This window comes from Lissotriton vulgaris, chromosome 8 (assembly GCF_964263255.1).
Source record: "Lissotriton vulgaris chromosome 8, aLisVul1.2, whole genome shotgun sequence".
In the NCBI taxonomy this organism is placed as follows: Eukaryota; Metazoa; Chordata; class Amphibia; order Caudata; family Salamandridae; genus Lissotriton; species Lissotriton vulgaris.
Genome location: NC_141696.1, coordinates 1,552,962,432 through 1,553,084,327, shown reverse-complemented (window position 1 = coordinate 1,553,084,327; position 121,896 = coordinate 1,552,962,432). Strand labels below are relative to the sequence as shown.

The 121,896-nt window shown below is 46.2% G+C and overlaps 1 pseudogene across 1 annotated transcript; it reads left to right on the top strand.

The window, feature by feature from the left end:
* The first annotated feature begins 17,861 nt into the window (after positions 1-17,861).
* On the top strand, positions 17,862-100,604 carry LOC147700370 (uncharacterized; annotated as a pseudogene). Its single transcript, XR_015299411.1, has 3 exons — positions 17,862-18,012; positions 47,065-47,261; positions 95,195-100,604. The product of XR_015299411.1 is annotated as an uncharacterized LOC147700370 (transcript).
* The last annotated feature ends 21,292 nt before the right edge of the window (positions 100,605-121,896 follow it).

Sequence of the window (121,896 nt, the reverse complement as noted above, 5' to 3'; positions counted from 1 at the left end):
TTGGAGCTGAAGATGCTGCAGGCGGCTCGATGTGAAGAGTTCTGGTGGATCCAAGGGTGGATCTGAAGTGGTGAAGACCTGAAAGCAGTGGGGACAATGTTCAAAGTCACTAGCCAGTGACTACCGTGGAACCAGATTGGAACCAGGCGATGTCGGGTGCAAACAGGCGATGAGGTGTAGCTTCTCTCTGCAGCCACGTGGACAAGAAGAGGTCGAGGACATCCAGGCGTCGGTCACTAACTGTCCCACAAAGGCTCTAGCTGATGGCGGTGTCGGCAACTTGATCGGAGCAAACAGGCCTTGGCTAATGCAAGCCACGCAGGAATCAAAAAAGGCTTATCACTCGGACCAGCAAGGTCAGAGCGGGTGCTCCTTTTTACAGGAGCGAGGGCAAGTCTGGAGCAACCAGACCCGCAGTGTAGATTGTAGGTTTCACTGCCAAGATGGCCGCTGACCACGTGGCAAGTGGCCGGGATAGCGCGTCGAGTGGCACGATGCAAAAGGGCCCCACGCAGATCGTGGAGATGCTGGGGGGCTGAACTTCGGTGCAAGGGCTGCTCGGTTGTGGGGCTTCTCAACCCCAAAGCACAGCGTCGAGGGTGCCTCGGGTGCTGCGCAGTCAGCGTCTCGGGGGTCTTTCAAGAGGTCCGGTCCCACGTCTCTCGGTGCCTCCACGGGTCCCTTCTTTGCAGGGACTGTGGATCGGGCTGTGAGAAGTCTGGGAGTCTGGGTCTTGTCAGGCTCAGGGCTCGGGCTCCGGCGGGAGGCGGCGGCAAAGCAGACATCGAGTTGCTGGATGGTGCCTGTGTTCACAGGGTAGCCACTCCTAGCCCACAAGGGAGATGCTCTTCAGTCTTCTGTGCAGCAGAATGTCGAAGTCCAGTCGTCTTCTTAGTTTCAAGTTGATTCAGGATGATCTGAGGTGCTATGGCACTGCTCCCACTCTTATTCCCAATCTGAGGGGTGGATCACCTGCTAGGTCCCTCCTCTGGGTGGGACCAGGAAGGGGGGCGGTTACACCCCCTTTCCTTTGTCCAGCTCCTCGCCAGGCCTGGGTCTGGAAAGTCCCAGGACCGGTTTGGACTGGCTTATGCACGAGGACACCTTGTGTGCCCCGGGCATGTCTGATTCTATTCAGCCCTGTCCTACCCAATACATAAAATCCTGTCTCCCAAGGCAGGAAACCCTTTGTCCAAGGCATCATGCACTGGGACAGGAACAGACTAATTTGCATGTAGCCAGGTTCTGAGCTGGGATGGTGCCGTGAGCTAAATAACGGTGATGGATCAAGCCCTGATCTTTGGACTGGGTAAGAGTGGTCTGCTTAATTCAGACACTCTGTTCATCACCACCCCCTTTTCTGAATCATTTTGTACACCATAAGCGTGGAAGGGTATACTCAGATGTGAGTCCCTTGCTCATTGCACCATCAGGATTCAAGCAAGCCGGGCCGACGATGGCTGAAATGCCAGAAACCGGTCCCCGGAAGCTTGTTTCCTTCCCAGTATAAGAAATGGCTTGGTAGTTTGGTTTGCCCTGTTCCCATCATGCACTGGGACAGGAACAGACTAATTTGCATGTAGCCAGGTTCTGAGCTGGGATGGTGCAGTGAGCTAAAAAACGGTGATGGATCAAGCCCTGATCTTTGGACTGGGTAAGAGTGGTCTGCTTAATTCAGACACTCTGTTCATCACCACCCCCTTTTCTGACTCATAGTGGAGATTAAGCAAGCTATTGCCCAGAGTCGCAGAGTGTGACCCCGTGAGTCGAGTAGGCACCGGAGCGAGAATTGTCGAGTCCGTGGAATTTTTTAGCCCAAGACCCGCCGAGGCGGGGAATCGAACCCTGGTCCATGGCCGATCTGAGCTTCCGGGTCTGCCGCCTCTAACCACTGAGCCACACTTCTCCAGATAAAATAGGACACGCTAACCCTCACATTCCAAAATAGGGACTTACGGTTCCTGACCCTATATTGCACTATGCCCGTGCACAAATACAATTTTCATAGTACTAGTGCAGCATGGCCCTCCCCTTACAGCACATGCTTGTGGAGTAGGACATGGCCGACCTGACCCCAATACCTGCGACCCTGTGCTAGAAGATGCCCCGTTCTCTGCAGAAAATCAACCCCGTTGTGACAAGAGGTGGCACTCCCTGTCAAGCTATTCCAGCTCCCCTCTATCGCCACACCTTCCTCTTATTGATAACCCCCTTATGCCCCTCACCTCTGAACCCAAGGCCAACAGCAATTACTTGCAACAGATAACACAACCATTTGGAAACTCTTTAAACAGAGCTTTCTTATCACTCCAAGATTTTCTGGGGCTGGATGGGGGTCCTCGTTTAATATGTTTCTGTTAGACCTGGCACCATTAGCGTAGGTTTCCCTTCCATTTTTGCTGTTGCCTCATGTGTTTTTGCTGATGTTAGATACCTTGGGCACTGTGCCACTGCTGTCCAGTGCCACAGTGCGAGTGCTCCCTATTGTAAATTAATGTATGAATTTGTCATTCCATGATTGGCTGGTTTGGTTTACTTGTCAGACCCTGGTACAATGCACCAGGAGAGCCCTGGGCTTGTAAACCAAATGCTGCTGGTGGGTTTGCAAACAAAACAAGTGATGGACAGAATGTGGATCAATGTCACACATTCACCCCAGTCCAAAGATCTGGGCCCAAATCCATCCTTTTTTTGCACTCCACACCACCCTGGGTTAGACAATGGCGATATGCAAATCAGCTCTGACCCTGTGCCCCATGGGAACAGTACAGTCCGAACTACAAAAGCCATGTCCTTCCCAGAACGGAATCAAGCATCCGAGGACCGGACCGGTTTCGAGGTAACACCTCTCATCAGCCCGGCTAGCTTGACTCCAGTGGTGTGGAGTGCCTGGGACCCACGTCTGAGCATCCCCAGCGCACTTATGGCGGCAATTGCAAACAAAACAAGTGATGGACAGAATGTGGATCAATGTCACACATTCACCCCAGTCCAAAGATCTGGGCCCAAATCCATCGTTTTTTTGCACTCCACACCACCCTGGGTTAGACATTGGCGATATGCAAATCAGCTCTGACCCTGTGCCCCATGGGAACAGTCCAGTCCGAACTACAAAAGCCATGTCCTTCCCAGAACGGAATCAAGCATCCGAGGACCGGACCGGTTTCGAGGCAACACCTCTCATCAGCCCTTGATTCCGTTCTGGGAAGGACATGGCGTTTGTAGTTCGGACTGGACTGTTCCCATGGGGCAACAGGGTCAGAGCTGATTTGCATATCGCCATTGTCTAACCCAGGGTGGTGTGGAGTGCAAAAAAACGATGGATTTGGGCCCAGATCTTTTGACTGGGGGAGTGTGTGACATTGATCCACATTCAGTCCATCACTTGTTGTTTTTGCAATTGCCGCCCATAGTGCACTGGGGATGCCCAGACGTGGGTCCCAGGCACTCCACACCACTTGGAGTCAAGCTAGCCGGGCTGATGAGAGGTGTTACCTCGAAACCGGTCCGGTCCTCGGATGCTTGATTCCGTTCTGGGAAGGACATGGCGTTTGTAGTTCAGACTGGACTGTTCCCATGGGGCAACAGGGTCAGAGCTGATTTGCATATCGCCATTGTCTAACCCAGGGTGGCGTGGAGTGCAAAAAAACGATGGATTTGGGCCCAGATCTTTTGACTGGGGGAGTGTGTGACATTGATCCACATTCAGTCCATCACTTGTTGTTTTTGCTGGTGGGTTTGCAGCACTTGTTGTGCTACCCACAGAAGCAGCCTGTAGAAGTGTGTCTAAGGTCTGCCATTGCAGAGCCTGTGTGCAGTCTGGTACTGCCATGTTGACTGAGCAGATGTACCCACTTGCCAGTCCCTAAACCTTCCCTTTTCTTAATGTCGGACACCCCTATGGTAGGCCCAAGGGCAGGGTGGATTGTAAGTATAAGGTAGTACAAGCCCTGGTGATTCAGGGGAGAGTGGATAGGAGTTAGGAGCTCGGGAGGTAGACAAAGGGAGAAAGAGTACTAAAAGGGAACAGATTTAATTAATGAGATATTATATAGCGCTGGCTAGACCCGATGGAATCAGAGCGCTTTACATGTGGGACAATAATGTTGCAAATTACATCAGTTAAAAAATTACATAGTAGCAAGAAAAGCATTTAAAGAACTTAGGGGACAAGGTGAATGGAGCAGGAAGGGTAAGGGGATAGGGTAAAGGGGTAGGAGCAAAACCGGACGTGGAGGCAAGGGGAAAATCTGCCCACGGTCTGGCTGGGTAGGTGACGTCAGGGAGGGGGAGTCCACAACCCATCTCCTCTTTAGCTATGGTAGCTCTACCGGGCATCAGCCAAATCGCTAGGTCACTCAGGAGAGCTTGGCCAGGGAGGGAGGAAGGAGCGCGGTGCAGGTGGAATGCAGGGGAGGCTGGCGGTGGTTTGCGCAGGTGGTTGGGGAGCGGACAGCACTTTCGGGAAGGGGCAGGGTGTTTGTGGCACGAGTCAGTGGGGATACACGGGCCAGTTGCTGCGGTCCTGTGTTGTTATGTCACCCATGGTCACTTCGAAGCGCTGTGGGATCACAGGAGTGAGAGATGACGGTCGCACTTCAGTGCATTATAAAGTGGGCCTGGCATTTATGAACCAGAAGCGTCAGTACATCTTTGCTATAGGAGGGCATGGAGCCGAGTAGCACAGGGGGAGGGATTAGGGTTTGCAGGAGAGGACGAGCTCATGACTATTCCCTAAAGCACCGACTGATGCAATTGGATAGTTGTGCGTTCTACTGATTGGCGACAGCAGGCTTAAGCTTGCAGGACAGCGTGTGATTGGATGCAAGTATACCCTATAAAATAGCTGCACTGTAGCCACCATCATGCACCTATTAGACACTGGCATCTTAAAAAACAAGAGTAACCAAATAGAAAAAGAAATGGCGGGCCACTTTTTTTTGTTAGTTAAATCTTGGCACAATACCCCCAAGATCTGCTGCCCAGCACCACCGAGTCACTAGTTCAATAGTACTTAGTAAATTAGCTTACTGCAATAACCTGCTGGATTTTACTGCAAACACACATCCCTCTTCCTTGCACCCGGATTTCAGAGTCTGCCCACTCATTGGGTAAAGAAGTTCCCTGAAAAGCCATCTGACGAGTTGGGAGCACAAGAAGAATACAGACAGCACCAAAAGTGTAAACAGGCCCGTCAGGTCACTACACCTTGGACTGTACTATTTGCGTTTTCCTTCTAGCGTGCATCATCCCCTCTTCGTCACAAAACAGCTTCTTTGCTGAAAAACTCACTTTTCTCCCACTTCTCTATTCCATCATATCCAACATTTGATGTACAACACCCGACCTTTTGGGGGGGAGGGGATTTCTGGTAAAAAAAAAGGTGCAGCTTCTGCCGACATGAATGAATAAACCTAGAGGATTCTATTCTAACACTGGGGGGTATGTGCCCAATCGAGGCATTTCACAGCTCAAGGCCTTCAGATAATCCAGATTCCCCCAACCCTCCATCCCCCAGAAGACGGAAAGCTGCACCCCTCCTCTACTAATCACATGTGTTTACCCAGTTATCCCTTTAGATTACAGGTTCTTTATTCTGAAAATACGGTCACCTTGAACTGCACTCCAACTGGCACTTGGTGTGAACCACGGACTACAGCTTCCAGAATGCACTGCGTTAAACTAATGACAAAAAACATGACAATAGCCAGATCATATTCTATCCAGTTGTGAACTAGGACACCAGTTCCCAAAATGCACTGTGTGGTTAAATGAATGCCCATGACAGAAATGATGTCACTTCAGATATGGAGTCTTCCGTTAGCCTTAACCAAATATACTCAATATTCGATGCAGAACTGGCGCAAAATGTGCATTCCATTTAATAAAAATAATAAAAATGAATAATTTATGATGTTAACTCCAAGTCACTGCATGCGTCACAAACTATTGTCCGCGCTAAACCCCCGTGGACGACCCCACGTTCGCCTGTTTGGACGGCAGCTTCACCATCTTCAGCCACACAGGCCTCATCCATGCACCAGGGGTTGGCCCCACCCAGGCACTACACTTACTCACATTTTCTCGCTCTGTTGTTGAGTGCCTCGGGAGACCTGCTCATACAAAAGGTTTACTTGTGTTCCATTGCCAGCTGCTGCGGTCATGCTTTCGCTCCCACACACTTCCTATTGCATTACAAAACCTCCCACCTTACCATCATACCACTTTTTACTTTTTGTCTGACTTTCCCAGATTCTATTCCTGGTCACTTCAATGTCATTATAACCCTGCGGTAAATGCTATCTCGAAAACGGAGGCAACAAACCATCTTGTGTTTGGTATCACGCACCTTGGAATCATACCTCCACACAGAGGTATGATTCCCCCCTACTGAAGCAAGCTTTGTGGGGTCCCTGGTCTTCCCGGTACTAGCCTTCTCAAGCCAGACAGCATAAAATGGTTGCTGCCAACCAGAGACACAGGTCTGCCCTTCTGCTGCTGAGCTAAGCTCGAGCAGAGGATGGCAAAATAATTGGCATACTGTCACAGGGAGGTGTGACCACCTTCCAGACAAGATTTAGTGTACTAGGGCTGGATGGGTGCACTTCCAAAGTGCCTGAAAGTCTGCACGAGGTGCACATTTGGTGTCCCTGTGCATAGTCCAGCTCAAACCAGTTCTGGGAGGTAATGGCTCATGCTCTGGTGCGAAACTGGATAAAGGACATGGGAGTATCCTCCCCACTGTCCAGTCCCTCCCCTGGGAGGGTCCCCGGAATCTGTCCAACACTCTCCCGTGGGTACAAAAGGGCTTACCTGGCTCTATGACCCTAGATTCGACGTGGACAAGATTCTGAAACAAGAAACCACTGACCTTTGACCGTCTGGACACTCTGGACTTCGTTGGATTTCGACTGGGCCCGACTACGTCTCTCTCTCCGTCCAAAGCATTGTCTGTGCCTGTGTTCCATACAGGCTCCGTGCAGGATCTGTGAGGCATCAAGCACATCTGAAGTATCTCCCTTGGGGTAAAGAACTCACCCCCCTGCGTTTGCAGGCACCATAATGCAACTGACCAGTCTGCTGATCATGAGCTTCAGCGGACTATACAGGCTCCTGAAACACAGGAGATGGGTTCCTACGTTCCGTGAGGTTAAGCTGCCCTCTTACCAAGTTTGAGGCCACTATCCCTCGTGGGGACCGCATACCCTCGAGCCCCTGTGCACCACGTACTTTTGCAATTGCATATGCTTGTTGGTGTTCCCCAACTTTGTGCATTGGGCTGTCGATAGCCCCAAACTCTGCGCATATTTTGTACCAAGGACTTTGGCCTCCTTGCACTCTGTGCCCCTCAAGCTGTGGCTTGGTGAAACTGCTAGAGGTCCCCCTCATGACTCCTATGCCTTCGACCTGTGGGTCCATTTGAAGGACAGTCCTGATTTTCTTGGGCTCCCCTGGTTGCTCCAGGCATGCCCTAGCTCCCCTTGCTGTGGTGAGTCCTCTGGTCCTTGCTAGGCCAGACCGTAACCTTTCTTGACCTTCCTCGTGGGTTGCCGCAGCCAAGATTTGTTGGTGCTCCCGGCGGACACTGACCCCTTAGCACTCAACATCCTTCGTGGGACAGCTCATACCCGGCTCTTGGTAGTCCTCGAGGTCTCCTGGTCCCTGCAGCTGTTGAGTCATGGTCCCCTTCTTCACACCTGAAGCACCCGACATTGGTGGGCATTCGTCTACCGTTCCCCTGGTCACTACTGAGTGACCCAGACTCTGTCCCCTCTGCTTTCAGGTTTCTTCCATCAAGAATCCACCAGCGGATTCCACCGGACACTTTTCTTCTTTCCACCAGTGGCATCTCTTTGAAGACTCCCATTGAGAACGACAGCGTTTTCCGATGCTACTTCAGACCTATGCACCCGGCTTCCCTGGGATAGGTGACTCTGGTACTTCGGTAGCCATGGGTGGGGTAGTCTCCAACCTTCTATGTTCCAAAGGGTTTCCTCGTAATCTACCGGGAAGGGTCCTTTAACCTACAAATTTCAACGTGACTCTCCTATTGAATTGCACGTAGTCCGCAGTTGTATTCTCACACTGCACTCATCCTCCGTGGGGTCCCTACTTACTCACCTTGGGTGGTTCCTTGGGGTCCCAGTGATTCTATACTCTCTAGACTCTGTCTTGACTTGAGTAGTGGTTCTTTTACCACTATTTTAGTAAATGGTTTGGTCTCCCCCTCGAGCCCACTGTGTATTTGTGCTACTTTCAATTGTTTCTGTGCTACAGTATTGTGTGCTTTGTGTTTATAACATAACATGTGTATATGTAAAGCGCACGTTCACCCAGAGGTTTGTTGGCGCTGAATAACAGATGTTCATTGTTACCCAACTCAATGGTACTCATGTTATCGACCTCAGATGGATAAAAGGCTGAGTGGACCCGCCAGGATTAGAACCTGTGACCATGAGGTCGAACACAGGCCCCTGCAGTGGATGCATTAGTCCATTGAGCCATCAGTTCCGTGCTACAGTATTGTGTGCTTTGTGTTTATCTGCGTGTAGCAGATACTGTGAGGTATTTAAGTTGTTATAATAATAAATATATATTCCTATAACTCTGTGTGGTTCTCCTTTCATTTAACCAATACAATAAGATTGCATTCTGGTAAAACAAGCTGCTTAACATTCCTTTAAGACTAAGCCTGAAGGCTGCTCTCTACAGCTACCACTAGGATAGCTTTGTAAAGATTATCTTTGACCTCTTAATCACCATAAGGGTTGTTTTGACTGGTGCAAGGGGCCCACTTTAGTTAGTAGACATCATATACCAGGCAAACTTCTCACAGAGTTATATCCTGATAACACCGGATATGTCTCTGCAGCATGGAGTGTTCACGCAAATGGACCCACTCATCGGACCTGACTGAAATATAATCCTGTAACACGTGGTCTGGCTAGAGGCTGAAATTGGCGTCAGTATTTAAACCAGGTAGGAGAGACTCTCACTCTTGCCTGATTCTCGTCCTGCACATAGCGCTATGCGCTGGAAGCTTGTAACTGAATTTTAAAGCCCCGTTTTGTCTTTACTTTCATCTGATTTGCGCTCGTTATTCCTTGGTTTTAATAGTTAGAATAAATTGTTTAGAGATTATTAGGTCCCTACCTGTGCCCTTAGACCCGGATCGCACTGCTGCACTGTAATAGTTCTGCATTCACCGCCATTCGGGCGGCCCGGTCCCCGCGCTTTGTTTGTCAGGGACGCCATCTTGGGTGGGTCACTAGCGCTCCTCAGCCATTCGCTGAAGCAGACACGTGGTCTGGCTAGAGCCCTACATAGACAGTAGGGTATGGCGTGCAGCGTGTACGCGCAGCGTGGACGCCATAGTGACGCCGGAGTCATGCCAGAGTCCAGCCCGTCTGCGCCCGTCCGCGCTGAGGACGCGCTGGATGGCTGGACTCCGGACTCCGGCGATACTCCTTCCTCCCTCTACAGCTACTCCCACCAGCAAATGCTGGGTCTGAAACCTCGCCGACTGCGATGCTCGCATTCCTACGAGCCGAATGATCTTCTTCTCCCCCTACGATGTGGCTGTTACTCCACGCGTAGGCCTCCCAATTTCACCCCTAACCATCTTTTCTCTGGCCATCCCGCCATTTCCAGCCCTAAGATAGTAGGAGTAGAAGGCATCTTGATTAATGCCCGCTCCCTTGTCAAGAACAAGATAATGTTTAAAGAGATGGTATTAGATAGAACGCCTACCATAGTGTTTGTTACGGAAACATGGGCCAAGGATTCTTCTGACCCTGATCTAATCGAGGCGGTCCCTGAAGGGTACTGTCTGGTCAGACTTGATAGACAGGGTCGAGTGGGAGGGGGGATAGCGATCCTTCATAAAGACCACCTGCAATGCTATATTGTACCTATACCCGACTTCCCAGACAGCTTTCAAGCACTTTACTTTACAATAAAGGAAGCGCAATGTCCCTTTTTTAATGGAATTTTAGTATATCGACCACCAGGCTCGAGAACTCATTTTACGCACAACCTCCTCCAGTCCCTGGAACCCTACTTCGGCCGAGAAAATTTTTCTATCCTGGGTGATTTTAACTATCATTTAGAACGGCACGATCTATCTGATACATCATGTCTCACTGAGGCTCTGGAATCATGTGGAGTCACGCAACGTGTTAGCGGAGCCACCCATCGTGCAGGCCACACACTGGATGGTATTTTCTCCAATGACTCTCGTCTGACCATCAAGGATCCGGTGTATCTATCTTGGTCTGATCATTTGGCGGTTCCTTTTCTTTTGGAATACCATAGGGTGGACTTTTGCAAAAAAGGGAATCACGTAATGTAAACTGCCAGAAATTTTAGGAATATCAGCAGTGATTCCTTCCTGCCCTGGGCTGCAAGCCTTTCTATCACTGGCTTGGACAGCGTACAGACCGCAGTTGGCCATTTTGAACAGGTCACTACTGAGGCCTTGAATAAATTGGCCCCAGTACAGTCCCGCCGCCGAGCCAGAAAGAGACCATCTGCCCCTTGGTTCTCTGATTCCCTCAGACTTCTTAGGCAAGAAGTAAGGAGAAAGGAGAGGCTCTGGCACGCTAGCTGGGACCTTAAGAACAAGGAAGCCCATAAACTCCTTGTCAGGAAATATAAAGCTGAGATTGTGCAGGCCAAACAAGACTACTTTGTAACCCTGACTACCTCGCTTTCCTCGCCGAAGGAGCTCTTTAAAACTGTTGACTCTTTAGTCAACCAGCAAGCCCCTGATCCTGTTATTCCTTCGCAGGACCTATGTGATAAGATTGCCTCCTTTTTCCACACCAAAATACAGGAAATTCACCTGGCTCTCGAGGAACAAAGAGTTTGTATCAGTGTGCCCACTGCTGGGGTTGAGATGAACATGACCACTACAGACATCTCCCCACTGTGCACCCTGGACTATTTTCCCCCGCTGGCCTTGCAAGATCTGGAGATCCTGCTTAATAAGACCAAGTCTGGCTCTCCCCTGGATACCTGCCCACTGAAAATCATCAAGCAGTGTAGGGAGACCCTCCTACCACCGCTGCTAGAAATAATGAATCTAGCCATCAGAGACGGTATTTTCCCTATGGAGTGGAAGAAGGCGGTAGTGAAACCCCTGTTAAAAAAGGCCTCCCTTGACCCGGAGGTCCTAAAAAACTTCCGGCCTATCTCGCTGCTTCCTGCCCCAGCGAAGGTGCTTGAGCCACACCTTAACAAGCATCTCGCTGTTTTTGTGGAAAGCTCGGGATGCCTGGACTCCTCCCAGCATGGATTCAGGAGGGAACACAGCACCGAGTCAGCCCTCACCATCGTGCTCGATAAGATCCGCACGACAGTGGATGGGGGCCAGACCACCCTCCTGGTCCTGCTAGATATAACTGCGGCTTTCGATACCCTCTCCCCCTCAGTACTTACATCTCACCTGAGGGAGGTGGGGGTGAGGGACGCAGCCTTAGATCTTTTGACCTCTTTCCTTATGGGGAGGGAACAAAGAGTCAAGCTGGGGGAGTTCCTATCTCCATCCCGACCAGTGCTGTGTGGGGTCCCCCAAGGGTCGGCGCTTAGTCCGACCCTTTTCAACATCTATGTGACCCCACTAGCCAGGCTAATAAGATCTTTCGGGATGGAGGTAGTCTCTTATGCAGATGACACCCAAATACTCGTCTCTCTCTCCCATTCAGATGTGCTAATCGCCTCCAAGTTTAGATCTTGTATGGAGGCGGTTGGTCATTGGATGATTCAGAACTCTCTTAAACTGAATGGGGAGAAGACTGAGGTGATGGTGTTTGAGGGGAAATAAAACATCTGGTCAGCCAATTGGTGGCCTGACTCACTAGGAATATGCCCTTCCCCCACAACATCTGCTAAGAATCTCGGGGTGATGATAGACCCTGCCCTTGACATGGGCAGTCAGGTGAGTAGAACCGTTTCCACCTGCTGGGGCTTGATTCACACCCTGCGAAGGATCAGGAAATATCTTTCCTTGCAGGCTAGAAAGCAAATAGCCGTCGCACTTATTGGTTCCCGTTTGGACTACTGTAATGCGCTGTATGCTGGGCTAAACAGGAGCCACCTGCAGCGCTTACAGGTAGTCCAAAACGCCATAGCCAGATTTGTCCTGGATATTCCCAGACGCTCCTCGGCCACTGCGGCCAGGAAAACGCTGCATTGGCTACCGGTAGAACATCGAATCCGGTTTAAAGTCTTATGCATGACCTACAGAGCCATCGCTAAAAATAGCGACACGGGAATTGGGTCTATCATCTCCCATTACATCCCTGGAAGGAACTTGCGTTCCTCCGGGAAATCGCTTCTGACAGCCCCCCGCGTACGAAGAGCTAGATGGGGTGGCAGGGCCTTCTCCACTCTAGCCCCTAAATGGTGGAATGATCTTCCTCTGGACCTGAGATCCCTTCCGTCTTTACAGAATTTCCGCACTGCCCTAAAAACTCGCCTCTTCCGACAAGCCTCTATGTAAGGACGTCTGTTTCAATTTCTGATCGCGTTGTTAGGCGCCTTGATACCTAATTTCTAATTTCTAATTTAAAACACTTGTAGAGCGCGGCGTACACCTTGCGGTTTCTTGGCGCTGGAGGTTCAGTAACTGAGGGAGAAAGACCATGGAAGGGTGGAGTAAGTATTAGGCGGGGAAAGCCTGGCTGAAAAGGAAAGTTTTCAGGTCTCTACGGAAGGAGAGATACTGAGTTGCAGAACGGAGATTGTCTGGAAGTGAGTTCCAGAAAATAGGGGCCAGAGTTGAGAAGTTAGAACCGCCCCACTTTTTGCGTGAGAAGCGGGGGATCTGGAGAAGGGACTTGGAGGAAGACCGGAGATTTCTAGCGGGGACATAGGGTTTAATTAGTGAGGCGATGAAAGCGGGGGCAGTGCCCTGGCGGGCCTGAAAAACAATGCATCCGATCTTAAAAAGGGAGCGTTGTTTCACGGGGAGCCAGTGAAGCTCTTTTAGAAGGGGGGTGGAGTGGTGATGGCGTGGAAGGCCGTATATCAGCCTGGCCGCCTGGTTCTGGATGGTTTGGAGTCTACGCAGGCTGTACGCTGGAATGCCATGATAGAGGGCGTTGGCGTAGTCCAATCGTGAAATTACCAGGGCGGCTATGATGATCTTAAGTGCCTGGGGAGAGAAGAAGCGGGAGACAGAGCGGATAGTTCGGAGAGTGAGGAAACAGGAGGAAACCACGGAACTGATTTGTGAGTGAAGAGTGAGCTGATTATTCATTTTAACACCCAGTGTTTTGACCGCGGTGGAGGGGGATGGTGCCGGGCCAAGAGAGGGGGGCCAGAAAAGAGAATTATTATATATATTATTATTATAAACCGGTGCCTGGCCCATTGTAGGAGGTATTCAGTGACAAAGTCTTGCATGTTCAGGGTATGTGGGAATATCACAGACTTGGACAAGTTGCTGCATAATCCGGCACATCCACTAAAATGGACACTTTCCTGAATGACAGGACCAAGTTTAATTTCCAGGTTGCAGATGAACAGTGTGATGTCATCTGCATACATGGATACTAGAATTCTCTGAGAGGAGACTGCAAGCCTGCTGTGAGAATGGTGCCGCCGCAACCTGGTAAAAAGGGGGTCCATCCTGATAGTAAATAGGGCATCTTTATCTGGTTCCCCTAGACAACACAAAGGGAAAAGTGACCACACCCATTTACTCACAGGCAGGCGGTAGGATGTGTACACAGTAGTTTAATCAGGCGTAAGAAGTTATCACTAAGGCCTATGCAGGTAAAGAGAATGAAAGAGATAAGGCCGCTCTAAAGTGTCAAATGCATGGGTGGCGTCAAACAAAACCGCCAACATGTCGAACCGGGGATCAACGGTATAGAGAAGAGCAGAGGTTGTGAGTTGTTGATCCGTTAGGGATGAAGCCGGATTGATCTTGGTGAACAATATGCCAAAAGGGAGGGAGAAGGCGGAATGCAATTAGTTTGGCCAAGATCTTATTATCCAGATTGATCACGGATACAGGTCTGTAGGCGGCACCATTCACACTGCGGGCTTGCGAGAATTCTAGTATCCATGTATGCAGATGACATCACACTGTTCATCTGCAACCTGGAAATTAAACTTGGTCCTGTCATTCAGGAAAGTATCCATTTTAGTGGAGGTGCCGGATTATCCAGCAACTTGTCCAAGTCTGTGATATTCCCACATACCCTGAACATGCAAGACTTTGTCACTGAATACCTCCTACAATGGGCCAGGCACCGGTTTGCTACCTGGGAGTTCGGCTTAGAGGAGATCTGAGTGAACTTTGGGGTACAAATTAGGACAGGCTCATGACGTGGCTGGAGAACTGTGTGCAGGCGTGGAAGCGATTGCGTCTGTCCCTAGCAGGGAGAGTCGTAGTTGCCACAATGGTAATCCCTAAATTCTTGTACTTCTTCACAAGGCTTAGGGAGCTTGTGAGGTTTCAGGACACTGACAATAAGCACCTCTCGAAGTGAAGGAGGTAGTACATCCCGCTTAAGGGATTCCTCATACATAGACAGAAGATGGTGGGCGAGGATTTGGACATATTCTTCATACAAGACTATTGTGAAGCCATCCAGGCCCGGTGCTTTGTCCCCAGGTATGCTTCGAATCACCTGCACAATGTCCTCAGCTGAGAAATGTGCATCCACAAACGTTGGTGTCATCCAACCAGAGCAGTTAAATAGTATCAAAGTATCAGATCAGGGTGGTAAAGTCAGACGACAATGAGGTGGAGTGCACGTCAATAAAGAACCCAGCCATTACTCATCGGATAGTGGCAGAGCGAGCATGGACTGAATGCTGGTCATTCAATATCTCTGTAATACCCACAAGCTCAACGCTTGTGAAGTAGCCTGGCAAGTGTCTTGCCCGCCATATCCCTCTCCCTAAATGCCAGGTCAAAGCCACCTAGCCAAGATAATGCATCTCCTGGTCGCAGCCTCTTCCTATTCCAATAATTTGTTTTTGAACAATGCAGATGTAATCACATCATTGGTTTCAACGAATCAGACCTCTAGCGGTTGAATAACAGTCTCTACTGGTTGAGGGTCTTATGTAGTGCCCTGGGTACTACAGCCTTCTTAGTACGCCACATCCCATGGATGACCACCTTAAACGCCTGCCACAGTGTGGAAGGAGAATCTACTGAACATGCATTGAGGTAAAAAAAAAAAAATCTAGAATGACTGCATTAATCTTAGTTTTAAATCCCGAGTCCCGAAGGGCATTGGGGGATGCCTCTGGAGAAAGCCCTCTCACTAATGTCTGGAGGGGTAATCTCCAACAATACAGGGGCATGATCCGACAGTGGGTAAGTGTAAACATTAGTAGTGCAATTACCGATATCCTTGGTAAATCAACCAGTAGTCTATCTGGACAATGTAGTCTGTGTTGCGGTAACGCATGTGCCTTCGGTGCTTGTGGGGTCTATGAGTCGCCAAATATCTGTGAGTACATAGTCTGTCAAGAGTATATGTAATTGAGTAGCATCCCCCGAGTGCGGGTGGCATGTGGCGCTGGATCTATCTGCATCATCTATTCTGACCATAGACTGAAGTTAGGATTATGGGAAGGCCGTGTAAGTGTCCTGCTGAAATGACAAACCTGCCTTGTGTTTCACATATCACCTAAGCCGTATGCCACGGTACCACTTTTTGGAGGCGTATAGCGACTCCCCGTGCATAATTAGAGAAGATGGAGATTAGGGTCTCCGCAAGCCATCCAGCGCACAATCTGCCTCGGCCTGATTCCGTCTGGTGGAGTGCCTGCTACAGTCATACATCGATGCAACAGCGATACAAGTATGCACGTACCGGCCATGTTTTGCGCCAGTCATTGAGCCCCTCAATATTGCAGGTAAGACATCTAATGGTGGTCATCGACATTCATGGAGGGCATGCAGTTCCTTGGCTAAATGTTGCAGTGAAGAGGAAAATGAACCAGCCGTAGTGAAGAGCAATGTGACTAGAAAATGATAAAACAGAGTTCCAGATGCCCACCCACCTCCCAGAAATACACAAGCATAATCTAGTAAAATGTAGGGAATCATCCCAGGGAGGCCCCAAGAGATTCCAGGTTACTCCCCAGCCAGTGTACTGCTGGGTGGCCAAGGAGAGAAGAGAAGAAGGAAAGGTTGAGGAGAAGCTGATTAGCCATTAGCTGATTAGCCATGTTCGCCCTGTCCAGAAAACAATAATGCGTGCCTTGACCAAGGGGGCAACGGCATTGCTGCTGGCACATCCGCACCCACAGTGAGCATCAGACCAGAGGCAGGAGTTCCCTGGATTGTGCAGCCTCCCCACCAGGCAGCAACAGAGTCCAACAATTAGTCTTCTTTTTCACTGAAATGACCAGCATTTGAGTTAATGGGGGAGGCAGCATGCCCTTCCACTGGGGTGCCCCATCCCCAACCATGAGCGATTTCCCAATGTGGTTGATAAAGTAGTAAGTAGGTGGTGCCTGTTTTCTATAGTGTGCGCCTAGTAGGCAAGAATGTTCGGCATGCAGCCTGCACCCTTGTCCATGCCCTAAAAACTCATTTAAACAGTGCTAGGTCTCTCCAGGACTTGTACATCCGCGTAAGGTTTTAACACTAGTGAAGGCGGTAATAAAGGTTATTATGTTTGATGCTAGGGCAAGAGCAATTGGTGACGAGAAGAAACGGACATCTCCTTCCCCCTGACAAACATAGGGGTGAGTGTTGGGGGCTCAGGACAGACACACATCTCCGTTCCCCTGACATACACAGGGGTGAGTGTTGGGGGGCTTAGGACAGACACATGTCTCTTTTCCCTGACATACACAGGGGTGAGTGTTGGGGGCTTAGGACAGACACACTTCTCCTTTTCCCAGACATACACAGGGGTGAGTGTTGGGGGGCTCAGGAAAGACACACATCTCCTTCCCCCTGACATACACAGGGGTGAGTATTGGGGGCTTAGGACAGACACACATCTCCTTCCCTTGACATACACAGGGGTGAGTGTTGGGGGGGCTCAGGTCAGACACACATCTCCTTCCCTTGACATACACAGGGGTGAGTGTTGGCGGGCTCAGGTCAGACACACATCTCCTTCCCTTGACATACACAGGGTGTGTGGGGGGCTTAGGACAGACACACATATCCCTTCCCCTGAGATACACAGGGGTGAGTGTTGGGGGGCTTAGGACAGACACACGTCTCCTTTCCCCTGACATACTCAGGGGTGAGTGTTGGAGGGCTCAGGTCAGACACACATCTCCTTCCCTTGACATACACAGGGGTGTGTGGGGGGCTTAGGACAGACACACATATCCCTCCCCCTGAGATACACAGGGGTGAGTGCTGGGGGGCTTAGGACAGACACACATCTCCTTTCCCCGACATACACAGGGGTGAGTGTTGGGGGCTTAGGACAGACACACATCTCCCTCCCCCTGACATACACAGGGGTGAGTGTTGGGGGCTCAGGACAGACACACATCTCCCTCCACCGACATACACAGGGGTGAGTGTTGGGGGGTGTTATCCTCTCTCCCCCTCATCCTCTCCCCTGTTCGGTCTCTTCTACTCCTTCGGCCGCAGCTGGTTTCAGCCTCGAGGCCGCTCAGGGTCACTGCAGTCTGAGCTACTGCTGAGTCCGTCGTCTCTTTCAGTTACTCTAAGCCCTGGGGCCCGTGAGTTCCTCTTCCGGTCGTCGAGGGCAGAGACAGCACCAGCAGTGGATGCAGTCACTGCACTGCCTAGTCCGTTATCTCTTTCAATTACTCTCAGCCCCGCAGAAACGTCATTTCCTTTTCCGGGTGAGCGAGGGCAGAGACAGCACCAGCAGTAACTGCAGTCACTTCGGCTCTTCCTCGGCTCCAGCAGCTGTAGGGGTGGAAGGATCCTCGGTCTGTGGGGTGACCTTCACCCTCTGACCCCGGACGTCACCCCCGGCCTCGGATTGTCATCTTCCCGTCCCTGGCCGAGGGGGAGAGGGCTCTGAGCAGGTGTCTGCGCAGGTAGAGTCTACAGACCCCCCCCCCCCCCCCACCCCGCTTCAGACAACCTGAACTCTGCACCCCCCCTTCAAGCAATGCCCCCCCATCCAGGCTGCGACCCCTTCACCCCCCCCCCCCCCCCCTCTCCTCCTCGTCTGTATCCCTCTTCACCTGTCCCAGTTCAAATGCAGGTTCATTTTTTAAAGTACGACCCTGTCCATTTTGCGCGGTTACCGTCTAACCATAAATGAAGTCTATGGAAGGCTTGTTTTCCTTAATTTTTATCTCAGAATGAGAGGCAAAAAAGTCCCCGGGTTCACCTTATTTCACAGAATGAATGAATGGAATTGATGTGTTCATTGCCTTGAATGATGCTTGCAATTTCCAGCTCCATGCAGGTAAAAGCCAAGCTGTAAGCCTCCCATGAAATATGCTGCTCAGATACCCTGCACTAAAACCAGCCTTGGCAAGCAAGTGAAATTCAAACGGCAGCATTCATTAGGCATAAATGTGCTTTAGTGCTGACAGCTTGAGCATCCAATGCAGGTTGGGTGTCACAACAAAACAGAAACAAGGAAAAAATAATCTATAACTTCTTTGTTGACCTTTCATCATTGAGAAACTACATACACAATAAGCGCACAACTAAATGAAAGATGATAAACCACACGTTAAAGAAATGAATGAGAAATGCGTTCTATTATGTTACCGTTCTCAAACGTCACTTAGTTAATGCAATCACTGCAGAGATTTTGTGTGGAACCAGAGAGAAACTGAATTGAGCCTCGGTTGGAACAGTGGGTTCTAGTGGCTTCTGTATTATAGAGGTAAAAGGTGGCAGCCTGCAACTGAAGGCACGATGAAGATGCGCTTAGTTGTAAAATTGTATTGTAGACAGTAAAAGGCTGCAGAGATTTAGTTTTGTAATGCAAGCATTAACCTTCTATTTCTATGTTCTGGCACTAGTTTACATTTACTTTTGGAGCTTTTGTATTCCTCCAAAGGGTTTCATTTTTGATCTTTGTCTGTTTCCATGAACTTCATTACTTGGTTTTACTCATGAGAAAGTGTCACTCTAAGTGTTACATATTGGGCAGTTGGATGTCATAACATAACGTGTATTTATAAAGCGCACGTTCACCCAGAGGTTTTTTGGTGCTGAATAACAGATGTTTATTATTACCCAACTCAATGGTACTCATTTTATTGACCTCAGATGGATGAAAGGCTGAGTGGACCCACGGGGATTTGAACCTGTGACCATAAGGTCGAACACAGGCCCCTGCAGTGGACGCATTAGTCCACTGAGCCACCAGAGCCGGTCACTCATAAGTGCACTGAAATCATGGAAATGTCACACATAAACAATCTGAAAACTTGACAGCTATGCTACGGTGTCCCTGAGTGGCCAAATCTGAGATTCACTACCTTGGTTCATTGTTTTTGCTGCAACGTCGCACATTAAAAACAAGTCAGGCCGAGCTCAGTCTCTACAGGAGACACATAGTGACATGTGGCACTGGATCTATTCGTCTGCGGGTGGCTCGGATGAGCCTTTAAATACACAAACAGCAAGCGCTGGGTCCAGCCTCCCGTGGATCCCGGCACCTTTTGCTGGTTTCCGGATCCTGAAACAGTGACCAAACGGTGAGCTGCCATTAGACATCCAGACCCATAGCCCCACTCACTCCTGTGCCCCTTGACCCTGGCTCCAGGGGGTGCATTACACTCTTGCAGGCAGTTAAGGTCATCTGATTGGTGCCGGTGGGCGCCACTGGCACTTATCCTTGAGGACCAGAAGTCCTTCCACACAATCAGCTATCCTATACATAATTTTGCTTGTTTTATATAATTTATTATTTTAAACGTCTTTTCTGACAATCCAAGCATCATATCATATGTGTTATGTTATTATGTGACCTCGGCGTCGTAGCGTCATTATGAGGGATATTTCCCTTCTTTGCCTGTGAGCGCCCTGCCTAGACCGGGTCTCTGCAATTGCACCACTGCCCACCCGTGAAGCAGGACTCCAAGCAGTCATCAGGAAGCATTGACCGGTAGAACAACCACACCATTGTCCTGTTCATTTCTACACGTGCAATGCACTGGTGACTTATAGCACTGCTTTGTCATTTCATTCATCACTCCTCGGGTCCTGCCCCCGCCACCCCAACCTCACTGTCTACAGCCCGCAATCATTCCAATCCCAAGTTTGCAGTTCATCCGGGAGGTTCCAGACCCCATGCAAGAGTGAGGGGTCGGGAGGTCATTGGTGACACCTGGCGTCAATTCTTGATAGCACATGGAACCAGGTACAAATACTGCCCGCATTGGTCAGCAGCTGATCCTTGGTGCTCTGTAGCCCCTCTATAAAAGGAGGCAGTGTGTAGGGATTGAAGGACTCTGGGCCAGCATCAGCCTGTCAAGCAGATGCCTTATATGATATTTGATGACCTTAAAGTTAAACCATCCACGTAAACAGTGAGCCACCTTTGGCACAATTCTTTCTCTATTTACTATCGGGAAAGTGTATTTGTTGTGCTTGATCTCATTAAAATGGAAAAGGCTGAAAGAGCGGTGCTGCCTGGCCTTGAGAAAGGAAAGAGTCTGTTGTGATTTAATGCAGTTCTCTGTTCATATTAGTTTTGGTTTTCTTTCTAAATATAAACATTTGGGTGGAATAAATGGCTCACCCTTTTCATTGCTGCATAAAACAACACATACACACCCAGAAAATATGGGAAAGTCAATCATAAGTATAAAAAAACCAGCAGCTATGTTGACCTGGACTGTGCACAGAAACTACCCTCACTCTGCTGCTTGGAGGAGCATAGGGTGCAGACAGGGCAGGGTCTGATCTGTCCCAGGGTGGTAGTGTAGTAGCACATATATAGCGCTTGATAACACTGACAAGGTGTCAAAGCACGTTTTCAAAGGATGTAGCACACTTTCCCTGTGGGTGTGCCATGGATTTAATTGCATAAATTATGTATGGTTAGTGTTTTGATGGACATGAAGACACAGATATATTTTTATCATCATCATCATAATCTTTATTTCGGCAATGTCTGCCATAAAAGGTACAAATGACATTTGATCAAGACATGAATATTAAAATGTAAACATTAAAACATAAAAAATCTATATACAAATACAAGGGCCTGCCATTTGACATACAAAAAATATCAATGTCATAATTTGTAATTTTAGCAATTGTCATAAATCCCCGTCTAAAAGTTATCTCCTCTTATGCCAAAATATCCTCAAATATTTGGCTAAAGCAAATACTATATGCCTAGATAAATCGGTCTTGAGGACCCTGTAAGCATGCAGGCAGTGAGAAAACCCCAAGTTTTTACATAATGGGACAATCCATTTCCTCCGCGCCTGCGCATAAGCATTACAAAAAAACAATATGTGCAAATCAGTTTCGTATTCAAATTTACATCCTGGGCAGTGGGACGGGCAAGATTCGGCCCATTTACTAGTATAGGCCCGTAATGGTAAACTGCCATACCTCCATTGGAGATACAGTTTCCTAATGGATCTTGGGGATATATCATCTTAAACGGTTTCAAATCTATAACTATCCTTAATTGTTAAAAATGATGATGTTAAAATGCCTAGGCTGGTTCCTTGTAAATGACTAGCAAGTTTGCTTTCTTGGTACTGGGTGATGAGCTGCCTCCGTGTGACCCGGGAGCATGATGAAAGAGTGGGTCAGACCATAGGGTGAGTAGCCCTAAGTTCCCTAGTTCTTTCTTTATATAGTTTAGCCAGGGAATTTTCCCAATATTTGGGAGGGTAAGAATTTCCTGGAGTTCTAGCCTGTAAATTTCTAGCTCTGGTACAGACCAAATCCTGCGCCAGAAAATTAAAGGTCGTAAGCCCAAATCTTCGTCAAGGGGTCTCAAACCCAAGTCGAGTCTCATAGGCAAAAGGGGAGTGCTAGGGGCAAGAGATATAAGCTGTCTGGTAAATGTATTCTCAGTTGCTACTAGGTCGCAATTGGTCGTGTAGCCCCAGAGTTCGCTTCCGTACATAGCCGCTCCCCTAGCCTGTGCTCTGTAGATCTCTAGTGGGGGACTTTGCAGCTTGGATTTGATGTGAAAATGGTTGAGAAATTAGTCACTTTGGGTGCCAGTGTTTGAAAGGGTACAAACTGTGTGAGTGAAGTATAGTTTGTTTGGCAACTGGTCTGGTGTTTTACCTGTATGCAGACTCTGCTCAAGCCACACTAGAGCAAGTGTGAAGCTTTGTTTGTGCACCAGTGTGGGGGAAAGGTCAAAGAAAAGATGCGCTCATCCCTGCAAGTGGATACTTACCAGTTTTGGCTTGGTCTCTCTTGAATGTGAGCACCGGAAGTGCCCACACATGAGTTGATACCACTCCTGGGTTGGGTGCAATCTTTCATTATCTACAGCATGGGTGCTCATAACATTTTTACTGGAGTAGCAACTTCTGCATTGGGGTGTTGGGACTCCACCCTTCAGATTTTGAGGTCTGGATTTCTTCCATCTGTTCTTACGTTCTTACACTTAATACACAACCTTCCTCATAGCATTATTGGGCAGCCAGGCAATTATGGGATGACCATTGTGGGTGTGTGGGATTCTCTCTAATAGAGTTTATCTTTTTACTTTCTTTTTTTACATTTCTTTTTATTGAATACAGCTGAGGATACATTCCAACAGTACATCGTTTGCATACAGTATGACATTATGCGAAGGGGCATGAATTAGATCAACAATGGACATATCAGCTACCAATCTAGATAAGCTTTTACCTCTTACCTATGTAGTCTACACTGGTATCACAGTTGCGTTGCTATAGCTACAAAAATGAAAACGCGCGAGCCAAGAAGGAAAGAAAGGGATTATAAGAGGGGAATGGGGGAAGGGGATGCCGGCCTCCTCAAGGTATGTACTGGTATGACTTCTAACTCAATCACTGCTCTGCACTTCCGTGTATTTTTGACCACTATGTGTCTATCTTTCGATCTAAGGGCAGAGGATCATCTTAATCTTTAGGATTGGTACTAAGGTACCTCCGCAATGGTTCCCAGATGTCCCTGGTGTGACCCTGTGCTGGCATAAGTTCCCAGTAAAGTACTCCGTATTCTAAGCCAATCTGTGGCACGTGGTTTCTGGTGACAGCCCCAGCACATCGCTATCCGACATTTAGCCAGCAACAAAAGCATGGACACTAGTTTTCTACTTGTCGCAGGTGCATTTCTCACATAGCCGAGCAATGCTATCAAGGGGGGTTGTTTTATCTGACACTTCGGTGGTTTTTATGTGATTTTAATTAAAGAAACACTTTTATATTGTCTTAATATAGGTGTTAGAAGTTTTATTTATTTGCATGTCCATTGAATTAAGTAGAAAATTATTTTGCATTTATGTGATAGTTGCTTTATTAGTGGTGATAGTGTACAGTTCATTTGATCTATTCCAAAGGGAATTCATTTGTCTTATCTGACACTTCAGCATCTTATCTAATGCATCAAAAATGGTTTCCTAGTAACATGTAATATCTGGGCAGCGGCAGGCCAAATGCAGAAAGGACACCTCCTGTGCAGGGCATCTCAGACATCTCACATCCCCACTCAAACCAACTTTATATAACCATTCAGGAGTCCTGTATAATCTATGTAAAAACTTAAAGGGAATCAACTGTAGCCTATAGTGAGGGCACAGCTCCTGAGCCTGCTGCAGCAGTATGCCCACTGGTCCTCTGCTATGGGGAATCCCAGCAGTGTCTCCTACTCCTGATGCACCTCAGGGATGCATATCGGCGCAGTGCACTACATGCCTGTGTATAGTCGTGTAATCAGTTTGCCAGGTGATGGGTTAGTTATGCAGCCTTCTAGTACCTGGAATGTGGGCGGTGCCATCGGGAAAGAAGCAAAGCCAGCATGCCGTGCTGCGCAGAGCTGATATAAGGTCATTCTGTTAAGCAACGCCATGCCTCACCCTGCTATCACTCTGTCTGGCTCGATAAATATTCCCCCCAGGAACGCATCTCCAATAGTGTGAAGATGAAGCTTCTTAAGTCTCCTACAGGCGCCTGTATCCCCCGAGAATTGCAATGTTGTGTGCCGAGGCAGTGGCACAGATGGGGCATATAACATCTCAAGTTTTGCCCTACGTCGCAATCCCTGCCAGGCCCATACTGCGCAGCCCACTGTATCTACCCTAGATCACAGTCTAGTCTGTGGGCCTTTAAAGGACCGTGTTCAGTGGCGTCAGAGCCGATTGGTCGCGTTCCAGTGCTGTATGTGCCATGAATTGCGGTGGGAATATCCAATGAAATCCGAACTGAGCTTGGGCACAATTGTAGTAAAGCTCCATGAAATTCACAAATAAGGAAGGTGCACTCAGCGAAAGTGAATCAGAGCCAACAAGTAATTTCCATTTATCTTCTTTTATTCCAAAAATCTTTATTAAAACGGCAAACAGCCAACGCGTTTCGTTCTTTATTGCCAAAGGAACCTTTTCAGGGTTATAAATCAATTGAATCGAAGAGTATTGAAACAACAAATAAACGATATCCAAGATATCCAAAACTTGCTGCCAGTTATTATGCTGTTTGGTACGCCTGCATTGTACACATCCTGATTTTAATTACAAATGTAAATCGTTGTTTATCTACTTTTGAAACCTTATTCCGTGTTCCCCTCATTAACTTCAATATGGAAGCAACATTTATAAGATGGAAGAATTATAGTAATCAAGCTTTGGATATCGTGTATTTGTCGTTTCACCTTCCTTATTTGTGGATTTCTTTGAACTCTGTAGCATCGAACAACGACAGATGCTGGTAGTAGTTGCACCCAATTTGACGTCATAAATTTGGTAATTGAAGTGCTAAACCTTGGTCTGTCATTGATGGCTTCTTTTGTTTATGTAGTAAAGCTCCATGTCTGGGGCACCCAAACCTTCCTGTTCAAAGGGTAGGGTTTCCAAAGAAATCCTGTTTTTTTTCCTGCCCAGAAAGGGATATCAAGTTTGATTGCAGTCTACGTCTGAAACTAGTGCTAAGGGGGAGCGGGAGGCTAATAAACATGTAGAGGAAGTTGGATACAACAGCCATTTTTGCTATGGCCTGTCATCCTGCTAGGGACAGCAGCAGACCAGCCCCTCATCCCATTAGACTTTCCAGCCTGTCCATGAGTCGCCCGTAGTTATATTGCCAAAGTTCCTCAATATTATGGCTTAGCCAAAATCCTAGGTATTTCACTGGGCCCTCCGCCCAGCAGAGTGGAGACTCCGATTGAAACCGTTCTGTGACTGCCGTCTGCGGCAAGGTAACCAATTTTCCCCCAGTTAATGTTTATGCCCATGAGGTCTACAAATCTTGCGATCTTCCTGATCAGAGGGGTCTAAGTTTTGGGCCAGGTGTTTGACGTACAGGGTCACGTCATCCACATGAAAAGAAACCAGTATTACCCTTGGAGCAAATGCCTTGCCTCGGTGTGCATGATGCTGTCTTAGTCTGGCCGCCAGGCAAAAAGAAGGCGAGACAACAGGCACCCTTGCCTCGTGCCCCAAAATGCATGGAATGGTGGGGGGGTTAGGGGGGTATCGTCCTGTTAATCCAAAGCCCCATCATAGGGTAAGATTATAGGAGAGCGACCAATTTGATGAATTTGGAGCTAATGTCCAATCTGGAAAGGAGTGCCAATAAATATGGCCATTCTAAGGAATCAAATGCCTAAGTGGCATCCCGATATACCACAGCCGCTTGGAGTGAGGGGTCAATTTCTTGAATTGTTGCAACAAAGGTGCGTAGATTGTGAGATGTAGCCCTTCCGGTAACAAAGACGCACTGGTCAGGGTGCATCACGAGGAGCAGCAGTGGAAGTAGTCTCGCAGTAATGAGTTTGGTGAGGATTTTATTGTCCAAATTGATCATGGGCAGGCACGTATAGGAGTCACACTGCGTAGGATTTTTATCTGATATTAGAATTGTAATGATAAGCGCTTTACAAAGCGACAGGAGAAGTTTGTCCCCGCTCCAGCGATTCCTCATACATGTTTATGAGATGGGACACAAGCAGTGGTGCAGATTCTTTTAAAAGTCTACTGTCAGGCCATCCAGTCTGGGGGCCCTATCCTCTGGTAAGGCGCAGATGACCCTGATCACCTCTTCCTTGGAGAACGGCTCATCCAGATAGCTGCGTTGGCCGTTCTCGAGCCACAGCAGCTGGATAGAGTAAAAAAAAGTCGACCAAATCCGGGTGGGTAACATTTTGCCTCGCCTCATAAAGTGAGGAGTAAAAGGATATCATTTCCGCCTAGATGGTGGTCTGACCACTCCCCGTCTCGTTGTCTGAAGTGCGTAATTCGCTGATGTAGTCGCAAGCCCATGGTTTCTTTTATAAGCTGGCTAGTGTCTTGCTCGCTCTGTCCCCCTCTCCGTATCTTCTAGCACATGCTTACTTTCAAAGGTTGTGTGTCTTCTGTATGGCCGCTTCTTTAAACTCCCCAATCTTACCCCTAATATCCCCTAGGGTTCCGGACTTGTTGGTGGCAGAAGTCGATTCTGGACCAAGAGGAACCTGCTGATGATACACATGTACCCTCCTCCATGTTTGCGTTTCAACTGTGCCGTATAGCTATCAGTCTGTGGTCTGCTATAATAGAATGCTGTTGTGCTGATGCCATTGGGTGGGGAGTTGGGCACTGCCCTATCTGTCTCTGTTGGGTTCTATGACTTTATTGAAGTCACCCCCTCCCCCCCACAGAATCACTCCTGGGCCTAGGGGGATCTGCTGATCTCCAGACCTCTCAAAAGAAGTCTGAGTCGTCTACATTGGGCCCATATATCGAGATTAGACTGATTGGGTGTCCCCCCAGCGTGCCCCCTATGGGTTGAATACGGCTTTGCGCGTGAGCCACAACAGTCCTTTTCTGATGAGAATGGCCACCGCCTTGCATAATTAGAATAGCATGGAACATCTTTCTCCCCAACCTGCCTGCAGGCGCACAAAAGTGTTCCCTGTCAAGTGTAGTTCCTGCAAAAAGCAGACGTCCGCTTCATGGGGGTGAAAGTAAGCGGCTACCAGCCTCACTTTCCGTCTGTCATTCAAGCATTAGAAATAACAGAGTATTACTTTTAGTCAGGTCATTTTCTCCTCCTGTACACTCATGCAAGCAGCAGCTGTCTCTCTCTCTCTCTCTCTCTCTCTCTCTCTCAATGAGAAGCTATTCGCAAAAGCCTTACGATAGGAGGCGGCCAGCGGGGGTAGGGAGGCAAGGAGGGGATAGCAAAACAACATATTAACCAATCAATCAATCAGGGGAATTGTAAGCGTGCTACTCACCCATGAGGGTCTCAAGGCGCTGAGGGCGGTGGGGGGGGGTGGCGGGGGGGGTACGCAGATCTGTCTAGCTGAAGAGCCAGGTCTGGAGGGTCTTCCTGTAGGTGTTCAGGGAGGGGGCGCATTTGATGTCTGCCGGTAGCTCGTCTTGGCTGCAATGTGAGAGAAGGATCTTCCGCCTGCTCTGGCTCTGTGGATGCGTGGGGCTTCAGCCAATGAGAGGTTGGAAGATCGGAGGTTTCTTTTGGGCACGTGGAAGTTGATTCTGTCATTGAGGTATTTAGGTCTGGTGTTGTGTAGGCATTTGTAGGCGTGAGTGAGGATCTTGAAGGTGATTCTTTTCTCCATGGGGAGCCAGTGGAGTCTTCATATGTGTTGGCTGATGTGTTCGTGCTGGGGGGAGGCAAGGACGAGTCTAGCAGCAGTGTTTTGTATTGTCTGCAGTTTGTGGAGTAGGGACTTGTTGATGCGGGCGTAGAGTGCATTCATAGTCCAGTCTGCTGGTGACGAGTGTGTGGGTGACTGTCTGCCTTGACTCAGGGGGTATCCATTTGAAGGTCTGTAACGACCGGATTTTTGGAACGAACAGGCTACCAACCGTAGCTAACCCAATCGTCACGCAAATACACTCTTCTCAGGCCACTATTTACAAGATACCTGGAGGACTCACCTGAGAAGGTGAAAAGAAGCTATTTACAAGCCTATACAATTAAAACTACTCTCATATCTTATCCTATATTTACCTCACTTTATATAGTCTTTTCGGTTTAACGTCCCCCCGACGAGCGTCTTTCGACAATTTATTTGTCTTTACGGCTTAATGTCCCCCCGACGAGCGTCTTTCGACGATTTATTTGTCTTTTCGGCTTAACGTCCCCCCCGACGAGCGTCTTTCGACGATTTATTTATCTTTTTGGTTTAACGTCCCCCCGACGAGCGTCTTTCGACGATTTATTTGTCTCCCTAACTCTTAGGAACAATATTATCTACACTTCCCGGCGGTATACCTTATGTCTCCTGGCGGGATATTCGATAAGGGTCGACGGTGCACCTATGGTGCGCTGACGATATACTATTCTCAATTTAGGTGTAGTTGTCTGATTATCTCATTTGGGAGTTATTTCCTATCAAAACCACCCTATCCTCCATTGCTCAGTTACCTGTTAGAAGGGAATTCTGCTTCCTTCTATACAAAAGCACCTGGTTAAAAAGAAAGGTTAATCCTGCTATGAAAACAACACTCAAATGTATATAAATTGGACATTATATCTGTATTCTACAATTAAACATGATAGCATTAGCAACATAGACATAATTGAAATTAGTCACCATCTACAACCTAAAAAAGGAGGAAAATGAATGATTAGATGTATTCTGCACTAACTCAGAACGCCTCACCTTAAACGTGCGTCTTTCCATCTCAGCAGCGGAGCTTATCCCTCTCTCTTGGGTCTTTACTTCGCTCGGGACTCTGCTCTCCACTATGGCTCACGAATGCACGTCTGCACCGCTACACCTCGTCTACGCTGCCTTGGTTCTGAAACTCGAACCCTCGTCTGGACTCAGTCTCTGTCTCTACCACTCCTGCATGTTGGCATTACAGGAATCTCGGTCTCTTCCTCCTCTTCTTCGCTAAAAGTATCAGTTGGTATCAGTCTCTGCAACAGTTCTTGGACCAACTTCATCTGTCTGCTCCACACGTTGCTCTGTCTCTATCTGCTACTTGCTTCTCGATAATATAGATCTCCCTTTCTCTACGGAAAATTACAGCCTTAGGCTGACTCCCACCGAATTCCTGTACCGGTCTCCGGCTGCTTACGCCTTCTGCAGTGGCCACCTGCATGTTGCGTCTACCGCCGAAGAGCCAAACACATTCCTTCGATAGGGGCCAGTCTTGACCGGTTCTTCACTAGCGAACAACAGGCTAAACTCTAAACATCACCTTTACTCTGCAAGCACCTCGGACAGACGCGGCAACTATCTAAGATGGAGAAGCAGCCATCCAAGATGGCCGCTCTATGGTTTTCGGGCCTGCAGGCCCAACTACCGGGAAAAGGCGCTAAACCCTGTCAAAGCGCATAGTTAAGCCCTACAAATGAGCAAAAATGTTACTAAGACTGAAATGGTAGTAGATTATAGTCATTACTAGTCTAAAGATAGGCTAGAAATTACCCTGTCGCTACAAGGTCTTGCGGAGGATGCGGAGTGTGTTGAAGCAGCTGGAGGTGACAGCGTTGACCTGTCTGTTCATGGTGAGTGATGAGTTGAGCGTGATGCCGAGGATTTTGGCGTGGTCTGATGGGGTAGGTGGGCTTCCGAGGGCGGTCGGCCACCAGGTATTATCCCATGCTGAAGGGGTGGTTCAAAGGATGAAGGCTTCTGTCTTCTCAGCATTGAGTGTTAGGCAGCTGTTGGAAATCCAAACTGTGACGTCCTGCATTCCTTTCTGTTTGGCGGCGATGGGGTCTTTGGTGAGGCAGAGAATGAGCTGGGTGTTGTCTGCGTAGGATACAATGTTGAGGCTCTGTTGTCGGACAATGGCTGTGAGGGGGGCATGTAGCTGTTGAAGATGGTCGGGCTCAGTGATGACCCCTGGGGGACTCCGCAGGTGATTTTCGTGGGATCAGAGAGGTAGGGTGGTAGTCTGATCCTTTGGCTTCTTCTTCAGGTGAGAAATGATCAGATCCAGTCCAGGGATGTTCCTTGAATGCCGGAGTCGAGTAGTCTGGCGATTAGTGTGCGGTGGGAGACGGTGTCGAAGGCCGCTGATAGGTTGAGTAGGATAAGGGCTGCGGAGTGGCCTTGGTCCAGGAAGGTACGGATGTCGTCTGTGGCGGCGAGTAGGGTGGTCTCGGTGCTGTGGTTGCTTCGGAATCTAGATTGGAACAGGTCGAGGATAGCGTACTCTTCGATGAATCGCGTCAGTTCCTTGTTGAATGTTTTCTCTGCAACTTTGGCTGCGAAGGGGAGGAGCTAGATGGGCCGGTAGTTCTTGAGGTTGGTGCGGTCAGTTGAGGGCTTCTGTAGCAGGGGCCTGATGTCTGCGCGCTTCCAGTCGTCAGGGAAGGTGCCTGTGTTGAAGGTGGTGTTGATGGTGCGTTGTAGTTCGGGTGCGATGGTGGCCGCTGCTCTGTGGTAGATGTGAGGAGGGCAGGGGTCGGTGGGGCCTCCCCGAGTGGATGCCTTTCTTGGTCTGGCAGTGTCTTCGGCCGTGACCGGTGTCCAGTTGGTAATTGTGGGCTGGCTGTTGTCTCTGGGTGGTGGGAGGGGTCCGGCTTTGGCGTCTGGTGTGTAGTCGATGAAGTTGTCGTAGAGGTTTTTGATCTTGAGTTTGAAGTAAGTTCCAAGCTTATGGCAGAGGACTTGGGATGGGGTGATGTCTGTGGCTTCGCTGTGGGGGTTGGTGAATTTCTGGATGACACTGAAGAGTTCTTTGTAGTTGGTGGAGTTGGTGAGGATTTTGTTGTGGATAAAGTTCCTCTTGGTGGATCTGATTTGGTTGTGGTAGTCAGTCATGGCTGCCTTGTAGGTGTTGTAGTTTTCGGTTGTCTTGGTGTTTCTCCAGTTGTTTTCCAGGCATCTGCAGGTGCATCTGGATTCTTGGAGGGCGGTGGTGAACCAGGCAGCCTTCCTGGGTCGCTGATTGTCAAGGTTGCGTAGCGGGCAAGCTCATCTGCACCGTTGGAGATCCGGGTGTGGTGTGGAGTCCTCTGGTTCTTACTTTAGCGTCAAATGCACCTGTGTGGTTGTCTCGGGTGAGGGTGGAGATGAGTTGCTCGTCGGTAACCGTGCTCCAATTCCTTTGTGGTGGGTGTGGGGCTGGATTGGGTCGACGGCAAAGTGCACGCAGTGGTGGTCGGTCCATGGTTTTGCTTTGTGTGGCTGAAGTGAAAGCTGTTTCCTGCAGGGAAGATGGGGTTAAGTGTGTGTCCTGCTCTGTGGGCAGGTGTTGTGACGAGTTGCTTAAGTCCGATATTGGCGAGGTCTAGAAGGATGGTGGAGTTGAGGTCACTGTTGTTGTCGAGGTGGAAGCTCAGGACTCCCATGAGTATGTAGTTCAGTAAGGCGATTGTGTGGGGTGCAATGAAGTCGGTGATGGTGGTGGCAAAGGTTGTCCGAGCTGGGGGGTCTGTAGACAAGGGTTCCTCGGAGTGTCGTGTTGGGGCTGGTCTGGATCTAGAAGTGCCAAATAACTAGTCCCAGAGTTCCCCAATGAACACCCTCTACAGCCACCCAACCTGGATGGAGCCCACACAACCAAAATACGTCCACCTGTGGCCAACTGAAAGACACAACAGAGGAATCATCCCTGAGGGGAAATCACTAGGGGCTCGGCACTTCCCATCGGGTGGAAGCTGGATGGCTGGACAAAGTTAACGCAACAGGAAGGAACTCCGGTAAGGCAGGCATCAATGCATGGTACATATCATATAGGGAAAGAAAAAAAGAGGAGGGTTGATAGTTACGTCCCTATGAATGTTGAATAAATGCTCTATGGGCCCGACCCGGATTCCAGGTCGCGTTGGGTTGGCGTGTCTCGATCTTTTAGTCATTGTTGCTGATGCGGCTATCTTTTCCACTGTCCTTCTCTAATTTCTTTACTTTCTTGATTGTCAAGAGAGAGGTGCTGCAGCAGTGACCCCACTAAGGCTGATGAAATTCAGGCCTTTGGCATGAGGCAGTCAGACCCCATACCACGCGGGTGGTGAGAAACATTTGTCTTGCAGCAGTCTCTCTTCAATGTTTAACAGATAGCAGACTGCCCTCTTTTTGTTGTGATGCAGCCTTCATGGCCATCAGAAACTTCCAGTAAATGCTTCAGGCGGCTTAGGAAAACACACCAGTGAGCATTTTTGACACTAAATGATGCCAGTCACACTTTTAGTGACTAGATTGATATAATGCAGTTGTTCTAAAGTAATTCAATTAAACAGCCCCCACCCCCATTGAAGGTGCAACTGTTTTAATGTTCTAATGAAATGAATGCAGCTCTTTGTGGAATTGTTGTTATCGATGAGCTAAATTGTGCATGTAGTGCTTACTTATTTCATGTACTGACTGGGTGTAGATACATGGTCTCACAATAGTACTTTTTTGTGGCAGAAATCTCCCAGCCAAACCTTCTTTTTGGGGTTATATGTTTTTTTCCTTACTCACTGCATTTCACCTTGATTTTTTTCCCATCCTGCTATTTTCAAATTTCAACAGCTACCACTGGTCTGCGATATGACTCAGGGCTACAGTGACATGTAGGAGTTAAGCTGCTTTTTTTGTACTGCCTTGTCTGTGGTCTTACGCCTGTATGTGTAGGTGGTCACATGCTTTCTACCTGCAGAGAGAAAGAAAATAATACACAAAACACTTATAGCTGACTATTTTGCGTTTCATTCCAAACAAGATGTTTGGTTTGCCTAGTTTCCTCAGACTCCATAGATCAAATATTGTGCTAGGTGCAACTAAAATGTAACAAGCATCGGTGACTGGAGACGGCGGAGGCAAACAAACTGCAGGAGTCGTGCTGTGCAAGCAACGACAGGCTAGCAACAACAACAAGGAAGCAACAGAAACAGGATGGAGCAAGGATTTTTAAAAAAGTACCTGAATCAGACCTTCAGCCATGGCAGGACACCAATAAAGCAATTAATCAGTACTTTGTCCATGCTCCATGAAAGGGACAAATATACAAAGAAAAAAAGTGAAACCGACATAAGCAAGGAAAGGAACAAACAAAAGATCATGCAAGCGAATCTCAGGAGAAACCTTAAAATGACCAAGAGAAGCAGCGTAAGACATGATCGACAGGCACATGAACAGATGTAGGCTACAAACACCCCTACATCAAAAATATCAAACACCAATACTTGCCTCCAGACCAAAGCCTGGACAGCTCTTGTCTAACCCTCAGGGGTCTGACATAAATACAGACACAGACAGACTAGGCCAGGTGCAAAGACATAGCAAACACAAGGAGATGATGGACGGAGCACTGATATCTTTCAGACACTCACCCCCAGTCACTATTAGATTTAGGTTGAATCCATCATCGTTCTTTAGCTCATTTTGCCACCCCATTTCAGACCCAGCCGTAAGCAAATCAGTCTTGTCTCTGATCCTCATGGGAACAGTTCAGCCCATGCCTGGTGTTTCCTCGACTGGAAACAAACATCTTGTGGCGGGTTTTGTGGTAACACTCTTCATCAGCCAGGCTAACTTGAATCCAGTGGCAAAGTGAGCAAGGGACCCCTGTCTGGGCATACTGTGCCAACTGCAAATACAGACAGATGTACACAAACACAGACACCCTTAAACATATTCAAGCACACTTTAGAAACACGCAGACTGTACGTGGAACAGAGGCTCTTGGGGCAAACAGAGGGTGTGGAATATGGGTTTGGTTTAGTTCTGTAACACTGGCCAACTACAATCTTCCCTGGGAATTTAAATGTTTTTTTTGATCTCCATTTATCATATAGGCTCACATTCTTCAAAAAGTCTACAAAAATCTCACAGAATCATTTCTCCTATTGTTCTTAGGCTCAGGCCTTGCAGACTCCTCCTTAGCTCCAGAGACTGAATGGCTCGACCTCCAGTGTCCTCAGATTAAAGGAAAACGTGAGTATCTTTTTAACCAGATAAAATAAAAAAATCTCAACATGTTTGGATAACCACTTCCTCTCAAATTCTCATCTACGGCTGTTCTTCCCAGCTCTATCGTATCCAGCTATGTTCTACTTTCTAGGCACAGTTGTATTTCTTTTTCTTTATTTACCCTGTCTGTTTTATTCTTCTTCTGCTGTGTTCTCATCCCTTCACACTCTCTTTGCCTGAACCCCAATCACAACTATAAGGCCCTTAGGGCATCAAGTCTTGCTTCTTAAAAGAAAATAAACATAGAAGATTTTAGGGCTCACCCTGTAAGCAGTATTCTATGCACTATTGTCATGCCCCCCCCCCATGTGTCACTCATGGGCTCTGTGTCAGCCTCTATGCCTGTACCCTCCATGAACTGTGCCTTCCCTGAACTACCGCTGTCGCGCACCTGGTCAGTCAAGGTCCTCCCAAGAACCATGGTGGGACCACAGCATTTCCAGGTGAGTGTCGGCTCCCGTCTGTGTCGTTTGTCTGTATTTTGAGGTCTAACTCTTGTCTGTGTGGTTTTCCTCCCTCCAACAGCAGCTCCTTGGTTTCGATTTATGGCTATTTGGGGTAGTTCGTGCTTAGACCCCGTACCTTATTGTCCACAATAGGTATTCACACAAAATTTGTGTCCTTTACTTCTAACATTCGAAGGGTACCCAGGGTTTGTAGATTTCACTTGACAGGCCCAAGAAATTAGTCAAAATACAACAAAATATTGGTTTTGGGGGGAAAATTGAGCGAGTGCTGCAGAAGAAAGTGTCTTTTTGTCCCAGCAAATGGGGATAGCGAGGTCCCGGTGGGATGCCCGCAAGGCCGGGCTCCCGGAGCCAGTATGTCACGCGAGGCCGCCACAGAAGGCCCAGCTGCAAAGCAGGCAGCACTGCACAGGTGGTGCCAGCGGCGGCCCGCACAGCCCCTCTTACCACCTGTGGGAAGCACAGGTGCCGGCGGTCTCAGGCCCAGGCTTGAGGTATGCACCACCAATGCTGGAGCTAGCCCCACTCTCGCCACCAACAGATGCAGCCTGGTACCAGCCCGGGCAGCCCAGTCATCAGCTGGCAGCCGCCAATGTAGTAGTGGGGGCCCCAATGAGCACGGGGCACAATGAGGTGTCTCTTCTTGCCCCATGATGCTGTCATGCACCTAACAAAGGCGGAGAACCAAGATAAACCGCCACACGGTCTGCCTGCGTGAGTGAGGGTTTTTTAAGTATTACTAGTAAGTTTCTTGCTCACTATTACTGGAGTTCTGCATCCGACTCTTCCAGTTTGATGTATTCATAGTCATCGTTCCACCTTGTTCTCTCATGGCTGCGTGTAGCATCAACAGATATTTTTATTTGGAGAATTTGTCTCTGTGGCTGTCTCTGGTGTCTTTATGCTGCAGCTCTGACTCCTCTACACAGTCTGGGTGCTATATTCAGCACACCTCTAATGCTTGCATTGTAACCTTCAGTGTTGGCTCCTGTATTTCCTTTGTATTTGTATTGTTGAGCTGTGTGTCCACATTTGTGTCTACCTTCATCATAATGGTAATAAAACGTCCTAGAGGTTATTACAAGCCATTCTTAAAGAGGTCTAATGCATTTGCTTTCATGTTTATATATTTGGAATTTCTTACCCTGGTCTGAGACCTTCACACTTGCATCCATGGTGACCATTCTTGTCATGCAGAGATCTGTGTATAAAGTGTTCACAGTTTACAATCTTATGTACTGATAAGTGGGTTAATGCACTCAGGGTAGTGTGGTTAGTGTTTACCTTTTGTTTCACAAGTTGTAATTCAAGTGAAATAGCTCCTCCCCCATAGTGTCCTCTTAGAATGAGCTCCAAGTCACCAGAGTCCTACGATACTAAAACATTTATTCATAAAACGCACAGGTATCCAAAGACCACCTCATATTTCCCCTAACCACAGATGTGTGCCAGAGCACACTATGCCAACAAAAAACAATGGCTCCTATGGACTAGTGGCAACTTAATAGAGGTATATAAATGTGCAATGGCAATGAAAAGGGTTAATAAGATGTCAAAAAGAGAGCAAGACGAACACACATAGGATTTGTACTTCATAAACAATTATTTATATAGCTTTTTTATAAGAGAACAATATATACAGAGTATTGAAATAATAATTAAGCAATAGTGAATGGTGTCCCAGTGAAAAAATTGAACCTAAAGTTGTAGTGACATATTGGTGACATACGTACAAGGTTCCCTTTATAACATAAAAACGACCATTAGAAAGTATACATTGTGTGAACTGCGCTTTGTATAATGATACGGGCTGTTTTTTTCTTTTTTAATGGTTCACTTTTCAAACTGTCTACGGCGTTTCGACCCTGTGCGCAATGTAGGGTCTCTTCAGGACCTCGGGGTGTTTAGGGACATCTGAAACAAGTGGAAGGATATTGTCAGTCAGGAACTACGGTGTGTCAGCAGTGCTTGAAAATGGAAAGGTGTAAGCATATTATTGCAATACCTGAAGGTGGGTCTGCGCAGCCTAGTGTAAGAGTTGTGCCACCGTGAGTGTAGTGAAGAAAAAGTACTCACATGGGACTTGGCCGGGCGCTGTATGTGTGGGAAAATGAAGCATATTATTGTCAAATTAAGACCGAAAATAGGCTTACATGTCTTCGCTGGGGTCGCACAATGAGGAGGTGAACTTACCCCATGTCAGGGTAGAAGTAGGCTGTCAAATAAACAAAGAGCGTTCAAGGAAAATTCCTATATGAGGCGTTATCAGAATATACAGTCTCGGCGTGTGCGTTTTGGATGAAGAGTGGTAGTACTTTATGTAGATGGCTGTTCAAAGGCAGCTGTTGGAAGCTTAGAAATGGAAAAACAGACATTACCCAGATGGGTGTGTTACGCGCTAGAGGTACAGGCTTTGTGTAAACTGGAACACGATCGTTCCTAGTAGTGCGAGGGGCGGCTGCTCATTTTCAGTAATTATGTAGCTTGGGTCCTAGATTGATGGTCTAAAACAGAAGGGAGCACAATTTCAGCAGAGAGCTGGGCGTGTCATGGACGCTGTGTGCATCATTGGCAAGCTGATATTGGCTGGGGTCTCTTACCTTACACAATCGTAAGTAGGTACATGCCTGCACCCAGACAGCTAATCAGCAGAACAGCGATATTCTTTCTGCTAGGTTCAGTGACAAAGAGCCTCTGTTGGGCTACGTGTATATCGGGACTTTCTTCCCGCCAAAGACGCAATGAAAATGCAGGCAGACGTGATTAGGGAAAAAACAAATGCCGATGGGAGCGAGCGCTCTGTGATCATCAAAGGAAATAGTAAACAGACCGACGCTGGTTACCTAGCGGAATTAGGGTGTGCCTGAAGAGTGGAATAATAATTAATGGGCAATCTTAATTGAGTGTATTAGTGGTGTTTCAACTGGTAAAAAGGAGAGAATTTATCGTGTGTTTCACTGCGTTTGCTGCCGCATTATGTGAATACCATCATCACAGATTTTATTGAGGTCAGTCAGGTACTTCATGAGAGTCAGTCTGGTTTTCGAGCGAATTTCAGTACAGAGACGGCTCTATTAGAAATCTCAGAGACAATCAAAATCACCTTAGACAGAGGCAGAAAGGCTGTGCTGATTTTATTAGATCTATCAGTGGCCTTTGATACCGTGCCACATGCTCACCTCCTTCATAGATTGAGGGAGAGCGGAATTAGGGGCACGATGCTCAGATGGTTTTCTTCCTTCTTGGATAACCACCAGCAAACAGTCTGGGCCCCCCCTGTTTCAGCCCGCATTCTACCACTGAGCGTAGGCGTCCCACAAGGTTCCGTCTTAAGTCCGACCCTGTTCAATATATATATATATGGCCCCCCTGGCTCCTATTGCAGAACAATACGGGGCAAAAATGATATCGCTCACAGATGACACACAATTGCTGCTCACCTTGATGAGGTGCTAAATGGCAATGAAGGCAATGTTTACTTACCCAAGGTTCTTGAGTGGTTTAGGCAAAATCAGTTGCTCTGCAACTCCGACTAGTCAGAAATGATCTTTTTCGGACACACCCCAGGCGATGAGTGGCGTCAATGGTGGCCTGAAAATCTATCTCCTCCTGAAAGACCAGTCTCTACTGCAAAAAATTTAGGAGTGAAGTTGGACTCTGACATGAAGATGTAGTCCCTGGGCCTTCCGGACTACTGACTGAACCGCCTGCAGGTGGATCAAAATGCGGCAGCTAGGTCCGTGCTCATGGTTGGACCCAGGTCACACATGTCTCCCCACCTTAGATCCTTGCACTGGCTTCCAGTGAGACAAAGAGTCTTTTTTAAATCCCTGGTCCTAACTTTTAAGGCTCTTAATAACATTGTGGCCCCGTATATTAGGAACAAAATTCAGCCCTACAAACCACTCAGAACGCTGCGATCCTCCTCCCAGCAGCTGACAATTGTGCTTAAGTTTTACCGTTCTTACAAAGGAGGCCGCTCCTTGGAGTAACTGTGCTCTTAACAAATACACCTATAACATAACAGCGATAGAAGCATATATCAATGTTTAGCCGTAGCAAGCACCTGAATATAGCTATTGATGTTTACAGATGACCGGGATGGACATTTGTACCCGAGCTAATGGTGTTGGTTTTAGAGACAGCATATATTATAAAAACAGCATATTTGGCAAACCAGGATGTGGATGTCTTTGATGAGTAAACATTGTGAATGTGTCAATAAACATATGTATCATACAATTAGTGTTAATGTTGACACATTTAAATTCATATTTAATTCAAACTGTAACTTACAAAATATAGTCATCTTTTGCATAGCAGAATTGCAATAACTAGCAAGTATGAAAATGTAATCACATGCAGTGGTAACAGTTAAAGGACAGTTGACACCCAATAATTGCTGGGTAAATACCTCGTAAATACATACATTCCTAGACATACATGATGGGTGAACATGTACATCATTGTGTTGTCAATTACGGAGTGTGGTAATGAAACTGCGCCAATCTTCTGCTGAGTTCAACCTTTGGGCTGTGGAGTTAGTTCCTTCTATCCAACGGCATTCTAGTTGTTGTAGAATACGTCTGATGTCTCCTCCTCTTTCTGGAATAGAGGCTTTGTCTATGCCTTGCCTCTTTATGTCATCTGCTGTGTGGTTCTTTTCGGAAAAATGGCTAACCAGAGGTGCATTCACTACTGAATGCTTAATGCAACTGCGGTGTTGCCCTATTCCTGCTTTTATGGGTTGCTGAGTTTGTCCAATGGCAGGCAAGCCGCAGGGGCATGCAATGCAGTACACAACATTCCTTGTGTTGCAATTTGCAAACAAATTCACGTGTGTGTTTAACATTTGCATGTTCAAATGTCTTAGTGTTAAAGGTGAATGCGCTTGATACACAGTTGCCTCATTTAAAATGCACCTTGACCTCTGGTAGGCCCCATACGGATTGCAATGAGCTCGTTGTTTGAAGTGGGCTTTCTAAGGCGGATTGGATTAAGTGGTCTTTCACATTCTTGCCACGTTTGTAAGCGAACATAGGTACTTCAATAGTAGGATCTATGCTCTTGATGATATGCCAGTTTTTAGGTCGAGCAGACCTACCCTCAATGCGTGAGCATTGAAGGTGTCTGCTTCAGACCTATTGTGGCCCGTATTTAGGAATGTGGACAGCTACCAGACGCGCGCTTTGACGAGGTCAGATTTCACCTCGGGAGCGAGTGTCTGATAGCTGCGCATGCGCGGTGCAAAGCCCTTGCTCACACACAGACACAGGCAGCCCCCACCCCTCTGCATGCACGCACGCACACACACACACACAGGCGCGCGCATGCACACGCAGGCATACGGCACACATACAGGCACACATACAGGCACACTATCCCCTACCTCGCATTCTCTCTCAATCACACACAGTCACGCATGCGCACACACATTCCCTCGCGCACACACGCGCGCACGGCCGGTCAAGAGCTTCCGGGTCGCCGCGGGCAGCGCGGCGACGCCCTATAATATTTTTGTTTTGTTGCTGGCTTGTCTAGAAAGACGCTACAACCTCGTGCAAAGCGCTGCTGCCAGCTGGTTATCAGTAAAGTAGCTGCCATGTCAGGAAAGGACTGCGGAAATGAGCTCGTGTTTTTTAACAAACTCGGCGGCATTGTAGGACTGGGGCTCAAACCTTGAATACGAAGTAAAATTGTTGTAGTAACTGAATATCTATGTTTTAGACATTTACCAAGCATTTACAATTGAAAAAAAATGTTTTGCATTTTCCTGTTTTCTAATATTCACATATCATTACGTTTATTCCATTAAGCGCAACATTAACACATTCATATTCAATGCACATATCTGATTTAAGTTCTTAATTAATTCTGCTACTTATTTTACTTTACGATTTAAATTAAACATGAATTGTTTGCGCAAAAAGATCTCGCATTATTGTAAAGTCCTCATGCCGATCCCAGCGTAAGTGAGACATGGCGTCTAGAGCTGAGAGAGGAGCCTAACTGCAATCCGCGGTGAATCTTCTCCATCCTGTCTAGAAAGCATCCGGTTTTATTTTTCAAAATAACAAGATCATTCTCCCAGCCAGTAACTTCCATGTTGACGAACTTGTTTGGGTTTTTGTTCTGCAGGAGTTTGGAGTGAAACAGGGCTATGGCTGTCTGTATTAACGTGGCTTCGGTCTCCGTGCCTCTTTGTTATCGCCATTGCTCTGATTGGTTGGTTGTTTATTCTCGGCATCGCTTTTTGTACCTCTCCCGTTATTACAAAAAAAAAAAACACAGCACTGCACAAGGACACCTTTGAATTCATTATGAGCTTTATTTGAATTCTGAGCAGCGAAAAGTACTGAATTTTAAGCCTACAAAAAAGTATAGCAACATGCCTGCTTCACATTTTTACATTTTCTCTCTTTCATTCTCCAGTTAATCCCTAAAAATGGTGCGCTACTCACTTGTTTATAGAGGGGACAGACCGCACCTCATGCAGTTTCCAGAGTATGCACCGGGTCTCAGTGGTTGGCAGGGGCTCTTCGTTTCAGCTGGCCCAATCCAAGTGCCATGAATTGGCAGATGAGGTGCTTGCTAACAAGTTTAAGCTTGTTCTCTCTGCCTTCTTCCCCCTCCCTCCCGCTGTCTCCTTCGTCCCTGTCTCTTGCACTCTCCCTCTCGTCGGCGCTCTGTCTCTATCCTCTCTCTATCTCTCTGTACCTTCTCCCTTTCTCTCCCTCTGTCTCCCCTTTCTTTTCCTCTCCATTCTCTCTTGCTGCTGAACCACCCCCTCTCCCCGGTCTCTCGGCGATGCTCCGTCTCCTTGCCTCTCTTGCCACCCTGCCGGTCTCCTCTACAGCCGGCTGTCTTTGGCAGGTTACATGATCCTCCCCCGACAGTATTGTAATCATATACACTTGGAATTCAGAAACACTTTCAGGGGTTTTGCTTAAGTCATAACAGTGTGCTGAATTATTTTTGTAAATGTGTGTTTTGAGAATTTGAGGGGAAGAAGCGTGTTTGCAGTGGCATAGGGCAGGAAAAAGAACGCGTTAGCACCCAATCAAATAGGTTATCGTATGTAATGAGAGGCGCTCTCACTAACTCGCAAAGTCGATATCCCACAACTAGCAGAGGTTTCGTGCTGAAGCTAAACCCAGGTTAACTTTGTTTCTTTTATTTGAGCAAAGTATATGCTCATCCCACTATAATGGCAACCATCCTTCCTTCCACGTTTGTCTATATCCCCACGGAATCTGGCAATGATGACTACTTTTATGGCTCTAAATCCCGTTCTTCTTCCATGGTGTTGTTCCTTCTGCCCCCCCGCCTCAAATTCTCATCTACGCTTTCTTCATGCTCACCATGATCTTCCTCATCTGATCACATGCGCTCTTTTAACCTTTGTTCTTCCTTCCCTCCCCCTCTCAACACGTCTTCCTTCTCTAGTTCGCCTCATCACCCCAACACTCTGCTTGTCACCCTTTCCAAAATACCACGAGCTGCCCTGACCGGCCAGGCAGGTCTCATTTGCAAAGCTCATTTTCGAGATAAAGTTAGCAAATAATTATGTTTTCACTTTTGAAAAGTGGTGACCACGCACGGACCGTGCATATTTCAGACATACAATTCAAATGAATGGGCCGCTCCCAGGTTTTAACTATATTACAGGATTAGTTTTTTTTTTTTTTGAAAACCTTTATTGATCGTATGCATAGCACACAGCGTCTGCCTACAACCACTGCGGGCCGGCCGCTATGACAATGAACCACATTTCAGGCATCTTGAGCTGGGGAAAAAGCCAAATATGTAAACACTACTATGCACTGTCATGATACGTCAGGAAAAGGATAAAGTGGGTTTCATTTTATAGTTTTGTTGAAGTGTCCTACATTTACATCAGACTGCCGAGAGGGCGGGCCTTGCAACAGGATATCAACTAGTGGAACGACAGAAACCGGGATGCTAGCGTGAAAAATTACAAACAGGATGCACAAGCGCGGAATTGGTTATCGCATCGGACAGTGCCCGCCCAGTCGGTATAAAACTCCAGGAGTTACATTCTAGCTTGTCCATGGTGTAGCAGGATGTAAGAGGATTCATTTTGCAATGTAAATGGAAGGATCCAGTGGCATACAATAAAGCAAGACTCACGTGAAACAAGTCATAAACAGGATAGTCGCCCTCAAATAGAAGCATAGGTGGAACGTAAGAAGTAAGATATGTAAACATTCAGTGACTATGTGTTCGAATCAATGTCGTGTCCATAATACAGAGGGCAAAATACACCCCAGAAAGAACAGAACCCCAACCCCCCGTCTGATCTGAAATATATAAGATAATAAGGAGAAAGAAACAAGAGAAAGAACAAGAGAAAGACCATAGAAACAAGAAGAGACAAACTAGAAGATATATAAGAACAAAAAGAAACAAACGAAGGGAAGAAAAAGAAAGAGGGCCATAGAAACAAAGAAGAAACACAAAATACAGCCCATCCCCCAACCCCCCACCCTGCATACCAGCGGAAGGCCACGGCCCACCCCCCCCCATAGGCATGCCTGTCGCCCCAAGAAACCCCAAAAGAGGGAAATAACGGAGGAGGGCCATAGCTCCAGCCCCAGACTCACCCCCAACCTCCCCCACCCCAAAAAAGCGGAAATCCACTAAGAAGGAGCGTGGGCATTCAGTTTGTGATCATCCCAGCCGTACGCAGTCCCCAGTTCAAACAATGTTCCGTTTCGGCACCGAGGTCCCTTAGGAGATGTCGAAGCAGCGGTCAGCCCTGACCTGTCCGGAAAAAAGTCAGCATTCCTCCCACGCCGTGCACAAAGAGACGCAGTAAACCAAAAGCACCAGTTGAAGCCACACAGTTCCACATTGAAGACTCCAGTAATAACAAAGGGGCTTGTCTCCAGGAGATACCAACAGTCCATAGCGGTGTAGGGTGCCCACGATCAGGAAACAAATGAGCTGGCAGATCAAAAGGGGTAGCAGCCGCAACGCCCGAGATATTATGTACCCTAGTCTCTTCATCAAGCATCACACACTCCTGAGAGTCAGCTACTGCGGCAGCCGGGGACAAGGTGGGCATACACTCCTTGCTGCGTGTGTCTAGGACCAGGTGCGCCATAACAGGAGAAGGTTCCAGCTGCGTAGGGCGTATATCTGTCCGCAAACTTTTCAGGGCATTGTGCAAGTCTTTAATGGCCAACCAAACATCGTGCACCGTGGGCTCCATTTCACCCAGACAGTCAATCGGGACCTCGGAACTCAGGCAACAAAGAGAGAGCCGCCTTAATAGCTGTCCGATTCAAACAAAGGATGCGTAGATCGTAGAGAGGTTGCTGAGAATTGCACTGAAGCCCCTTTCAGTAACAGCGGTACACAATTCTTACCGCAATTCAGGTATGATCTGACCCGGGCAATCGATTCTGTGTCGCATCGCACCGTCCCCGAAGTAAGGAATACCAGCCAAAAAACTTTGAAGGCAGACAGTAGGTCCGGCGCAGCAAGCGCACTCAATGCCTGCGGCAGAGGCGGTTTCGGTTTCACCTTCGGGGTCCCGGACTACCCTGGCCGATCGGGGCCGTTGTTTATCGCCTGCGAGGCGGCCATGGCGCAACCCGAGGTCCCGGCTCATCCGGTCTGAAGGCCGGGAACTTCAGGACGACGATGCTCAGCCATCCGGGGTGATGCGTGGACCGGAGTCACACGGTCGGGCTCCGCCGCTGCTCCTCTGCACGGGGCCGTGGCTGGGGTGCAGGATCAGAGGCAGGATATCAATGGAGTCGAGGGTGAGCAGCGGAGCTGGGCGTCCGCGCGGCCATCTTGGCCGCCGTCCTGGCTCCTCCTCCTACAGGATTAGTTTTAAAGTTTATTTTATGTCAATAAATATTTTTTCACTGAACTACAAACTACGGGTATTTTGGACCAATGGATGGAGGGTATGCATTTCTAAGGGGAGACATGGAGCGGATGGGCACCAAGGATGTCGTGTTACAATCCAGTGCATTCTGGGAGTAAAAGTGCAGAGGCATTGCGGTTCATATAACTGACCTAAATAACAGGAAAACATGGTCTATAAAAGAACATAGTTGTTAAGTTCTCAGTTTGCTTATGTGACATTTCCCTATTGGCAGAGCTTTAAGTGGGATGAAAAAACTGGGGGGCGGGTATCAAAGAGGCGTGTTCGATATAATGCAGGTCGTAGATTAGAAACACCTAAGCTAAAAATCTATGCTTAGCATAGTTTACCACTCTACTGGTATTTTGCTGCTCTGTCATTGCATCCAGACATATATTATGGGTATCATTACACCTACAATAAGCCTGGACTAATGGCTTTGTCGATGGGTATTAGTTGCATAAGATAAATAGGCAACAAATGTGGCTTCTTTGTATAGAATATTGGAAATGCTTCAATTATAAAATGATAAGACTGTGAAGGTACTATAACAAGTCTCTTTGTAGTTACATCAAAGGTAGTGAAGGGTGGAACTGCTGCAGAGTTCATATATTTTTTCACCCTGAGTGTGAGGGCAAAATTGGAAAGCCTATTATAAATAACAATAACAATAATATTTAAGTATTAATTATTATAAAAGCCATTGCTATAGGTGTCACACTTGCAAAAGTTATAACTATAGGCATTGTAAATGACAAAGATATTAATTTCGCTATTTTCAAAACCAACACATAATAATAAATGTGTCATTTACAATACCATAGCTCAAACTTTCCTAATGCGAGACCTATTGCATTGCAAATGCTTGTTGGTAATTAGCTTGCGGACTTTGTTTGGTATGTACACCAAATGTAGTCACCAAATGAGTCTGTCAATTGTGTTATTTTCTTTGGTGACTAACAGTGCTTCTCTTAGGCAAAACCAGGCATGTTTTAGTGACTTCCTGACTAGCCTGTTGGGGTAGCCTCTTTGCACTAGTTTATCTTCCATATTATCTACCTCTTTCATGTAGTCATCTTTTTTTGCACCGTTTCTGGGCAAGTGCACAAATTGTCCGAAAGGTAGACCATCTCTGAGTGCACGCGGATGGTGACTTTTGTAGGAAAGTAGAGTGTTCCTTTCTGCTGGTTTTCTGTGAAGGGAAGTATTTTCATGTTGTATGTTTAAATCTAGAAAAGCTATGCTAGATTTCCATATCATAGAGGTGAAGGTGAGGTGTTTTTGTATGGTGTTTAAATATGTGACAGTTATTGAAGTCATGTGCACTATCAGACCAAATAAGAAATACGTTGTCTATATACCGCTTCCAACATTAATGCTGGAGCTGTACTTGCTCGTAGTGTTAAGGGCACATTTTGTTCTATATGATCCATGTAAATATTTAATATGAAACAATAGGTATGTCCTCCTTAGTATCCCCTCGTTGCACTCCTGTGGGTTGAAACAACCCTTGTTCTACAGTTCAAATAGAATCCACAAAAGCTCTTTTTTACTTTTTTACAAAGAAATTTCTTTCTTCCTTTTATTTGATGCTTAAGGAATGACAATAGGCCCCTGATGAAGGGTCTCGACCCGAAATGCATTGGGACGATTGAAATGTCACATATGATAAAGTTGATATCATGAAGCCGCTTGAAAGAACCATATGATTTATATTGACATGAAAATATTAACATTGTGATTCCTTAAGCATCAAATAAAAGGAAGAAAGACATTTCTTTGGAAAAAGTAAGAAAGAACATTTGTGGATTCTATTTGAACTTTAGAAACAAAGTAATTACATTTCAGGGCAATTTGTAGAAGGGAAATGATAAATGTAGTGGGTACTAAGGATGGTCTAGGTCTGGTATCTTATAGATTTTCTATCATCTTTGTACTTTCAATTTGTGGTATATTCATTTCTAAGATCAAACCATATCTCGAAAGTATAAGGCGACCAGGAGGATTTGTGGTATTTTTATGGATCTTGGGGACGGTATAGTTTGCCAGGGTTATGGGTGTTCTGCATTAAGAAATTCTAATTCTTTCTTGCCAAGAATCCTTGTTCTCTTCCTTCCGTGGTTATTCTTAAAATCTCTTTAGTGATATTGGTCAATGGGTTGGTATCTAATGTCTTGTTGTGTTTGACTTCTCCTATTTGTTTTCTAATCTCAGTGTCGCAGTCTTTCGGTCTTGGACAACAATACCACCTCTTTTGTCTGCCGGTTTGAGTATGATAGATTTATAATTTTTGAGCCCCTCTAGGGCTTTTTGTTCTTCCAAGCTGTTATTTTATGGTATGAAACGACTAACTGTCAAGTTGTCCACTCCTGCAAGTATGATTTTCTCAAATGTTATGAGTTCTGGTGGCATCATGCCGTTAGTTGGATAAAAAGTGGAGGGTGGTCTTAGTCCTGTGATGGAGTCTGGTGTTATGTCATCTCTGTCCATAAAAAAACAGTTTAAGTCGTATCTTGCGGTAGATCTGGTATAGTTCTGTCTTTAGATTGAAAAAGTCACTACTCTCTGTGATTACAAATGATAGTCCCTTACTTAATAAAGAAATTTCTGATGAGGATAACACATGCTGTGGCAAATTAAAGATAGGGGTGGCCTCTGTTCTAATACTCTTGTGGCCTAGCATTGCTGGGGGTGCCATTGTTAATGTTTGTTCCATGTTTGCCTTTCCCCAGCGCATTGGTACCATGTTTTGGCCTTTCTCTTCCTGCCTCGATCTAAAAACGGCTGACTTGGGTGACTATCAGAGCGACTTGGTCCCGGTTGGGCGTCAGAGTCGTCTGAACCTCCTGATGTCTCTGAGAAGGTTATAGGCTGATTCCTCCTAAATCTACCACACATATTTTGTCTGTTTTGTGTGCCAATCTCTCAGGTAAGGATAAACCTTTTCTTTTGAGAAGTTTGTAATATCTTTTGCCACTTTGTCCGCCTTTTTCTTCAACTCAAAGGAGTTGAATTCATCAATTGTTTTGGTTGTCCACAAGTGTTTTAGCTTCTGTTACTCCGTCACCACCAAGTAACTCTTTTTCTAAATCTTCAATTTCTTTGAGTTCTGCCTTTGCATGTTCTATGGCCGTTTCTATACCTAACACCATCCAGTGGTAAACAGGTTGTGGAAATTTGACTTAAACCCCCCTTGAATTTCGGATCTTCTCTGAAAATTCCTGGGATGTTTCTGACCTGCAAGCCTTGTGGAATTATTCCTGCCTTCAGATATTCTGTCAACATCCAAGCATGAAGCTCAATTCTGACATGTTCTTTCTTTGCTTTCTCTAATTTGTCGTGGGCTCACAGTCCTGCTAGGTTGGTTGGAAAACAAGGGTGGTCCACTGATTATTTTCGCAATGTACTTAGCAGTGTACAGGGAAGTCTCTCTTTGTGAGATCATAACCCTGGGAGCTACACTTAAACCCTACGTGTGTGGGAGATCCTGTTATGGGATAAATCCCTTGCGGTGCAGCCACCGCACTAAACGTCGAAAAATCAAACAAGGGTACCCTACTCACTAGGAACGAGGGTAGTTAAAGTGTTAACAAAAAACAATGGCTCCTATGGACTTAATGGCAACTTGATATAAGTATACAAATGTGCAATGGCAATGAAAAGGGTTAATACGATGTCAGAAATGTATTTATGTATTTTTGAGATTTATAAAGCTCTCAAATACTTAAAGGTGTCCCGGCGCTGAAAAGAGAGGAAGCCGAACACACGTTGGTTTTGTATTTCATGAACAATAATTCATACAGCTTCTTTTATAAGAGAACAATACATACAAAGTATTTAAATAATAATTAAGCAATAGTGAATGGTGTCCCAGTAAAAACAAGCATTTGCAATGCAATAGGTCTCGCAATAGAAAAGTTTGATCTTTTGGTGTGTAAAATGTAAATATTTTTTAATTTTTGTTTGTTTTTCAAAATATAAAAGTATTCATTTTGTTATTAGAAATGCCAATAGTTATAAAGTTAGCAAATGTTACATCTATAGCATTAGTAAAGGTACATGTTTAGTTTTCCCCTGTCTTACATGTATTGATCTGACAGATCACAATGTTTTAACAAGAACAGAAGTGAAAACATTTAACATCTTTTTATGACATTTGTAATAAAGCTTGAAACATTGACAGAAAATATTTGAACCAGTTGTTGTTGAATGGTTGCACAGATTGATGCTGTGGTGGCGCTGAGTGATGTTGTTTTGGGGACAAGTGATGCTGTGGCGTTCAGTGATGCTGTTGTAGCGCATAGTGATGTTGTGGTGTCCCTGAGTGATGCTGTAGTGGTGCTGAGCGGTGCTGTGGTGGTGCTGAGTGGTGCTGTGGTGGAAGTGTGCACTGCCGGCTGGTGGTGTGTGTGCCTGGTGGAAGCGTGCACTGACGGCTGGTGGTGTGTGTGCCTGGTGAAAGCGTGCACTGATGCTGGTGGTGTGTGCCTGGTGAAAGCGTGCACCGACGGCTGGTGGTGTGTGTGTGACTGGTGAAAGCGTGCACTGATGGCTGGTGGTGTGTGTGTGCCTGGTGAAAGCGTGCACTGACGTCTGATGGTGTGTGCCTGGTGGAAGTGTGCACTGATGGCTGGTGGTGTGTGTGTAGCTGGTGAAAGTGTGCACTGATGGCTGGTGGTGTGTGTGTGTGTGGCAGGTGAAAGCGTGCACTGATGGCTGGTGGTGGTGTGTGTGTGCCTGGTGAAAGCGTGCACTGACGGCTGGTGGTGTGTGCCCGGTGAAAGCATGCACTGACGACTGATGGTGTCTGTGCCTGGTGAAACTGTGCACTGACGGTGTGGTTGTGTGTGAGGTTGTATGTGTGGTTGTGCTTGTGTGTGTGTGTGGTTGTGTGTGTGTTTGTGTGTGTGGTTGGGAGTGTGGTTGTGGGTGTAGTTGTGCGTATGGTTGTGCATATGGTTGTGTGTGTGTGTGTGTGGTTGTGGTTGTGTGTGTTGTGCTTGTGGTTGTGTGTGTGGTTGTGTGTGTGTGCTTGTGTGTGTGTGCTTGTGTGTGTGTGCTTGTGTGTGTGTGGTTGGGTGTATGTGGTTGGGTGTGTTTGTGTGTGGTTGTGTGTGTTTGTGTGGTTGTGTGTGTGTGTGTGTGTGGTTGTGTATGTGATTGTGTGTGTGTTTATAAAGACGTTTTAGCTTTCAGAAGTAAGCAGCTCCAAGGCAGAACGCCTTTCTGTATAACAACTGTATCACATGTCGGATATTGAACAACGCAGGGTGTCGTATATCTAATATCAAGAAGCATGCCTTTGATCGCATTAATTAATGAATTTAATGCAAGGCACAGGCAGTCGCAGAGTTCTATATTAACGTCAACACGGCTGTCTGATAGCAAGGTCCGAGGAAATGTGTTCAAACTAGTGGATGTGAAGACAAACAGGGAATGATGCGTGTTATCACCTATTTAAAAGTTCCACTTGACATCTTTGTAAGCAATATAGAACTCTGGTCCCCCCTCGTCACCCAGGTGATGGCTGCAGTCTCTAAGATCGGCCTAATAGACTGCTGGTCCTCCTCCATTCTGCTCCCCATTTTCAAAAAGGGGGAACGTAACAACCCAGCCTGTTACAGGCCTCTCTATCTCCTGGACTCCCTGGGGAAAGTTGCAGGATGACTGATCCTGGAACGCCTCCAGGATTGGGCGTCGGGAAATAACATTCTAACTGATCTCCAGTACGGATTCCAGGAGGGACTTGGCACTGTTGAACAGGCACTGAATTTAACCCTTTTAATAGGCAAGTATGTTGGGGCTAAAGGAGGCAATTTGTACTTAGTTTATGTTGATCTCAGCGCAGCATTCGACTGCGTGATACACTCTAGGCTGTGGTCCATTCTTTGTGAACTGGGGGTAGACCCCCCTCTCATCAAATACTCCGACGCTACTGCGTGCGTGAGATATGGGATTGGCGATTGGCGGTGAACTCTCCCCTTCATTCCCAGTAAACAAAGGAGTTAGGCAGGGCTGTGTCCTGGCCCCTTTCTTGTTTAACCTTTATACCAACGGGCTGGAATCGGCCATGTTAGCAAGGAGCCAGGACCTTCCATCTATCATCCATCGCCCTATTCCCGCTTTACTTTACGCGGATGACTCAGTCATTCTAGCAAGGACACTAATCCAGTTGCAAAGACAACTAGACAAATATTACCAGTTTATGCTCTCCTTGGGGTTAAAAGTAAATAAAAGCGAAACCTTTGTCATGCACATTGGTCCCAAGGCAAAAAACCCTAAACCTGTTTTTATAGAACAAGTTAGATTGGAACGTGCCAGGGAATATCCTTATTTAGGCATTCTAATGGACGATCAGCTATCTTGGAAACAAGCAGTGGCAAGCAAAAAGTTGCTCTTTCAGAGAGCACCTTCAGCTCTCGTTTCCTTTTCAAGAAAATTGGGCAAACCAGCCCCAACTGAGTTGCTTAAAATCTATCACGCGAAATGCCACAGCGTAGCAACCTATGGCGCTGGTGTCTGGGGCTATGCTCCCGTAGACGATTTACAAAAGGTCCAAAACGGGTTTTTAAAATATATCTTGGCACTTCCCCAAAGCGCTCCTTTATACGGTTGCCACATCGAGCTGGGCATCGACTACTTAACCGATAACATCAGATGTCAGCCGATTCTTCTATGGCATTGTATTTGGAATAGACGGCAATGCCATTTAACCCGTTCACTAATATCTGATTGCTTATCCTTGGCAAGTTGGAATAAAATTCCTTGGCTATTGTACGTCTCCAACTTCCTAAAGGACCTGAACTGCACATCTTACTTCTCTGAGCCTTCTTCAACATCTGATATTAGCAGAAGCGCCTTGAAAAATCTCTGTCTAAACCATCTCAGAGATTTGCGTCTCTCACAAGAAGTATCTAAGCCAACAAATGTGCAGATCCTAATGGTTCAGACTTCCCCTGGTATTCAGCATTATTTAACCTTTTTTTTATCTAACCACGAAAAATTTGTTCTAACCAGGTTTCGTTTTAATTCTTTTTTCCGCCTGGTTACCTTTCCCACTGAGTTAAACTGGTCCCACGATCTGACCAAATGTCCGTGTGATGGATTATCATCCCAGTCGACAATACACGTAACTCTGTTTTGCCGTTATTACGAGCATCCCCGTAAGCGCTGGATTATTCCACTTCTTCGAGAAATGGGGTTGAGAACCTACCGGCCAGCTTACCTGGCCCTCCAGTCACTAGACTCACAACACGTTGCTAAATGTGTAGCTCGCTTCTTAAAATCATGTCTGAAAATTCGCTGTAAAGTTGAGCTATTGCCTTCATGATCCCAAGTCTATCTGTATCAATTCGCATCATTGGTTTTATCAAATGTTTTTAAATGTCTCTCAGTTTTTACCTGTATTATACTACTGTGTGTTAATTATATACTGAAATTTTATGATGTACTTTTTATGATTTGCCAAATGCCAATCGAATAAAAGTTTTTGATGATGATGATGAAATGGCACTCACCTGTGGAAGGCACCTCGAGAATGGTGTAATCACTGTGAGTGCTGTGGGTCTTGCGTATCAAAGTGTACAAGATATCTATCTAAGTCTTCAGCTACAAAAGCAAACTAGAATAGGAAACCCGTAAAAAATTGTAAATTGCTGTCCCATTAGCTAGCATTCTTTTGTTTTCTGTATTGAGGAATAACGAGAGCACAAGATGACTATATATACAAGCTACTTTCACCCGATGTTAAAGATCGGGGCCTTTGAGAGTCAGCATTTTTAATGATCGGTATGCTCTGATAACAGTGGCAGGCAGTGGTAGGATGCACCAAAATCGATTTGCCAACGCCACAATTGTGAGGTAATTTAAAAATCCAAAAAGACAGTAAAGCTATTTTACAATTATGCTTACATTTACCAGTGTTTTTTCCATTTCTTGACATCAATGCATGTGTTGCGGTGGGCAGCAGCGGTCCTGCAGAATGTATTGTTTGCATGTATTTGCTGTTGGCCATATTAAGTGTGTCGTAAGTCACTCGGGAGCCTTTGTGTTACCAGAAGCCATTACGATCTACGCACTTCGATCGCTGGGTGAGGTGGGCACTGGCAATTTCCTCTGCTCACCTTTGGGTCGTATTACCACCCATCGCTGATGCTCAGTGGCGTGAGTAGGTGTGTGCGCTGGGAAGACGAGGCAGGTACGCGCTTCTGGCACATTGCTGCACAAGAGAAACTAGGGTTTGCACCATTGAAGCGCTGTGAAGATATACTCCGGAAGTCCAATCCCGCCCCGACATTAGGACTCTGGCTGAGTGGGCGGCTGTCAAAACGGTAACGTAGAGAACACTGTCTGTGCAGCAGGGGGTGGCGCCCCAGCGGAATGCGTGGGATGTTTACATCGATAAACTGCAGGCTAAAGCACACAAGAGACTCCCTGAGAGCTAGCTTGGTGACAGTACGGAGTGCTAGCAGAAGTGAACAGCACAAGCAATATGGCCGCATACCATGCAGCGATCGTAGTGCGTAGCGTATGACACTCTTGTGTACATGCCGGAGCAACAGGTCAGCAGTTTCAGTGGGTGATCGTTAAAGCACTCACTTGGTTATAGCCTTTCTCTTTACGTAATGTGACTTCGTGAGAGTTAAACTAACAGCACTTAGCAGCAGAATAAGCCTGTTTAGAAAGTCTTAAGGGCATTCCTGTTTAAAGCAAAGTCATTGAGTAAAATTTCGTCAAACAAGACATGCATGGGAAGTGGGGGGCGGCCGGGAAACTGAAAGTACGGCCGGACGGCCGGCCATGAATAATTAGGGGAGGAGAAGCCGCAGAGCGCCCGCTGGGAGAAGCCCTTTGATGTGGTGTCACGGCCTGGCGGCCGTGAACAAATGCATGAACAGAGAACAAATGGGAGGGGTGGGGGGAGTGCACGCGCATTGTGAGAAGGGGAGCAGGAGGTGAGCCTGAGAGTGGCTGAAGCAACCTTTGAGGGCAGAAGTAAATGGGTACCAGAAGCTAGAGAACAATATAGGTGGTGCAGGTAGAGCAAACGTGCAATATCAAGGTGGAGCTTGAGAAGGACGCAGACATGAAAGCAGCGTGGGTTGGGGGAGCACACTAGGGAGAGCGCATCATGGAAGGGCGCAGGGGAGAGCCACACGGGCGAGACAAGGCAGGGAGGAAGAGAAGCATTACTAGGTAGGCAGATGAAGAAAACATGCGCTTTGGCGAGCTAAAACAAACAGAAACATGCACTGGAATATTGTGCAAAGCATTGCACACTGTCATAAAATAACCACGGTGCACATTATGTGGTGGGGCAAGCTCGTATGTGATGTGCGAGGTAGGCAGAAAGGACGGCCGTGGGAGGTGGGAGGGGGAGAGATGCTGATGTCAGATTAGCTGCGGAGCGGATCTCTTTCAAGTAGCTCACGGCCTTGAGGCCGTGAAAGTTAAAGCAATTAGGGGGGAGGTGGGAGGGAGGGTGATCGGCAGAAGGTTCGGGCAAGGGGAGAGCCACACGGGCGAGACAAGGCAGGGAGGAAGAGAAGCATTACTAGGTAGGCAGATGAAGAAAACGTGCGCTTTGGCGAGCTAAAACAAACAGAAACATGCACTGGAATATTGTGCAAAGCATCACACACTGTCAAAAAATAACCACGGTGCACATTATGTGGTGGGGCAAGCTCGTATGTGGTGTGCGAGGCGGGCAGAAAGGACGGCCGTGGGAGGTGGGAGGGGGAGAGATGCTGATGTCTGATTAGCTGCGGAACGGATCTCTTTCAAGTAGCTCACGGCCTCGAGGCCGTAATAGTTAAAGCAATTAGGGGGGCGGTGGGAGGGAGGCTGATAGGCAGAAGGCTCGGGCAAGCTCAAGCACGAGGACGTGCACTTCTCGAAATCCGCTTTTTGGGAGCCTTTTGAGAGCCTTGGGTTTAAGTAGTGGTTTAGCTGCATTAGACTTGCATACTCATTCCTGCGGAATGGAGTAGGCGAGACCTAAAAATGGAACCTACAGTTGTAGTGACATATTGGTGACATATGTACAAGGTTTCCTTTATAACATAAAAACGACCATTAGAAAGTATACATTGTGTGAACCACACTTTTTACAATGATAAAGCGATACCAAATGGGATGATGGACGGAGAATTTGAGTAAATGAAACACTCACCCCCAGTCAACTGATCTGGGTTTAATCCATCAGGCTAGCTTGAATCCAGTGGCAAAGTGAGCAAGGGACCCATGTCTGGGCATACCCTGCCAACTTAGGTCGCACAAAGTGATACCAAAGGGGATGTTGGAATCAAACACTCACCCCCAGTCAACTGGTCTGGGTTTAATCCATCATTATTCTTTAGCTCACTCCACCACCCCAGTTCAGACATGGCTATATGCAAATAAGTCTGTCCCTGTGTCTCATGGTAAGTAAGTAAGTAAGGTTTATTGTACAGTTAATAAAAACTCACAATGTAAAAGCATACAAGTGTATAAAAAAGCAACCATTGTTACAGTTGAAATGTAAAAAGACCAAGTAAATTTGCTCGTTAAAATCATAAGAGTCACGATAGGATTTAATCAGACCATAGAGATTAAAGGAAGAAAAAGAACTCACAGGGGCTTAGCACAGCTTTGAGTTGGCTAGTGCTTTAGGTGAGCCATGTGTCTGTTTCATGAGTCTTATGGCCACTATATCAAAGAATTTTGTTAATCTGCAATTTAACTGAGTCCCTTCAGGATTAAAACACAGCATCACGGCCTCCCTGCAGCGTGTTATGCCCTTCTGGCTCCATAGGGCCTGGAGTAGAGATCGCCTAATATCCATAAGGTTTGAGCAGATGCAAATTATGTAAATAAGGTCCTCTTTTCCTGATGAGCAGAGTCTGCAGCTGTTTGCTGAGCTTTCCCTTTTCCAAGGTGCCAGGTGCGGCAAGATGGGTATAATGCCAAAGCGTATGTTTAAGAACTTATTTTTTGTTATCTGTGTGAGACCCATTTTTAGGTATTCCTGTGGTTTTAGAGCACTGTAGTCTTTCAACACGGCCCATCCATGGGCCCTCTTAGCCAGGGTGTCTTTGTCCTCTATTGATGAAATCGTCTTGGCTACTTTCGTTACTACTTTTTTAAAGGTTTTGAGGTCTGTTGATGACTCCCAGAGGTTTGTTAGTTTCAAGATCTTCAGTGAGTTTTGTAGGTAGTTCCTTGCCGGTGAATTTTCTCTAGTGGATAATTCGGTCCATGGTCGGCACCTCTAATTTTCCGCCAAGTTTTAATATATGCGCCCCTTCTCTCCACCGTTTGTTTTTGTAGCCCAAATTCAAGGCGAATTTGGGCGGGTGATGTATAGGTGGGTAGATGGAATATTGCCCTATATGCACGACTAATGGTGTTATCTAGTGTCGTGGCGTCTTTTCCTTGCATGGATTCACTACCATACGTGAGCATGGGTTGCAGGCGCGCTCTTATCACCTGCAGAAGGGGGTCCAATGACCGGTCTGGGAGAGCTTTCTTCAGGGATTTAATCGACACGTAAAATGTCGTCCCCTTCCGACAAATGGCCTCTAATTGATGCCTGTATGAGCCTCTGTTGTCTATGATAACGCCTAGGTATTTATAAGTGGCAACCTGTTCTAACCTCTGTCCATCCAGAAACCAAGCCAGTTTCCTTTTTTTGTTATAATTCATTGTCATAACTTTTGTTTTATTTAAATTGATGGTTAGTGAGTTGTTTGTAGAAAATATGTTGGTTGTATCCAAAAGATTTTGGAGACCGATCGGGGACCGGCTTATAAGGACCAGATCATCAGCATTAAGGAGATTTGAGAGTGTGGTGTCGCCTAGCCGTGGGGCATGGGATTTGGTGTACTCCAGTTCGCCGGAGAGATCTGTGAGAAAGAGGTTAAACACCATAGGGGCTAGGACACAGCCTTGTTTCAAGCCTTTGGTGGTGCTGATTTGCCTTGAAATGTGTGTACCGGAGCCCAATTTGATCCTAACCCAGGTGTTGGTATATAGCATGATCAGCTGCTGTAGGAGTGACCCTGGAATCCCCCATCTTTCCAGCTTCTGCCAAAGTTTGCTCCAGTCTACATGATCGAATGCGGCGCTATAATCAATAAAGCACAGGAATAATGAGCTCTTGATGGATTTTACCGCATCTGTCAGAAGTGTTAGCGCCATAATGTTGGTCGTTGTCCCCTGGCCTCTGCAGAATCCGGTTTGGGTAGCCGGGATGATATGTGTTTTTCGTTTGCCCAGGATGTTAAATCCTCCAGGATGAGGCCTGCATAATACTTAGCCTCTGTGTCGACTAAGGCTATTAGTCGATAACTGCTTGGGTTGTTCCTTTCACCCTTTTTGTAAATAGGGCTTATTATGGAGCATCTCCAGGTTATTGGATATTTTACTGTTTCCCTTATTTCCTGGAACACTGGTGCCATGATGCTATCCAAAGGTCTGCGTCTTGTTTATGTATTAATGGCGGTATCCCATTAGGGCCCGGGGCACCCTCGAGTTTGCCTTTTAAGATCTGTTTTCAGATTCTGGCAGCTATTTCTGAGTATGTGTTTTCCTCTCTATTTGTGATTGGTACGAGTCTTGTTGATGCTTCTTCGTCCAGTGTTGCAATGTAGTGTGATGGTAATTTCCTTGTGTGAGCATTGGTCAATTTTTTTTTGATTATACCAGTTTTGTCGAGGCTCCGATGCAGACCAGGCTCTACCTCTAGGTGAGCGCCCGCTAGGTTTTCGATGTTGAAGTGAGCTGATAAATAGTTTGCCCAATCTGTTTCGGATATGTTAGAATTGATACCTTTGTGACCTGGGCGTTGGAGGGTGTGAATTAATTTCCAGAATCTGGAGCTGTTCATTTGTTTTGAATCATGTAAGATTTTTACCCAGAGGTTGTCATTCAGCTACCTTTTCCTTTCCCAGGTCTTCTTCTTTAGCTGATCTTTTAGGGTGCGCAGCACCCTTTGCGGAGCTTTGTTATTTGGATCTTTGCGGAGCTTTCTCAAAGTCTGGTTTATTTCCCGTTTTAAAGTTTTTATCTCCTGTGTTGTTACTTTCCCGACTGTGTTCCGTGGTGTGTTCGATTTTTCGGTATTTAGCTCTGTGGCATATTTAGCCCCGAGTTCCTTTATGAATTCACCCCAGGCATTTAGTGGGCTTATATCTGAACTAAATATCTGGTGCATGATTGTTTTTGCACTGGTTGATAATTCCTCTGCATCGTCAGCCTTACACCTTATTCGCCTGTAGTTTGAGGTGTACTCTGTGCAGATTTATGTTCTTTCCGCTGCTTGGTTCCTGCAGGATATGCCTAGTTTCACTTCTAGTGGCAGGTGGTCACTTTGGCCACTGTCTCCTACCTTGAACGAGCTGATTATTTCAAACAGAGGTAGGGTCACGAGAATGAAGTCAAGGTGGGAGGGAGTGGTTGAAGACAGATATGTTGAAGCTGGTGGAATATCTTCTACAAATCGACCATTGAGTACTCTCAAATTTAGCTGCTCAAGATCTATCAATAACTGATTTGAGCATTTTGTGTATTTGTTTGGTGAGGGAATGGTTTGGTTTGGGATTTCCCACGCGAGGTCCATTATCTTTGTCATATCGTCTGGTTTGTTTCCAAAAAGATGGAGGTTGAAATCCCCGGCTACGAGTATTCTCCATTACCCTTTCCTCCGTAAGTCTTGCCAATTCGCTGTGGAGTTCCCTTGCCCCCAATTGTCTGTGCTTTGGGTGAATATATGTGTTTATAACAAATAGTGGTTGAGTAATTTGATTGATTACGGTTGTTATAGCGAACGCCTGAGTAGCACTGGGGGGAGTGATTTTTATCGCAATTTCTTCCATTGCTCTAATGGTTGATATTGAGGCGAATGACGCCAGGCCACCTGAGCAGTGGCCATAAGAGGAGCCTCTAATTGCCGGATGGATTAAGGTTGTGTATCCTTGTAGTGATATTTGATGTTCTTCCCAAGTTTCCTGAAGTAAGATCAAATCAAATGTGTTTAAGTAGTTTGATATTTCAGGGTCCTCGAGTTTGTCTGAGAGACCGTTGATGTTCCAAGTACATATTTTAATTTTGGGGCTACCAGATATCTTGAGGATTGGTGCTCCTGTTCCTTGTCAGTTGATGTCTCCTGTTAGTATTGTCCGCCGTGTTGTTCTATTTATTTCCAATTGGTGAGGAATAAGGTGTTGTAAATGTGGTCGGATGCTTTCAGCTCCTGGGGAGTAACTACGTGCTCCTTTCAGTATTGATTTGGCTTTTTGAGAGCGTTCTTGTTCCCTTTCTTCAAGGAGCGGGGTTAGATATGCTGGCCTTTTTTCTGCTTCGAGTTTTATTCCCCACTGGGAGAATCTAAATAATTCTCCCATGATTAGATTTGCAATGTTGTTAATTTTCCAAGCAAATCTATTGTTTTGATGTCTTTTAAACTATCGATTGTATTGATGAGCCTTAAGATGTTGCCCCTGTTTAGGGTGTCCACTCGTCCTCTCGATTTAAATTCTGGAATGAAGAGAATTATCTCTGACTCTTTTGTTCCCGGCGACAATGTGTGCTGGTATATGTATGTCTCACTTTGGTTTGCTCCATGTAGTTGTCGAAATTTGATTGTTTCGGCGCAGCTTGATATGCTCTCTCCCTCGGTTTGCTCCTTGGACTGTGCGCCGGCTACTTCTATAGTACTTATTTTCCTAGGGTTCCTTGAGGGTTCTTGGATGATGGTCTCAGTTCTGCTACAGATACATTTTTGGGAGAAACACCTTTTGTAGGACCTACGTTGGCTGTGGTAGACTCCTCTAAGGCCTGCCTCGCGGTCTCCATAGCAGGTTGTGATATGGCAACCGGAGGGATACCTGTGGGAGGGTGGTTTTTTCTTTGTACTTCTTTTGCCGATTCGGGTAGTTTGCTAGGTGGTGTATTGTTAATTTGGCTAGTGGGCTTCAGCTCTGTCTGTTTGCTCAAGTTCACTTTAGGTGTTGATAGTGCTGTGTCGCTTATGCTTAGTGTCTTTGCATTCAGTGAGTGTTTATGTGAGGGTGATGATTTTATATGTTACGTTTCTGGCTGCTCCTTACCCCGTGAGGTGATTTGAAGATTCTCTTCGGTGCGGTCTACTCCTGTCGCCTTTTGGTTCCTACCCTTTCTTTTTTGTTTACGGCGCGCACGCGCGTTCATTGGGCTCGTTGGAACACCTCTTTTATTAATTGAGATATTCTGGGGGGCTCTTCTAGTGAGACATTGGTAATACGTGATTGTTGGCCTTGCATGATAATTCCATTATTGTCGTTGCAGGTTCCTTTTTGTTTTTTTCCATGTTGCACACACTTTACACATTATACATTGTTCAGCATTATTACTTCATGCTTCATAGCTAAATGAGCTCTATTTCAAGATATACAAACATTTCACTACGCACTTCCACCATCAGTATTTATATTTCATACTTTACCGCCATTAAACATTAAGCCCTTCTTGGGTCTACCTACGGCCCAAGTCCCTCCTTCCACCTACTTATGGGTTGCCATATTCTTAAGCCTAATGTCCTTCCCCTTTTCCCTTTTCGTGCATAAATATTCTTCTCCATATTATATGCGTTCACTAGATTAGCCAGCCAGGTTTGCAGTGCCGGCGGATTTTTATCAAGCCATGCCCTTGCTAAGGTCAATTTGTATACTGACATTGCCACAAACAGAAATTCCTGCTGTGTGTCAGCCCCTTCCAATCCCAGACCTAAAATTATCCGAGCTGGGTTAAGTTTAATTTGGATCCCCAATGATCTGTCCAGAAAACCCTCGATGTCCCTGACTAGCGTATGCAGTTGAGGACAGGTAGCAAATATGTGAATACTATCAGCTTCACTAGCGTTGCAGCGGGGACAGTTGGTACCCATGGTCCCGCCCCATTTAGCTATCTTGGCGGGGGTATGATAGAGTGAATACAAAGTTTTATAATGTTGTGACTGCATGGAGGATGAGCAAGATATAGTACGACCTAGGTCCAGTGATTCCTTAAACCACCCTGCGTCCACGCTAAGTTTTTCCGCCCATTTATTACCCACTTTTCCTAGGTCGTCAGTTTTCCCTTTAACCAAACAGGCATAAAAGGACCTAATCGTGCGGTCCCCCAGAAGTCTAATTTTTTCCAGTATCTCATTCCTACTCAATCCAGCTGATCCCCCTGACTTATTATTAAAAAAACTCCTGACCTGGAGGTACTTGAAGAAGCCTCTATTATCAATACCATGCTTAGTTCTTAGATCTGCAAACTGTACCATCCCCTCTGCGTCAAATAGATCCCCAATCTGCACAATACCGCTGTTTACCCATTCTGACATTACTTCATCTGCGAAGATTGCTTGAGGAAATGGACTGTTTTTATACAGTCTAGTATATCTGTTGTATTTCCCCAGTTTATTTCTTTTCAAGAAGGCAGTCCAAATCTTAACAGCAGCAGAAACTGTCTTGAACCTGGTTCTTTTAAAGTAGCCAAAGTCAATACAATTTAGAAAGCAGTTTCCCACATCTATCCCTAACACAGTAGCATATACTTTCGTAGACAGGTTATTAACTCTTTAATCCAGATCTGTTCCTCCTATTAGCCCTTGCATGTATTGTAGAGCAGCTGCCATGTAGTATAACCTGAAGTCCGGTGCTCCCCACCCCCCCCCCCTTTCTCTTGGGAGCGTGATATATCTATATGCCCTACCCGTCTTCCTATGTGCCCAGATGAATCTGCTACATATTGCCTCTTATGTATTAAACCAGCTGTTCTCAAAGAATAAAGGGATCCATCTAAAAAAATAAAGAAACTTGGGGAGAATCAGCATCTTAATAACGTTGGTACAGCCCACCAGCGATAAGTGTAAATTATTCATCCTTATTAGATCCGTTTTTACCCTTGCCATCAGTGGAGCCATGTTTATCTCTACCACCATATCAAGGTTTGCTGATATTGCCACCCCCAAGTACCCAGCTGATCCAACTACCCTAGCATCATTACACACAGAATATCTATTTTCAACAATCTGTGTCTTAGAGTTGTTCAGATTGTATCCAGAGATTTGACCGCAACATTGAGCCTCTGCTTCAATCTCCCTAATGGCAACGGAGGGGTTAGGTGTCAGAATGGCAACGTCATCGGTATACGCAAGAGTTTTTATCGCGCAGCCGTTTATATTCATTGCCGGAATCTGTGGGTTCTGTTCCAGCCTACGCAGATAGGGGTCCAAGTATAATGCAAACAGCAGGGGGGATGATGGGCAGCCCTGCCTAGTCCCTCTGCAAATCTTGACTGCTGCCGAGTATCCCCTATTGACCCTAATCTTAGTCATTGGGTTGATATACAGGGTCTGTATGGCCTTGATGAAGCCCTCCCCAATTCCACTCCACCTCATGGCTGACCATAGGTATCCCCAGGAGACCCTATCAAACGCCTTCTCTGCGTTTAGAAACAACGCTGCCATGGGGTCTCCTAGGGTACCTGCTGCATCAAACATGGTAATGACCTGCCTGACGTGTTGTGTTGTTCCTTTTCCTGGGATAAACCCATGCTGGGAGGGGCTAACTAAACCCTCAACCACCCCTGCTAATCTTTTGGCCAGTATCTTTGAATAGACCTTAACGTCAGCGTTCATCAACGTAATTGCATCCTAGCATACCGCCCTCCTGGCCCCCTCAATACCTTTATCACCAAGATAATAGATCTGGTCGCAAGTGTCGTCCTGACCTCTCCCAATCTCACTTTGCTTGGTGATATTAATCTGCATTTAGACGACCCCTATAACTCATCGGCCAACAATCTCTGTTCCAACCTGCAAGCCATGGATTTATGCCAGAAGGGCTTTCATGCTACACACAATAAAGGTCATCTTCTTGACCACATTTACAGCAACATAGATAACCTCTTGGTGGAGACCCCAATTCCCCTACCCTGGACCGACCATTTTTTAATTCCCTTCACGTGGTGCACTAACCCCCCCCCCCCCCCCTCCTCTCAGAACCTGATCAAGCACCGAGGTAGGAAATGGCCCTCTCTTCCCTTGCCTGATTGGGAAGTGGCCCTCGCCAAAAATCCACCTGCAAGGGCAACCAATCCTAGTAAGGCAACTAATAATTTGAATCATTGGATTTCTAGTACCCTCGACCAGGTCCTTCCCAAACGTGCCTGTGACACTGTGAGAAGACCCAAAGTTGCCCCATGGTATACTCCCGCCCTCAGACTCAGGAAATCAGCCTGCCGAAAACTCGAGAGAGCCTGGAGGCAAGACTACTCTCAACTTAGGAAAGCTGAGTATAGGGCTGCCATAAAAATCTATAAAATGGAAATAAAGACAGCACAAGCTCTTTTTTATGAAGGGAAAATCAATGCGGCGGCGAATGCCCCTAGGGAAATCTTCAAAATCGCTAAATCCCTCATATCGCCTCCTGCTGAGCGTCCCTCTGCCGAAGGCGCTCAAAACCGTTGTAATGATCTGGCCGTCTTTTTTTCTCAAAAGATTCAGGCCATATACTCCTCATTTAACATCATCACGGATGATCCAAAATCCCCCATCACCTCTGTTCCCTCTGTTCCTTGTAAGCTTGAGGAAATTCCACTCCTCGACACCCCTGGACTAGACAAACTGATCCCTAAGATTACTTCCGGCTCCCCCAACGACCCAGCACCTCCTCAGACCCTCATCAAGGTCTTGGACGTTGTTCGTCCCGTCATCTTAGACGTTCTTAACGCGTCCATCTCCTCCAAATCTGTTCCACCATCTTGGAAATGTGCGATGGTGAAGGCTCTGTTAAAAAAAACCAACCTCGACCAGAGCAACTGGTCAAACTATCGCCCCATCTCTCTTCTTCCGTGGCTGAGTAAATTGCTTGAAAGGCACGTGAATAACATCCTAATGGACTATCTAGAGTCCAAAAGCCTATTGCGTGCCTCTCAGACAGGTTTCCGTCCTCAGCACGGAACCGAGACCGCCCTCCTTGCGGTAACGGAAGAAGCTAGAGCGGTGCTGGATCGGGGAGGAAAAGTCGCCATCATTCTACTTGACCTTAGCGCCGCGTTCGACACGGTTAACCATGCAACGCTATTACATCGTTTGGCTGGCATGGGCGTGTCGGGCGCGGCCCTAGAATGGCTGACATCCTTCCTGGATGAGCGATTTTTTCAAGTCTTTGAGGGTGAAGCGGTGTCTCCCAAACACCCACTTAGGTGCGGGGTCCCCCAGGGCTCTTCCCTAAGTCCTACCCTCTTTAATGCCTACATGGAGCCTCTGGACAGGATAGTCCATCCCTTTGGTGTGCGTATTGTCACCTACGCGGACGATACCCAACTGGTGGTCTCATTAGACCACTCTGAGGGTTCGTCCTCCACCTTAGGCCCCTGTCTAGAGGCTGTTGCCAGATGGATGCAATCTTCCTGCTTAAAGCTTAATGGGGAGAAGACAGACATCATCTTACTGGGCAACCCTTCTCCCTCTGCCCTTGCATCCATCTGGCCACCATGTCTAGGCCCGTCCCCTGTCCCTAAGTCTCAGATAAAGAGTCTTGGGATATGGCTCGATAGAGCACTTGACTTTTCGGTCCAGGCTACCAAGACGGCCGCCACCTGTTTTGGGCTAATGAGGATGTTGCGGAAGGTGCTCCCTTTGCTCCCATTCCAGGTGAGGAGGATCATGGTCCAGGCCCTGATACTCTCCCGCCTGGATTATGGGAACGCTCTTTATATGGGAGCCCCGACCTCCGTCACTCAGAAGCTCCAAGTCACACAGAACAGTGCAGCGCGCCTACTCTATAACATCCCCCGCTGGCAGTCAGCTAAGAACGCCCTAAGGGAGCTCCATTGGCTTCCTGTGGCGGCAAGAGTGCAATTTAAAGCTATGTGTATTTTACACAAATCGTTCCATCGAACGGGCCCTGTAATTCTACACCCTATGGTTACGCCATATGTCCCGTCCCGTTCCCTTCGCTCTTGCACCCTTCAGCTGGCAACGTCTGCCAAAATCAAGAAAGCTCGCTGGGGAGGCCGCTCCTTCTCTCATACGGCGGCGAGACTTTGGAACTCCCTCCCACTCTCTCTCCGGGAACACAACAACCATATGTCTTTCAGGAAGGCCCTGAAAACGCACCTGTTTGCTAACACCTGCTAATCTACCCCAAGCCCGCACTAAGTAATCATTCACAAGCGCTGCGAGGCCTCCGGGTAGCTATGCGCTATACAAGTGCAATTTCCATTCCATTCCATTCCATTCCAATTGGGCGGTACGAGCCTGGTTCGGTTATGGGTTTACCCTTCTTGGGTATTACGATGATGTTGGCTGCACCCCAGGACTCAGGGACAGATTCACCCTTTTGTACCATCACCATGATATTAAACATGTCCCCTATGATCACTGTTTGGAATATTTAAAAAAATTCCACCGGGATCTGGTCCGGCCCTGCTGCTTTCCCCGAGGGAAGACTGCCGAGAGCAGTGGCAAGTTCCTCTAACCGGAATTCATCTTCTAACTCCTCCTTTTCGGCTACATAGAGCTCCGAAGGAGGCGCCTCGCTCAAATATTTGTCTATCTCTTCCGTGCTTGCTGTTATGTCTGAGGAGTAGAGATCTGTATAAAACTGTTTAAAGACATCCCTTACCTGTCCTAGCTCTGTTACCATATTTCCTTGAGTATCAGCAATTTCTTTAATATCTGCTGCTGCTACTCTCTGCCTAGTCCGCACAGCTAGAATATGTCCCACCCTTTCACTGAGCTCATATGCGTTCTCCCTGTTAGCCAGGTATTTCTCGGCCGTCTTTTGGGCAACTCCTTCCATGGCGTCTGCTCTAAGCGATATTAGTTTGAGAATGTTTTGTTCTATCGGGACCTGTTGTTGAATAGCTGCCACTAATTCTTCTTCGGCCCTCAATAGGTTTAGTCGTAATTCTTCTGTCTTCCGTTTCTCTTTTTTTGTGCAGGCAATACAAAGCTTAACGTCTCCCCTCTAACACCGGCCTTAAAGGCGTCCCACACTACCCCTGGGGGTGCTGTACCTCTATTTATATCCCAGAAATCCTTGATCCATTTTGTCATGTATACCCGATATCCATTATCTTGCAGCAGCGCCCTTTCAAAGGTCCATTGCACCTCTTTTTTGTGGGACTGCCCTAATCTTAACGTCAAAACCAATGGGCTATGATCAGATATAATTCGGGGTTGTTTTTCAATTTTTGATTCGGCGATTAGACTATTTGAAATTAGGAAATAATCGAGTCTGACCTGCACCTGGTGAGGAGCAGAGAAGAAAGTGCTACCATCTAAGTTTGGATGCCATTTTACCCAAGGATCTACCAATGAGTTATGAGTCGCCATATCCGACAGTGCCCTGAACATTTTCCTTTTCCTGCCTAGATATTGTGACCCTGGCTGCAAGAATGAACTAATTGGGTCATGCAAATTAAAATCACTGCAACATACAATTGGCTCAGGCCATTGTGCCAGTTCCACATCCAGGTATTGAAATACGTCTGGGTCATCCTCTGTGGACCCATATATTGTAGCTAAGGTAATCGTCTCCCCCGTAAAGGCTATCTCGATCAGAACCCACCTCCCCCATCGGTCTTCTTTTTTCCTCTTTACAATTGTGTCACTGCTCCTGCCCAGCACCGCCACACCTCTAGTTTTGGTCCCTTGATTTGATTTTGCCATAACTTCGAACCCTAATTGGCCCAGCAGGTATGCGTTGGTACCCTCTATGTGGGTCTCTTGCAGACAGACCAGATCAACATGCAATGTTCTAAGTAGTGCTGCTACCTTAAACCTCTTTTTTTGCTCATTGAGCCCACATACATTTAGCGAGGCTATTCTACATGCCATATATCTTTTTTTTGTGTGTGTTTCCAAAGAGTAGTACTTTCCACCCTATGCTGATGATTGTCTGTTTTATCTTTACTTTGCTGTGTATCTTGTGTTCCTTTCCCTACCCGAGCTTGTAATGCCAGTAACAAAACACCATATCCTTGTGCAACATTTCTTCCCTTGCCCCCCTACTATCCCCCCTCTCTCACACCCCGCGCCCTGCTCTCTCTGTGCTCCCCCCGCCCCCCTCCCCATTGAGACACCCTGGGTGCAGGGTTCCCAGGTGTGGTTGTCAGTTAGGGCAGTACGTCTCAGACGTGCCCCGTGGCCCGATATGAGAGAGATGTATTCCCTACATCTCTTTAGTACATAAAAAACCTCTGCCTTACAATAGAGGTCCTACTCAAGATCTACTTATTTTAATGATGTGTGAGAATTATGTCCTGCGTTTTAACTTGTTGTCCTTTGTTTATTCATTTAAAAGACTTTCAGGGCTTTTGCTGTTTGCCAGCTTTCTGATTAGTGTACCCCACGATTTCGTTCAGGTAGAATTCTGCTTGCACTTCACTGGTAAAGGTTTTGGTGGTGCCTTTATAGATTATTTTTAATCTCGCTGGGTTTTGAAGAAATATCTTTGCACCGTTTTGTTCGAATGGAGCAATCCACTGCCTCATCCTCCACCGGCGTTCCACAGTCGCACGGAGAAGGAGAAGTCGTTGAATTCCTTCTTCCTTGAGGGCCTCGCAATGTTATAGATGGCTTCTCTTAGCCTAAAGTTTCCTATGTTAACCAGCATTGCTCTTGGATACTGTGCTGGCTTTTGGCTACGTTTTGGGAGTGCCAGGGGGAAACGATGCACCCGTTGAAGTTCAGTGTTCATATCCCAGCCTTCGAGCTCCGGAAAGGCTATCTTTACCAGGTTGGTCATGTAACCCCTTGGGTCATCTCCCTCCACTCCTTCAGGAATGCCTAGAAAATGAAGATTGTTCCTCCTGCCTCTGTTTTCTAGGTCTTCGACTTTTTGCATCAAATCCTTGATAACTCCTTCATGCTCTACCCCTTGCTTCTGGAGTTTGCTGAAGTCAGACTCTAAGTTTTCGGTGCGAGACTCTACAGAGGCCAGTCTGTTCGATATTTCTGAACATGTTTGGTCTACTTTTTCAACGGCTCCTCGAAGTTCCTGGATTGCAGCATGATTCCTGTTACTATCGTTCTTAACGTCTCTGTGAAAGTGCTTGATTAAATTTAGAACTTTGCTTAAAGAAGGCTCCCTCATTTTTTGCACATCACAACCCTCTTCATTTGACAGTGGGCTGCTTTTCTCTGGCTCTTGCCAGCGTTGGTTGTGTGATTGTTGTTCTCTTGATACCCTTGAGGCTGAGCCTATCTGTGAGCGGCTACTCCTGTGTTTGCCATGCCCCATGTTGCCTCCTGGATCTGTGGTTTCTTCGCCGGTTGATTGACGGTGCCTTCTGTGCCTTGTTCTTCTTTTTCCCCCTTCGTCTTTTTTCCCTTTAGGGATAATATCTTGGGCGGATGCCCGTGGCTCACCCAAGACTGTGGTATCCGAAGCCTCCAAGGTTGTTGCCGATAATTTGTATGTTGCAGTCCTCTCTCCAACCTCGCCAACCTCCCCTTCCTCTTCTTTCTCTTCCTCCTCATTTGAGCTGCTTGTTGCACTAGAGATAGACACTCCGGTCTCGTAGATATCTGAGCCAGAATCCCCACTTGATATTTCAGATTCTAGAGGCAGCTCGTTTTTTGGGGAGGATGTCTGTGCTACCGACAGGAAACGTTTGGTCCTCAGGTTTTGATTTAATGGTGGAGGCGAAGATTCTCTCCTTTTAGGGATACTTAAGTTTGCGCAAGACTTTTCAAACACTTTTTCTTTCATTAGTTCAGTACCAGCTCCCGCATTTTTTTGAGCACTGACTGTATCAGAAAGAAGACCCATACTGTGCCTTCGTGCTTCCTGGTGGTCATTCGGATTCCTTTTATCTACTAGTATCGCCAGGTTGCGATACTGTTTTTTTATTATTTTCTCCTGATTGTCTTTAGGGATCGGGCTGAATATATTTGATATCCTCGGCTGAGAGTCTGCCTGCTGCCCAGTGCCCTTAGCAGTTGCTTTCAAATTCTTTATCGTCTGCAATCTCCTTGCTTTCTTCCAGCAGGTTCTCACTGTCATTATCAAACTCGTCAGCCACCTTGTTTTTCTATTGGCTTTTACTTTTCCCTTTCTCCTTTACTTTGTCGAACTCTTTTTCCGGCCTGGTTTCATGCTTCTGTTCCAAATTTTTGTCTGCTTTTTTCCTGCTTTTGTTGCAATCCTTGCCTGATGGCCTCTCAGTGCTACTCCTGTTATTTTTTTCCCCAGGTATCACTCTTTGGCTTTAGTTGCTCTAGTTTCTGGCCTTCGATTAGGTTCTTTTGTTACCTTGGGTTTGTTTGTGGTTTGTTCCCCTACAGTATCCCCTGCAACTTCTTGTCCATCTTGAGTATCCGGATGGCCTTGATATTTCTCTTGGTCTCTTGGACCTGATCTAGGTCTTTATCCTGCTCCATATCTGCTAGGCACTTGCGTAAGTGGTCAACTAGTTCGACAGTCGCGTTTAAGGGCATAACAGGCTTACCAGGTGGCCCTTCTACTCCCGTTGCTGTTGCCATTTTATTTGGGTCGTTCTCTTGGGGCCGAGGATAAGCCAGCTGTACATATATGCCCACTTTGACACGTGTTTTCAGTTTCCACCGTTTCACCTTCTTAGTTGCGGAGAACAATAAGGTTTTAACACTAGGTTTTGATTTAGTAGTGTAGGCAGTGCAGATAGTGGAGGTAGTGCAGGCAGTGCAGTCAGTGCAGGCTGTACCAGTTGTACAGGCTATACAAGTTTCGGGATTTTTAATAGCTTTGAGGATTTTGAAGGGTATGAGGGCTTTGAGGGTATTGAAAGCTGCTCTGGTCTTTGTGACTGTTGAACTGATAGCCAGATTGCTTCGCCCCCAGTCACCACTCTCCTCCCCTCTGCTGCTAGCTCTCTCTAGATAGACGCTGCCGATTTTAGGAGGGATCGTCTCCGTTGTTGCACCCCTCTGCTCTCCAATTATTGGCGCATATCCAGGCCCCTCCAGCGTGGCTCCCCCCTTTTCTTCAATAATTCGCGTCTATCTTCTGCTTTTTTTCCCTCCCTTGCACTTGTACTCTTGTACTCTTGCACTCTAGTGGCCTAGTCTAGACCACAACGTAGTAAGCGTAACGCTTAGTGGTGGTTCAATAGTCAGTACTCTGACAGTTTATTAGTGTTAAACAGTTTTTGTTATCCTCATTATCCATGTGACGGCCGTGAAAATCAAGCGCCTAATACCTGTCGGGTGGGTGGTTTTTTGCCCATCTGCCGGCATTCTGTCAGTCGCCCAGTCATCCAGCAAGGCAGCAAAGCAGGGCCGTCGTCGTTTGGAGAGCTGCCAGGAGTGCCGTCATTACCAGGAGCCAGGGAGCCAAGCAACCGCGCTGTGCTGCGCGTCACCACTACCGTCGGCGCTGTCAGGGCTGCTCTTTTCAACAGAGCTCAACCGAAAGACTTGAGGCAAGCGACAGAACCCGATATCAGGTTAGTATCAGGTTACAGGTTTTCAACTGACAGTAGATAGTGTCTGATATGAAGTGAGCGGGCGCCTCCCCACTTATAACTGCACACAGGTTTCGCTGCTGCTTTTTCGTGCCTTTTCCTCCGAGGCACGGAGCCCTTGAATGTGCTGAATGACGGCTATAGTTGAGTTAGGGTTAGGGGTTAAACCGCTATTACCGCCGCCTCCCTAGTCTGTCTTTAACCTTTTGCCGGAGCACCGGAAAGCTGGAGCGGAGCAGAAATTACTTGCTGCTAAATGTGACTTTAGGCATTAACTGCGTGGGCACTCACAGTTTGTTAAATGCAGGGTTTTTTCCCCAGTCAAGTCAAGTCAAGAGATTTATATAGCGCGCTACATACCCATCGGGTCTCAAGGCGCTTGAGGAAGGGTGGGGAATTACTTGTCGAATATCCAAGTTTTAAGTTGCTTTCTGAATGCTAGGTGGTTCTGAGTAAGGCGAAGGTGAGTGGGAAGTGAATTCCAGGTTTTAGCTGCCAGGTAGGAGAAGGATCTACCTCCCATGGTGGTTTTGTTGATGCGAGGTATAGTGGCAAGGGCTTGGTTGGAGGATCGTAGCTGACGGGAGGGGGTGTAGAAGGACAGTCGTGTGTTGAGGCATTCGGGTCCAAGTTCGTAAAGTGCTTTGTGTGCGTGGGTAAGGAGGCGGAAAGTGATCCTCTTATTTACGGGGAGCCAGTGGAGGTTTTTCAGGTGACCAGAGATGTGTTCTTTACGCGGGATGTCTAGTATGAGCCTGGCTGAAGCGTTCTGGATGCATTGGAGTTTTTTCTGGAGTTTTGCGGTGGTACCGGCGTATAAGGTGTTTCCGTAGTCCAGGCGGCTCGTGACCAGTGCGTGGGTGATCGTTTTTCTAGTTTCGGTGGGGATCCAGCGAAATGTTTTTTTGAGCATGCGAAGAATGTTGAAGCAGGATGAAGAAACGGCGTTGACTTGTCTGGTCATCGAGAGTGAGGAGTCCAGGATGACGCCCAGGTTCCGTGCGTGGTCCGTCGGGATAGGTGCTTTTCCAAGGGCCTCTGGCCACCAAGAGTCATCCCAGGCGGATGGGGAGGTGCCTAATATGAGGACTTCTGTTTTGTCTGAGTTCAGTTTTAGACGGCTGTGCTTCATCCACTCGGCTACTTCTTTCATTCCTTCGTGTAAGTTGGTTTTGGCGGTGTAAGGGTCTTTGGTGAGTGAGAGGATCAGTTGAGTATCGTCAGCGTAGGAAATGATGTTGAGATTGTGTTGGCGAGCGATGGCCGTAAGGGGGCTCATGTATACATTGAAGAGGGTGGGGCTGAGTGACGATCCTTGTGGCACGCCGCAGATGACTTCAGAGGCCTCTGACTTGAATGGTGGGAGGCGGACTCTCTGGGTTCTTCCGGTGAGGAACGAGGTGATCCATTCCAGTGCTTTTCCTTGGATTCCGACGTTTTTGAGGCGCTGTAGAAGGGTGCTATGACAGACTGTGTCGAAGGCTGCGGAGAGGTCGAGGAGGATGAGGGCGACTGTGTCTCCATTGTCCAGTAGAGTTCGAATGTCGTCTGTTGCTGCGATAAGTGCGGTCTCAGTGCTGTGTTTGGCTCGGAAGCCGGACTGTGAGGGGTCGAGGGATTTGTTGGTTTCGAGGAAGGTGGCGAGCTGGTTGTTGACAGCTTTCTCGGTGACTTTGGCCGGGAATGGAAGAAGCGAGATGGGGCGGTAGTTTTTGAGTTCGGTGGGGTCCGCTGTGGGTTTTTTCAGAAGGGCGCTGAGTTTGGCGTGTTTCCAACTTTCTGGGAAGGTGCCGGATTTGAGGGAGCAGTTGATGACGTCTCGAAGGTGTGGTGCTATGATGGAGTCTGCTTTGTTGAAGATGTGGTGATGGCATGGGTCAGTTGGGGATCCTGAGTGGATGGAGTTCATCAGGCGGATGGTGTCCTGCAGAAGGTTGGGTGGGTTGGTCTCCGTGTTGGTTGTCGAAGCTGTTGTGGATGTCTGCGATTTTGTTGTGGAAGAAGGAAGCTAGGGAGTCGCAGAGGGCTTGGGAGGGGGTGATGTCGTTGGAGTTGGCTGATGGGTTGGTAAATTCTTTGACGATGTTGAATAATTCCTTGCTGTTGTGGGCGTTGTTATCTAGTCGGTCCTTGAATGCGGCTTTCTTGGCAGATCGGGTTAGTTGGTGGTGTATGCCGGTGGCGTTTTTGAAGGCGTCCTTGGTGCTGGTGTTTGGGTCTTTTTTCCAGGCCTTCTCGAGGGAGCGACAGAGTTTCTTCGATTTCTTAAGATCATCGTTGAACCAGGAGGCGTTTTTGCTGCCTAATTTGCTTTGACGTTTTTTCAACGGTGCTAGGATGTCGGCGCTGTTGGATAGCCATTGGGTGAGGTTAATGGCTGCTTGGTCGGGGTTTGAGGAGTGTGCGGGGGGGTTTAGAAGAAGCGATGAGGAGATCTGGTCAATGGTGATTTTGTTCCAGTTTCTTCGCAGGGTGGGTTGAGGATGGTTGTGGATTGTGGTCTTATTGTAGGTAAAGTGAACGCAGCTGTGGTCCGTCCAATGAAGAGCTGTGGTGTGACTGAATGAGACATGTTTGCTGGAGGTGAAGATGGGGTCGAGTGTGTGACCTGCAATGTGGGTGGGGGTAGTGACAAGTTGTGTGAGTCCGAGGTTGGTAAGATTGTCCAGAAGGGTGGTGGCGCTGCTGTCGTTGCTATTTTCCAGGTGAAAATTGAGGTCTCCATATAGAATGTAGTCCTCGGAGGGGAGGGCGTGTGGGGTGATAAAGTCAGTGATGTCGTCACTGAATTGTGCACGGGGTCCTGGAGGCCGGTAGAGGAGGGTGCCTCTGAGTGTGGTCTTGGGGTCGGTGTGGATCTGGAAGTGAAGGTGTTCGGCGCTGGCAAGGTTGACGTCTGAGCTGGTTGAGATGCGGATGGTGGAGCTGGTTGAGATGCGGATGGTGTTCTTATGGATGATAGCGATGCCTCCTCCTGTTTACTTGATGCGGTCCTTACGGATGATCTTGTATCCTTCCGGGATGGCAATGGTGATGTCTGGGGCTGAAGAGGCATTCATCCATGTTTCTGTTAGGAAGGCGACGTCCGGTGAGATGGTATCTAGTAGATTCCAGAGGTCGATGGCGTGTCTGTGGACCGAGCGGGTGTTGAGCAGGATGCATTTTAGGTGGTTGGTGTCAGGTCTCTGATTGGTGTTGGTGGGTGAGGAGTTGGTTTTGGTGCTGTCGAACTTGCAGGAGTTGCAAGAGAAGGGTCCATGGGTGTGTCCAGGAGCGGCTTGGACGCAGTTGGGGGAACGGCCGGGGTTAAGGGCTAGTAGGGAGGTGGCATCGTAAGTGATGCGAGTGGGCTGGGCATTACGGGAACCAGGGGGTCTGGCGCGGTCCAGGCGCGGACGGGCGTAGACGGGCTTACCTTTGGCGCACCTTCGGCGCAACTGGGGCGCGACCGCTGCGCGTGACCGCTGCGCGCAAAAGCTTCTGTCATAAGTGGATGGTGGAAGGGGAGGGGCGAGGCAGGCTCAGCTGGGAGGCTGGAGCGTGATTGGAGGGACGGGCTTGGTCGTCACAAGAAGTAAATGGCTGCAACAATAACAACAACTTAACGCAGGGAGAGGTTGGGGCGAGCAGTGGAGCGCTATTACAAAAACAGTTATTTTACAAATGAAATGGCTGAGACAAAGTAGCGCTATGAACACAGCACATTAGAAGTATCAAGCGGCGCTATGAGATTGAGCACAGTGCAATGAATAAAGCAGCAAAGCAGCGCTGAGGTCAGAGCACGTTTAAAATACAATGCAGCGCAATGGTAATACAGCTGGAAGAATGCAAAGAGCACAAGCAGCGTAGGAGTAGCGCTACGATACCCAGGAGGACAGAGGGGAGCAACCGGATCTGCACAAGTCGCTCACGGTGTCACAGTTGCAATAACCCGAAACCCGTCTGTCTGCCTCGGTTTTCCGTGCAGCCGTGATAGTCCGTGATATATAAGGGCAGGCGGACAGAACGATGTAGAGCTACCGCCCTCGGCCCTCAGCCCTCAGCCCTCAAAGCCTCCGATCTGCAAGATGCTCCTGTCCATCCATGAAAAGTTCCCCTCCCGCGATCATACTAACAGGGAGCAGGGAGCAGTCGTCTCGCACGATCATCTAGCGGCCATTCTCCCCCATCATAGTGCAGAGATTTCTCTTTTCTGTGAGCATACCAAGTCCGGGCTCATGGAACGTCCTCTGACCCGTCCGTTCACACTAACGCCATCTTTGTCTCTGGGACTAGAGTCCTGAGAGATAGAATAACTTCCTATGTCGACTAATCGTCGTTGCAGGTTCCTAATGGTTTTTTGTTGGGGATTGATCTGCTAGGCTTAGCCTCTGCTGTATGCGGCGTTGTAATGTTTAATTTTAGGTCCCCCAAAAGATTTCCCAGCATTGTGGGCAGTGTGGATAGTTTGTCAATTATTGGTGAGCAGACACAGTTTGTTCTTTCTATTTGTATTAGTTTTGCTGCCTCTTGTCCTCTTTTTATAAGGCCATTGAGATCTGCAAGTTTTCTTTCTATCCCCATGGTAGACTCTGCTAGTGTTTGCAGGACAGTTAGCTGCAGGTCTAGTTTGTCCGATTGGTATTGTAGTGCTGTTGATGACAGCTGGATAGTATTAAGTAGAGTTGCCCAAAAGGTTTCTGTAGGGCTTCTGCTCCCCTCAGTTGGCTGGTGTAAGTTCTCTTCGCTAGTGCTGTTTGTAGATGACTTGGAGTTGTATGATGCTACTAGGTCATTCCATTCATGTGATGCCAAGAAAGTCATGTCCCTGTCCGAGGAGATTGCCAAGTTAGGGGAGAGGTTTACGGGGTCATTTTTCATGTCCTGCATGTCTGCTATCGGGATGTCCCCTTGGATTTTAGTTTCTGCGTATGAGTTGTTGTTGCATGCCTGTAATGTAGCACTCTCTTGTTCGTGTATGACTTGTACCTGTTGATTAAGTGGAGGGGAATGGGTAGGGGATGGCTGTCCTGTTATAATATTGGTAGCGTGGTGCTCCGAGAGTCCAGCGGGGTCAGGGACATATTTGCTCTGTGTGTCTGTTTCAGTCGCTAGCCCCATTGAGGTTGTTGCCTGGTCGCCTTCCCTTGTTGGTGGCGTAGTTTGGCTGGTGTCACCCTCAGTAGATGCATATCTTCTAGGTACTTGTGCCCATTACGGTTCGGCCCCTGTTATACTTCTTGTGTGGGCCGAGGTCTCCTTTGGAATTGATTGTGTGTGTACATCTGCAACCGTATAGGTTGGTACCTGAGCCAACCAGCAGTTTGCACCAGCGGGGTGCAGTGGGGACTGTAGGCCTGTGATGAAGTCGTTTGTTGAGTATATAGCTTTTCCTGGATCTTTTAGAAAAGTGAATTTTGTGTAGATTTTTGGTTGGAAGTAGTTTTTTGTTTTCCTTAAAGGCTGGTCTTCTATGTTGATTAGTTCATGGGAGTTTTTCCTTTTTCCGCTTCTAGGCGTTTGATTTTGCGTTTTTGCATTACCTTGCTCTGGTGATGTTACTGAGCTTTGAGCTCTGCCTATTTGCACACTTTCGTCGTTGCTGTTTTTGATATCGTTGAGATTACATTTCCGTAAAGTGGTGTTGTTGCTAGCCTTTATACTGTTGGGGTTTGAGTTATTTTTGTCTAAGGTCTCTAGGCATGTGGCCATTTTGTTTCTTTTCCGTTTAGACGGTGGCCTTGTTGGGGGTTTTCTTTCTCTTCCTGATCTCATGTTACTTCTACTTAGACCCCTCTCCTGTCCTGACCGATGTCGCTTGTTGCTTGTCGCTTGTATCTCTCCCAGTAACTGCCCAGCTGACCCGGAGGCTGGTTGAGGGTCTGCAGTTGTGAAAGAGTACGACGGGAGGGTATGAATGAGGGTGAGAAAATTAAAGGACCAATTTACAAAATCTGTGTGGAGGCTTTTCTCAAGGTGCACAAGTCTAGGTTGGTCTCAGTAGGCAGGATGTAGGCCCCAGTCGCAAGAACACAAGGTCACTATCGCCCACTCAATTCCTTTCCCGCTCATATGCAGTCCAGCCCACCAGCTCACCTTCTAACGTAGTGGACTTGGGTGGCGGTCAGGGTTGAAGTCAAGTTTGCAGGTACCTCCTGGGCGCACTCGTGATGTATCCTCATGGCACAGTCGTCTCCTTCCTCTTGCCTGCCTGTTTCCGCGGGTTGCGGTCTCTGCTGCTGCCGCCGCGGTTTTTCCCAAGCCTCTGCCACTGCAGATACCCTGCTACCCTGTTACCCAGTTACACAGAGCGGCAGACGCCCCTTATGGCTCACTTTTGGGGACTCCTGGTTCTCCCTGGGTTTGTCAGCTGGGCTGGCGGGTGGTGATGGGCGACGAACAGCGGCTCCGCGCTCAAGCACTGTGGCCAGCGCTAGAGGCAGCTGTAGAGGCAGGGGAGCGGGGGAGGCAGGAGCCGACCAGGACTGGGGCTCTACCACTCCACTGTTAAGCCGCAAGACCGCGGGTCCGCTCTACCCCTCTGTTGCTTGCTGTAGAGGCATGGGGTGGGGGAGCCGGAGCAGGAACAGGAGCCGACCGAGACTAAGCCCTGCCGCTCTACCGCTCCACCGCTAAACCGTTAGTCCGCTCTACCCCGCTCTACCCCTCTGTTGCTTGGGTGCTCCGGGGTGCTCAGCGTGCCGAGGAACAAGCTCCATGGTATACGGTTTGCGGTGCAGTGATGGCTCGGCGGCAAGGCTCTTTCACCTCCTCCTCTGCTGTCGGGTGCTTGGTGGTTTTGACTTCGGCGGTGTGCGGGGCTCGCTGCAAAACACGGACTGAACTCCGAGCTATTGCCACTGCAGACAGGCGTTTCAAAACCTACATCCTGGGACTGGTTTCTGGCTAATCATCCGTCATCAGCTATGCTAGCATGAATCCAGTGGCAAAGTGAGCAAGGGACCCACGTCTGGGCATACCCTGTCAACTTAGGGCGAACATAGCAATACCAAAGGGGATGATGGACGGAGCATTTGAGCAAATCAAACACTCACCCCCAGTCAACTGATCTGGGTTTAATCCATCCTAATTCTTTAGCTCACTCCACCACCTCAGTTCAGACATGGCCATATGCAAATAGGTCTGACCCTGTGCCTCATGGGAATAGTCCAGCCGGAACTGCCAAGCCATGTCTTCCCTGGACCGGAAACAAGCATCCTAGGACCGGTTTCTGCCTATTCAGCCATCATCAGCCAGGCTAGCTTGAATCCAGTGGCACAGTGAGCAAGGGACCCACTTCTGGGCATACCCTGCCAACTTAGGGCGAACAAAGTGATTTCAAAGGGGATGATGGGCGGAACATTTGAGCAAATCAAACACTCACCCCAGTCAACTGATCTGGGTTTAATCCATCATCATTCTTTAGCTCATACCACCACCCCAGTTCAGACATGGCCATATGCAAATCAGTCTGACCCTGTGCCTCTTGGGAACAGTCAAGCCCGATGTGCCAAGGCATGTCTTCATCGACCGGAAACAAGCATCCTGGGACCGGTTTCTGGCTAATCAGCCGGGCCCAGACGTGAGTCCCGTGCTCACTATGCCACTGGAGTCAAGCTATCCTGGCTGATGACGGCTGATTGCCAGAAACCGGTCCTAGGAGGCTTGATTCCAGTTCAGGGAAGACATGGCTTGGCAGTTTGGGCTGGACTGTTCCCATGAGGCACAGGGTCAAAACTGATTTGCATATGGCCATGTCTGAACTGGGGTGACGTGGTGAGCAAAATATCGATGGATTAAACCCAGATCTGTGACTGGGGGGGAATGTTTTGCCAGTGTGCAACATTTCATCCATCATCTTGTGTGTTTTGTCATACAATGATAAGGCATTTGTTTTTTTCCTGATCATGTCTTTTTTTCTTTTTTTTTTCTTTTGTTATTCCTCATTAGCCTTTTCGCCACCCTTGTTCAGTAGTCTCCGCCCTGGGCTTTATCTCAATATGCTGGCTGTGGACTCTAGTATGTGCAGCTCTCCAGCCCGGACTGGGCCACAATCTCCTATACCACCATGTGTCTATTATAACACAGCCACACCGGAGGCCGCGACCCGATTCTTCCACTCCGCCTTCACGAAGGACGGACCTATTCCACCGGCCTGCGAGATAGGCTGAGGCCTTAATCATAGGAATTTTCCATTATGTACTAGTCTCTTATCCTGTGCCCAAACACAGGTCTGCCTATTATCCAAAATGTTCCAAAAAGAGTAGCCAAAATCTCTGTTTCCTATTTATCAGACCTTTAGAGTCTAGTGTCGCAAAATATCTCATGCTATTTAACCAATCCATGAGTGTCGGTGTCTTAGCTTCTACCCAGACTTTACAGATTTCCCTACGGGCTAGCAGCACCCCATAAAAAACTATCTTTACTTTATCATTTATTCTGTTATCAAATAGGTCAAGTCTCCCGGTAATAATTAGTTCATGGCTTACCTCTATCGTGTGGCCGATTGATTGTGATAGACAGTTGCTTACCATCTCCCAAAATTCCCTGATGTTTAAACACTCCACAAACATGTGCAAGTCATCCACATTTATATTTCCGCATTTTGGGCATTCAACCCGTCCTCCGGCTTTAAACTTCGATAGTCTGCGGGGGGTCCAATAGGCTCTATGGATAGTAAAGAGAACATTTCTCCTTAAATTTGCAGATTTAACTGTTTTATATAGTATAGTCATCATTACTTGCCATTGATTTTCTGTGGCGATGTCCGGCAAGCGATCCCTCCATAATTGTTCCGGCAGTGTAAACGGGCCGTCTTCCATTTCCACCATTGCCCAGTACCACATCGCAACTTCTTTCTTGAATGTTTGTGAAGAAAATGTCTTGTCTTCAAAGTCACTTTGAAGTCCTACAACAATATCCATCTTGTTTGCCCAGCTTTGTATCTGCATGTACTTAAACTTAGATAACCCTTGCCCCCACAGCTGTGCCGCTTGTGTCCAACCAATCAATGCTCCCTCCGGAAATAGATCTCCCCAAGTTTTTAATCCTGCTGTTTTTAACGGGACAGCCAATGCGTCTTCTGCCCATAACGGTGATCCTGGTGTGTCCCATATGGATGCCCTGTATCCAAAATAGGTCAACTTTGCTAGTTTCCTAATTTCATACCAGAGCTCTGCTGCCTCCCGTAGGGTTTTTAATCTCACCTTTTTGAAATATTTTGGGTCTGAAAATTTATACATGAATCCATCTTCATTATGGTTACTCAATCTCAACATAGCCAGAAAAATACGCCCAATAGTTGTAGCTTTTGGTATTCCCATTAGTTCTCTCAAGTTCTTTAAACGAAAAGCCCAGTCATATAACAAAAAATCTGGGGCTGCTAACCCTCCCTTGCCCCATCTTCTTCTAATTTTTTTCCAGGATAAGCGAACTGCTTTAGTAGCCCATATAAAAGAACAAATTTCACTTTGTAGTCTCTTAAGCCCTTTCTTGTCAAAGTCCCAGGGAATTGTTTCAATCAGAAATGTAAGCTTTGGTAGGATCACCATTTTAATCAAGTTGGTACGACCAATCAGAGTGAGAGGTAAATGACTCCAACCTCGCAATGTCTCCCCTATTTCTTTTTTCACCCTTGAAAAATTGATTTTTGTTAATTCCGCTGTATTCTGTGTTATTCTCACTCCCAGATATCTCATCTCCTTCTTACATTTAAAGTTCTCAGTATCCAAGTTCCATGCCATTAGTTCTGTTTTGCTTTCATTAATTTCATATCCTGAAACTTTGCCAAATTCTTTAGTGAGCTTAAAAATATTTCCCATGGATTCTTTCAGATTTGAAGTAAAAATAATGATGTCATCCGCAAAAAGACCAATCTTCTTATTCCACTCGCCTGCCCTAAAAGGAGCTATTGCATCCATAGCTCTAATCTTACTAGCAAGCGGCTCTATATATAAATTAAATAATAAAGGGGAAATTGGACATCCCTGGCGGGTGCCCCTCATTATTCTGAAAGAGGATGTCAAAATACCGTTTACCAGCACCTTGGAAGTGGGAGAGCTGTACAATGGTAACAACGTTTTAGTGTAGCATGGGCCTAAACCTAGATGTTGAATAAGCTTCTTCAGATATTGCCAATTCACGCGATCAAATGCCTTGGCGGCGTCCAGGGCAATAAGAGCAAGAGGGAGATTAAAAACTGTCGCCATATCTATTGCGCCAACCACTGAGAAGGTAAGTTCTTTTAAATATCTACCCTTCATAAAACCCTTTTGGTCATCATGTACTAAAAGTGGAATAACTAAACTTAATCTATCGGCCATGATTTTAGTAAACAGTTTATAATCATTATTTAATAATTATATTGGCCTGTAAGCATCTAAGTATTTGGGTAATTTGCCGGGTTTTGGGACCAGTACTATAACTGCCTCATTCCAAGACTTCGGCATTGCTATGTCTCCTCTAAAGATGTTGTTAAAAACTTGCTGTAAGAAAGGAGCAATTAAACCAATCAGAGTTTTATAAACTTCTAGAGGAAGACCATCTGGCCCCGGAGCTTTACCCCTCTTACCCTTCTTAATAGCTTTTTCCACCTCTACCAGTGAGATTTCTGAATTTAGAATCTGTTTATATTGAGTTGGAAGTGGACTTATTAACTGTACCCATTCTGTTATCTCTTGTGAATCTGGTACTAACTCCTCCTTATAAACTGTGGAGAAATACTCGTAAAAAGCTTCTGAAATCTCTCCACTATCTGTAATATCTGTATCTCCGTCTACTCTTATTTCTTTGATGAAGTTTCGAACCCGATCTTTCTTTGCTTTCCACGCCAAAAGTTTACTGCACCCTTCTCCATAGCTAAAATGTGCCAAATTACTAGCATCCCACTTCTCTTTGTTTCTTGCTGCAAGAACTGTGGCTAATTCAGCCCTCAATTTTGATATATTTAGGATAGCCTGATCTCTTAGCTGCTGCTCTTCTTCTCCCACAATCTTAGCCTCGTTCTGTCTAATCTCTTCTTCCAGGTCCAAAATTCTACTGTAATATATCCTTCTCTTCTTCGCACCTAAGGCTTCCAGCCTCCCCCTCAAAAAAGCATTACATGTGTCCCATACCACATCTAACTTAGCAGAGTCCACATTTACATTCAGGAAAGCATCCAATTCGCCTACTACGATTTCTACAGCTTCTTGGTCTAACAGGATTGTACGATCCAATCTCCAAACTGGTTCACAAGTTTTTTGGCCAAATATCAAATGCAGGTGGATAGCTGAATGGTCTGATAAATGTACCCCTACATGATTGATGTTTGTGACATACTCCACCATCCTTAAATCTAACAAGACATAGTCTATCCTGGACCTATGTCTATACTTTTGGTTATAATATGTGTAACCCATCTTCTTGCCTGATTTAATACGCCATATATCGCACATTCCATATTGTATTAATAGCTCTTTTACTCTGTTAGACATCTTAACATTACTCTGTGCTCTCTTTCCTGAACGATCCAGATCTTTATCCATTACTGTGTTGAAATCTCCTGCTATAACTATGTCTCCAGAAAAACTCAATAATTCTGATGCTAATTTGTCCAAAGGGGCCAAATCATCAATGTTTGGCCCATAATACCCAACCAATACAAGGTGTTTCCCAGCAACCATGGCCTGTACTATGAGCCACCTCCCTCCAGGATCTCCCGCCATAGCGCAAAAAGAAAACTGAACTCCTGCCCTAACTAAAATTGCAACCCCTTTAGTCACCATAGTCTGTGGTGTATAATATTTATATGCTATCCATTTCTGTGTACCAAACATAACCTTACTTTCCTCTTCATTTAAGTGGGTCTCTTGCAAAATAATTATATGAGCCAATGTATCCTCCAAGTATTTAAAAATAATCCTTCTCCTGGATTTCACTCTTAGCCCGTTAACATTCCAGGACAAAATTTTTACTTCTTTCTTATCAGCCCCCGTCATTCTCCTTAAAAAACCAACTAATCTCTACATCACTGGTGGCCCATTGGCATCTGAGGATTGTTTTTTAAATTTTTTCCCTTCTCGTTTCCCCCCCCCCCCTTCCCCCATCCCCCCTCCCTCTGGAAAACCCTTCCCGTCTATCCATGGCCATAGGCCTTATGAGTGCAAAGGTGGTGGTGCTTCTCTAGAACCGAAAATATCTTATATGTTTGCTGTCTCTTGGCTATTACTAAGAGAGAGTCATTACAGTCCCTGATTTACAGTAGATACTTCTCGTGATAACTCTGTGCATCTTTCAATAAAATCATCAACATCCTCAACAAATCGAAAAGAGTGCATCTTGTTCCGCCACATAACTTTAAGAAATGCCGGAAATTTGAGCTGGACTGTAGCGCCCAGACTCCTTAAAGGCTCCATTCCCTTTCCCATCTCCCACTGCCTATTTGCCGTTACGGGAGACAAATCTGATGTAATCTCTACTTTTGTTCCATTGATTGTTAGAGATTTCTTTTTCAAGGCTGCAGACAAGATACTCTCTTTTGTGCAACATATCATCCATCATCTTGTGTGTTTTGTCATACAATGATAAGGCATTTGTTTTTTTCCTGATCATGTCTGCCTGCATTTTCATTGTGCCTTTATTGGTAACTCTTTGTCACTGAACGTCGCAGACAGACTATCGCTGTTCTGCTGATTTAGCGGGCCGGGTGCAGGCATGTACCTACTTACGATCGTGTAAGGTGAGAGACCCCGGACAATATCGGCTTGCCAATGATGCACACAGTGTCCATGACACGCCCAGCACTCTGATGACATTATGCTCCCTTCTGTTTTAGACCATCAATCTAGGACGCAAGCTACATAATTCCTGAAAATTAGTAGCCACCCCTCCTGCTACTAGGAACGATCGTGTTCCAGTACACACAAAGCCTATACCTCTAGCGCGTAACACACCCATCTGTGTAAGTTTGTTTTACCATTTCTAAGTTTCCAACAGCTGCCTTTGAACAGCCATCTACATAATGTACTACAACTCTGTAACTATAGTGCCCACGCCTAGACTACATAATCTGGAAACCCCTCATATAGGAATTTTCCTGGAAAGCTATTCGTTGATTTGCCTGCCTACTTCTACCCTCACATGAGGTAATTTCACCTCCTTATTGTGCGACCCCAGCAAAGACATTTAAGATAATTTCTGTCTTAATTCGACAATAATATGCTTCATTTTTTCACACATATAGCGCCCGACCGGGTTCCCTGTGAGTACTGTTTCTTCACTACACTCACGGTGGCACTAATCTTACACTAGGCTGTGCAGACCCACCTTCAGGTATTGCAATAATATGCGTACACCTTCCCGTTGTCAAGCACTGCTGACACACTGAAGTTCCTGACTGAAAATATCCTTCCCCTTATTTCAGGTGTCCCTAAACACCCCCAGGTCCTGAAGAGACTCTACATTGCACTCAGGGTCGAAACGACAGTTTAAAAAGCAAACCATTAAAAAAAAAAAAAGCCCTTATTATTGTATAAAGCGCAGTTCACACAATGTATACTTTCTAATGGTCGTTTTTATGTTATAAAGGAAACCTTGTACATATGTCACCAATATGTCACTACAACTTTCCATTTTTTCACTGGGACACCATTCACTATTGCTTAATTATTGTTTCAATACCTTGTATGTATTGTTCTCCTATAAAAAAGCTCTATAAATAATTGCTTATGAAATACAAATTCTAAGTGTGTTCGGCCTGCTCTCTTTTTGACATCTTATTAACCTTTTTTATTGCCATTGCGCATTTGTATACTTGTATCAAGTTGTCATTAGTCCATAGGAGCCATTGTTTTTGTTAACACTTTAACTTCCCTGGTTCTTAGTGAGTAGGGTGCCCTTGTTTTATTGTAAAAGGACACCACCGGTACTATAGCTATCAGCTGATTCTAGAAAGAAGCATACTCGTGTCTGCTCTTAATCTCCTCTTACAGACTGTGCCAAGGACACTGCAAGACATTTATGAATAAGGGCTGTAGCTGCTACATTGCTGCTGGTCAGTTGACTGACAAGAGACACAACCATTATTTGTAAAAAGAACAAATATACATGCAAGGGCTACATCATTTAGTATTTCAGGCTAAGTTCTTGTGTGTACCACAATGTAGCCGCTCCCAGTGTGGTGTCGCGAGTGCAGTTTTTAGTTTGTGAGTGCAGGCATCTCACAAAAAGTGAAGGACAGGTCTCACACACCACCTGGTGTCATACTTCATCATAGACCAGTCCTTGCCCTCTAAAAACTTGGTTTGATAGAGGGCGGGCATACATCTGACGACAGGGATGCACTTCTTTTTTTTTATATACTTTTATTATTGATTTAAACATCAGGGCAAGAAATTTACATACATTATTGATTCATAATTGGCTGCAATCATAACAAGACTTCTTGACAATGCCACACATTTCCCAATCAATAGTGATGGATCATTACAGACACCTCCCCTCCCGGATCCTCCATCTTGTGCGTCCAGCTATGGCGATGTTACCTGCCTCTCTGGTGGTGGTGGGTCACAAATATAGCCTCTGTACCTTTTCCATGCACCCCATACTTTTTCCCACTTGTGAGGACAACCACGATGAATAAAAACAGTCTTTTCGGCCACCATCGCATCATCCATGTCTTTTCACCAGTGTCGGAGCGTGGGCGCTGTATCAGATCCCCACAATCTAGCAATATTACGTTTGGCGATCAGCATTCCTAACATTACCCAATCTTGGCTCTGGTGAGTGAGATCGTTTGCCTCCCACACATTCAAAAGACAACGCCTCGGTTCTGGTACCAGCGAGACGTCCACTGACTGGTAGAACATGCGCATTACCTTGACCCAGTATCCTGCAATCTGGGGGCACTCCCAGATTGTGTTAAAGAAGGTGCCCCTCTCCCTGCAATTCCGGAGGCAATATGGGTGTGGTGCTTTCTTAATGGCGTGAAGCGTCGTTCTGGTGTGCCATGTGCGGTGCAGTACTTTTAGTTGGATCAGTCTGAGTCTCGACGATATGGCTGTTTCACTTGGTGATGACAGGGCCTCTTGCCATTCTGATTCCTCGAAGTCTCCCACCTCCCGGGACCACGTGTGTTTCAATCTAGACGTCGGGTCAGGCAAATTGTTGACTAATTTGCGATATGTAAAAGATGTTGCCCTGGTAGTCATGTGCTCTGTCAGGAGTCTATCCTCTAGTGGGGTGGCCTCATGTAACAATGTGCCAGGCGCTATAACCGCCTGTAGTGTGTGCCGGATTTGGAGATACCTGAATTTTTCTGTGTGCTCCATTCTGTATTGAGTTTCTAATTGTGTGAATTCGACCATCGCCTCCTTTTTCCAAAGGTCACCTACCACGGATATCCCAATATTGTCCCAGTTTTGAAACCCTTTACTGTTCCGGAGCTGTCCCAGCTTTTGCGAGTCCCAGAGGGGCGTCATTTGTGTGATTGTTCTTGCACATTTTAAGTGGGCATTTGTGTGGTACCATATGTGAATTGTATGTGACGTTGGGGCGGTCAACCCTGAAGGTCTACGTGTGCTGTACAGGGCCGACATCAGTCCACCATCCTCTAGTTCCTGCCTGTCCGCACGATAAGCCGGCTCGCTCTGTGGGGCATGTAGCCAGAAGTTGATTATTTTAAGGTGCGCCGCCCAGTAATACAGCTGCAGGTTTGTGAGCGCTATCCCCCCATCGTACCAACTGCGCACTAGTTTGTCCCGAGCGATCCGCGTCGGCTTATTCCCCCACAGTAAACCCAATACTTCAGCCGCAATAGTGTTGAAATAGGCCTGAGAGACTCGAAAACACCATATCCCCTTCTGGTAATGCAAGCAAGAAAGCAGTGAGTGCAGGGTATGCTAGTGCATAAACTGAGACTAGATTGAACAGTTTCCCTTCCCACTGACAGGTAATCAGTCAGTGTGCGGACTAGATTTGGATAATCCGTGCTTCTCACATGGACAACTGTATGTGGTCCGCTCAGGCGTCGGAAAACCGTCTGATTTATTCGTGTACGCACCAGACGGAAAAACAAAAAATATTGTGTATCCAGAAGCACTCGAATAAATAAATAGAATTAAAACGACACTTTGAAATGTTTTCCATATTAAAATGAATAAGTTTCAATAAAAATGACACAATGTAAATTGAATGTTATCATAACGAGTTTACTTGAATTTCCTTTCTTCTGAGATCGCAGCAACGCGCGATGGGTAAGCTAGTGCCATATAAACCACACCATCATAGACTCAACTACACAAGCATTCTGCGTTTCTATAGAGGGCACCTGTACACCATAGAACACCAGAAGCCCTCCATTCTCAATTACCAGAAGACTGTCACCAACTAACACAACCGCCCCGCCCTCTAACCCCCGCCCGGGGGAACACACAAGCCACCAACCAGTCTGGAACTTGAGGGACATTTTTCAAGTCTGGAAATTAAGCATGAATGTTGTATGTTTCCAAAGTCGTGTTGTTTACTTTTTGTACTGTGACACTAGAGCCTTTCACAGTGGTGACAGGCGAGATGAGCGCGCCAGTACACTTTTTATGTAGAATCACCCCTCACGCGTATATGTAACACATATACTTTTTATTAACCATTGAGACTCCCCAAGATAGGCCCTCCTGGTTTTCCACAAATGCGCACAGAACTAGTCTCTTTCTACCACGCGTGCGCAGTATCCTCTACCACCGACGTGCATGAGCAAAGCGGGTCCACCAACAACCCAATTCCGGGGACGCCTGCCCAATCGTAAACTTCACTCCCCTCACGTACCATTCAATTAAGGTTCTATTTCCACATGCCTTATTTGGGTGGCCAGGCACTCCCCATGACCTCCTTCAGACTATGTCTTGAGGACACCGGATCAAGCACAGCTGCCCTGCATTTAGCTCCTCTAGCCCACACTATAAATCCAGACGCCGGCGAGGAGTGGAGACGCGTAGACCTAGGCACAGAGTCAGAGATCACCGTTTTTGACAGTAAGAGTATGAATGCTTGGGTGAGTGGGTTCTTTCTCTACAGGTCCCACGATATTTCTGCACTACAGAGCCACATGTGCTTTTCTTACAGGACCCCATGGGGGCCTCTAACATCGTGTATTTCTGTTCTTTCTCCCCAACTTTATTTCTAGTTTTGGACCTAAATGTTCTCCTACCCTCTCCCTCCTACGGGGCCATTTTGACCTCACTTTAGAGTAAGCATTGTGGAGATATTATCTCTGTGATTGGTGCACAGATTGCCGTCCCATTAATTTTGATTGATTTGATTTATTATTTTATAGAGCGCGCAAATGCCCAAGGGCGTCTTGGCGCTATGACAATAGATGGTGTTCAGATCTGACCGAACCATCTAGCAGGCGGCAGTAAAGAGCCGGGTTTTCACTGCTTTTCTAAATGAAAGTAGGGATGGACTGTTTTTTATAGAGGTTGGGAGCAGGTTCCATACTTTTGCTGTATGTAGTAGTAAACTTCTGCCTCCCCATCTGGCTCTTTTGAATTTCGGCACCAGGATCAGTTTGGCTTGACTAGATCTAAGAAGCCTAGTGGGTTCGTACTGTTTCAGACGATTTTTTAAGAACTGAGCGCCTGACCCATGAAGTGCCTTGTAGGCCAGACACGATGATTTAAACTGAATTCTTTTGGCGATAGGGAGCCAGTGCACGTTTTTTAGTTTGTAGGTGATTGGCTCATATTTAGGAATGTCAAGCACCAGCCTTGCTGACGCGTTCTGCAAATGCTGCAGTTTTGATAGAATTTGTACCTTAGCTCCGGCATACAGGGTATTCCCGTAGTCTAATCTAGACAAGGCACTGCAGCACTTTTAGCCACTCACGATAAAACCATGGTGATTGTGGCTTACTCTGCTTTTCGTTGTATGTGTCATAAGCTATATAACAGTAAATATGTTTTTCATATGTTTTTCTTTCAGGCTTTTAGAATTTAGCCATTGTACATGTGGAGTGTGATCTTCATCACCGCACTGAGTGGAATACTCCCACCATAGTGTGGTAAGAGAAGAGCCCGTACTTTCTTTCACGGTCCTGATGAATGCCGCGGACCCAACTGGGCCTTTAGGCAGAAACATGTTGACCTCATTCACAGCGGTGGGGGGACAATAATATCCCCATTACACATATCACCTTATTTTAAACCAACATATAGATGCCAGCACTATTACATTTAAGCTGACAACTTTAATGGCCTTTTAATTCATATTTTTTTCCCCATTGGCCCTTGCTTAGTTTAGAAGTGCATCCCTGTCGTCAGGTGTATGCCCGCCCTCTATCAAACCAAGTTTTTAGAGGGCGAGGACTGGTCTATGATGAAGCATGACACCAGGTGGTGTGTGAGACCAGTCCTTCACTTTTTGTGAGATGCCTGCACTCACAAACCAAAAAATGCACTAGCGACAACACACTGGGGGCGGCTACATTGTGGTACATTGTTTATGTTGGAGGCTGCTGTCTCCCATCCCCCTGTGCCTCTGGTTGCCTCACCCCAGATTCGGTCTGGACTTTGTGGTTGCATACGTTCTTGTGTGCACAACACAGGTAAACTGGATGTCCTGGGAAACAAGGTGCTCTCAGTCCCCACCCCAGTTCCAAGGCCATCCTTTGCCACTAGATTTAGAAGTGTAATCCACCACAAGCACTGACTGATACAGCCATTATTGGTTTTATAAAAATGTATTTTATTTGCATTTCAAAACAAACATAACAGTCAAACCAATAAACAGTTGCGCAGATATTTGCGCGATCACAAATCCCACGCCTAAGTTGGGAATTAATAGTTCCATTCTATTCAGTATGAAGAATCTGTATCGTAATGCGTCTGGGGGGTAAAGGAGTCGAGCACCATCAGAGAAGTCCATAATCTCCATTAGCACGGCTCCATCTCTGTCTCGACTCAAGGCCCGGCTGGTCACCCATGCAATCCAATATTATTCCCAATCATATCTCTTGTATACCAGCTTTTCTTTGACACAGCATATGTTCACTTCCCTTTCCCAGTTATGTAGTTGCGGTTTAGTTGGCTTCCACCATAGCCATGCATTCTTCCTTTTTGCCAGCAGGAAGCCCAAGCTGACCAGCAATTCTTTTGTGAGAGGAGACTTCTGAGTTCTTCCATATCCCTAGCAAGCCTAGGGTTGCCTCTGTCAGTGGGCGCACCTGCGGTGCTTTCCAGCCTCTCAATAACTCCCTCCAAGAAATGGCGCATCCTGGGGAAAGCCGCATATGATATGTATGAACGTACCCTCCTGGATGCCGGTGCGCAGGCACGTGTTGTCACTGACCCTCCCTATTTTGTGTAGTAATGACTTTGTATAATAGATTCTCTGTAGTATTTTCAGCGTAATCTGCAGAAAACGTGCATGTATCACTACTGCACGCCAGTTCTCCAACATCAGTTTGCCAACGAGACCTCAATTGGTAAAGCTTATACTTTGTGTTAGTAAAGTGACATATGTGAGGGAGATTGCTTTCATAGTCATGTGGCAGTTCAGCAACCTCCTCTCCAGCAGTGATTCCTCTTTAGTTTCTTCCCCAGGTGTGCTTTCAGTGCGTGGCACGGTTGTAGCTTTTGTGTAGGTGCTCTTTCATACTCTGTTCTTGGATGTATAAATGATACAATACCATTTGTGTCCCACACATCTTCAGGCTGATATGGCCCCATTTTGTTAAGCCTGGTAATGTTGTCACCTGGCCCAGTCTTGTGCCCAGCCACAGTGGGATCTTCAAAGTCAATCTCCTCTCTCGTTTCATGTCACTTGGTTATCTATGCCACGTAGTTGCCACTGTTGCAATGGTGATATCCGCTCAGTGAGCTCCACCGCACAGTGCATGCAGACAGCCCCTCCTGCCCAGCCAGACAATCCAGTAGGATTTACATATGTTAGATAGTGCTATGCCCCAATCATAGGTAGACCGCTGAATTGTTTGGAGTGCTATTCGTGGCGGGCTGTCTAGTCTGAACAGTGATCTCAGGAGCCTATTTATTGCAAGTGTTGGGCAAAGCACATGTGCTATTCTGCAGTGTAACGGTAAATTCAACAGTGGTAATGCCCTCCAGTGTTTCACATCTATGTCTAGCTTATTACCCAGTGGGATCAGGTTATCCTCATAGTGGATATCATCTTTTTTTTAAATCCACAGACCCAGGTATTTAAAGTGCTTGGTGGCAATATTTAATGTTATGGGAGGGCCCTCAGCTTCCCAGCTGCCCAGCTGCTATATTGGGGAATTCTCCCAGTTTATCCCATGGCCGGAGAAGTTCACATAAATAGTGACTATCTCACCTATCCGCAAAAAAAGGATTTGTGCCTGTGGGATAAGTACAGTAGAATAACATCTGCATAGAGTGATAGACGTTCCTCCCATGTGTGATCCCGTCTCCAGCCCCAGATTTGGGCGTCAACCCGAATCAATGCCGCCAGAGCCTCTGTCACTAGGACCAATACCACTGGTGAGAGGGGGCAGCCCTGCTTCATGTCCTTCTTTTATGGCATATTCCCGAGAGCGGACCCCTTTGACTTTCAGCTGCGCCTCGGGGGTAGTACAGAGCAACCTGACCTATTTCAAGAAGTTGGGACCAAAACCCATCTTGTTCATAATGCTGAATATGAAGGGCTATTAAACTGAATCTAATGCTTTATTAGTGTCCAATACGGCTACCACCAACAGAGCCCTAACTCCTATTGCAGCAATGTTATTATAGAGACATTGAAGATTAATTTTGGTCGATCTATAGGACATAAACCCTATCCAAGATTACCCTTCTCAGTCAGTTTGTCATTACTTTATCAAGTATTTTGGTGTCCTAATTAAACAGAGATATCAGCCTGTAGGAAGCCCACATGTCTGCAGGTTTCCCGGCCCTGGCTATAAGGACAATGATTGCTGTGCACCTCTCTTTTTTTGTGTAAATAACTCCACACCACAGCAGTATGATGCAGTTTTTGGACACATGTTGATAATGACTGCCTTATGATTAGGAGTGGGGAATACTGGGTATATCATAACAAAGACTAGCACATGATGGGTTTTGAGGTTTTTGTATAGTGTGACTTAAAGCAATTAAACTGTATTTTAATAAACAGTACAATGAATCTGCCAGTTGAGGGATCTTGTATACTAACCTTAAAACAGCATGTGCCACTTGATGCTCATTGCAGTACTGCTGTTCTTACTTTTGCTTTTTATGTTTCTGGCCTAAAGTTATTGTGTCTTTAAATCCATGCCTGTTGCTGTCTGACTTGTTGCGATTTATCTCGGAGCATGTGTTGGAGGGTTGCATCTTGAACCTCACATCAGCCCCCTGTATTTTAAGATATATTTGGTTTGTGGTTGGAGATGGTTGTCAGTGCTGCTGGGTCTGCAGGTTACTATTCCATTGTAGTATGCTCTTGGATCTTGTATGGTCCTCAGTGTCTGTGGTGTCATTGTGGTTAGTTGTTTCTTAGATGTATACCTTCTCCCACTAGATGCTGCTGTTTTATGAGTGCAAGGTCAAGACTGATTTGCATATGGCTGGGTCCAAACTGGAATGGCATGGTGAGCAAACACATGATGGCTTAAGGCCCAGATCTCTGTACTGGGCTGAATGTATGACATTGTTCTGCATTCTGTCCATCAGTTGTTGTTTTTGCATTTGTCACCCTGAGTGGGACGGGTATGCCCAGACGTGGGTCCTGTGCTCTCCATGCCACTGGAGTCAAGCTATCCTGGCTGATAAGGACTAAAAGTCCGAAACTGGTCCTAGGATGCTTGTTTCCAGTCCCGGAGGAGGACCTGGCCTGGCAGTTTGGGCTGGACTGTTCCCATTGGGTGCAAGGTCAAGGCTGATTTGCATATGGCTGGGTCCAAACTCGAATGGCATGGTGAGCAACAAAATGATGGCATAAAGCCCAGATCTCTGTACTGGGGTGAATGTATGACATTGTTTTGCATTCTGACCATCAATTGTTTTTTGCAGGTGTTTTATGAGTAGCATTACTTAGACTTTTAGGTTGAGTTGGGAGAAGTCAGTAGTTAGCAATAGATTTTCTAGGTTATAGTTTTAGTTGCACTGTATGCACCGGTCAGAAGGTGCTTTGTTCCCATAAAGTACTAGACATTTCTGTAAGTATTCTGAGTTTTGTTTGATGATCTCTCAGCTCTCAATTTCTGGTTCACAGGCAGTTTCTTTTGTATTATGTTTTAATGATCTTTAAATACAAGCAGCAAACATAGTCTGAAGTGGGTGATCTATGAACCCGACAAGTCATCAGTTATAGCCTAATACATACTTACAAAATGTAATAGTTCTAAATCAGATACGCTAATTGTTGGCAAGGGTACTCTATAGAAAGACTGACAACTATATAATCAAGCTCTGTTGTGGTTCAGGAAGGCAACATTTCCTATGCATACATCACCTTTGACAGCATTTTGTATTATCTTCCCAGGTGCTGATTAAGTTTAGGGTCATTTCCTGCGTGATCATTGATTTTCATTGCAACTCTATTCTTTCCTAAGCTATGAACATGATGAAATAAAATGTATTATTAATAGTCTTGCTGTACCATAGGACTTAAGTCATATAGGGTGTGGAATTTAATTAAATATCTACTTGTCCATTGGGCAGGTTGCTTCATAAATATACTTGTCCTGTAACAAAATCCACTCGTCCCTTTGGTGCCATGTAGTGCAGGGACAAATTATGGCAGCAATCACATTATATAAGAGCTCTGATATAGCCTCTCTGATTATGCCAGGGCTTAACCATGGTACTGTTGAATGCTTGCAATCCCCTTATGTTGCCACATTTCTGCAGATCTACATACTGGGGCTGAAGGTAGTGGTAAGCATTAGTTACACGGTTAGGGTGCCCTTTTGAGTCTGTGCAAACCCACTAACTTGTATGTTTTAAAGCTTTTCAACAGCTCTTCTCTTATCTTTTCCCATACTGAGAAATGTTGGAAATTTACTCCTGACAATGGCAGATGTAAACCTTCTTCCAGAGTTGCGGAAAAAAGTGGTTGGAGGGACAATGCACATTTGCTCATGCTAAAATGCAGTTCACAAGTATTTTCATGGGGTACTATTTCTTGTCCTACTTCTGTAAATTATTGGGAATTAAGGAAAGCTGTATAGCTGCACTTAATGCAAGGACATATACCATGGGTGCACCTTTGAGACTTTCTTTAATAATTGGGCACTTTTGAGACTTTCTTTAATAATTGGTCCCCTAATTTGGTCTGGCATAGACCATTACCTTTTGTGTTTATTAAAATTCTGTTTCTCACTCTCTCTGTATCGGCTGGCTTCACGGGAGTGACATCATTCTGCTCTTTCACAAGGAGCATATCCGCACACTAAGTAGTTTTGTTCAGTGCCAGTACTTACTGTGACAGTGTGTGCTTTTTGAGACCACATTCTTTTGTTGCTTTTGCCAATGTGTGTTATAATGGTGAGGGCCCGGCAACTCCCACACCAATAAGGTTGTACACAAACCATGCTAAAACAAATCACACATTGACAAAACTAATTGAGTGGGGCGATATGCCTTCCGTCTAGTTTGCGTTCTGTAATCCTGGTGCGAGGTATTTTAGTGATATTTACTCTCTAAAGCAAATCAGGATTTTCATTGAAAGGTTGGGCAAAGTGATGAAAAGTAGCACTATGTGCTACTTTGCATCAAGGGGTCATTCAATAGGTGAATAATGGGTGTTTTCCTGCAACCACCCATGAGTAGTGATGCACATACTTCTCTATTAGCAGTTATAGAAAATGATTTAAACCAAAACATCATGCTTCCTTGAGGCAGGTGTGACGGAGGAGAAACATTTTAGTTTGTCCATACTTTTCAAACTTTGCATGTGTGCTGAGTTATACAACAGACATACAAAGTGGGTAAAATAGTAAAACATAGTTTTTAACCTATTCTTGATAGAATGCACACCCTCATGCACCATGGTGCACAAGTGTGTGTTGGGGGATGGCAGCCTCAAATGCACCAGCGCTGGGTGGGAGGAAAAGCAGCGCCATATCATGGTAGAAATAACACTGTTTTTTTCACACTCCCCTTGACGCAATGCTGTGCTGCATTTTTGGTGCTGCATTACGTCAAAGGTTTGCACATTTCTCCCTTAGGTTTTAGTTTTCAGACTCTTCCAGATATATTCGTCAAGCCAATTGGAAAGGCGTACGTTGACAGCACATTTATAAGTTAAAATATATGGTATGCCATCTTTATCCGTTGCATATTTATGCACATCTATGAGGTCAGCTTGCCTTTGATGATTAAGGACCCGATTTAATATTTGACAAAGGGTTTTTACTCCCTCAGGGCAACAGAGTAAATTACTGCTTCCCTACTATCCAAATTTAGAAATGACCACCAAGCCTGTGGTGATTTTAGGCATTGGCAACAACTGAAGTTACAGTAGGTCCTGTCAATGCTTTTTTAAGTTTGATGCATGGCTCCATCAAAATTAAAGAGTCATCTGCCAAACTTATGTTTTTATTTTCAAAGAAAATTCTTTATTGAAAATATAATTATTTTTAAAATGTATAAAAACAGTTTTCACTGCCCCGTACCGCAAGGGTTTTTATGGTGTGATGGGCAGTGAAAACTGACCTGTATGTCTGGGAGGATATACAGGTCAACCGCCCACAGTCGTTACTCTATCAGGCCATCAGAGGGGTGTAACCATGCCGGAGATGGAGTGGCCTCCACTGCGATTACATCAATGGACCTCCTACATTTAAATCAGGCAGACAGACCATTATCTTGGCCATAAGCATATCCTTAGCCTCAAGATATAAATCAGTACCTTAGTCCTGTGAAGAGTGTAGAATTTATTGAAAGCATTTGCATGCCCTGTTACCTAATGTATGGGCATCTTCTCCTTAGAAACCATTCTACTTCAAATTTTTTGTTGTTGTAAATGTAGCTTTCTTTGTAAAAATGCATCTACCCCTCCAAAACTACTAATCCACAAGGGATTGTAATAAACTCCTTGGAAAAGCTTCTGCATCCTTTCATTTCTTGAATACAAAAAATGCCCACCATCCTAAATCATCAGTCTTTCCTAATTTAATTTTTTTGTGGTATCAGGATATTAAGATGCTGTGATATTTTCTATTATGCATGGTTGCGTATGTTACTATTCAGATCCAGGTGAACTCCGGCACATACAGGGCTGTTCATTTTGGAGCAGGATAAAAGCTGATTTCCATAAGAATGATTATTGTCTATAGTGGCACAGTGAGCTAAAAAGATAGACTGGATTGCTTTCTAGAGCAATAACCAGTGGCTGGAATTTATTTGTGTTAATTTTTTAACATTTCATCTGAGACATATTGTACACTGCTGCTTATAGATTTTGATATTAAAAGTTTTCTTGTATCCACAGATAGGAGATTCCTGAACACATAATACGATGAAGAGTAATGAAGAAAATATGACAATACTTGAAAGGTATCTAATACTCAAGAACAAGAAATGATGCCAAATAGTAATTAGAAAAAGAACAACACAGTAGGAGACAGAGAATCACGTACACAAACAGACAAAGCCTGCAAGAACATCAAGTACAATCCGGCTGCTTCAAGAGGCTGACGACATCCATGCTGCTGGACTCAAAAGATTGAAATAAATTAAAATCACAAAAATTAAACTGGCAGAACAGATCCAGTATTAAAATATGCTAGATACCACGCTTTATCTTAGATAATTATTAGGTAGCTACAACAATGCTAGCCTCTCTATCATGAAAATATAAAGACTGTGATGTTAGTCCACCATAAACACTGTTTTGCTTACCCCTACAATCCGTTCATTATTCTAGAATATAAAGACTTGGTAATGAGGTTTTTTCTTTGTGTGTGTATTTTATAAATATTCTCCTAAAAATATATTATTTAGATAAGCTGTGAGTTTGCAGTTCTACTTGAAAAGTACTTAACGCAGGTTGAAGACACAGCTCCTTCTAGGAAGACCATGCCTATGTTATCAGTTGTGCAAGAATTCCAGTAACTATTTAACATTATTATTAAGAACACACATCCTTCAAATACTACAAATATCAAGTGAATATTAAAATATAGTTGGTGGCTCAGGAACCACAATGGTCAGTCAGCAAACACATGGCATAATATGACTTATGCCAAAATATAGCCAACACTTAGACTCTAACCCCAAAGTAAAACACATACAATGGAAGACAAGCTTTAGGTTCTGCTCATTGCTAAAGTAGCGTCACCAACAATGCACAGGGTGAAACCCATAAGGACACCGTTAATGTGGCAATAGTGTTCATCAGCGATTCACAACTAAGAGTTCATTAATAAAGAGAAGAAACAACATAAAGGGTCTGTGTTTGTGAGAAAATAGTTAATCATTCATCATTACTACACTGACACCAGTAACAATTCAACAGAAAATTCATTTTTGTGTAATGAATGTAAGATGACCTTTAACGAGTCATCGACTCTGTGGAGCAAATATTGCACGCAGAAACCAGAAAATACAGACACAAGTAGTGAAAATGGAATGTGCTTTACTCACACAGCAAACTTAAAGATCCATCAGCAAACACTCCCAAGGGAAAAACCATACACATGCAGTGAATGTGGTAAGGGGGTTACTTGTGCATCAGAGCTAACCATCCATCTGCGACGGCACACAGGAGAAAAGCCAGACACATGCCAAGAATGTGGAAAGAGCTGTAGTACATCCTCAATACTAAAGAGACACTACCTAACACATACAGGAGAAAAACCACACACATGCAGTGAATGTGGAAAGAGCTTTAGTAAATCCTCAAGTTTAAAGCGCCACTACCTAACACATACAGGAGAAAAACCATACACTTGCAGTGAATGTGGTGAGGGGTTTACTTATGCATCAGAGCTAACCAGCCATCTGCGACGGCACACAGGAGAAAAGCCAGACACATGCCAAGAATGTGGAAAGAGCTTTAGTAACTCTTCAAATCTAAAGAGCCACTACCTAACACATACAGGAGAAAAACCACACACATGCAGTGAATGTGGAAAGAGCTTTAGTACATCCACAAATCTAAAGAGCCACTACCTAACACATACAGGAGAAAAACCACACACCTGCAGTGAATGTGGAAAGAGCTTTGGTCGTTTACCAGATCTAAAGATCCACCAGCGTAAGCATACAGGGGATAATCATTACACTTGCAGTGAATGTAGAAAGAGCTTTTCTAAAGCATCCATACTAATCATCCATCTGCGGCAGCATACTGGAGAAAAACCATACACTTGCAGTGAATGTGGAAAAAGTTTTTGTAGCTCTACGCAGCTAAGATGCCACCAGCTAACACACACAGGAGAAAAACCATACCCATGCAGTGAATGTGGAAAGAGGTTTACTGAAGCATCACGCTTAGCTATTCATGTGCGATGGCATACAGGAGAAAAACCATACACTTGCAGTGAATGTGGAAAGAGTTTTACAAGATCTGCAAATCTAAAGAGCCACCAGCTTACACACACCGGGGAAAAACCATACACATGCAGTGAATGTGGAAAGAGTTTTACTGAAGCATCAACTGTAAGGAAACACCAGCGAATCCACACAGGGGAAAAACCTTACACTTGCAGTGAATGTGGAAAGAGCTTTACTGTAGCATCAAGTGTAAGGAAACACCAGCTAATTCACACAGGGGAAAAACCATACACTTGCAGTGAATGTGGAAAGAGCTTTAGTAGCTCTGCACATCTAAAGAGCCACCATCTAACACACACTGGGGAAAAACCATACACATGCAGTGAATGTGGGAAGAGCTTCACTCAGACATCAGCCCTAACCATCCATCTGCGAAGGCATACAGGAGAAAAACCATACACATGCAGTGAATGTGGAAAGAGCTTTATTATTGCATCTGCCCTAAACATCCATCTGCGACGGCATACAGGAGAAAAACCATACACATGCAGCAAATGTGGAAAGAGCTTTACTGACGCATCAGCTTTAAAGATCCACAAGCGAATACACACAGGAGAAAAACCTTACACTTGCAGTGAATGTGGAAAGAGCTTTATTATCTCCTCACATCTAAAGACCCACCAGTTAACACACAAAGAAAAAACCATACACATGTAGTGAATGTGGAAAGAGTTTACTGAAGCATCAGCTTTAAAGATCCACAAGCGAACACACACAGGAGAAAAACCATACAGATGCAGTGAATGTGGTAAAAGGTTTACTCAGCTATCACATGTAAGGGGACACCAGCGAATGCACACAGGAGAAAAACCATACACATGCAGTGAATGTGGAAAGAGCTTTACTACAGCATCAGAACTAACAATCCATCTGCGGCGGCATTCAGGAGAAAAACCATACACATGCAATGAATGTGGAAAAAGCTTTCATATATCTGCAACTCTAAAGAGCCACCAGCTAACACACACAGTGGAAAAACCATACACATGAAGGTAATGTGGAATGAACTTTACGCGCTTATCAACTATAAAGGGCCATCAACGCAAGCACACAGGAAAACCATACACATGGAGTGAATCTGGAAATTCCTTCACTTGGGGTCAATCCTAACCATCCATCTGCAAAGGCATATATCAGAGAAACCATGCACTTGCAGTGAATGTAGAACAAATTTTGTAAATCCATGCATCCAAAGAGCCACCATCTAACACGCAGGGGAAATGAACATACAAATGCAGAGAATGTGGAAAGAGATTTACACAAGCCTCAGACCTAACCATCCATCTGTGATGGCATACAGAAGAAAAAGCATAGAAATACAGTAAATGTTGAAAGAGCTTTAGTACATCTGTACATCTTAAGAGTCAGTAGCTAGCATAGAAATGGAAAAATACACATGCAGTGGATGTGGAAAGAGCTTTACTCAAGCATAAGTCCTAACCATATATCTGTGAAGACATCCAGAAGAATACCCATTCAAATGCATTGAAGGTGGAATGGGCTTTGCTAGCTCAACATACCTAAAACGACAACAGCAATCACACGTAGGAAAAACAACATAAAATATGTAGGATGTTTGTTATTCATAAAATGTAAGACGCCTTCTGGAAACCACAGATATAGTTGATGAGGGAAGAACTTGCATGATTTATTATGCCTAGTGGTCAATTAGTGAACACACAAAGTGTAAATAACATTCTGTTGTAATGGGTGTTTGAAAAGCTTCCATGTTTTTCCATCTATATATGCATCGGCAAGTTTACACACAGAAATCTCATACAGGAGCATCGTATAAGGTGTGTTTCAGTCTTTCACTAAATTATAAGTCGCTGTCACCAACACATCTTAGAAAATAATTTTGGCTACAGTAAATGTTGGAGGGTTTCATTTACTTTTCAGCATTCAGAGTTATAAGGTTTATGAAGAAACTGTGTCTAGACCTTTCCGATGGCAGGTGAGGTTCAATATTGCGCTTTCTAGGTTTGGAAAAACTCAATATGTTGAAACGACCCTCCCACTGTGGAAGTTGTCTTTTTCACACTGTAAGGAGAGGTAGCTCTTTGAACCTGTTACTCAATGTATTGGTAACCTTTGACATTGTTGACCATGGGGTACATTTTTCTATTTCATTTGTGTACATGGGATGGTGAAGGCCTTAATGAACTATGTAAACATTAAGTTCCAAGTATATTTCAATGTATAACCTTTGTTATTTTTGTAGGATAGTAATAGGTAACCATGTAGTATGGTCCTAAATTTCCATCATGGTGTTCTGATCATATAATAAACCACAAGGCTAAAGGCGATGTGGTTTGTAAATATCACCAGGTCCCTCAGATGGCGGTGTAGGGTCATATCATAAACATTAGCCAGTTTGTATTTTTTATTTTACATGATTCTTTTGTGGCAGTTGGGTTAAAAAAATGTATTGTTTTTTCAAATGGGAATATTTACTAAAAATCGTAAGTGAAGTCTGGTTAAGGGTGAGATTGTTAATGCTGGTCTCCTGATCCTTTAATTAAAATAAGAACGGCCAGGTATGAGTTTTCATAATTGGAATATAAACTCAACAAAATGCAATAGTAAAGCTTTGCAGGTTGGTTTGAGGCTTCCCACTTGCTAATGAAACCCATATTTCATAGTGGCCCATGAAATGCCTCCAAAACACCATGGGGTCAGTATAAGATCATATTACAGGATAACCTGCTTTGTGTTTGTCTTCTATTATAGTGTGATGTGATTTCATTGCTCGGATAGGATACACCAATCTTTTTTATGTATATTGTTTTTCTTTTTTTAGGAAAAATGATGTGTAGGGTGATCGGATGTCACCATTTGGTGAATACCTTTCATGTCTTAGACTTTCTTTTTAAAATCCTTTTAAAAGGTCATTCAGTTTATATTGAAAAAGAACCATGATTATAATACTTACAATGCACAAATAAATTAAATCCAGACTTTTCAAGCAGCTTCCACATGACATTGACTCATCTGGCCATTCTCATGGTGTCCCACTACTTATAATTAATAGACAAAAATTATTCTGAATGCATTTTTTTACTGTTCATTCATGGTTAGTAATCTTGTCATATCTGTAAACAACAATATCCATTATAAGATTTTTCTCTTGTGCACAGATTACACTTTAGTATGGATATTGTCTTCTTTGAGCATTATTGTGCAATACTATTAAAAGGATTTTATATTAATACGTTTTGTCTTATTAAACAGCAATTTTAACTTTCATAGCACTCTGACTGTTGTGAACACTCGGGCACAAGAATGCTTACGGGGACATAAATGTATTTGTTTTGTTTCTAATAAACTGCAGAAGAAGCAGCAAATCTTTGTAAAACTCTGTCAGCTATTTATCGGGCCCCCAAAGCGAGAGTGCTTGTGAACGGGACGCTGACGCATCCAGTACTGATTAGGCGTGGCACTAGGCAAGGGTGTCAGTTGTCACCACTCTAGTTTGATCTGTATATAGAGCCTCTCGCACGTAAGATAAGGCTCTCTTAGAATATTGTGCCTTTTGAGGTTGGAGGTTGGTCCAAGAAGATCGGATTTTATGCAGATGACATAATAATTTACACCCCTAAACTAAGACAAACTATGAGCTGTCTCCTGGAGATGACAAAAAAGTTCGGGTCTGTGTGGTATCGAGTCTCAGCAAGGCCTAGGTATGCCGCTAAAAGCCCCCAAACTTTAGAATTGAAGCTGGCATGGAAACTGGAATAGAAAAAACAAGTTTATTAAGACCTCATGAGGTGGAACCACCTTCATACAGTACCCATAGGCAATGCATGACTTAGCACCCCGAATGGAAGGCGCATGGTTCTTTTATACCCGCACAGGGGTTCAAAAAGTAGGCAGTACACACACAAGATGAATTTTATGTACATATAAGGACATTTTCACCGCACATTTAACAAATGGGAGGAGCTAACGGTTTGACCAGTTTGGGGTAAACTCATCTCGACAGTGATTTATCAGAAACAGATGTGGCTCAACTGAGCATGCGTGTAATTGGCAGAGGCTAAATATAACTTGTTTCTATTCAGAATATACAAGCAGCTAGCAGTGAGGTAGGACAAAGCACATGGTGGGCACAAGGTAGCACATGGCATACAAAATGGCTAACAAATACAAAATGGCTTCCAAGAAACGGGCAAGATAGCATTGAAAAACGGATTGGCTTCAGCAAATGCTAACCAACTCTCTGTCAATTTACGACAGTTGACCCTTTTAGCATTTAGCTGAAGACAGTCCTTCATTTGGGATAGTCTAGATATGCATCATGTACATCTATTAGCATTATTTCGGCTATTTCTTTACTTAACATTTGTTGCGTTTTTAATTCATCAACATTCCTTTTGACAGGGATACAAGCAGAGATGCAAATAGAGCAAAGCATGGGACCACATTGTAAGCATATACAAAAAATAAATAGTATTGTAATTACTGCACATAGAACGGTCAATATTTTCCAACCCTAAGTGGTCAATAATGTCCATATCCAACTCGAAAATGTCCATTTACCAGTTTCAGGAGGGATTTCTGCAGCAATTTTATGCAGTTTAGAAATTGCACTATACACTGCGGGCGAGTGGTCAGGAATATAAACACAGCAACTACTTCTGATGCTGCGACATGCACCACCTCGATCAGCTAACATTACATCTAAAACCATTCTATTTTGAAGAGCTACAATTCTTGCAATTTGGAGCCCCTCCGTAATATTCCCAAGTGCCATAGCTGTCTGATTAGCAACAGCTTCTACAGCACAAGTTAATCGTCTTATCTTTTTACTGTTTAATGCAGCACCCACAAAGAAAAACAGGCCCAAGTTAAAATCAACATATTGTTGCAAGGTAGTGTCAGTTTGATCCACTTTGTCCACACTTATTGTTCTCTTGACTCTATTTACAGAGATGTCATCATATAGTACAAAATTCTTGTGATATAATTCAGGTGCCAAAAATAGAGGGGGCAACAGAAAAGATACTTAACACACTCCTGACCACCCCACTGGAAGCTGATAATATCCTTTATTCCCACACATAAAATAAGTATTATGAGAAGCCGTAAAGGAACTATTATTCATTCCTTCAATAGTCAAAACGACAGTGCATTCACTTCTTCCTACTGGAATTGTCCCCACACTACCAATACATAAGTCTGCTTTTGCTCTAGTAACAGAAATCACAAAAAGTCCATCCGTATTTATTGTTCTTGTTCTGGTGAAAACATACGGTGTCGAAACATTGTCTGGTTGGTATTATTCCCACTCCCATTTAGTTCCTTTTGCTTGCGGGTAACTATCTTTATCTTGGTAACAAACTTTATTAAGGCGAAAATTAATCCCACCTATCGAAGGTTTTCTAGAAGCAAACAAAAGCGCGTACCAAGCTTAACATGAACCATTGTGAGAGAAGGGAAGAGGAATGAAAGGCGTTCCTCCCTTTTTCTGGTGGGCAGGTATCATCCCACACACCCAACAATTGGTAGTATTCGTAGCATTATGCGTATGGTGTAACATCTGAATAAAAGTGTTATTCAAATAAGATTGCCGATGTTTTTGTTCATGATCGGGAAGAGAAAAATGAAAATGTTCAAGTGGGGCAGGAGTAGTGGCAAGCAAATATTTTTGAACAGGGGCCACCTTCTCCACAAACCAAGCTGTTATTGCTATAACCACCAAAGCAACAACAAACCCTACAACGCAAATGAATCTTCTGTTACTCATTTCAGCAACAGCAGTAAACGAACATTCTGAAAAACTTGTTGAAACAATCGTTGGAGCTCTTATCCCTCGGGCAGACGTTGATTTCATCACCGAAGTCAAGACGGGTGTCACTACACTAGGCAGGGCTGACCCCCCCGCCCCCTTGCCATATCGGCATTCCGTTCCACTAACCCTGGGCGGTAGCTCAACCAGTCTTCTTTGACAAAACAGATTCTTTCCTTGGTCTCAGTTGATATCGCGATGTTCCAGGAATTGTGTGGTCTGGGAAGACCTCCTCAGATTCATTAGGTGAGATGGCTGTGTTTTTTCTCCGTATCCAGGATATCTCTATGGTCGGTCAGTACAGCAGGTTCCACCAAGGCGGGTGACACTTTTCGACAGTGGGTGCTGTGTATCCACCTTTTTCCGGTTCGTCACTCCAACTGCTGTCCTTGTAGTCAGGAGCACTTGTTCTGGACCTCGCCACCTCGGCTTCAAACTGTTCGACCTCTCGAATGCTCGGACCATCACCTGGTCCCCAGGTCGAAGATCATGAGCCTCACCTGTAGATCTGTCAGGAAGAGCTTCTCGAACCTGTTAATGAATAGAAAGTAAACTATCTGTTAATTGTGCCAGTCATTCATCAAGATACAAGGCACATCATGTATAGGACGTGGCTTAGGAACTCCCCTATATTCATTGTCCTTCCAAATACCACCTCATAAGGTGTGAGCCCAGATCGTGAGTGTGGCACCGATCTTATGGATAGCAATGCCAGAGGTAGGGCATCCGGCCCCTTTAAGGTCGTGGAAGCCACAATTTTCGCTAACTTGAGCTTCGGAGTAGCATTGTACCTTTCCACCAATCCTGCTGATTGTGGATGAAAAACTGCATGGAATTTCTGTTTGATCCCTAATCATTTCGGGACATGCTCAACAACTTGCCAAATAAAATGAGGTCCTTTGTCACTCCACAAAAGTTTACAAACACCATATCTCGGGAAGTACTCCTTCAGAAGCACCTTAGCTGTAGTCAGCGCTGTATTATCCTTCGTAGGGGATGTCTCTATCCATTTACTAAAGGCACAAACCACCACTAGGACATACTTTAGATTATTGCAGCGTTCAAGTTGGATATAATCCATCTGCAAAACTTCAAAAGGTGCAGTCGGTGTAGCAAGCCCTCCTGTAGGAGTTTGTGTCCCTTTACCAGGATTATACTGCAAACAAATCAAACAAGACTGTACTACTCTCTCAGCAGTCCTGGCAATCTCAGGATGCTCCCAAACTCGTGTAAGCAATTTCATTATTGCTAGAGCTCCAACATGTGCCAGCCCATGTGCCATTTGAACCATGGGTTGTAAATAGGCCGCAGGTAAATTCCACTTATCCATGTCCTTGCTACGCCAGCAACCTTCATCGTCCAATACTCCTTCTTTGGACCATTGCTCAAGCTCTGCTTCCGAGGCAGATCTCTGTACATCTAGTACTTCCTCTTTAGCATCATGCCATCACTCAGCTTGAGATTTTACTACATACATGGAAGTGGTGCTTCGTTGCATCGCAGTCTCACAAGCTACATGATCAGCGAAAGCATTACCTTGTCCTATTTTATCATTCACCTTCTTGTGTGTGCAACACTTCACAAACGCTACCTTCTTTGGATATGTTAGCGCGGTTAAAAGGTTATGTACCAATTCTCCATGCATTATCTGCATCCCGTTTGATGTTAGAAAACCTCTTTTCTTCCAGAGTAGGCCAAAATCATAGGCCACTCCAAAAGCATAGCGGCTGTCTGTGTAAATGTTCACACATAAATCAGTGCTAAGCTCACATTCTCGTGTCAAAGAATCAGTTCACCTGCTTGAGCCGACTTCTGTGGTATGCGAGCTGTCTCCACTACTGTCTCAAGTGTTATAATTGCATATGTGGCTGAGGTCGTGCCATCTGGTAACTTCAAACAAGACCAATCAACCCACAGTTCCCCATCTACATCTGAAAGGGGTGTGTCTTGCAAATCAATGCGACCCTTTGTTTGTTCCTCAGTAAGGAAAATGCAATCATGAGGCTCCTTTAACTAACAGAGCTAGTCCAAATCTTCAAACAGGTTGTGAAAAAAATATCACTCTAGGCCCCTCTCCAACATGGAGCCTACATGTGGGTCTAGTCCACATCTCTCTCATGTTCCTTGAGCCGGAGTGCTGCGTCCCAATTACAAGATTATTATGATGCCATGTATCTTATTTTTGGGCAGGCCAACCCCTCTGGAGTACCATTGGTCCTCATGGTTTTGGTGTCAGTCAGGTCGTCTAGATCCATTTCTGGATACAGAACGACTCCGAGCATAAGACCGCAACTTCCTTCCCCGGAGCCCGTTCTAGCGATGTTGTTCCTTGGCAGTGCAGACCCCTTAATCTTACCTGATACAGAGTTTAATTAGGAATATCTGATGATCCTTATGACTACACCAACCTCCTTTATGAGACAGCAGATAGCCGGTATGAGGAACTGGCAGATGCCAGAGGTCTGGACACCTTCTCACACTCTGGTCATGTCTCTTCTAGTGTGGGTATGGAGAAAGGTGCTTCCTTAGCTAGGGTGGTTAGAAGGGTGGCTGAGGTCCTGGACCTACGCCACCCCATGCAGTAGTCAAGACAAACATATTGACAGAGGTGCTTCAACTGAGAATTGGACCCTCAGAACCTCTCCTCCTTTTAACAAAACCTTCACTGATGTCGGCCAAGCCCTGCACAGAGGTGACTGTGCAGAGAACAGTTGCCCCTCATCACCCCACTCCTAGAGACCCAGCTTTCCCCACACAGCACCCAACCCCAGAAAGTTGGGTTGCCCAGTCCTCCATAGCCAAGATCAACCCTGGAACGTTCCCTACCACACCTCTAGATAGGGAATCCAAGAGGCTGGGCACCTTTGGCAATAGGATGTTCTCTTCCACCAGCCTTGCACTGTGGTCAGTGACCACTGAGTGCCTTTTGGGATGATATACCTCATGGTTTGGGATTCAGTTGCAATTGTGTTCTCCTTGGCCTGGGACGAGCCCAAGCCACACAAGTTATTGTCAAAGGCAGAAATGAAGCAAAGTTTACCATTTTGCTGTGAACTGTATATGACTGACTTGCTAGGCAGAGAATAGTGTTATCAGTAGCACTCAGACACCACTCCTTGCTGAGGTCTACTGGCTTTTCGGGGGTCATCCAGGTATCCCTTATAGACATGCTCTTCGATGATACCCGCATCTTCTGCAACAAAGCAGATTTAGCACTGGAGCGCATTAAGGACAGCTGAGCCACAGCCAGGTCCTTGGGCCTCTCCATGCCCCATGGCAACCCCATTCTTGCCCAACCACCAAGGCCCAGACGCGCCCCAGTCCTTTTGTGACCTCCACGGACATACAGCTAGAGGTCCACCCAGGCTGCCACCCCTCAGCAGCCGCACCCTCCAAACTACTTTAGTTTGCCCTCAAACTATCATGGGCACCCAGTTGGCAGTGAGAACTGACCTCACATGCCCCGCTGGCAGTCTATTACATCGAACAAGTGGGTACTTCAGACTGTTCAGCAGGGTTACTCTGTCTCCTTGGTACAAACCCAGTCACCAATGTCACCATCTTTGGACTGGCTGTTGGAGGGCCACCTATACTGACTCCGTCAAGAGGTTCTGACTCGTTTGGCCAAAAGAGCCATCGAGAGGGTGCTGGCTCCAGAAGTAGTTTGTGATTTCTATGTCTACTACTTTCAGGTGCCCAAGAAGTACGGAAGCCGGCACCCTGTTTTTGACTTGTGCCCTCTCAATTTCTTCCTGAGAAGGAGAAATTCAGAATGCACACATTAGCTCAGGTTCTGTCTACCCTAAACCGTAGAGACTGGATGGTAATTTTGGGCTTGCAGGATGCCTACTTCCACCTTCACGTCCTGCCTGACAAGGCGCTACTTGCGTTCACGAGCATTATAAATTAGCTAGGCTCCCGTTTAGCCTTACGAGCGCTCCTCAGGTGTTCACCACTGCGATCGCAGTGATTGCAGCCCACCTTTGATGGTTCCAGTCTCCCTCCTATCTCAAAGACTGGCGACTAAAGGTGGACTTTGCCCTAGGCAATCGTCTCCCACCTCCAGACTATGGCAAACCTCTTAGACTCGTTTGGGTTCACTATAAACATGCTGAAGTCTCACCTGACTTCCTCTCAGATGCTCCCTTTCATCTGAGCTATTCTGGTTACAATGCAGTTTTGGGCCTATACTCCAGAAAACCGAGTCCAGGATATTCGGGCTATGATTCCGATGTTTCAGTCTCTAGCCATGATCTCAGTGAGCCCTAAGGCTGCTAGGCCTCATGGCTTCCTGCTGCTATCACAAGCATATTGGAAAATGCATCTCTGCATTGTGAACTGAAGTCCCAGTGTGCACAGCATCAGGGGAATCGCTTTGACCTGGTCCAGATATCGGAGGCAAGTGCAAAAGATCCTCAGTTGCAGCTGACGAAGCGCAACTGGGTCAGCAGTAGACCTCACTCCCTTCTCCACCCAGAGCTAACCGTAGTGACAAATGCTTCTCTCCTCGGCTGGTATGACCATTTAGGGGAGGTTAAGGTCAGAATATTCTGGTCTCTGGTGGAGTCTCAGCTCCATATCAGCCTGCTGGAGCTGAGAACTATCGAGCTGGCATTGAAATCCTGTATTCCTTCCATCAAGGGAAAGCTTGTTCACATGTTCATGGACAACACTACCACCATTTGGTATTTCAACAAGCAAGGTGGGGGTGTGGACCCTTTGTCAAAAGAGTCTACATCTCTGGACTGGGCTAGAACTCTAGGGCATTTCCCTTTTGGCTGAATATATGGCTGGCTTTCTGAACGCCTGTTCGGACAAACTAAGCTATTGATGCCTAGTGGATTACGCATGGAAGCTCCACTAGGAGGTGGTACAAGGTCTCTTTATAGATTGGGGAGAACCTTGGTTAGATGTATTCATAACCACAGAGAACGTGCATTGTCCACCCTTCTGCGCACTGGAGTTTCCTTTTTTTTTTTTTATTGTTATTGCAAGAAGAGCATTAACATTTTACTTACATAACAAAAGAAAATGTAGTTTTCCACAATATACTTGAAACAGAGGAATAAGATACATAGTTTCAAAACATTTGAAAATAAATACAAACACAAATTGAGCTGATCTCATAAAAAAAAAGAAAAATGTTCCCCCGTATTCCATAGTCAAATGAACAATCCCCAGATTTTTTCCCTCCTTTTCAGTGCCCTGGGACCTTTTAGTTTTGCTAGTGCTAATTCCATTGTATAGATTTCATTCATCAAACCCCACCACTCCATAGCACGTGGAGGATCCTTAGAGATCCAAGACCTAGCTATAACTAACCTTGCACAAGCATATATTATAGATATCAAATCTTTATGAATACTATTAGTGTCTTGAATGTCTAGTAGAATCAAATGAGCAGAGAGCGGTGGGGATATAATTTGTTTCTTACTTAAAAACGTCAATTATTCCCTTCCAGAACAAAGCGAGCTCAGGACGAGAAAAAAGCATATGTTCAATGCCTGCCGCTTCAAGATTGCATTTCGGACACTTGGTTTTCCAAGGTGACTCTCGCTGTTGGAGGGGCATTTCGTATTGAGTGGAGCTCAGACCACCTATACTCCTTTCCACTGATACCACTCCTGCCCAGAGTTCTCAAGAAGATCTGGAATGATTGAGCCTCAGATTGGACACAGAGTATGGTATCCCAAACTCCTCAGCATGAACATTGGTCCTCCAATTGTGCTTCTGGAGAATCTACTGTTGCCGCAATAGGGCAGAGAGTTGCACCTGAATGTGTGTACGCTCATCCTTCATGGGTAGAGATTGAGCCGCAGTCAGTGTTGTCATTCCAGCAGCCAGGCATGCCTCAACCAAGACAGTATATGCCTGACCTTTTTGGCAAATTTGTGAATTGGTGTGTTTCCAAAAATGTTGATCCCTTTTCTGCACCCTTGTCCGAAGTTTTGTTATTTTGTTCTTTCACTAACCCTAAAAGACTTTTAAAGGGTGCATTTTGGCCATATCCGCATTCCTTCAGTTACCGGATCAGCCCTTTATGTTCAACTCACTCGTTACGGCTCATTTCATAAAAGGAATACAACACATGCTACGCAATGCAATGACATCTCAGCACTGACGGAGAAAGAGAACTGCCCCACTAAGGCCATAGGTACAGAAGATCAATTTTCTTGAAAACCCAGGTCTTAAAGATTTTCGAAAACTCAGCTCATTGAATCCTGGTCCAAATGGCCAACAGGAGGGCATTCAAGCACTTGGCTACACTAAGGGGAAAAGATTTTCCTCCACTTCTAGCTCTTTTGGTGGTGGGGACAGTAACTAGGTATGTATTGGGTGATCTAAGAAAACTTTTGGGGGAGTCGAGCATAACCATTTGGTGTAAATGTAAGGGTCTTACACATAAAAATCTCTGTATATTGTGTACAATGATTTAAGTTCAATTCTTTGGGTGATAGGCAACCAATGAAGATCAATCAACCACTTATATCTAGGTATCCCTAAAAGCAAGAGTGCCGCAGCATTTTCATGACTTGTAGTTTTCGAATAACTGTCATGGGAGCACATGTTTCTTCCAAACCACTTAATCATGCCTCAATGGTACCTGCACCTAGTTTTGACCTTCCTAATGTGCTCACCCTTTGAGCCCTTGCACACATGTCTCTTTCCTGCCACAAGTGGTAACACTATTCAATGTAGGCCGGACCATCTCATTGCCTACTTTCTTTGTTCCGTGTCATCTTCCAATGTGGAGAAGAGATCCCAATGACTGGACCCAAAGAAAGCATTGTCATTCTGTATTGTTTGTACCAAAGAATTCCAGGTGAATGATCAACTCTACACTGGGTTTGTCGGGGAGGAAAAAAGGCAGTGCAGAAATAGACCATCTCACATTAGATTGTGATCTACATTAAAATCTGCTATGCACTGCCCAAGAAGTAACCCCCTGAGGGCTCATTCCACAAGAGCCAAGTCTGCAAGTCTGTGAACACTGCGTTAACTCAGCTTGTGGAGTGCCTGTCCTGGACATCTGCCAGGCTGCAATGTGGGCATCTCTGCACCCATTTACCAAGCATTACTGCCTGGGTAGTCGCGTCTGTTGTGATGGGCACTTTGCCTGTTCTGTCCTCTTGGACTTCCTGGTCTAAATCTGTGGGCAGACCCACCTCCGGGGAGGTATTGATTGGGCATCTATTCTAAGGTAAGGAATCTGCAGCTGGAAGTCTGTATCAAATGACTCCATCAGTAGCGCCTTATTCTGGGAGAGACTTTATCTAGCAGCAGATTACTTACTGATCCTCTCCTCAATGAACAGATTTCTTAATGTAGGGAAACTCTTATGAGGTCCTTAGTGTACATCAGAATCCTTTGTGGCTTTGCGCTCCTGGTGTGGAAAGGTTGCCAAAAGTAACAGATGTCAGCTTGCTGGCGTGGGTCCTATATAGGCACCACACGCTGCATTCAGAGCAGATGTCACGGACACAGAGCCGCTCAATGTCACCTACCAGCACACAGAGGTACTGCTTGTAAAGTTTCCAGATCCAGTCTGACGTCTGGGGAATATTCTAAGGTAAAGAATCTGTGGCTAGAGTGTCCACCATAAACGGTGTTACTGAAGGTAAGTAACTTGCCCAGTAATGCCTGTAAAGCCAGGTAGGTGCTGGCGTATCTTGATAGGCACAATGTGCACAGTGTACGTTTACAGGGAACATTCTTAACCCTAAACATGTAAACAAGATTTGCGTCCCAAAGGAGTATGCACCGCTCTTTTGCTTCTTATTGTAGCTATGTCAAGAAGTGTTCCTTAAGGATCCTAAGGGTCGCTTCCTGGTAGTACACGGTTTATGAGAGATAAGGCCTGTTAATATTATCAATGCCTACGCAACAAATATTGATTCGCCTACATTTTTCCAGGACCTAGAGGACAGCAGATGCCAGTAACTATGAGTCGGAGATTTCAACCTGGGACTAGACCTTCAGATCAATAGAACCGCAGATGCAAAATACACTATGCCACTGGCTGCCAGGGCACTAGACCAAACGAGAACACATCTGGAGGTGCAATAACCCACACAGACCAAGAAATACACTTTCTATGCAAATATTATACTCCACACTGATATGACGAGGATGGGCATCCAGGTAGGCCACTGGTATCCCCAATGTGTGGTCAATAGGCAGCCCCTGACATTATTAAATTAACACCACAGAGTCTGAGATCGCAACAGAATCACAGGCAGGTCTACAAGCCTTTTTATTATTTAAGATGATCACCAGGCCTAAATTGCTCTACCTTTTTCAGTAATATTCCTATATGCCCAACCAGGCACTTTTTCTATACATTCCATTCACTACTAATTGAACTGTGGTGTATATGTTAATTTCTCATTGTACCTTATATTATATGTTAGTGGTTGGCATGTTTAATGGTCAGTCTCTGCTGGGAGCTTTCATTAGTCATGTGGTTCGTGGAATGTTTGTTAGACCTGTTGGGCAGTTGATGCTGATCCCTTGGGCCCTCTGGACCTGTACACAACACGCTCAATAAACTCTTGCTTCTTGGAGAACTTCAACGTCTCAGAGTGTACTTAACAATGAGGCGACAAGCTTGGGATGAACTCCTGTTTCGTCTAGGAACCTCTGCAAAATGATTTCTCCGCCCTACAAAACTCAGGCACTGTCCACCTGAAATACAAGGGCCCAGGGATTACTACGTGTGGGACTCTGCTTTTTCCCATCCCAATTTTATTTTTACCAAGTCGGTGACTTCATGAGCGTTTTTCTTGTTTGTGCTCTGTTTAGCGCCCCGTGTGGGCAGCCACAGTACTACATCCACACAGAACTTTTTTTTTTCTTTCTTTGTCTTTTCTCTGGATTGAACATTGTTGAATGCATTATGATTCCCATTGTGTCCTAACACGTTTCTTATGACAGCCTTCTTTATGTTCATTTTTTTTGTTTCCTCATTTTTTAAAAAATGTTTTCTTTTCCTTTAACCTCCTTTCCCTTCCAGGTTTCTCTTAAAGGAAAAACGTAATTGCCAGTTTTCTACAATTCTAACAGTTACACCCCCCCAGTCATTTTCTACAGGAACCAAGTGAACCACTCTTGAAATGGTGTTTATGGTATAGATACTTTAGTGCTTATCTAGGAGCAATTGATAGTCTTAAATTTAAAGCAGACAGTTAACACAGTCTTTTGTATTATTACTTAGGTGTAGAAGGTTAGAATGTATTTGACCACTTGCCTGAGTACACAGGCCACAACAGCGAAGACCTTGATGAATTACAATTAGCCATGAAACGATTGAGTACGTACTTTGAAGGAAAAGTCTATTTAGTAGTACACAGACACAAGTTCTTTACGCGTGTTCAAGGACCCAATGAATCAATTGGTTCCTATGCTACTGCTCTCAAAATGTTAGCTCGGTTATTGTGATTTTGATCATTTCACTTCTCAACTTATTGGAGATCAGATTGTGTGTAGAAATTGTTGTCATGCAAAAAACCCTCTTTGGACGAAGCTATTGATAAAGCAAAAAGTATCAAAAGTTCACAGCTTGATGCCAAGCACTTAGAGGTTGCTGCACCTATTGCTGGATTAGCTAGTGTCAATTCTGCCGCTAAAACCTCTAACATGTGCAACTCCCGTGGCTCTAGTGTTAAAGGGGTGAAACTAGTGCTAGAGGAGGCAAAGGTATATTTCTGGACACAATTTCTCTAAATTGCACTGTTTTAGATGTAGCAATTCTACTCATGTTTCTAGTTTTAAAAATTGTCTGGCGGCATCACAAGAATGCTGGAAGTGTAAGAAGTTAGGGCATTTTAGCAAGGTGTTCAGGGGTGGCAGACCCATACCCATCAGGAGTGTTTAAGACTGTGCAGCATGCTATGAACAGGATTTTGTTGAAAAAAGGTTGAAGAGCTGCTTCTATCTGTAGAGTGTGTTGAAATTAACAATGTCCAGACTGACCAGAAGGTTGGTGATCACCAGCTGCATGTAGAAATTGAAGGGTGTGGTATTCCACTGCTCATTGACTCCGGAGCCAGGATTACTATGATCTCAATTGACAGATACAAGGAGTCTGTTTGGATTGGGCTTGGCGCCCTCTTTATTTCAGAAGGTGATGGCTAACATGTTCAAAGATGTACCTAATGTTCTGATTCTACAGGATGAAATATTGGTGCATACCGACACACAAGAAAAACACAATGAGATCATTGAACAAGTTCTTCTTACTTTACAAACGAATGGTGTAACGCTCAGAGAGCCCAAATGCATCTTTGCTGTGAACGAAATCGAAGATTTAGGTCCCATTCTTTCAGATGAGGGTGCAAACCGAAGCCCAGCATTGTTGAAGGTATTGTCAATGCTCAACATCCCGCCAATAAGGAACAACTAAGGTCTTTTATGGGGTTATACGAACTCTATGTGAAGTTCATAAAAAACTATGCTGATTTCACAGAATATTTTCTGAGCTCTACTAAAGAATGGTGCAGATTTTATTTGGACATCCAAGTGGATATAGCTTTTATAATCCTCAGCAGTGAAATCCTATGTAGGAGCCCTGTCTATCGTACTGAGTCAATGGACAAAGTCTAGAATGGATAACGTACCCCAGGGACTTATCAGCATAGTCATATTTGGTCCACCAGTGTGGTGAGACGCAATTCTTCAACTTGATGGTAAACCTGACCAAATATTGATCAGATCACACTTGGGGTACAGTTTCCCCACAGTTCACTGTCTCAATTGGAAAAAAAAATGTGGTCCAGCGTATGGCCTTTTTCATGTGTAGACCTCAGAACAGTGACTGAGCTCTAAGGAAGCCATCCTATTGATAAATTTAGAATCCAGTTGACTTCACAGTGATTCTGCCCGTTTAGTAAGAGTCCCCAAGCCCTACGAAGTTGGTATGGGACAGTGACAAAGAAAGGAGAACATCTACAAAGGAATCTAACCAGGTTACTACCCTAGTGGGTGGATGATAACATTATTTTATATTAACTTTGAGGAAAGGAGCCAGACCTTAAACCTTCTCTTTGAGCCTTAGGGACAGATGCACAAAGCTATTTTCAAATGTAAACCCCACAATTTGCAAAATCATAGTATTTGCAACTCTGGTGTGGGTTTCAAAGAAGGCAGCAACAGATTTGGAAAGGACTGCTTCCCCTTTCGGAATAGTGTCGGGCGGATGGGACTCAGGGGGATGTTAACAACAGGCAGTGGTCAAGTGAACCCATAGTTGCTATGCCCCAAGGCTTACCTAAACAGGAAAACGTTCCTTTTTTTGTAAATTAGTTCTGATTTATTTAATTCAAACTAGATGCTGTTTAAAAGAAAACAAAGTTTCTGGTTCAGGAATGCAAACACAGGCATGGTGGTCTCCTGTTTGTACTTCACCATCCCTGTGTTTATATCCAATCACAGGAGGTCACAAATCCTAACCTGCCTAAATAATATACATAAAACAGGTCGCTCTGCGACCAATTACTACAAAGGATGCCTTCAAAGAGACGATGTACAAACTGAACAAACAATGCACAAATTGGGGGGCGTGGCTTAGCGGGCGAAGATGGTGGACGTAGCCTGTTAGAGCTCCCACCGGCCTGACACTAACTTGCTCAATTATCCTGGCTCCCGGACCCGATCTGCAGCCTACGATCGTTGATACGGTAGCGGACGGCGGGGGGTGCCTTCCGGTGCAGCGAGCGGAGCTCCCGGGCCCCCTGGAGTGGAGATAGCGGTGGCGGCGGTCTGAGGCCTAGTCCTGGCGCGCGCAGCCGGGTCCTCGATTTTGGTGACTCCCAGACGGACGGTCCTGGCACTGGCTTCACCTTTTGGTGCTGACTCCGGTCATCAGATCGGCATCGGAGCGGAGAGTGGAAGTCCCACTGTGCCCCTTGCTATCTGTGTGGCTGCCCGAGCTGTGGGGACGTCGGAGGGGTGCTGCGGCCTGAGCGGCGATCCAGAGACCGGGGCCTCGAGTTTGGCGGTCCCTGGCTGTTGGTGGTGGTGCCCGGAAATGGCCCGGGCGGCGAGGCGGGCGGCCCTGCCTGGTGTCCTGGACGTAATGCTGGTGTGCTAGCTGGGATCCCAAACCTGTGGCCGACTTGGAGCTCCTACAGGTATGGCACCCTAGACCCGAGAGTGTGAACAAAGGGCTACGGGGCCACGGCGGACAGCTGGCGTGCCGGCGGACTGCCTCAGGAGTCTAGACGGTGGAGTGCAGGGGCCCCTTCAGTACGAGGCTTGAGGCCAGCCGGGTGGGGTCTGGAGTGGTACCCGGAGGCCCCTTGAAGAGCCTAAATGCGGCCGAGCACATAGTACCTTGGGCATGACCAGAGGCGGAGGGGGCAGTGGGCCCGCCAAACAGGGGCCCATTGACAAATACACTGGGCCGAGTGGAGGTACCGGAGCATCTGGAGGAGGCCAGGGCGCGGGGCCGGACAACGCGGCGCTCATGGCGGAGATAACCCAATCCAGGGACATGCTTGACGCCAAGATAGGAGCAGTTGGGGCCGATGTGACTTTGCTGCGCCAGGACCTTCGCAATGCAGTGACTCGCATCACAGAGGCGGAATCCAGACTTTCGAGTGTGGAAGACAATGTGGGGACCTTAAAGCAGAAAGTGGCCGCGATGGAGAAAATTCAGAGGGGCCTTGCGCTTCGGGTGGAGGATGCCGAAGGGCGGGCGCGCAGGAATAACCTCCGTTTCGTGGGATTTCCCGAAGGCTGCGAGAAGGGGAATATGGAACACTTTTTGTCCCAGTGGTTGGAGAGCTGGCTCCCCCCGGATGCACTGTCACGCTGTTTTGTGATAGAGCGTGCACATAGAGCCCTGACGCAGAAACCGTCCACCGGGGAGCGGCCCCGACCGGTGATTGCTAAGATTTTTAACTTCCATGACAGAGACACCATCTTACGAGAGGCCGGATTATACTAAGATGGTGCAGCTGCAACGACATTCTTTCATAGCGGCCAAGGCGAAACTGCGAGGTCTGAAGCTCCAATATTCTTTACTTTATTCGGCCCGCCTACGGGTTATATTCCAGTCACGGACACACTTCTTTTATACCCCAGAGGAGGTATTCAAGTGGACTGATGAGACGGTGAGGGTCCGGCCGCATGCCCAACTGGGCCTGAACCCGGGTTCATCCAGGGGTTCATCTAAGGAGCGGGGCGACCAAAGTGTCCGGGGTAAGAGGCACAGGAGATCTAGATCGCGGAAGCGCTCCTCTTCTCGCAGTGGGGCACAAGACGGGGTGCCTGCGGACTCGGACCACTCCGGAAAGGAACATTGAAGGACATCGGAGTGCGAGGTGGCCTGCTGATGTCGTGGACTCCGGCTGAGAGTGGTCGGTTGGATGTGCCCTGCTGCTCGGATGGATGAGGACTGAGTATTTTGACGCTGTTCGCTCTACATATTGGTGACTGTTTGGGGCTGCGGGGTAGGGTTCAGGGAGCCTGTCTACAGGGGCTATTTGCCTCCTACGTGGGTGGGTGTTGGAAGGGGGGGTTCTTCTTGGTTGAGTGGGTAGTTGGGATCCATTGGTATGGTTGGTCTTGGGCGCTCTGTTTTGGGCCTGCGGTCGCCCATGCCGCGACAGATACTTCTGTGTTCTATGAGGTATAGGGGTGGGGGGCGGGGGATGGGGGACAGGAAGTTGAGGGGGATGTTCTGGGGGGTACAGGTGGGGGGGTTGAGGGAGGTTGGTGGGATGTGCACGTGATTTCTAATGCCTTGCTAGTACTAGTGTTGTGTATTCAGGCCTACTGCTGGGTGCTCTTGCTTTGTGTTCCCTGGGATCATGGCTGACGCATTAACTCCGGGGCCCCCTAGGGCGTCCATGCGCATATTGAGCTGGAATGTTAGGGGAATGTTGGCTAAAGTTAAGAGGGGTGCCGTCCTGCGATGGGGGAATAGGGAAGCGGCAGATGTACTACTACTACAAGAAACGCATATGATGAGGAGGAAAGTACTTAGTCTGCAGCGATTTGGCTATCAACAGGTTTTTCATGCTGGCTTTTCCAGGGGCTCCAGGGGGGTTGCCATCTTGGTCCATCGATGGTTGGCTTACTTTCATGAGAGGCAGTGACTGGACCCACAGGGTCGGTATAACTTTGTGAAGGGGATGGTGGGTATGGAACCTGTTGTGTTTGGGAGTGTATATGCCCCTCCCCTGTTATTATTATTATTATTATTATTATTATTATTTATTTTTGTAGAGCGCATAGTCACCCGGAGGTATCCCAGCGCTAAAAAAATCCTATCTCCTGAGTGCAGTGGACCAAGGGAGGGGAAAAGGAGAGGAGGGGCAAGAAAGAGAACAGGGAGGGCGGAACAAAGGAACGAGATAAGGGCCAGGAATGATTCACTGTGGGAAAAGGTGGGTTTTAAGCAGTTTCCTAAACCGGAGGTATTGAGGTTCGAGACGCAGGACTCGGGGGAGGGCGTTCCAAAGTCGTGCAGTCTGGACTGAGAAACGCCTTCCTCCCGATCGGGCTCTCTTAAATTTGGGGGCAACAATGAGGTTTTCGGTGTCGGAACGGAGAGGTCTTGAGGATTTATAAGGGGCGATGAATTTTTTGAGAGCAGGGGGGCCTTGATTTCGTCGTAGTTTGTAGGCCAGACACAGGGCCTTAAATTTGACCCGCTCTCTTATAGGGAGCCAGTGGAGGAACTTTAAGGCCGGTTTGGCCGACAATCTGGCAGGAGTATTCGTGAGGATACGGGCCGCGGTATTCTGAATTCTTTGCAGTTTATTCAGAGTCATCTCCGGGGCGCCCAGGTATATCACGTTGCTATAATCAAGCCTCGAGATTATTAGGCCTTGAATAAGCAACTTTTGGGAGTTGGGGGGTAGGATGGGTAGGACTTTCCTCAATGACTTCAAGAGACCAAAGCAGGTCCCGGCCACTTTCTTTGCCTGCACATTGAACGAGAGGTCGGTGTCAAGCCACACTCCCAGGCTCTTTACTTCCTCTCTGGGTTCTGGAGGAGGGCCCAAACATGCTGGCCAAATGTTCGGGGGCAGTGTAAGTCCTTTTGGGCCCAGGAGCAGAACCTCCGTTTTTGATCCATTTAATTTTAGGGCAGAAGTGTTCATCCAGTGGTGGACCTGCGCAAGACAATTAAATAGATCTGCTGGTTGTTGTTTGGGGTGGGATAGTGACACAACCAATTGTGTGTCGTCAGCGTAACTGACGACACTCACTCCGAATGGAATGATAACCTCCTCCAATGTGGACATATAGATATTAAATAAAGTGGGGCTCAGGGAGGAGCCCTGAGGCACGCCACATTGGAGGGGAATTTCGGAGGAGCGGGCGTTGTTCTCCCAGATTTGGTAAGTCCTTTGAGCCAAAAAAGATGTAAGCCAGGCTAAGGCGGAGCCCTCTACACCGGCTCCCTTGAGTCTTTTGATAAGGAGTCGGTGGTCAACGGTGTCGAAGGCCGCGCTTAGGTCGAGGAGGATCACTGCCACTGATCCTCCTCCGTCCAGTAGCGTTCTGGCCTCTTCAACCGCTGCTAGGAGGGCGATGTCTGTGCCCTGCCCTGGGCGAAAGCCCGTCTGAGAGCTTTTTAGTATGTTATTACTCTCCAGGAACTGGGAAAGTTTTCTATTCACCAGTTTTTCAGCGATCTTGCTGATTCCTGGGAGTAGGGAGATGGGCCTATAGTTCGCCAGATTTTCGGGGTCGAGGGAGGGTTTTTTTAACAGGGCTTTCACGACCGCCGCCTTCCAGCTTAGGGGTACGACTCCCTGTTGGAATGAGGTGTTAATCAGGTGAGTCACAGGAGGGATGATCGTGGAGGCTACCTTTTTGAGAATTCGGAGTGGGGCGGGATCCTTAGGTGAGCCGCTTTTTATGGATGTTAATGTGTCTTCTACTTCTTCAGTCGTGACTTGGCCCCAAGAAGAGAGACGGCAGGATGTTGACGGTTGCGGGAGATCTTGTTCCTCGTCCGGAATCGCGGAGGGAATCGCCTCGAGGATTTTTAGGATTTTCCCGTGAAAGAAATCCGCCAATTGTTGGCATTTGGTCTGGTCAGCTATAGGGTCAGTGGGATGTTTAGGTGCGGGTGCTGGGGGTTTCAGAAGGTCTTTTAGGATAGCATAGGATTCCTTGCTGGAGCATACTGCTTTCTCTATTCTCTCCTGAAAAAACACTATTTTGGTTTTACGGATGGTGGTTTTGTAATTAAGGAGAGAAGCCGAATAGATCTCTTTGTTTGATTCTGTTTTAACTTTCCTCCAGGATCGTTCCGTTTTCTTGCATTCTTGACGCAGGGCTTTAAGCTCTGGTGTATACCATGGAGCCGAGGCTACTCTTTTGAGGTGTTTAAGAGAGGAGGTTTTAGGGATGAGTGCATCAAGAGAGGAGGTTATCCATTCATTAACCTGCCCGTCAGCCATAGCTGGATCGCTGGAGAGCTCAGGAGTGGACTCTGCTAGCACGGCGGCCCATTCCCCAGGTGCAAGTTTGTGCCACCGCCTGTCAGTGGTCTGAATTTTAGAGGTTTGAGGGTTGGTGAGGGATGTTTCCCAGGAAATTGGGACAAGAAAGTGATCTGTCCAAGGGAGGATCAAGGGAGGCTTGGTGGTGATGGCTATCGCATTAGTGAGGACGGGATCCAATAAATGTCCCTTCTCATGAGTGGGTTCATTGTTTACCAGTCGGATGTTGAGTGACGACAGGTCTTGGAGAAGGTCAGCGGCTATCCGATCTGTCGGGTCATTCAAATGTAAGTTGAGATCGCCTAAAATGAGAAAATTGCTGACAGAGAATGCTAATTGGGCGACTGATTCAATAAGGGCGTTAAGGAATTTTCCCAGGGGGCCCGGGGGGCGGTAGATCAGTAAGCCCGACAGGGAGTGGGCTGGGGGAAGTAGAATGGAGAATTGGCAGCTTTCGCAGTCCTCGATTTGGGCATCAGTGGTTCTGCAGGTAAGATGATCCTTAAAAATTATGGCTACCCCCCCTCCCCTCCCTTTGGGTCTATGAAGTGCTTGACAGAGATACCCTGGGGGCAAGGCCACGACAATGTCCGAGTCGGTGCTGTCTGATAGCCACGTTTCCGTAAGAAAGAGCAGATCGAAGTCATGGTCTAGAATTAATAAATTAGTTTCAATTGCGTGTTTGGGGAGGGAACGGCAATTAAGAAGTCCAATCTTAAGTCCGAGTTTAGTAGGGGGTGGAGCGCAGCGCATACAGTAGTAGAAAGGTTTACCTACGGAATGCGTATGGTAACAGGTCGATATTGTTTTCGGTTGAAGTGCACGGAGCATGTCTCCGGTGTATACCATGCGCGCGCGTGGGGTATCCGGCAGCGTTTCTGGGCCTGGGTCCGTCTGGGCCCGGACGGGCCCAGACGGGCTTGCCTTTGGCGCGCCTTCGGCGCGCTGACGGCGCGCCCGCTGCGCCCGTCCGCTGCGCGTACGGATGTTGCACATATTTAAAGCTCAGATTGGGCGTGGCCTCAAGAAGTGGGCGTGGCCTGACTGCAGGCTCGCTCGCTGCTGTCGGGAATGGCGATTGCAGTGGCCTGTTGCAGTGGTCCCTAGTTGAGAGGCTGTTTGCGGTGTGGGCGGAAATCCCGGAGTCCCTGGCAGTAATGGGAGGAGATTGGAATGATGTGCTGGATGCGAGTGTGGACCGTTGGAGGCTGCAGGAGACACTGACAGTTGCTACCCCCACCCGGTTGAGTGCGATGGTATAAGGGCTGGGCTGGGTAGATGCTTGGCAACACTTGCATGCTGCGTCCCGAGAGTATACCTATGTTTCAGCTGTGCATGGCTCCTTTTCACGACTGGATTGTGTGTTTGTGCCTTGTGCGCATTTGAGTAGAGTGCGAGTGGCAGTTATCCTGCCTAGGGGGTTGTCCGGCCATTCCCCAGTTGTGAGAAGTTGGCCTGATATGTAGTGTTTCCAATTCTGGAACCACTTGGTATCAGTCCAAACAAACCCCAAAGATGTCTGGTTGTAAGTCAACCTTGTTAGACAAGCTATCTTAGTGGTAGCATGGACTAAGCAGCCTTAAAGGCTTAACTTAAGAGGTCGTGTTAAGCGAGCTGTTTTACCACATACAATCCTGTAATCAAATGAAAGGACACCACACAAGTATATATTATAAAAATATATGTATTTATTTCTAAATTACTCCCCAGTACTCTTTATGAGGAAAGGGGCACAAGCGTTAAATCAAAAGCACAGTAAAACATATAAAGTTGCACAATTATGGATGAGGGCGGGTGGCCACTCAAACCATATACTAAAAAAGTGGTATAAGGAACACTTATCGAACAGTGGTTAGGCCTAGGGCCTAGAGATTCGCTGGGAGCAGTCAGGACTAGCAATGCTGAAGTCGGGAGTAGCCCACAGGAGACGGGTGCAGCACGGAAAGTGCGGCTCGCACCAATGCAATGTCAATGGTGCGTAAAAGTTAGTTAAAGTGAATTAAAAGATACTTCCGCTGAACCTAGAGGAACAAAACTTTAGACACAGACCCTAGAGGTGTGTACCAGTGTGGGAACACCGGCGTTGCAATGTTACCTCACCCACAGGCCGTGGGTGCACAGGGTCGAAGTGGCGTCGGGTCTTGACACGCAGGCTCTTGGTGCTTGGAGCTGTTGCAGCTGCAGGCGATGTGAAGCAGAAGTGTCCGGTGCGATCCAAGGGTGGATCGAAGTAGAAAAGTACCTGAAAGCAGAGGGGACAGAGTCTGGGTCACTCAGCAGTGACCAGGGTGGAACCAGGACGGAACCAGGCAATGTCGGGCGCAATCAGGTGGTTGTCGATAGGCTTCTCTCCGCTGTCACGTGGGCTCTGGGGCATCTGCGACG